This window comes from Plectropomus leopardus, chromosome 18, assembly GCF_008729295.1.
Source record: "Plectropomus leopardus isolate mb chromosome 18, YSFRI_Pleo_2.0, whole genome shotgun sequence".
In the NCBI taxonomy this organism is placed as follows: domain Eukaryota; kingdom Metazoa; phylum Chordata; class Actinopteri; order Perciformes; family Serranidae; genus Plectropomus; species Plectropomus leopardus.
The window spans coordinates 4,686,552-4,830,730 of record NC_056480.1 but is presented as its reverse complement, the minus strand read 5'-3'; the positions used below and the strand labels follow the sequence as shown (position 1 = coordinate 4,830,730).

Genomic DNA, 144,179 nt, shown 5'->3' with positions numbered 1-144,179 from the left:
CACAGGGGTAGCGCCCCACGACCCCAGGGGCAGCCTCTGTCCCTGGTCCCCATCCGCCTCTCCCTGTCTCCCCCTCTTGTCCCCTCCTGACCCTGTCAGGCCCGGCTACAATACCTGACCCCGCCCCAGAGACGAGACGATTGGAGTTCAAGGTAAACGTCCCTTTCTCTGGGTCCGTCTGCAGGCTGCCCTGCCTGGCCCCGTCCGGCCCTTGTCCGCTAATCACATGCACCGCTCTTTTTTTTCATACTTTCTCACACATGCAGACAGAAACACACTCTGTTTTTTCATTACAGCCGTTTTCTTGAAAAGACATGACTTTGCCTTGAAAATGAAGGCTTTCCTTTCTCTGGAGCTTTTCCATTGTAATCAATTCTGACCACTGACTCTTATTCAGACATCTCTGCCACTCAGATGATTTCCCTCCTTTTTTTTAAAATTGCTCTTATTGATTCATCAGGCACTCTTTTAGCAGTGGGAAAAGAGATTAAGCATGTCAAGAAGTTTAAAGCAACATGCATTGAGCCTTACCACACACAATGCAAAGTTGAGATGTGATGCTCATGCCAAAAAAATCTGGCAGAACTTGCTTTATATACTTTATATATTATAGTGTGACCGTTGAAGAAAATGAATTTTATCTAAGCAGAATAATGTCAGAAACATAGTGACATTTCTGACCTCCTTGTTTTAGGCACATTTTATGTACAAAAAGTTCATCAAACATATTTGGAAGTGTTTCTGTATCATTTTAAGCCATATAAACTACCCTGAATACCTTTTTTAGATCAACAAAACCTGCCTTCATCAGCTATAATTGTTCTTACAGAAAACTGCAGTTCAGTGCCCAGGCTTGAATAAGAGTGGCTGCATGATGTGATAGTGCATGATTCTGCTAATCCAACATTTATCATCTGGGATGAGTAAAAAAAATTGTGTTTGTGTTTGTTAGACCCATCCACCACCGTTGAAGGATCTTTGAGAAACAAGTTGAATTTCTTTAAAGGAGAGTCACTTTGTTTACTATAGTTCTCTCAGTGCTTAGTGATAAAAAAAATGTAACTGACTCTTTTGTTCAACTCACTGTCCCTTAACCTGTCACATCTACTTCGTCCCCAAATGTCTTTTGGTAGCACTCAGTAAAAAGGCATGGACTTGTTACCACCTCTTGGCTGTATGTTAGTGAAGTTTCCCTCAGCAGCCATTGTCATAATTATGCAAGATCAGGTTTGAGAAAAGTCAAAAATGCTCAGTAGTTCAGTTTTAAGTGAGAAGTCTGATGGTGTGAACGCGTCCAAAGCGAAACCCTAAAACGTGTCTGCCAGGGTTTATGTGGTTTCTCATTGCACACATGTTGGTATGTGAGCCGCTGATCACTTTGAACCTTGTCTCGTCTCTGATTCTTGGCAGGAAGTGAGCGTCAGCAGCCCTTGGTCGTAAAACTGCTTTTGGTCCCTCTCCCAGAGTGCACTGGGAGGGGAGAGGACAGAGAATCTCTGTGTCACCTCGCCATGGCACGGGATGTGAGGAGATCGTTGGGAATGTCAATACTCGCTCGAACCGAGGACGAGCTGCTGCCTGCAGTGCAACAGAATGACCTGAATATAAATTCAACAGAAATAAAATATAATTATGACACTTTTTTCACAAAAGCATAAGACTGTAACTGTAATTCTCAAAACACCTGCAAAGAGTTAAATGCAACTCTAACTGCGCTACCAAGCAAATTGTGGTCAGTAGTCCTTCACTACACAAACAGTCCAGTTCACAAAGATCAGCACTAATAGCCACACACAGTTACTGTAAAATTTGTTTGCTTCTTCAGAAAAAGTTGGTGGTAACTAAAGCACACTGACAGACCAGGATATTAAATCCAAAATCTGATTCATCTCTGTCAGGTTTAAAATTATTTACCTGAAGTTTTGAGAAATACCCCTTAGAGCTGGATATCATTTAAAAAATAGCAATACCAGTACAAATAATTCATTTGATGCCCAGACTGTGAATAGAGTGACACGTAGGCACTACTACAAACGTTTTGATCGCATCCCGGCGTGCTGAACCTCCATCAAATACAAAACTTTCGACCACATCTAACTGTTGCGGGAGTGTGAGCTCCATGCCAGGGACAGATGTGAGAGTGCGCCCAGCTGCATGAACACAGTGATAGGGTTAACAGGTCACATCACATGCCTATCATTACCCAATCTTTGTTAATTAATGACAAAGTCGAGCGGCATCAGTATGAATTTGTTGGGACTGTTAATTGGCTTAATATTGGCTTTTAGCCTCTGCTGCTGTGTTAGCTGATGCTAATCAGGTAGACGGTGAACCGACCTTTTGCCGGGAAGACAGTGGCTCTGGATGTGGCTGTACCAGAAAGTTTGCTGATCCTGCAGGGAGTCAAAATGGTTGGGGATCAAACCCACGGCACGTAAAGGATCAGATGCAGGCATTGTTTGACTGGAGACCTTTTGATACTACTTGGTCATGTCAGTCGTTACCTTAAAGGTATCAAGTATAGACACCCAACCCTAATGCCTGCACCTCATTGGCCATGTCCTGTAGCTTACTGCCTGAAATGCTTAGTTTTCTTTTTCTCTCCGCCATTGTTTCGCCTGTTGTGTTCTCGCAGCAAAGGCAACATAATAACACCTCTTGTACTGCCTGCTGCATCATACCACCTCATGCGAACATAAAAACTTTTTTGCGATAAATGGGAGTTTTTTTTTTTTACTGACTTTTATTCTCAGTTTCAATTTGGGGGTTAATGGAAACCCGCTTAGTGTTGACACTGCTGGCTGCAGCAGTCTCACTCAAAACTGGACCATTTTGAAAAAATATCATTCCCACTGTTCCTTTCGACACAGAAACGTGAAAATATTGTCCAGGTTGAAAAATACAGAAGTTAATCTTTAAGAAAGTTAAGATGAGTTAATAGTTAAATGAAAGTTAAGAAAAAGAACTTTGTACCATTGGATAGAAAATGTACTTTTATTAATGTAGCCTCCTTAGGAAAATCTTTCAAGCATTAAATTGAATTGTGAAAGTTGCCTGGGGCCTCTGGTATCATAACATTTCCCCTGTGAAGAATCATTTAGACTCCCATTTAAAATGAAGAGCACAGATCTTCTTTTTTTCAATAAAATATTTTCAATAAAAAATTTAAAAGTAAACACAGCAGGACTTTGCATTCACTGTTAGATTTATAGGACTGCAATTTATTGATTTACAAGGAGAAAAGCTGTGCCCCCCCCTCAGAACACTTGATCATCCTAAAAATTGATTGAGTTGTCAAAATCGCTGTCTGTTCATTTTTTCTGCTGCGGAACTTGGGGCTCAGCGTTCTCCCATCAGGGTATATTTGTAGCTACAACACAATGTTCAAAAGCTTTTGTCCCTCATCCCATTGCTGTGATCTGCGTCTCAGGGCTTGTGGACAAAAGGTGTCAAACGGAGCGTTGGACTTGGCCTGCCATGTCCTCCCGAGGCTGCTCCTAATCCTATTACTGTGGGCTGTGGAGGAGTATGGATCCCAGCGACTATTAAAGTCTAAGGGAGGCCCTGTGTATTTACTCTGTGTGTGTGTGTGTGTGTGTGTGTGTGTTCTTGTGTGTGTAATTGCATTGTGAGCGACTTCTTATCCACGTTGTCATAATGTGTTATCCACTGATGCGGCTCGCCGTTTGCCGTCTTCTTGAGTTTGCTACGGGGCAGGTGGACATTTCAATCATTACTGATGCCTAGTTCAGCACGTTTGTTCCTTGATCCATCTATGAAGCTTCACCAGAAATCTTTCAGTTTGGAGAATATTGGTTGGTGCATTGGGAATAATGCCAACTTTTTTGACGAAGTATTCAGCTTTTTGACATCTGACAACTCTGCTGGCATCTGGGAAGTTATCAAGGTTCACATCACTTGTAAAGTGAACGATTCAAAAGGACTTTTTCTTAAAATCTGTTGTCACATCTGTGCAAAAACTAGAGTAAGAATTAGTCTCAAGTATTAAACATTTATAAGATAAATTGCAGAGGTAGGACCTTGATCACTGTTTCAAGTCACTAGTCACTAGTAAGTCTCAAGTCTTTGCACACAAGTCCTGAGTCAAGTCTGAAGTCCTAAACTGAGTTGAAAGTCCTATGCAAGTCATAATGCACACTTCACTGAATGTAATGCCATATCGTATTAAATCCACAAATCTTAAAAACATGCATTTATTTGTTAAAATAAGTTTGTTGGGAATTGTTGCATCTTTGAATGTAATTTTCAACCTGCATCTTTTGCACTCTGCAATTAGTATTTGTTGACCATTGCACCGAACTGGTGCATTCACTGGTGAATGCCTTTAAATGTGGTCCCCAATCAATCAATAAATCAATATGTTCACAGTTTACTGTGGAGCCATGCAAGAAAATCACAGTTTTCTTCACAAATTCAAGACAACATGGCATGAGTAACTGATTAACAAATAGTCATTTTGTGGTTGACGTATTCCTTTAAGTCATAAAATAATATCAGTACAGTTTCTCTCCTTCCTCGAAATGCAACTTTTCTTGAGGGGTAAATGGTGATTTGACTCAATTTAGATTATGTTCCACAAAGAATCAATAATTATTAAATCTGTAAAAGCTCTATTATGGAAATTGTAAAAAGCAACTAAGAAGATTTAGTCAATAATGCACATGCACAAGTAGACCTAGAGAAGCTAGTGAAGCTTGTGGCTTTATATGTCAGATTTCTTTTTACTCACCATCAAAGAATAACTCTTTTCATATTGAGCTCTGTAGAAGAAACTTCTATTTTTAAATTAGCTCTACTAGTGAAAGGGAGTGTTTACAGTATGTGTTTGCTGTTTAAAGAGTAGTCAATGGCAACTTAATTCTCAAACCTCAAATTTTCAAACTTAAGAAATTGCTGGTGTTTGCTTTCAAGTCTCAAATTAATGCATCTGGATATATCGATGTCTAATCGCACACAACAATAATGAAAGATCACAAGGTTTGCAGCAGATGAAACAAAGTATGATAGAGAAGTTATATGTAATGATAAAAGATGCAAGAGGATCTGGAAAATGTGTTTTTTTAATGTTTTTTATGTTGAGAGAAATACTGATTCATAACCCGCCTTTTGTTTGTCTGCGAGCAGTGTGGAGCTTAAAATGACCGGAATGAAATTTCGCCGAATGGCCTTTTGTTTTCTCTGGGTATCACTTATCTGGCTAAAGTGCAGGCCGCGGCCACACAGACAGACACACACGCAGCCGTCCACATCCTCTCAATAGCCACATTTGCGTGTACATTGAACAGAGTCAATTGCCTGTCAAATGCGTTGCGCAGTCAGACACCAGTAGGTATCAGGCCTAAATGCAGGCGAGCCTCCCAAAGTCTGGACTGCGTGGGGGCCCCACTCTGTGAACCTTGTGGCCCCTCTCACACCCTCTGCAGCCCCCCCCCCCCCCCCCCCCCCCCCCCTCCCCCCCCCCCCCCCCCCCCCCCCCCCCCCCCCCCCCCCCCCTTTTTTTCATCTTGCCGTCCCAGTTCAATGTTAATGTCCAGCGGTGTCCACTCTTCGGACGTCTCCTTCCCGAGTAAAAACCCAGAGAAGAAAGGGCGGAAAAGAGAAAGAAAACTAAACCATCCCTCCTTCTTTTCTCACCCTGGCCTCCTCTTGTGTGCTGTCCAGCTGGCTGTGACCCTTGACCCCCTGACCCTCACTCCTGACCCCTGGACCCGTTCCCACGCCACGCCTTTTTGTGTCCACCTCGCCATGGCAACACCTTGCTCACTGCTGCTGCCACGGTAACAGATGGACAGGGGCCTGGAAATAACTTCATTCAGCCCCGCCCGGAGGGGTGAGCACCATGGACAATCTGCCCCAGAGCCCCCCTTTCCTCCCTTACCCTGTCTCACACACATACTTGGACGCACAGCACCCCCAACCCAACTTTGACACCTCCTGTGCCACATTCTAACACCCCAATCCCCTTGGATGCAATCCCTCAGCAGGGGCCTCTGGGTATCAGGGCCTGATAGAGTCATTAACACAGAGATCCCAGATTCACCCTGGCATGTACACAGCACATACATGGGAATAAGAATACATGGCCGTTGTTGGCACAAAAAAGCATAAAAAGACACCCCAAAGTCATCCACATATCCCATTTCACACTGCTGGTATTTATGGTTCAGGGAGTAGGAGCGGTAACTTCATCACCGTGCTGTAATTATCTCTCTGCTTCTTTTATTAGCCCTATTGTTTTCTCACATCCTCCGATGAGCAGAGGGGCTGGGGGGAGAGTTGTAAAGACACAGAGCTGAGCAGCGGGGGATCTGTTTGCTAACTTGGAGACAAACGACGGACTGAATAGCATCGCTGAGGAGCTCAATAAGGTGCAGCAGGAAAATGAACTGCAACAGTTTTGGTGCTAATCAGTAACTAACCTCTAAACAAGGTTGCGTGCGCTTTGTCCCCTTCTTTGGGGAACACCTCTCGGACAGACACTGTGAATAGATTAAAGGGGGATAGTGTAATTACTTGTGCTGAATGGGGTCCGTGCCGTGCAGAGGAGGAGTGGGTTTACACTGTCGAAACACACTTGTGTTTGTAAAGAGAGCTCTGATCCTCTGGGTCTCGTCTTGCACTCCCTGCAGAGAGCAAACAAACAAGCAAACAAACAAAATGGCGACACAACAGAGGGCTCTCATCACATGGTTATTAGGACGGACTTAAATTTAGACTTTGTAGGCAATTTTCGTTTTCCACTTTATCTTGCTGACAGGGCCGTAGCCATGGAGGGAGGGGCAAATATGCTGGGGGGTCTTATTTATGATTATGATTACATTTGCTAATGATTACTTAATACAGCGGTGCTTGGTTGCCTGTCATAGCATTGCATTTTATTTCAATTTTTTTTAAGGCACATTTCAGCATATTTGAATATTTGGTGGGATGTGGGTTAGCATTAGGGTTAACATTAGGGTTAGGGTTAGGAAGTTAAAGTTATCTTGATGACTCCTCTGCCTCGTTCCCACAACTGGGCAGTTAAAAATGGGAAGCCAAAGGCAGCTCTAGGATCCTATATTACTTGAAGTACCTTATTTTTATGTCTTTGGATTTTCTAGTTACTGTGTATTGTTTTGTGAGGGTTAAAGTTTGGGTTAGGAGACTCCTGTGATACATACTATATTTTAATTGCGGCCTTATTTCTTGAGGTAATTTAATTGCGTTTTTATGAAAATGTTTATTTAAAATGTCTTGGGTTTTTTTTTAGTTGAACCAGCTTGACTGACTGAGGAGCAGGTGGAGGGGGGCACCACATGCAACCGCCAAAAGACTGACCATTGAGGCCAAATCACACAAGCGAAGCCACTTATTCAGTTTTTTTAGATTTTGTATCCCCCTTCCATCCATGTATGCATCTGCATCCCACTATCTTTCCCTCTAGTTTCACTCCTTCCCTCCCTCACCCCTCCCTCCCCTCCTATGTCCAACACCCCCTCATCCTACCCCATACCCCCCTTTTCTCCCTCTCTCTCCTCCCCTCTGCCTCTCGCCCAGTTCATTGTACCAAAGGAGATTTTCTCCATTGAGGCCCAGTCTCTTAGGTAACCCCAGCGCTGCATGAAATGAGGAGAGGAAGAGAGCGAGAGACAGGGAATGAGAGAAAGAGAGAGAGAGAGAGAGGGCGGGGAAATTGAGAGAGAGAGAGGGTGAAGGAAATGTAAAGGCGGAGGGAGGGCCGGATAGAAAGGGTTGAAGAAGGAGAGGGAGAAGGACGCAGGATCAGAGGAGGCTGAGGCGGGGAGAGTGAAAGATGGAGAAGTAGGACAAGTGCGGTCAGACGTCGACAGCAATACAACTAAAACTCGACCCAGAACTGAGAAAGGAAGAATGAGAGACGAGGATGTCTGTCGCACATGTAAGGATGAATCCTCTATGGCTGAGAGGGACTTTATCACGTGCTTTTGGGCAGAAATTCTTGATCCAGATTTTAGGCCCCAAAGGGTCCAAACACTGGACACTACTGCGCTTTTGTCTTCTTGTCTTTTTTTCTCTTTCTTTTTTCTTTGCGTTGATACTTGCTTGTGTATCTTTAGGTATAACACTCTTTGTTTTACTTTTCAACAGTTCACTTTTTAAATTGGGGTCCAGTAGCCACTGTGGTAGCAGCACCTAAAGGGGAGTGTAACTCAGATGAGTTTAGGCCTCTAGGCCTTTTTTAAGACCAGCATGATCACAGCTTTTTTGATCAAAATGGAGCAAACTATTTTTGTTTGTAATAGATAATATAGAATGCACATCTTTGTTAATACAGGTATTAAACATTGAGCAAAGTTATTGCAAAGTTTTTTTCTACTTCTGGAAAAAAAGTTTCAACCGTCATTGGCATTCATGACAGAAAGTGTTCACTTCAGTGGTGCTTAGAGTGCAGGAGGATGATCAAGCTCAAATGTTTCCAGTTTTAGAGTATAAACATGTTTGTGTTTTTGCATTCAAATACTTTTTTCTTTTCACTGTTTAAACTATGTGGTGTATTTTCTGTCTATGTTATTTAAGTGTAAACTTTTTTCTGAACAGAGACTTTAACTGTAAGGAGAGGACTCTGTGAAACGCTGCCATCCTTTGTGGCCATGCTGCTCTGCACCTCAATGGTGGGCACACAGCACATGGGGTTCCCATGAATAGGCCAGGCCTCACCAAAGACCACATCATTTGGATAAAGACGGGCTCCCACAGAAAGAGAAAACACCTCACGGAGCGAATCAGATAAAGAGAAAATGTTGCGTACGGCAAATCAGATTAGGGCGAGTCAGAGCTTTACTTTTTCGTTTTCAGTTTTTTTTTCTCCCCCTCCCACCCTCCTGCCTCCAACTCAGTTAAATTTACTACCGCTGCAGCTCATGTGTCTGATAATAATGCGCTCTACTGCTGCGCTGAGTTATCATCTCAGGCCTTTGTCTTCTTTGATCTGTGTGACCGTTGGGGGACCCACTTCTTCTTTTGTACAGGGTCACATCGCTGGCTCCTTTTGGACGGGCCTGCCCCCGGGTGGTGACCCCTTCGTTCATCATGGTGTCACCCGCACAGAGGACAAGCATGAGTTAGAGCTCTCTCCCTCTCTCTTTTCTCTTGTTTTCTTTCTCCTCGCCTTCCCGCTCATTCTTCTGCTCTGGTCTAACCATCCTTTTCCTTCTTGTCCATCCACAGGCGCTGACCTGAGGCAAGCTGAAGGTCACTGTGATACCGAACTTCAGCAGATGCAGGAGGTGATATTTGGATGGAATCGTGCCATTCCTTCTCTGACAGCCAACCAGGCCATCCAAGTGTACGTGAGTGTGTGATCATCGATGACGACCAAAAGAAGGCCGGAGGTCCGGAGCTGATTGTCCAAACGCAATTCTTGCGTCTGCCTTTGTGAAACCAGGAGTTGTGGATGGACATCACGCCCCTGACCTCTGAAAATCAGCGAGGGACAGACCACCATGGACGGGATAAAACTCGGTGGCTTTGTGGGTGGATGAGCGGGAGACAGTGAAAGACAAACAGAGAGAGGGAGAGAGCGAGGGAGATATTGAATAAGGGAGAGTGTGTGTTTATGTAAATGTAAAGCCTGTTAGAGCCTCTCTTGACATTTCTGGAGGTCAGCTTAACTTTTTTTCCAAACAAGACCAGAATTGTTTCAAGTTGGGCCTGCAAGATCTTTTTGCTCGAGTTTTTACTTGTAACTGAACAAGGTGTCTAATTAATAGTCTTTTCTGCTCTTCAGGTTAACTCAGGTGTGTATTGAAAAGTTTAGGTTGTTTTTACAGAGTAGTTACAAGCTGGTAAAAAAAATGGTGTCATCGATGGTTTGAAAAGTAAAGGAACCTGACAGCAGCTTAACAGGAAGTTGTTTTTTTTTTACTTTTTTATTTGGCAATTCACACATTTTTGTGAAATTTTTTAAATAAAACCTTTATATATTTCTATTCCATAGAAAATCTTCAGTTTTTTTCAAAATCCATAAGATACTGAAACCTTGCTCTTTCACACTGATGTGAAAATTTCACAATTAGCAGCTTTTAACAGACTGAGGGTTGACTTGATGCTTTCGGGAAGAGAAAGGAACAGCTGCCAGTACCATTTAGTTTTTATTTTTTCATATATATTTCCTGCTCAGGTGCAAAGCCTAATGCTCACAGGCCCAGCTCTGCAGATCAGGGGTGTCCCATTTTGAAAAGAGGGTTAGAGTCTGTTGGTGGAGCAGAAAGGGCTGCTCTCACCATGTTAAGTACAGTTGAATGTGTCCGGTTCGCACTTCAGCACAGGCGTCTAGAGAGGGCCTTGCTAAATTTGCAGTGGAAGGGGTGAGAGTGACAGAAAGGGAGAGTGAATGAGGGGAGGGAGGTGTGTGCGTCTGTGTGTGTGTGCTTACCCTCTCTGTGTTTGCCCCTGTGAATTTGCCTCTGTGTGTTTTTTCCTGTGTTTGACAAAGTTCAGGGGGCCAGACTTGGAGAGAGAAAAGGAAAAATGAGAGAAAGTAAAGGATTTGAATGAGGCAGTGAGGGAGAGAGACGGTGAGCAGGATGAAAAAGAGGGCGAAGATCCGACAGAGAGGAGGACAGAGAGGAGCACAAGAGGACATTTTTGGAGGGAAAAAGAAGACCAGGCACCTTGAAATTTGTGTGCCGAAATAGTCCAGTGCTTCACAGCACGAGTGGCGTAAATTGGCGATATTTATAGATTGAAGCTGCAGGAAGCAACAACTCATTCTGGGAAATATGTATAGAAGAAGTGAAAGAGGGAGGGAGAGAGAGAGCGGGAGAGAGAGGGTGGGAGGGAGATCAAGAGCGAGGCTGCATTAATATGCTAATGGCCTGAGTGAATGCACAACAGGCCCACTGACCAGGCTAATCACTGGTGGACACACACTGAGGCTAATCCCTCACACAGCACTCACACACACAGGCACACATACACATATAGTGCAGGTTAAAATATTTGGACAGTGACATATTTTTGATGTTTTGTCTCTATAGTCCAGCCCATTGAATTTGAAATTACACACAAAGCATTAGCTTCAAGGGCCAATTTTCAGATTTAATCAAGGTTTTTATGTCCATATTGGGTGATTAGAGTGGGAATCATATTTCTTTTTAGATGTGGAGTGTATTTTATGGCAATTTTAGCAGCATAATGATCCCAGTCAGACAAAGCAACCAAAATGTTCTTAGGGTCAAAATGTAGAATGTAACCACAGTCACACTTAGTAGCATCAATATTAAAAGTGTCTGCTGACTTGTATTTCCAAATGCAGTACTAAAAGTATAATTAAATTAATTTAAGTTCATGCAACATTTTGGTTATAAAGTTTGATGGGAAAAGGAATAATGAGGCTGTTCAAAAATTTATTTTGATATGGATGCACAGTGCAGTGATTTCAAGTCCAGTGTGCAGGACAGCAGAGAAAAAAATCAAAAATGTGTCTGTCGAAATGTTGAAACACACAAGGGAGAAATATGAAGAACATAAAACTAAATCCTCAACCATTTATTGCCAATTTCAGTGGCTCCCGGCCATTTCTTTTATGTGTCTTTTATAGGCCAACATACAATGTTATGTAATATTTGTGTTTGGAAGTATTAATATTGACGTTATGTTGTAGGTTAAAAAACATATGCAAAAAAAAAAAAAAGAACATGGAAAAAATAAACTTTCATCATAAGTCTTGGTGTTCTTGTCTCTTTCTTTTCTGGAGTGATTGGACACTTCTGAACTATAAAAAATTAAAAAGGTGAAACACTTAAAAATTGTATTGTAAAACTTATTTCTAGGAGACAGTCGCCTTTGAGATATTGAAAAAATAATGCTTGATTCTGAGAAAATCTCATCACAAATTACAAATTACAAAAAGGGCTATATTGTTTTATTTTTACCTAAACTGTTGGATTAATTCATACAATTTACAAAAAAAAAGAATTACTAAATTACCTACATGTAACTAAAAGTCATCATTTCACCCTACTAATTAATTATCTTGTCATATAATATAAAATTTAAAAAACTTGTGAAGAAAAACATTAAATATTATTTTTATATTATTTTAATGTTACTTTGACAAAAAAAAATTGGATGTAATTGTATACCTTTGTTTTTATGTCAGGGTTTAGGTTGAAGGAATAGACAACTGTAGCTGGCTGGAATGCAAGTATGTACAGAAGTTCAATTCAGAAAGCAGCAGACAAAATTACAATATATATATGTTTTTAAAAAAAGTTTTATGTTTTGTGTAATGCCGTTTTAGCCCCCTTGAGGGTGGTAGAGTACTAAAATACCAGCTGGAGCTTTTAGCCATAGAAAGTGGAGGGAACAACTCCCATAGTTATGAAAGGTTTTATGGTTTATAAAGACTTTTTTCTTTCCTCCTTTTTTTTACTGGTTATTTTTAAAATGGAAATGCTCTAGGCTGTGAGTGTAACATATGTTATGGGTGTGATGCAGAACAGACTTCATAATATGTTTATCTTTTTGATTATTAATGATGCTCATTGGTGATGCTAAAATAACATTTGTAACAGCCGTCTGTCAAGTAACTAGTAAAGCATCAAAACCAAATTTCATATCAAATACTAAAGCAAATAATGGCAATAATAATGTAAAAAAATTATTTGTCTACTGTTTAGGCAGCACAGTATGATTTACACTGCATTGCACTTCGTTAGAAGATAATGTGCACACCTGAATATTTTGTGCTAAACTGCCAGCATAGGTTTTGTTTGTTTCTTCGTTTGTTTGTTTTTTTTATCAATACATCTCAGCTTTACTATGTGGATTTGTTTTTGTATGTGATTCTTATATTTTAATTATTTTTGTGAAAAGCATGCAAATCCTTTTTAAGGTGGTGCAGCATTATAAATACAGCCATTAGAACCATTGTGTGCCTTGCCTGAAATTCAGTGCTTGGCACCATTAAAAAAATGTGAAGACATAATTGTATCGAATTTATATTCATATGTAAATATGAAAGTTTGGTAAATTTATAAGTATATATCTACTATAATGTTATAGTAGATACATATAATATAATATGTATATATATATATAATTATACAGTATGATAAATACATTAAACCGAACGATGTTGTGTCAGCTTGGTATGGTATAAACTTGGGGAAATAATTGGATTATCGGATTATATATCTACATGTATGTATGTATATATGTATATATGCATGTATGCATAAATGCATTCATTCATCTCAAAATCTCTATATATGTACACGTATATACGTGTGTTCAAATGTACATAGCCTCAAATTAAAAAAATATCTGTACTGTACATATCTGCTTCTCTTGCAAGCATAGAACAATATTAGCGCCAAAGAGCTGCAAAAGGAAGATGAAGCGATCATATTCCCAGTATCATAACACTGGTTTATCAGCTGTCTGCAGCAGGTCCACCAATGCGCCAGTGCCCTCCAATAACCTTTCCAGCAAATGACATACTGAGATGAACTTGTCTTGACCTCTTGACCTCTTGCACTGGATGCGTCTCTCTCACTCAGTGACATGTGGGACGCAACATGACCACACACAAGTCTTCTCCTGCCTTAAGAAGCAGGGCTGCAGTGTTTTGCAGTGATTCTGGGCCAATGTTCAACAGTAAGAGAGCACTAAGCCAAATCCTCCACCATCATCATGTTTTCATCCTTACAGGGGGAGGGAGGGTTGACTACGAGGCAAAGTGGGGGGAGAAACAGACACACACGGGGCCTAGTCGCCACATCTTTTCATGCGAAGAAGCTGTGCCGCTAAACCGTCAGTAATCCTTATTTATTTGCACTCAATGTGTATTGACAAGATGTAGCTTGATGATATCTAGGAGAATGAGGTATGGGTGTGACAGACGGTAGTAAACTGGACTGTTTTTGGTTATCGCTCCCCGGTGCATTCGGGCTAACTAGCTTGCTAGCTAGGTTAGGTGGCTAACCGTGGCGAGCAATAGCGCTTAGCTTGTTTTGCCAACGGACGCTAGACATCGCATAATTTCTACGAAATGTGCCGTTAAAGACTCGTTCGCTTTAAACGTCATGCTGTTGTATGTAATGGAAATGTTATGTACATCGGATGAGGGTAGCTAACACGAGCCATTTAGCATTACGGTAGGCACAGATATTTTAGGTGTTAGCTAGTGAGGTTAGCTAGTTTACGAGCTAACGTTAGCTTGTAGAAACGGTGGTTTGTTGCCATCTGTCTGGGCTCCATCTAAATAGTGGAATGGGACGTTTTCTTCATTGCGTTGAGCCAAGTTAACATAGTCAGTGTCTGGCATTAATATGTTGTATCATGCCTATTCAATAACGCAGCGTGTTTGCTAATGTATCAGTTTTGCAGCCGACTGCTTTGCAAAGTCCTGCTGTATCGTCACATTGAATGCCAAAAAATGCATCGACTATACAAATATTTCTATTGACAGTCATACAGACAGCTCATAACCTTGCAACATTTTGAGGAATGTTAGTTATGTTTTACAATTTTATGATCAAATGGGCATTCTCTGTACCCCATCGTTATCTTATACCGAGCTCTCTCTTGTGTTGGAATTTCAGACCCGTTTTTGGTTTCCCAAAACAACTCCGGCCCGGGCCTCAGTCCGCGGTCTAGAGTTTGGCAGCGGGCTGTTTGAGACGGAAGCACGTCGGTGTGTAGCTGCCAGCCACCCCCTGTGCCCCAACCACCATCATGGGAGACAGCAGAGGTGAGAAAATAACTGCTCTGATTTTGTTAACAGCTATGAAACAACATAAATGTCGACCAGCAGTTACATTTGGAAAGTAATGTTGATATTGGCTGCATCTTTGCATATTTTACAGGCACATTTGTTATAATGCTTGCTGCAAATTTAGGCACATGAAAAATGTGGGTTATGGTGAAAGGAAGACTCACCTAAGACTTACTTACATTGAAAAATAATAAAACTTATAAACACATGCCTTACAGCTTTCACAGTTGACCTATATAGATCGCCTGTCTTTCAGAGCTTATTTGACCTCAATCAGTAAGGATCAGTCATCCAAATTACCATCCCACGATTTCTCTGAAGTGAAGTGTGTTTGAATATCATCTGGTTATATGAAATGCCATCCTAAAGCTGAGGTAAACAGAAATCTACAAAAAGAAAAAAAAATGCTTAATTTGACAATACTCCCTCCTCCTGCAGCCCTCTGTCTTAAGCCTCTCCCACCAGCTGACCATGGGCATATGCAGGTGCTTCATACAGTAACCCAGTGGTTCCCATACTTTGATTTATTTAATCTTATTTCACTGTAAATTTGCACGCAGCGCATTCACACCGAGCCTCCTTGCCCATCTCTCTCTAAGACCATAAATTGGACAAGAATTAACCACCTAGCCACCCCACAATCCTGTCGCCTTGCTCCCCACTGCAGTGGACTGCTTTACTAGGAAGAGAGCAGCCAGCAGTTCTGGAGATCTAATGATGGTTGGCAGCTTTCGCGGATTGAATTGGGCCAGTGCAAACCACCCCAGCAACGGGTGTTAGAGCAGACTGGTGGCCAGTAGCAGTGCCTGATCTAACATGCGTAATAACAGCAACAGAAAGGTTGTTGATCTAGTGGGGAGTTGGGACTGTATGGATCCTCAGAGCTGGGGTTTGCACTGGCTGGATTCAGATTTGCACTGTAGGCAGTCATTGCGACTTTCTCTGCAGGAATTCCCTCCAATGAATCAGACTTTTACCAAAGGGACATTCATGCACACCTGCATTCTTAGAACAGCAGCCTCTCTGAGATGATGTGAATGTGATGGGCCAAAGTCTCCCAATTTGTAGTGCTATGAAAATGTGATTAGGCCTATTATTGCTGTTATTATTATTATTAACAGGGTATGTAAATTATTCCGATCTACCTCCAAGCAGCTGTTAAGATGTCATATTCAGCCTTGCTGGAAGAAAGTGAGCTGCTTATCGGCTATTTCCGAACACCATTATATTCACACATGCTTAGTGACGGTTTGATACTGGTGTGTGTTGCCTTAATATGGGTGTGTAATCAACTTCATTGCTTTCTCCACGATAAACCTCTGGGCAAACATATTTTGTTAAACAGGGTTAATGGGGTTGTGGCAGTATGCTGATTGCAGATAGTGGGCATGCACCTGCCAATTTAGAATAACTCTGATTCACTAACATATGCACAGTGGTAAAAACAAGATCAGCCCGTGTAAGCGTGTCATAAATCTGCCAGCAGTTTTGCAGTCACACTTATAATATGTGCAGAGTAAACACTAACTGTTTCTACGCACATAATAGTAAATGAGACCCAATGTATAGTATTGTGCTAGTCGTCTCTCTCTCTTCCTATGCAAGAAAAGTAATGAAAAACCATGTTTGTACTGTTGTTTGGCTTGGCCACACAGGAATCTTTGTACATCTCACTATGCACCTTGAAGTCAGTATTCCTTACAAGTGCTTATTCAGAGAGCTTACTAAAATATGTAACAGAGTTGGAGTTGTACCCGTGTCGGACATTGATGGATTTTTGCGTGGTAAAAAAAACCCCTGAAATTAAGAGAAGAAAAGAAATGCGTGATTCCTTGCATTCGTTGTATTGATAAGTATTCACATTGCAGTGCAGGCTCTGTTCTCCATGGACCACAGTAGGTAATTTGTGTGAGTATTTGATAGGTTGATTTCATTCCAGACTGTTTTTGATGCAAGAAAAATAGATTAGATCAGATGACAACTAAGAACACAGCCTGAAGCAGTGAAAATGCAGCACACAGCAGGCTGCAGAAAAAAACCCAACAGAATACAAACCACAGCATAAACAAAAATAAATAAATAAATAAAGCTATTGGCATCATAAAACCAGACCTAAATTCTACCAGAGACAGATCACAGAGCCAAAGGAAGGCTTCTAGAAACTGACATTAATTTCTTCCTATTGATTGCACACCAGTGAGATAGAGTAAAGGCACATCTATAGTAAACCTCATCTGAAGTTCTGTGTGTAAACAAATGATAAATCCTAATAATAAATAAGTAAGGAATATCTACTCAAACAAACCATGCCCTTTTGATTGATCACACTGGAACCAGACCCTAGATGGGCCTGAGGAAAGTTTTTCTTAATAAAAAATAAAACAGTTGCAAAAAGCAAGGCCTCTTTGTAGAAATCATTGTTTAACTAGGGATAGATTAATATATTTTCAAATTATTGGTTTTATATTTGCCAGCCCATTGTTATTGTTTTAACAGCTGGTGTTTGTTTAATAATTGAACTGTGAATTTGTCTCATAATTGAATTGTATATAACTGAACTATCTTATTTGTGTTTAAGTATAAGAATAAATTAAAATAATCTGTGTCATCCCTATTAATAAATGTAGCCTTTTTTGCACCATAATATTTTCATTAATGATTACATAAGCTGTTTGTGTGTTCGCCCTGTTGCTGTGTCTTATTAGATTCCCGCAGCCCAGACAGTTCGTCTGTGTCCTCCCCCCCATCGGGCCAGCGCTCGCCTCCGCTGGTTCCCTCAGCTGCAGCTTCCATGACCTCCCTGCCTCCCATCACCACCACTGGGGTCAACAGCCCCATCAGTAGCATCGGCTCCCCCTTTTCCGTCATCAGCTCTTCTTTGGGCTCCCCCTGCCTACCTGGCACACCATCAGTGGGCTACGGCCCCATTAGCAGCCCGCAGGTAAGGGAGGACTTGTACTTCATCAATATTATTTGTAGGTGTAGGTTTTACAGGCTGAATAAAATTTTTCTTAATTGTAAATATTTTTAGGTTGGAGAATATATACAGTTCAAGAACACCTAGAAATATGCATGAGCACTCTTATAGGCAAATATTTTTAAAAAAAACAGTTCTCAGTTCAGTTGTTTTGTCAAGTAAAACTGAATCATTTAAAAGATAGCAGGCTATACTTTCCTGAAAAGTCAGAGTAATTGAATATTGAAGTTTGGATTTTGACAGTTTGTAAGATTATCTATATAATTGCTAAAATTAAAGTAACTGTTAATGCAAGTCCTGCTATAACACACACTTTTTTGCTCAGGTCAGCAAAACACAGAAGACTCCACAATAAATAACAGTTTATAAATAACAATAAATACTCAAGATAAAAATACAGCACAGCATAAAACAAGACATTAGAGACAGAGTGTTATGTTAGGTGACTGGACAGTAAAATAACATGTATTTTGGATTGATCACTGCAACAATATTATAATGGTGTCCTGTAAACTCAGGAGGGTTGGGAAATTCTTGTGTACATGGTACAGAATAAAGAAATCCATCAATCCATCATTTTAGAGATAGAATACTTCATGAGAACAAAAGCAACTATTGCATTCTTACAGAAGGAGAATCATGAAACTCCTGACAACAACAAAAAAATCCTCCTTGCCGTTATTCTGTTCACCATCTCCTTTATTGTTCTTTCAGATCAACTCAACAGTGTCCATGTCAGGGCTCCACGCAGTGAGCAGCTCTGATGATGTGAAACCTCCGTTGGGCTTGAAGCAGCTGTCGTCCCACAGCCCAGGGCCGATGCTTTCCCAGAAACGCCTTTGTTCCATCTGCGGAGATCGATCCTCTGGTGACTAGACACCTTTATACAACTCCAGTCCAACATCCTTTAAAATTTCTGCCTTGAAACAAATTGTCATCCCTGTTGCCTTATTCCTCCGGCTCTTTTCCTTTCTCCTTCCCATGCCCTCCAGGTAAGCACTACGGTGTTTACAGCTGTGAAGGCTGTAAAGGATTCTTCAAGCGCACAGTGCGCAAAGACTTGACCTACACCTGTCGGGATAATAAAGACTGTATGGTGGATAAGAGACAGAGGAACCGCTGCCAGTACTGCCGCTACCAGAAGTGCCTGGCCATGGGCATGAAGAGAGAAGGTGAGCAAGCAGGGACACTTAAGCACACCCTGTAGAAGGCAGATTCTCAGTCCCTGAAGCCGAACTAAGGTCAATTCACTTTTCCACAAAAACAATTTTAGGTTTATATGCACAAAATGGTGCCTTTTCACACTAAGTTTGATTTAATCTTGGTTTTAATGGCCATTTAGGTTGATAAATTATTTAGAGACAACTATTTTGCTGACAGTAAGCCCATAAAAACATTTCTTATATTTTGCTGTAGTGTATGTGTTAGGGATGGATGGATAAGCCTTTGATTTAGCCCAGCGGAAACTCAGATAATGAGCAGTCCATCCCAAATCTGGTTTAAGACTATTCAGCAGTAATTGAGGGGGGAAACAAATATGTTATTCTCCTTCTTTTGTAACACTCTTCAATGATGATTTCGAGTGATCAGCTAATAAAGATAGAGAACGAGACTCAGACACCTCAGTGGACATTTGTCTTGGGCTTTGCTCAAAGATACATACAACACATAAAAACAATACAACATAAAAAACACACAAATGTAGTGCAAACAGGCAGTTGGAGCAATAATTTATATAATTATAAATAAATAGTGAAAGAGAGCACATCTTATAAAATAGTAGTTCCCCTGATACAGTTATCCTGTGTTCAGTGCCTGAATGTCATATAGAATAGAAGACTTCCTGTAAATGTAACAACTGGTTTTCGGGACCCTAAATCGACGGCCGGACGGGAGCAGCTCAAACTCTGAGTGTAATGGATGTGAGGCATCTGCAATTATATGTTTGGCCTTCCTGTGTATTTCTCTGGAGCTGAAACAAATTTGTGTCTTTCATCAGTGGCATATTTGCTCAGTGGCATTGGCACTACTACTAAATAGTCCACTACTTAAATTTATCAAAGGAAAATCTTAAGTTTTGCCAACTTTACTTACTTACTGAAGAGCTCCTGCAAACAGAGTTTTTAACAGCTCAAGGGCTGCCTCGTTCAAATTCAACATTTCAGTGCTGGACATCATTATGGGTCTCCCTTTTCCAAAGGTTCCTCCACATATGTTAGAAAAGTAGCAATCCTCCTTAGCCCAAAACTGGGGGAAGCAACTAGCGTATCCTTTGTGTTCTAATATCACTGAACTTTACTATGACATTTAATACTCGTATTGCTATTTATTGATACCAAAACTATTCATCATATTCACAGTAATTCAGAGTTGTAAATTAATAAACCAGGAAAAAGTTCAAGGGAGTTTCGTAGTTTGTATAGGCATTGTGGGATGTTATGTTTAGACAATTTTTGCCAACAAATGGTCTGGAAATACCACAAAACAACATCATATTTACCAGGTGTTTGTCTTCAGGTGGCCATCAGACACCATTAGTGAATATATCCCATGATTCATGCAAATGAAAAAAGCACAAACTTCACTCTCAAGTCTGAAACTTTACAAACTTAAAAACTCCTTTCACAATCATAGAATTGTGTGAGTTTACCACTTTATAATTTCTTAGTGTACTATTATTATTTTAATGACAGGGATTGCTAATAAACTGATAGAGCCCATCTTTATATATGTAATGCTCACAGTGCATTGTATCAAAAAAGCGAACAGACACATTCACATGCTACAACTGATCTACAAACAGTGCCATATAAGCGTGTTAACAATGACAATGATCCCAGATCCACTGTAAGACTATCAGTCTGAGATTATCTGATGCTAAGTCTCTGAGCTGAGCAGTGAAGGTAAGCGCTAACTGTGCTGTGTGCTTCGCTTTCATATAGTTAAAGACAATTATAAAGGATCTGAATCCCCCAGCACATCACAATGCTACTGTCTATCTAGTTTGATCATAATTCAGTTTATGTTTGATAAGTTGCTGAGACGAGTGGTCACTGTCACTATGATGATTTCTGTCGTCATGGAGTATTAAGCTGGGCATACACTGACCCGGTGTGTGAGCCGCAGAACTCATTTTCGAGTAGCACTTAATTTAAGCTTCTCAGACGTTGTTTACTGTGCAGTGTACGGCGGGAGCAAGGACCAATCGTGGCCGATCGACTGCTCCTGACCAGCTATTTGATATTATGATGACTTTCTGGTTCGCCATATTCAGGCCCCTGCACTGTTGAAGTAGAGTCAAGAGTCAAATCCCCAAGATCAGTACCATTTTTTTCTCACTGCGTCTATACAAAGTGGCGAACAGAGAGTCTGAAAGAGCCGTGGCGACGCGTCATTTGGACGGAGAATATGCAGTTCAGGTTGGTCGAGCTGTTGCAACAGCATACGTGCCTTTTTTGATGTTTCTTCCTCCTCCTATCATGACCAGTATTACAGAGAGAAACACTGGCAATAATGCATGATTGTGAACCATGGTGTAGCGTCACAAACCTCTGCCAGCAAACATACTTGTACCTGCCTTGATGCTGTCAAACCAATCTTAATTGACAGTTTTCAAAAGCCAAAAAACTCTGCAGGGACCCATAGGCCATTAAGCTCTGTTTTACAAATAAAATGTGAGCGCTCAGGTCTTGACTTGACATTTAGACCGTATAGTGTCCACAAATAAATGGTGAGCTTTGGCTTTAAAGTATGATTTACTGGTACACTAGGAGTACAAGTACAACAACATTCTAAAACCAGGCTCAAATCCTACAGTGTTTGCCCAGCTTTAAGTTAACACAGATGAGAATTGCTAAGAACTACTTTTACGTAATTTCCCTCAACCTGTAAATCCTGAGCCTAAACTTTTTAACGTCACCCATAATCTTAAATGAGATCTCATACTAAATCTATGAATAGTCATAAATGCATCAGCAAATGCTAATATCAGTGTTGATGTTTTCTTGTGCATTTTGAGAGCCTTAGGAACATTTGTACGATAGGGGACAGAAAGAACGAGTACAGAGTGGTAGAGAGGGAGATGGGGGTGGGTAAGCCTTGTAAACACTAACCCCCTTTCCCCTCTCTTCCTCTTTTTGTTTCTTCTCGTTCTCTCTCTCCCCCCCTCCCTCCTTCTGTAGTGGCCAAGATGAACGACAGATGTAAGGAAAAGAGGGAGGGAGGGGTGTGTGCCTGTGTCTGTATGAGTGAGCGAGAAGAAGAGGAGATATTACACTGCATATCTGTGAGAGGGAGCTAGTTAAAAATGTTTTTCCAGCTTTTGCTGCCAGTGCTCAAAGGTGGACCGTTGCCAGCCTTAAATCACTTTCCCATGGCTTTTTTAACCTTTATAGATCCAGGGAAAGTTTGCTGAGTTTGCACACTCCTTTTGATCATCATCCTACTTTACTGTAAAGCTAATTGATGTTTATTCTCACCTGGGTGCTGCCCAGTAAGGTTACAGCTGCTACAGCCAGCCACAAGAGTATTTGCACTTCTGTTCAGGGACATTAATGTCCTTTTTAAGGATACTTTGATTCTTGCAGAGGAAGGATAGATGCTCATTGAATTCCCCACCCAATTTTTTTAACAGTCGTGGCTTCCAGAGTCACAGCTTTCCATCACAAGCCCACATCTCAAAATTCATGGCCGCTGCCTTTTCTTTTCTTTTTCTCTGTCACACACAAACACTGAACAATGAAGAATGATTGTGATACCGAGTAGATTAAAATCAAGGGTTCTAAATGGGTTTGCATAATTTGACATTAAGTGCACAAAATATACTATGATTCAAACTTTAATCAGTTGCTTTAATCTGTTGACAGACATGTGAATGATCAATAGTTAATTCATGATCTAAAGAATACAGAATGCTTATCCTTGTCAAAGGCAGGAATATTGGGTACTTGAAGCAGAAATAAATCTCTTCATTAGTCAGTTGCTTCTCATGCACAAATGTGATTCTGTCCAACAAATGACCAAACCAATACAAAAATAAACATAAATTCATTTACAGACCTCTCTGGGAAATGTCATTTAATACAGTGCTATTTTTAGGTATTTGGACACACAACATTTTCTGTTGCGTGGAACTGCTATCAGCTTGGATGTTTTCAGGTGTTCTCATTTGTATGTAGTGAACAGGAGAGGACCTGTAGCCTTTTTTTAAGTCATAGTCCTCCAATTTTAGGGAAGGGGAGCAAGACAGTGATACCAAACATACCACAAAAACAACAAATTTGTAGGGCCTAACAGTGGGTTGTTCTTGACTCACAAAGGCAGACACATAACCTTAGACTGTCAACCGATGTATGTGGGTCAGAGACAATTGACAGTCTTTATTAAATATGTTGACTTTCTTTAAATAACTTCGTCCAATTATGGTTGCTCCCATAAAATGTAGATACTATGAATGAAAAAAACCCACACAGTTACTCTGTAGTGCATAAAAGGCTTCTTCCATATTTTGTTGCAGGACAATTTTTCTAGAATCTCAAGATGAGGGGTGGCTCATTTTATTCATTATATTTACTTGCACAAGTATAAACCTTATTACTGTTGCCTTTCTGCAGTGAAGTAATTTCTTGAACTTCATGAAAACAAGAAACATTTTCTCTTAGTGCTTTCAGATTGTTAATGCCACATTTCATATTTACCCCCTGAATGTTGCTTTAAAAAAATAGCTTGTAATAATGACTCCTGTTGGTTATTTCTTATATGGTGCATTTCTGCCACAAGGGCCTGCAAGGAGTATGAAAGACAGCATGAGAGACTTTGAATTTATCATGAATTGTGTCTGTTTGTCCTTTTATTTTATTTTCCATTATTTTGCACATTTTTCATGTTAATTTGGTCATACTCTCTTATTTCTCATCCTGCTATTTTTGCTTCTTTCTTTTTGTGTGCCAACCTCTTGCTACACTAATCTTTCTCGCTCACTCCTCTTCATTTTCAACACATTTGTTTTGTTAATCTTCAATCCTACTTCTCTTATGTCATCCGTTCTGTTGTTTGATGGCACATCCTTGCTATTCATCCTCATGTTATGTCCTCTTCCTCTACCGTGTTCTTCTTGTTGTCTTTAATGATGTCCAATGCGCTCTACCACGGCCTGTCTGCTCAAACCCTTTGTTTCTCTATCCTTGTCCATTCCTTTGCTCTTACATCTTTTCATGCTTCTCTGTTCTTTCATACTAACCTTTCACCCATCTCATCCACCCACATTTCTCCTTTCTGCTCTTCCTTCTCTTTCTCCCTTCCTTTCCCTTCTTGTCCTTCATTGTTTTCTCCTGTGCTCCTCTTTGTCCCTCCCAATCGCCCATCCTGCAGCTGTCCAAGAGGAACGGCAGAGGAACAAGGAACGAGATGGTGAGGTGGAGTCGACTAGTGCGGTGAACGAGGAGATGCCAGTGGAGAAGATTTTGGAAGCGGAGATGGCTGTAGAGCAGAAGACAGAGCTTCATGCAGATGGGAGTTCAGGTGGCAGCTCGGTGAGTTGTCCAGATGGTGGAAACAAGCTTTGTTCCTTTGAGATGACATTCTTTGCAGTTAATACTATATTAAGTGAGGATTGTCACCTCATATATTTTTTAGTTTTTTCAAGTATATCATAATGCTTATATTAATTACAACATGCAGGTTTATTTTAACAACCTTCACAGGCTGTTGTTTTAATATTGTGGTGTCTAATTACAAATAATCCTCCAAATCTGCTTTTTTCAGCCCAACGATCCTGTCACCAACATCTGTCAGGCAGCAGACAAGCAGCTCTTCACCTTGGTGGAGTGGGCAAAGAGGATCCCTCACTTCTCTGAGCTGGCCCTGGACGACCAGGTCATCCTGCTACGTGCAGGTAAGTCTGACCTCAGAAAGTTTACTGAATCAGTTCTTGTCTCCATACATTAACCCTGTCCCTCCTTTGTGTTGTGCAAATACAGTCATACATCAGTTTACACAACACTGAGCTCCCAGCCCTTCTGGTTTTGAAAAATTGGTGTGGTGCAAACCCTGGATACTTTGTTGTGTTCCTTTTATCGGTGGCTCCAGAGTTTTAAGTTGCACTCACTCTGCACAAAAATAAAGGGAAAGTAAAATTCTAGTGCAAAATGAGAAAATGTTTACCTGAATGTTTGCCTCACACAATCAGCTGTTGCTCTATCATGTTCTACTGTTACACCATCATACAGTTTCCATTTCAACATTTGGTCTCTCTTGTTAATGTAAATGTTGGTGCATAAAATGTAAGACATTCTTAACACTGTCAGTATAACACAAATCCAGTCTTTTAAACATCAACAGGTGTTATAGACCAAGTTGTTGACACATCGCCAAAAAAAACCCTTGAAACTTGCAGGATTTTTTGTGGCACTATTGAATTAGAATTGTCGTGTGCAGGGGTACCATAGACAGTGTAGTAGCTTGAGCTTTTTTAAATTGTCAGGAAAACTGATGGCGACCTTTGCCTTTTTTTAAAATATAGAACTAAACATTAAGTTCCACAATCCCAAAATACTTAAAAGAATCCTTCCTAAAGAAAAAAAATAGTCTTCTTTGTCTCATACAGTCTCATGAGAAATGATGTTAATGGTTTGATAAACAAATTAGTTCCATGCAGTTCTGTGTTTCGGCTCAGCTGGTAGATCCTAGTAAGGGTTAATTATTACAAAATAATGACAACATCGAGTTAAATGAGAAATCTTCACTTCACTAATTTAGGAAAAGCAGCATGCAGTCATATCAGGAAATATTAAAAAAGGGGGTACAATAGTAGAATATGTAGAGTTTAATTCCCTACAAATATTGAGACACTAATTTTTCAACAGGCTGGAATGAACTCCTGATTGCATCATTCTCCCATCGCTCCATCTCGGTGAAGGACGGGATTTTACTGGCCACTGGCCTGCATGTCCACAGGAACAGTGCTCACAGTGCAGGAGTTGGAGCCATCTTTGACAGGTAATACACAGATGCATATATGCACAAACAGCATCACTCTGACAGACGCACCACATCAGTGATTTCAGATGTTTGGGTGGGTTACCCCAGCTGGAGAGGACATGCCGCTGTTAAACAATATTCACTGGAGAGTTTTAGCATACTGTAAGCCTTTTCTACTTTGCTACTTTTAGCCATGAATAGAATGACCCTGGGAAGCCAGGTAAAAATCTGCAGCCCCCTCTGGTAGATCCACATCAGTGCTGAGAGCTAGACGAAGAAAGAACAAACACTTGTCTTTATTTATCCACATGAATTATTCAGGTTTAGCTGGATTAGTGACTGGGGTATGAATTTAGGGTACTGCGTTCTCATCTTTGGTTGGCTACAGCTGCTGTGTTCTGTGTTGGCTGTGATTGGCTGAGAGACTTTGCTTCTTTAGTGCTGCCTGTAGGGTGACAGCGCATGCTGGGCAGGTTGGTGACTAATACTTACACATAGAAATGCATGCGCACACACAGTCAGTGGCATAGCACCTATTACAGCTTTTGATAAAGTAATAATGGCTGGCTTATGTACAAACAGATTTGTAAATATAAAATAAGACTGTCCCTCAAAAATACTTAAAAATGCATTAGTGTGACAGTTCACATCCCATTGTTGTCCAGAACGTTATAGAGGCCATGGGTGTTTATTTTGTTGTTAACTTCTTTTTTCTGTCAACCAAAGAATAATTGTTCTGTGGTCATTTTGACAAAGACGTTTGTTGTAAAATAATTACAATCTTCACATAAAAACAGACTTTCCCTGATCATCAGACCCAAATGCACAATTTTCATTTGTAATTAGATCGCAAACATTGACAGTCTTTATATCAAATCTAAGGTCAGAACGTTCTAAAATAAGTAAATTGCCACAAGCAGATGATAAATAATATAGAAATATTACTGTGCCTTCAGTGTTCTCTATAGGCTTTTGTATGTAGGCTTATTACGATCACTATTATAAATGGATGTTATATTGTCCCAGAAATAATTCCTATTAACAATATTATTGTCATTTTAAGACCACTGATATAAAGATAATATATCAGCATAATAATGTACAACCTTTCGAAGATCAGTACACATCAAATTATTAAAAATCCTGTACATACACATAATAGAACCACACAACGAAAGCAATTAAAAAAATGCTTAGACACTCCGTTTTTTTAGTGTAATAATGGTCCAGACGCCCTTGCTGTTTGTTCACGCATAATTCTGGCTAAAATGCTGGTGATAAGCAGTTCATAAGGTGCATTAAAGAGGGCAGCAAAAATAATTAAGGTTATGTCCAAATATTGTACGATAAGATAATAACGTACTTATCGTAACATGCCTGTCTTTATCATTGGTGGCAACAAGAACACTGTCAGTCTATAGTCATGCACATTTATATCTGAAGCAAGCTTATTAGTTTGAGATTCTAAAACACTTATCCCACGTTTTCTGGAAAACAAAAAACAAATATACAGTCATGGTCTCTCCAGCCGTTCAATTATCACATCAACCATAATTTGTTTCTTCAAAAGTAAAATTGTTCTTTTATTCTTATTCTTAGTCTTTATTCTTAATGTTTTTACATGTCACTAAAAACCAATAATGACAGTTGTTGTTCTTTCAGAAATTCTGCCCATAATATTATCACCTGCCATGGTTTAAAAAACAAAAAACAAATCACAACAACCTCTAAATCTCAATGGCTTTTATAGACGTAAATCCCCAACTACATCACAACGTGTCAGTTCACTGTTAATTACACAGTAATAACATTGTTAGGAAGGTTTTTTTTGCTTGAAAACCAGTCAGGTTTACAGCAAGCTAACTGGGCTTATGGCAAACAGCTCAATGATTTTCCTCTGATACTTGTGGATTTTCTCAAAGCACTGCTCTCTTCTAGTAGCAGCCTTTTGTTTAAGCTTTGCTTCAGCGTGTGTTTGAAGCCACTGAATCATATTTTATCAAGGAGGATGTAAATATTAAAATATTACTATGGATTTTTTGTAATACAGTATTTGAGGGAGAGCTCTTAGTAAGTTGGCCCCAGAGTGCAGCAACAACACAACAAAAATACAACCACCTTTGTGAAAAAACAAAACAAAGCCACAACATAAATTCCATTTCACAATACAAATTGACCAAAGAGAAAACTCAAAATTTCAGAAAACCTAACTTTTTTCAAACTGTAAAGGGTGGTTACCTACTATCTCTGTCATTCTAAGCAAGGGGGTATCCCTTAACCAAAATACCCCCAAATCCAAGGAAGTGTGGCAACCTGTAACAGTTGCCCACAGAAAAAGCAATGTACATCTTGCCCTTTTGCCATCTGATCAGTGACCAGAATGACAATATAGTAGGTATCTTCCCTTTGAGTTGTCTTGTTTTCTGAAATTTTGTGTTTTCTCTTTTGTGGTTTAATGAGTTGTCGATTTGTGCTTTGTTGGTTTGTTTTGTATGTTGATTTTCTTAAATGTTGTTTTTTGCACTTGGAGCCTTCTTTTTTTCTGCACAATAGCCAAAGTTAAGTGAAACTTGCTTAAAGTCCAACTGAAATCACAGTTACCCTTTTTGTAGTTACAAATAATGCCAGCATGCCAGTATTGTTAATAGTTTTTTTTATTATTATATAAAGGAAATAAAAGGTTATTGCACTCTCCTTGGTTAATGATCGCTAGTTCAACATGCTAAGGTGCAGGGCAAGATGTGTGCTTGTAAGTTAGATAAGAACAATAATTTAGCAGAAAGGCGAATGTTGGTTGTTGCTCAAAGTCTGTGGCTCTTGTGTTGTGTAGCAGGCTGCTGTCTGGCTCAATGTTACTGTGCTCTGCCTATCATAGAAAGCTCTTGTCACTGCTTTATGCAAGATTTAATTCACTGTGTCATAATATGCTTGCTATCTCCATAGACAGAAGCCGGAACAACCACATTAGTGCAAAACTAGGGTGCTTCATCCTGAAACCAAAAACTATATATATTTTTCTTTACAGTGATTTTTATGGCAGAGAGATATGTATGTTATGCTCTAGCAGATACAAAATGTAATCTAATCGATCAAAATCAGTTGGACTTTAAGTTACTTTTCTTTATATATTACTATTAAAACTAGTTTACACTACACGACTTTGAAAGTCATCAGAGAGGTGTACTCTTCACACTACACAACTTGTTGTCTTGTAATCGGAAGTCTTAAAGTTGTAGACCTTTTACCAGAAGGATCCCCAATGAGTATTTCATATGATGCACAGGTGGAACCACAAACCGGCGTTGGGGATCTCATTTGTCCCTGTTGTCAATGCATGTTTTGCTCTCTTATTGGCTGCAGCTCACCGACAAAGTGCAAGGAACACAGGTTCAGAAATTCAGCTTGCTCAATATCTGGGGAGCATCTGTGATGCATGGCTGAGCTACAGTTCACACATAGTACTCAAGCACCAATGTGTGAGTACAGAGACAATGACAATCTGCCTCTGATTTCAGGCTTTTGTCAGGGAGCTCCATAAACTGTTGACAAACTGAAAAAAATCTCAACTAAAGTTGTGTAGTGTGAACCAGGCAATAGCAAGGAACACATATAAAGACTGAGGGTTGATAGTTAATAGTTTTCAACTTATGTACTAATGATTCTCTGCTGTTGTGCATTTAAGATTTATCATAACCTCTTTTCTGCTTATTATGATAACTCTAAATATAGGTGATGCCTTATGTAAGACTACAGTTGATGATGTTACAAAACTGATCAAATGTTATCAAAAGTCCACATTTAGCAGTATCAATGTTTGGATGCAGTTACAAGATAAATCAAACTTTGAGTCCAGGCACTAAAATGTAAACAATCCTCATTCAGTACTGTTTTATAACAGTTTTAAACATATCGGAAGGTAGTTTGTAATACAGAAAACAGAACTCTGTAATAACAATGTAACTGTGTAATGACATTGTAATAACACATTGTGATTGAATACACAGGGCGCACAATGCCGAGGTTGGGGCCATATTTGACAGGTAATCACGCCACTACACAAACACTTTTCTTAAACCCCTCCTCTTGAAACAAACACAGAGCCAAAACTAAAAGATTGATGGTTTTAGGCTTTTCTGAAGCTTTGCAGAAGTCAGCCATTTATTATTATGAACAACATCCTTTGAGAACTGTTTGACCCGATCACTCAGTGAAATATAGGGGTATATGTTTTAGATGACGATGACAAAGAGCAACGCTCTATTTTGAATTTGAATTCGCACCATATTTGGTTTGTGACTCTGACTGCTAATAGCCTCGTCCAATCGCCTGCAGAGTACTTTCCATCTTTTGCCCATTGACGATGCCTCTTCTTACCAAACCAAATGTCTGTTGAGCCTTGCCAGACCATAATGAGCAAATCAAAATGTGTGGGCTAGCTTTGTGAAGCTAGCTTTCCCAGGGCATTAATAGTGGGACAAACATACTGTATTACTCCAGTGAAGGATACACCAGTGCATATCTAGATGCCTGTATTTCATAACATCAATGACATACACTGAGTGCACACCAAAAGTCACTCCTACTTTCCTCCAGTCCTGGGTGTATAATAAAACATGATTGGGCAATGCACTTTATTGTGGGCTTGGGCGGTGTCTGTTAAAATGTCAATTTCCAATGATGGATTAATGACAACCCTTCTTTCCCCTCACTCTCTGGTCTGCATAGTCCTCTCTTCTTTCATCCAAGTCATATTCCAAGCTGGAGAGAAGTAGCTCTATAAGTTTTAAGATAAACTTATGGCGCACACCAAGCCTTTTAAAGGGGAACTAAGTTATTTTTCAGCCTGGACCCTTTTTTCTTCATGTTTTCGTGTCTTCAGTGACTCATGGGAAACATTTTTTAAAAAGGTCAGGTGTAAAACAAAAGTTTTGCAGTGGAGGTTGCGGTGTAACTGCTTGGGAAAGGTGCACACTATTAATTTATGTCTAATCAAAAGTACTTGTTTGTTCCACCGACAGGCTCAGATTGTTGTTATGAATGTCATACAACATTACAGAAAGGACCGAACCATGAAATTAAATTTTTTTTAGTACCTTTCGCTTGTTTCCATCCTGTTTTGTTTCCAGGTCTCGCTAAAGGAGAAGTCTTGTCTTACATTGGCAATAGCTAAATAGCTAAATCAGCTAAATATTCAGTCATGGTATTGAAAATCCTTTCGATAAGAGCAAGATTCGCTTTCTGTACTTCAACACAACAAACTCTTCCCACTGCTCCTCTCTCCAGCTCTCACTTGCGGTTCCACCGCTTTCTTGCCAAAAGTCACCTCTCGTGTAATTTCAGAACAAGACTTCTCAAAAGCAAGACTTGGACACAAAACAGACCGAAAGAAGCAAGAGGTACGGAAAAATGTTTCTTGTCAGACACTCATAGGAACAATCTGAGCCTTTAATTGGCAAAAAACAAGCACTTTTGGTGGACATCAACGAAAGGGCCCACTGGCTTGAGTGGTTACATTGTAGCTTGTTTCACCGCTGCCAGCTGCTCTCTCAATACAGGACCAGTTTTACAAATTGTTCCCATGAGTCACTTAGATACAAAAACCTGGGAAAATAGAGTCCAAGTTGGGAAAAAAACAAGAGTTCTCCTTTTTTTCCCAAACTGACTTTCTATATATTAATGGGCTGCACAACTGATAAAGCTTGGTAACTTTTTTGATTAAAAATGTTTCAATATCTTGGTAAGTTGGTATTTATTCTGTTTTTGCCAGGTAACGTTTTTGTTTCTTCTGGTTGCATGTGTTACTCTTGAATAACAATCTGTCTTGCAAGATATGTAGAGCTGCAATGATAAATCAATTAATTGTTCGACAAAAATGAATTGGCAACTATTTTGATCGTCAAATAGTCATTTTAATAGTTTTGTAAGCAAAAAAAGCCAAACATTTGCTGATGATTCATACTTCCTAAACCGAACAGTTGTGGATTTTTGGACTGTTGTTCAGCTAAAATGTCCCATTTGATGACATCACCTTGGGCTCTGCCAAATTACCCAGGGTATGTTTCACTGGTTTCCTGCATTTTACTAACAAAACAATTAATTGAGAAAATAATTTGCAAATTGATCAATAATGAAAATAATTGTTAATTGCAGCCCTAAAGATTTTTGAAGCAAGAATGTATGTAAGGCATTTTAAGTATAAAGTACAGCTACAACATTCCTGATCACTCCCTTTCTCTGGCCCTTCATTCTTGCACTTTACATCTAAGTACATCCAAGTATATCAACCGTGCGTGGTTACAGTAGCAGTTTTAACAATGATCAAATGTGGCCCACCCTAAAACGAGCCAGCCTTGCTTAATTGAATTATATTAATTGAGGTATTCAATGTAATAATAAAGTCAGTGATAATTGTGTCTTGATTACATTTTGTAAATAGAAATATGTCTTAAACCCTTAAACCCTGACTGCAATATGCTCTTTCCTCCTTGGAGTTATCGTTGTGGGCAAGACAAAATAATGCGCATGTGTGGAATAAGCGAAAGTCTGAAACTTAACAGGAAACTGTAAAATTATATTCTCCAGCTGCTGTAGATTTCAATATTTGGCACTTTCACAGCAACCTACACACATTTTCGAGCACATCTAACAGTAAATGCGACAAAGACAAGCGACCACTCAATTATGAAGAGAAAAGAGAAATCAGCCACAGCCAGAGCTTCTCACCATTTGGTGGCAGCAGTTCACCACCCTGGTCAGTTTTAACTAATGTTTTTGTTTGTTTGTTTGTTTGTTTGTTTGTTTTGTTTGTCTTTGGGTTTGTTTTGGGTGGTTTTCTTGCAGAACCAGCAGTTCAGCTATACCATAACTAGTTAGACATAAATTCATTTCTGTACATTGAGAAGTAACCATAATTAACAATGTGACTATCCAGTCTGGTCCCTCTCTGTTGTTCTTACTCTCGTATTCTTTCCCTTTCTTCCTCTTGTTTTTGTTGCTTTCTCGCTCTCTTTTTCCTCTTCTTCTTCTCCTTTACTCTTCTCTCGTCCCTAATCCCGCATTGTCTCCAACCGGGATTTCCCCCTGCAACTCCCCTCTCCCCTTTCCTCTCTGCAGGGTTTTAACAGAGCTTGTAAGCAAGATGAGAGACATGCAAATGGACAAGACAGAGCTGGGCTGTCTTCGAGCCATCATCCTCTTCAACCCAGGTACACAGATAGGTAGAAAGTTGAAAGTCTAAAATGTCTGAAATGGGGAATGTGTAAAGTGTGTTTTTATCATTGAGATTCTCTGTTTTCACCTGAAGATGCCAAGGGTTTGTCCAACCCCAGTGAGGTGGAGCTCCTGAGAGAGAGGGTGTACGCATCGCTCGAGTCTTACTGCAAACAGAAATACCCCGATCAGCAGGGCAGGTAGGCTATAACACACACACACACACACACACACACACACACACACACACACACACACACACACACACACACACAGGCACACTTAAAAGTAACAGGTGAGGTTGTGACAGTGACAGTTGTACTCAGACTTGTTTCTTTTGCCTTGACTAAAGAAATCCGTCACACTCCGAGCTTTCTATTGATGAACAAACAAATCTTTCTAAACAACCCTTTTTAGTGTCTGATATGCACAGGTTCAGCCTGTTGAATGTCAGAGTGCTGATAAATCCCTGATTTTATCACTAGCCCACTAATTTTTATCATGGCTAATGGCAGGAAGGACAATAATACATTCAGATAAAAGAAAAAATATTTATTAACAGTTCACATTAATCACAAAAGAAGGAGCATATTTTGCATTTTGCATATCGCTTCAAAATTAAAAGTCATACCAACTATTGGGTAAAATATTTTCTTTTACACCTCCTTCTCTTTCTCTCCTCCTTCATTCAGGTTTGCAAAGCTCCTCCTCCGGCTTCCAGCACTGCGCTCCATTGGTCTAAAGTGCCTGGAGCACCTGTTCTTCTTTAAACTGATCGGTGACACGCCCATCGACACCTTCCTGATGGAGATGCTGGAGGCGCCTCACCAGCTCACCTAGAGGAGCCAGGTTCGGTCCAATCAGGATCCAATGCACACCAGGATTACCAACATGTCACCCCATGTCGGGTCGTTGGCTCCTCTCGCTGGGCCTCACTTAACTGCAGCACCTGCTGGTTTTAATGTACCGGCTCTCAAACTTTTACACACATATACACACACACAAAATATTCCCTGTCACTGGCTAATTATCTTTACACATGCAGATCTAAACTTGAATACATGAATTGACAAAAAAAACAACATAACTAATACACAGATAATATGGTTCTGAATTAACAGTATGCTAAAAAACACACACATTTTAACCATCCTCTCCTATTCTCAGTTTTCCACCAGTGGGGTTACGACTCAGAGAATTTATCCCCTTTTTATCACACATACTCAGTAAATGTCTTAATTTTAAGTTATCCTTCAATTTTCACATCTTCATCTCACAGTGGGTTTTTGCTTCTGCGTAACTGGTATACTCCCCCTGTTTTGACTTGAGTTACTTAGTTACACTGCTAGCTGCACCTCTGTATATTATACCCATCACTAGCCAGTTAGTTAGTCATGTATGGTTTTAGCTTGAAATCAGGTGCGTAGCATTTCAATCAACTGTCAAATGTCAAACTAATTTGCTTCTTATTGGTCAGGAGGTGTCCTATAGAGGACATGCAGACACATCCTCCCAGTGAGTTCATCTGATCTCGTAAACATTGAAATATTTTTATGCTTTTTTGAATATTCATGCTGAAACTTGTTTGAGTTTCTATTTTGAAGTACTGTACTCATGAAATGAGAGCTTTTTCCAAGGCATTGAAATCCAGGAAAAGGGGAGTGGGAGCACTTTGTTGAACAAACTTTGTCCCTCCCACCCTGATGCGCACAGCGGGCTTTGTAAGACAAGAAGAATGACTTGAATTTTTTTGGTTTTTTTTTTCCTAGTTTTGATTTCATCCTTTTTCTCTATTTTGGCAGTTGGTTGGCATTTTAAACAGCTTGAGGCTCGCAGGAAGTACAGCTTCATGCAAGACAAAATCATAGTTGTTTGTCTTTTATCTCCCATTCCCCTAAATCCCCCCTTTGCTGGTGGTCATTTATGCACTTTTGTGAGTTGTAACTGTGTAAATGTTCCTGTTTCCTAGAAATGACCATCTATTGTCAGACACCTAAGATTACCTTGAAGGTACTATGTGTAGGGTTTTCTCATTATTGCATCATTGCCCAATCACTTCCTGTACAGATGATCGCCAAGTTTGGGACTTAACAATAACCACCAGTCAGATGGTTGGAAAGTTTTGCCTAATGGCAGGTGTGTTTGTCTGTCCTCACACCTAGTCCAACTGAAAGTCTATTACTTTTACTCTTAAAACCTTCTTAGTATTAACTGTTGGCCATGGAAGAGAAAAACATATTTTTTGTGCTCTTTGAACAATTCTGTTTTTAACTCATCAGCCTCTGTCTGAGTTGTGTGAGGCATTGCTTTGCACTCAATATGCTGCACTCAGTCCTCTCTGTAAAACCAGATGCAGAAAGCTGTATTTTTGTTCAACACAAAAAGCAGCAGCAGAGATGACAAAGCTGAAATGAACAGACAGTGGCAATAATGCAACATTTCATTTCACCTGATCATCAGATTTGACGTATCTGCCAAACTTTTGCACCCTGCCTCTCATGGATGGATCACTGGCTGTGAATATAGATTGGCTACAAATGCACCAGTGTTTGAATTACTTGTGTCGTGTTACTGTAATGCAATAATGAAATTAGTTAGTGCTATATAATGGAAATCCTACACTTACTACCTGCAGCTTTGGAAACTTTATTCAGTGTGTATTGGCTCAATGCTTGCAACTTTTGTACAGTAGATGTAAATAATACAAAAAAGAAAAAAAAACAGGAGTCATGTAAAAACAAAGGCATGTTCACAGTCATGTGAATGTGAAATATGTGGCTCCGGCAAACAAATTTAAAAGCTCTATTTTTTGCTGTCGAATCAACATTAGACTTGCCTCCCGTGTAACGACATCATCATGAAGTTGTTATTGAGCCCAGGGCCAAACCACACCTCACTGCTGCTTTTGCACCAACTTCTGCCAATGTTTCCTGTTGTTCTCAGTAACTGATTGGCCGGATTTCATTGACAATGGCACTTGACATTTACTGTGATTGAAATTTGTGGGCGACTGAATCTGAGCATTGCAGTGAAAAGTCAAATGCAGCTACCACATGATCAGGAGATATACAGTAAACTATGAATCAAACCGTCTACACAGGCTCGAAAGTGAGCAATACTGGGGTACACAAAGATTTATTACCATTTTTGTTAGTATTTAAAAAGAGTATTGAGGTATATTTAGCCTTCTTATTAGTCACCACATTGATTAGCAAGTAGAAACGTACATTTTGCAGTATCATTCTACAGGGAAGAGGTACAGCTGTCCTCTACCAGGTGCTAAATAACTAATATGGTCTTTTAGTTTAAGACTTGCACATGTACATCAATGCAAACACAGTATGCAAGTACACAGACAAATCATTCTCCACTCATTGAACAGGTCTGCTTAAGATGTAGGATTCCCTCTTCTTTTTTGTTACTTTGTGACCCCTAGCATTATTGCAGACTCCCAAACAATGGAAAACAAACACCAGCTAAGTGCTTGTACATTTAAGCTGTGGCTGATAAGTCTTTGTACTTACACACAGCCAGTGTCTTTTATATTTTAGAAAGCAGTAACGCTGGTGGAGCAATGAAAGCAGCTGGTGAGTTTTGGGGTCCACCAGCTACTTTGACCAGAATGAGCAATGAGCTTCCTGCCCTGTGGATAGTCCAAAAACTTCTCAGAGAGGATCCTTGGCCTCCCCTCATATGATGTGGACTTGGGGGCTGACAGTTAGATGACCTGTAAGACAGGTGGTTTTGTTTAACATGTCAGTAAGTTGATCTAATCTTAGAGTTTGGTTTTTCTTTTTTTTTTTATCCATGCACTCGCGTGGCCAGCTCAACAAAGTAGTCACCAGATGTCCATTAATTTCCTACATGGAGAGAAAAGTCCCAGCATGCACCATTGCTGCCTCATTTAGGTTTTACAAGGAAAAGCAAGGTGTTGGCAAGCACCAACATGTGCTAGGATTCTTGTACTGTATATGATGCAGAATGGTCTCAGTGCTTTAGTGGTTGTTTCAGATGAGCTAATATTGGCAGTCTGAGTTGTGAGACTTGAATGAGAAGGACTTTGTGGCCACCAGACTTCTAGATCTGGATGTGTGCTCATCCTCTGTCAGGTTGACATCTCAACTGTCTGTGCAGGATTTTAATTTTGGAGCTTCCTCTGTTGAATGGTAAAGCCTGCTGCTACTGCACCATGCTTATAGATAGCTGGGGATGGGAATGATTACACAATCAGTCAAGTGCTGGAGGATTTACAAGTTTGATCCACTTTTTTTTAAGCACTAGTCATCTGACTGAAAAAAATGCCAGTCTTTGTTGATTGATCCAAAAGGCAAAATATGCAACTTGTATATTCATATTGTGGTAAACAGTTGTCATGTGCATTATGTTTCTGGCATTTGCAAATATTAGCTTAGTCTGTTACGTAAGTTAGATAAAAATTGGCAGTGTAATAATTAAGAATTCCCATCCTTCATATAACAGCAATGCATTATATGAAAACTATGTACGTCTTGCCATCTCTTTTTTAACATTTTGCTATGAGCTTAGGTCATTTAGTGGATGATAAACAGATACAGGAGACACATTTAAAACAAAAAAAAGCTATACAGTCAGTGCAGGTTCTGTATGCGAAGCCACTTTAAGCTTTGCTGATCAGAGCAGGTGGCTGGGTATCTCAGTTTTTTTTTTAGCATTTGTTTTAGGGTATGTGTGGCCACACGTGTATGCTTCAATGCACATGTGTAGTGAATCTGTCTGCAGCTACGCCTTTTGACTGGCAGATACTATAGCTTTGGCGGTGATGTGCTGAGCGCTGTTAAATTGATTTGTTGAGCAAAATAATCAAAGGATGCACAGAGGAAAAGGGGCCGAGCTGGAGGGGCGATTCACTGGCGTGTTGACCCGATGCTTTATCAACACAACACAGCCTCCTCCTTTCCTCCACTTTGCCCCGTCTCCACTGCTTTACTTTAGACTTAATAAATGCTTATTCACTCACCCATGTGGGCTGAAAATGACTGGGCTTTGCGTTGGAATGGACTTGTAAAATAAACCTATGATTCTTGGACTGTTTGAAAAGGATGTGAAGCTTTTCGTGGGACAAGCGTTGGAGAGCTGTAAGGAAGGGATTCAGCGCCGTGTGTCCCTCTTTGCTTACTTTACTTGACGGCAGAGCAGCGATGATCTGCGGTCGACCATGGGAGGCCGCTGGATCGCACCGCACCGCCCACAAATGTTTGTCCTTGCAACCGTGTGCACTCAAGGCAGACGCATGCTGTGACCTTTTGACTGTGTAGCAGTATTGTTGTCGCCATCTTTGTTACATTTTGAAATTACTCGCTTTTTGAAAATATACATTTTTTGAAATGGATCGCAGGCTGTGACTGAAGAATTGATCACCGTTTATAGATTAGATATCAGGGCGGCGTTTTTACGTATTGACACAGGCCCCCTGGAGCCAAGGCCCATCCCGTTAGGATCAATGAGGCAGTGTGTGCTATGCAGCCTTGAAACCACCACCCTCACTGGTTTATTTATCACTGCCAAGTTGTTTGTGGATGTGGCCGTTTTTAAATGCAGGGCCACTCAGTCCCCAGCGCTTGTTTGTCATGTATGTTGTGATTATTGTGCAGTGCACTAAAGAGTGTGCTCCAACCTTGGCCTGTGTAGTGCATACTAAAGAGGGGCCCTAATAGGAATGGAATGACAGCTCGTGTGGAGAGGGGAGGACTGGTCATTGGAGTGAGAAGTGGACCAGTGTGTGGCCCCCTCTTGGTGCTCAAGCTGTGCATTGGTGCTTTTTTTTATAGGGTCCCCCTGACCCTTAACACGTCTGCTTTGGTTTCCAAGACACAGGGAAATGCATATACGAGTGAAATGCAAATAAGGAATGATTTGACAGACCTGCTCTTCTTAAGTTGCATTTGTTTGGTTGTTTTCTGCGACCGGGTCCACTGCAACCTGTTGTGTGTTTACTGAGTCATATGTGGCTGTAGCTGGATACCTCCAGCAATAACAAGAAAACCTTATGATCATGAGGGAGAAACGGTGGCTCTAATTGTAGACATAGATAAAGACCGATAGTATCCACAGGTCTGGTTTGCAGGAGACACATCCGAGCAGGATCTGGTTTCACTGAATGAACCGATGGGAGGAATCAGCTAAACGTGATTGCTCTCCTTAAGGAGGTTGTTGTTGTTTAGGGTTGGAGGAATTGTGAAGAAAGAGAGAAAGAGGGAAGAAAAGAAGGACAGGGGCTTAAAGAACTCGGATCAGGTGTCCGTACGTCGATCGAGAATAAAAACTATTTTCCAGTAGATCTAGAATCTTCCTTAATTGTTTACTCTTCACTATAAAGAAATTCACACACTGTTTTCTTTGTCTTGTTTCATGTCTCCCTCTTTTCAGACTATGCTATTCATCTTTTGTTTATTACAAAGTATTAAACAAATACAAGAACTGTAAAATCAGAATGGAATCTGTCACTCTTATTTTTAATTTTTCTCCCTTTCTCTTGTGTCTGTTCTTCGTCCTGTTTGTATCCTACTCCATCATACACATGGAGCTGATTGACTATTGTGTGCTTCGGGGATTGAAAGAAGAAAAAAAATCTGAATAATTTTTTCAGTCATTAATTCTGAACCTTGTTTCTGTTTGTTGTATCATGTCTGAGTAAAGGTTTTAATACTGTATGTGAAGTGTTTTTCATTTATTGTAAGACTGCTAAACTTAAAGAAAATGAAGTCTAAGTTAAGCAGAGTCTTAAAACACATTTAAGACTCTGCTAAACTAAAACAATGAAGCTGTTCCAAAAAAAAAATGAGAGATTACTATATGTAAGTGAAAATTACTTTTAATAACACATTTTACATTTACAGTGCACTAATTTTATTTAGGCTCCACATTAAACACCAACTCACTGTCCATAAAATGAAACGTCCGGACTCGGCTCCCAGTGTGTCCTGGAGAAATGTTGGTGAGCTCCTCAGTCCAGCAGGACCGCAGGGCCTCGGGTGACCGCTTGTGCCGCACTCCTCCCTTTCAAACTCTAGAGGGAGCACTGACCTCTTGTCCCCGTCCAAGTTTCAACAACCGTGGTCTCAAGTCGCTCCACCTCCATACTCGATTACTGCTGCAGGGTGGGGACATTGTCCTGGATTGTCTCCCCGCCTACTTAACGCACCTTGGCCAATAAGGAAGCAGCAGAACTGAGAAAAGAACATTTTAATAGGTACATTTCACCCTGCACTGGTGCCTGTATCTCCTCTGCCACATATTTAAATGAAGAAAGAGAGGAATGTGGGTATGAGTTTGTATCTGTGTGGCCATGTAGCTAGCTCCCCTCACTGTTCCTCCAGCTCTCCTCACACCCCCTTCAGTTGGTCTCCTAGCTCGTCTCTGACGGTCCATCCAGGCCATGATCCAGAGTATCTCCTGGTACAGTAGCTAGCCCGTAAAAGCTTTTGCACAGCTTAGCTCACCATGCAAGGCCCGAGATGATGCGCAAAACTTAAGTTACTAAAAGAGCAATGCATTCTGTACACAGATTCATTTTTATGTCACATTTAAAGCTTGTTAGCCAGTTTCTAGAGTTTATATAACTCAGAATATTTAATGGATTTACCAGTATTTGGAGAGAAATAGGCAGATCTTTGTTTTGTTCATGCATGTTTGACTGACCATAATGAGAAATGCACACCATTGAGGTCTGAGTGGCTTTTGATATACAGTAGCATTTGTTAAACTATGTTTTAGTTCAGTTTAAGCAATTCATTTCCAGTTTAACTTAATATATCTCCCTGTAAAATACCCATGTATGATTTTCTGATATTCTGTGTTTGTACAAACCAGGGTTGGAAGAAAGAAATTCATGTATACGTAACAATCATTACAATGTTAATATGTTTTCCTCTTTGGTTTATGTTTGGTTTGCCTAGTTATAGATCCCGCAGAGTCCTTTGGCCTCTTTCATTTCTCTGTTTTACAGAGCATGCATTTAGAATTGTTTCTTTGTAAGAGCTATTTAGCTAAACTATTCATTACTCTAGAGCAAGTGATGTTAAATATGCCTTAAAACATGAGTTTGGTTAACCTGAATTGAATAAGTAGAGTGACACAAATGAGATGGAAGTTAAGCATCATTTTCCATGTTGCAGATGTCTGAGCCAAGTGTGCCACAGTGGATGCTGCTCCTGTAGCGCCCGCAGCTGCCAGCAGAGGGAGCAGGCACAAAGAGCGGTCTGTTCAGGACTACTGCAGCCATGTCAGCAGCATCATATTTAGAGACGACCATATAACCAGACAGTAAGTTGCCCATTTTGCTTAAGAAAAATGGTTACCTATATGTTGGTTTCCAAAATTTCCACATACCATACCATTTTTCCTTTCATTTAAGAGCATAGAATCACTAAATGCTATAATATTACATTCAGTGATTTAAAATTAAACCAGTTAACTATAGTTTATAATTTCAGACACTTAGTGGTTTTGTCTGAGTGCCCTCTTTGAACTGTATTTCGTCATCTTTTTCAACCTTTCTCAGGCCCTTTGCCATCTTACCCCCCCCCCCCCCCCCCCCCCCCCCATCTTTCTTTTCCTGCATCCTTTTTCTCCCTCATCACAATCTTGTCTCACCTTCTTGTATTTCCCTCTTCTCCTCAGCTTTCTATCCTCCTCTCTCTAATTCTGACACCCTCCATCCTGTCTGTTAACCTTTTGATCTCTTGCTCCATGTCTCTCCTGCCCTCCTCTCTCCCCAGTCTCCTTCTGGCTCTAACTCTTCCTCTCCCTCCCTCCCGTTTCTCACCCCGCTCCCTCTCCGTTCAGCGTGTTAGGGTGCAGAAAGACACCTTTATACCAGGGGTCAAATTCCTCTTGATTTCTGCCTCGCAAATGTCAGTTTTCACCAAATGTTTTTGCTGTACCCTGTATAAACGAGCCGTGTTTGAAGTCACTTGCCAGCAGCTCTTTGGTGGATCCTGCCTGGTAGAAATACCCCACACATTGCATTCATGCACACTGCAACACACACGTGATGAAGACAGAGCTTTATTGAGCTTGTGCACTCTAGACAGGGCAAATACCAAACAGGAGGGCAAGATGTCAGGTGTGTTTGCCTGCTCACTGTTATTTAATGTTCTTGTTGGGTAGGTACACAGTAAAATATATATATTTACCCCTCTGAACTTCAGGGTTGCATAATTGTCCTTGACTGCAAAACAGAATTAATCCTGACATTTAAACACAATTCTAAGAACACAACTTTACTTCAAACTCTGAACTTGTAGCTAAAGTATCAGGTTTTTCACACATTATCTGCTCTCTGCTTAGAAAAAAATGCTGATGAAGTTGCTTTTTTCACTTTATGGCATAATAATGAATATTTGGAGTAATGCATTTTTCTGTAATTTCTAATCAAAAGAATAATGCATAAGAAATGCAGGTACGTTAAACTTTCAGACTGCCGCCAGACAATTTATGTAAGAAACATTTAGCTTGCTCATTAAAACCGCTGTTGGCCGCTTTAAGTATTTATGGCAATAAATTGAAGACAGCATTTCCATGTTTACTTGCTTGTTGGATCAAAGTGTCTGTTGGGTGAATTTTTGGCCAGGTTTCTATCGACTTTATATACAGTCATGTCTCCATGGTGTATTTATTTCTTTATGGCATATAAAGGCAAACTGCCCACTATATCGTACATGTATTTTGCCTCTGTAAGGTCCAGACTGGGGACGGGAAGAAACTTTGGAATGACTAGTGACAACATTTAGGAAAGCCAAATTACTGGTCAGCCACTGTCCCCATGTTCTTTCAGCTGTAATGATATGCTAGGTTTTGGGTACAGTATACACAGACCAAATCTGTGCCAGGGTACACTTAGAAAGCGCCTCCTGAGCAGAGCTAAATCTGGGTAAATCTGAAACTGGGTCCCACATAATGTATATAATTCTACATTTGTGGGAGGTTGTTCTATTCTCTAATCAAGGGAACATGGCAGAAAAAAAGTCAAATGTTTAAATAAGTGTTTCAGAAATACATCAACATGGTACCACTCACATCTTGGGATGTAAAAGATGTAACGAAAGAGGGAAACTGTTCAAATGTATTTCATGGTGTATTCTGCATTGTACATTCAGCGTGAAGGCCTCAGCATTGATCCAGATTCATTTATCGTGTCATCAGCACATGGTCTGTTTGCCTTCTAGATAAAGTAGCCTTTTGCACCTAGTGTCTCTTCGTATGAAAATGATAGTATGTGTTGATACTTTGCATGGACACTTTAATGCACCCAAACACTGAAGAGGAATCACCACAATATTACACTGACGCATTGAACATTGAACAGCATGCACCATATGGTCAAACTGTGGTTACGCAATTCAGGAGTTAAAGTGGAGATTAAATGCTGAAAAATTTGACTGTGTTTCATTTGATTTTTATCTTGATATGGCACTGCAATCAAAGTATAAATTCACTCCGGTTCATGAGACAACTAGTATGTGTTTTACTTTTTTGTGAGTTGGATGCAGTCATATTTTAACAAGCTAGCTGGTGACATTACATAAATGGTTGATAATTTGGAAAACTGAGTACAGTGCTGCACTGACTAGTTAAGTGTTGCTTCAATAGGGTTTGAGAGTTTTCACAACATGCAGAGAACCACTGACAAAGGCAAAAACCCAATATGCAAATGCGTTTTGAGCCAATTAAACAAAGTAAGTGTTGAGCCCTGTCCTGATTAACAGTAGTGAAAATGTTAGGATGCATGACCTTGAAAGTCAGCACATTGGTTGTCGCATTACTAACATTGAATCAATATCAGAGTACTGTACCTGATTGACCATGAAAATATAATCTCCACAAACAATACGTGCTCTACCACTGTCTCCAACAATTTGTCAAACAGCAACAACAATGCAAGCTTATAACATTACATTTATGTTAGTGTGTCATAGCTAACATAATTAGCCTAAATTGGCGGTCACATCATGCATAATGAAGCATCAGTGAAATAAACACACAGTATGACTCACTGTCAGAAGAGCTATCAGGGTTAGGTGCCACTTCAAATTGTCCTGTTTCCCTGTGTGTGTGGTGCTGATTACTTCTCACCACTTTCATAATGGTTCCTCTCTCAGTTTTTTATATCCATATAAGTAATGATAAACTCAAAATAAGTGAGGTTGACCTGCACCAGGGATGCAACGTGTGTTGTGCAAAAGATCCTGAAAAGGGAAATACTTTCTCGTTTTCTGGCAAATCTAAGTGAATATCAAGTTAGATTGTGTTGCCATACCCTCCTTCGGGTAAAAATCAAACGAAACACAGTCATGTTCTTCAGTGTCTTTTCTGAACCTTAAAGAAGAGCCTGTTGACATGACACTGACTAAGTAAGAACAGTAAAAAAGTCTACCTACAAAAGCCTGACAGGTGGTTGGTTGTTTTTATTACAATTACAGTGCACATACTTAACATTTTCTTGCACTGTTAGACCCACTGTCATTCAACTGTGATACTGAATGTGAATGTAATGCATCGTAGGGTTAAGCGGTACTTCACAGCTTTAACACTTCTCAAATTATTCAAACTTAATTTTAAAGACTGTGCAGCAACAAATATTGGATTTAATAATGTGAAACATGCAGACACTTAATTAATAACATCTTTTGAGCAGTGTACGTAGAAGTGGTGATATGTTGTAACTGGAAAGATTGCAAAGCGCCACCTCTTAATTTCACTGTTATGACAAGAGAGACTGAGCAGTCTGCGTGAGGGAGGGTTAATGAGCTCTTGTCTGTGTGCCAGGAGTGAACGTGAGAGGGAAGAAATGTGTCAGTGAGGGGAAAACGGTGGATGGAGAGGAAGAGGTGTAAATAGGAAGACAGAGAAAAGGAGGAGGGAGGGGAGTATTTTCATTCTGCATTATCACAGTTATTTATCCTGACGCCTTTGTATGTGCGTGTTTTGTTCGTACAGTAATGGCCCGGATGGGACTGAACTGAGATAAAAAGCTCTTTGATGGCACTTCAGAGGAAAGACAGACAGACTGGAATGAGCTCATGGCCATAACAGCTCAGATTGTTTTTACTACTGGTTTTCCCTGAACTTATTAACCGGCTGCTGTTTCTGTGTACAAATACTGCAGCCATGCATGTACAGTCTCTTGTTTTGGAAATCAATAATTAGTTTTTCTGTTTTTGATCTTTTGTGCTTCCGTCCTGTCCTCTTCCTCTTTACTCCTTTCACTTTCATCTGCCTTGAATCATCATCTTCTCATCTCCCCCATTCCTCTTCAATGTATACAATACGGCTTCCCCTGTTGTATTTTATCTGCACAATTTTGATGTTTTTCTTATTAGTGCTTCAAGAAATATATCTTGCCCTGTTCACACACAAAGTTTAACACATCCACACATGGAAGCTGCTCAGTGCCTCCACAGATTTAACCACAGATTTGTTGGTCAGTGAGCAGCTCCAGCTGGAGCAGTTGGGACTTTGCTCAAGTGCACCTCAGATGTGTTTGCAATGGCAGGTGCTGATCTTGCACTTTCTCCACCCAGATTTACCCTACTCCTGTAGGGCAAAGGATTGAACGGATGGTTTGGATTTTTTGAAGTGGGGTTGTATAAGATACTTATACTACCCCACTACTGAGATACTTACTTTAAAACAACGTTTTGTTGCTGCTCCCCTCCACAGCAGTATACATTGCTTGGCTTATGCAGCAGTATTTCTGTTTGCTTCTCCAAACTGTGGGTGTGCTGACCGCCATTCATGTTAATGCTTTGACTATGGATAAGTACCTCATACAACCCCACCTCAGAAATCCAGAGCCCTCCCTGTAAACTGGTATTTTTAAAGTCACAGGCCAGCAGCTGAAACCTGCAATCCACTAAACTTAATAGACAGTTTATTTCTTAAATCAACCTTTCTAGTTTTTAGGTGCTCCATGCATCTTTCCAAACACTGAAATCTAATTGTCAGCTCACTTGTACGTTGTGGTGCGTAACTTTTGTTCTATGAGTTTGTCTCCTATGAATGGCCCAAGTAAAGTGCCCATATTTTCTAAATTTATTCAGCAAGCTCAATGAAATTCAACAACTTTACCAACACTGTAAGTGTACTGTGGGCAGTAAATGCTTGATCTAGAATGTATTTTATTTCCATACCATTTGGAACTTGAAGTTGACTATATGTTCAAATTTGTTTTACACAGAGTGTGACTTTTGTCAGTGACCCACCATTTTTGAACACAGTTTTTATACAGTTTTTAGTCCATCCAAGTATTGGAAAGGCTCAAACACCTAATCATCCAACACGACCTGTGGGAAAAATACATTTTGGGCACTAAATATAACCATTTCCACTTCTAAACCATATTCATCAGCATACTCCAACTTGCATCGTTCCTTCACTCAGCCCTCTCTCTACCACTTGCCAGATGTCTTCTCCTTCATGTCCTTAGCTCACTGAGTTCTCGTCTCTCTTCAGTTAAAGCGGTCCCCATCCCCTCAGTCACATCTTTCTCATATCCCGGGGTTCTCTCTGCTCCACTACTGTACCCGGAGAGAGGGCCCTGGTCTCAGCAGTTTCCTGTCTCACAAAAGACCCCTCTGTTTCCCCCCTCTGTGTTTCCTCCACTGCCACCCCACCCCCTTCCTCAACACCCCTGTGGTACATTCCCTCCCTCTCCCCTGGTGCATTCCTCATTGACCTCGGCCGGCTGAGGAGTCCCTCTGTCAGTGGGCTCTGTGAGAGAGAGGCTGAGCCTGATCGGTGGAGGCAGTTGAAAAGGGATTCTGTCCAGGATCCTGTACTCTAGAGAGTATGTCCTTATATATTAGTGGAGTTAACTTTATTGCAATCACAACTTGCCTTTGTGAGCCGATAGAAACAGACAACCCGAAAATATACATCAATACACAAGAGATAATTTGAATATTCACAGTATGGCCAAACATTTGACATCAAAAATCTCCCATCTGTCATATAACCTGCCAATACAGGTTTAATGGCTGAAATCTTCACAAGGCTGGTTTCCATTAACCCTCAAATTGCACAAATTGAAATTGCAAATATAAAATGCACCTAATGAAAACGTGTCAATTTCAGAGGGAAAATAACACCCCTGTTTCTTGGTAAAAAAAAAAAAAAGAATAATGATCCCATGAGTTGGTATGTTAGATTATTTGAAAAAGCCATATTTCACAAAACTGCAATGGAAACACTTTTTTCGCTTTTATAGGTAACATGATGCTATAGCTATGCATTTGCTGGTATGAACTGGTTTCTTCGGGCATGATGCAGCAGCCACTACAAGAGATGTTATTGCATTGAATCTCCTCAAAAGTTGAGTGGATCATCTGGAAGTTTTGAGTCCACTATTCGTCTGTGAAATTGTGGACTATTACCTCCCAGAAATCCCTTAAACATGGCCATTACCACGTAGAAGGGGCTTGCCTTTCCATTATCGCTCACATAACACACCTACATTGCCCTCGATTGGAAATAATGATGGCTAGAGCGGTAGAAATAAACCTGCTGATGTTTTGAACATATATCGCCATGCTTCTTGGAATCTTATTGCAAGAGGAGAAGTACGAAACATTGCGAAAAAAAGGTGCATAACATCACTCATAGAAACAGTCATCTCGCAAGTGTGTTTTTTCGAATTTCGAAAATGTTGCTTAGTTTTCTGTGCAAATCTGTAATGGAAAACTGCCTACTTTTGTTATATAAACAGTTCCTTGCAATCAATAGACAAAAGCAGGACTAATACTTCAGTTCATCGCAGCGTGGAAGAGCTCAGTTGAGCAGCTGGTGTGAAACAGCTCCTGGCTGCTGCTCTGGCTCCTCCACAGCTCTTTGTAATGGTCAGCTGGGCCAGGTATAGCAAGGTGTCACTCCAACGGCAAAATGACCCACCTGACCTTCGTCTCGACCTCACAGCGTCCAGCTGACTAGTCTGGGTTACAGCCGGGCTTCACTGCCCTCTGTCCCTGCACCGTCACACCGACTGAATGCTTTTAATGCTTCACATACTTGCTGCTTCTCCTCTTTCATCCCTTACAATAAACCCACAAGACGGACTTGTTCTCAGCCAGAATGTTCTCTTTCTAAAAATGCTCTCCTGACCTGCAGGAGCCAGCAAGGAGCTTGTCCTTAGCCCAAACAATACAAGTTATTTTTACAAGCAACCGCTGCCTGTAATTGGGAGAGAGTTAACCTCACCAAGTTGTTTTCTAGTCAAGTTCCTTCTGATTCATTTGACCCATTGTTTCCTCATGATTTTCACTTAGGAAAAATGGATCTGGAAACGGAACAGAAGTATTCAGGATGAGGGTAGTGAACTTTTTTTGACATCTTTTTTTCTAAGCGCTGTTTCCTTTGTGGGCAGTTTTTAAGTGACTTTCTTTGTTTGACTGGGTTTTCTCCAGAGCTCAGATTTTTTTTTTCTCAGTGCAAAGAACAGATCAGGTGGACTGAAGAGTCAAACCGACTGTCTGATAGGACTGGCTTATATAGTGGTGTCAGGACTGTTCCTTTCCTTCCGCCCAATGTGTGCTGACAAAGAGTACACGTGGTCACTAAACCAACAAATTACCAGACAGAGCGGTTTTATTGTTCCACGTTTTAGTATGGTGGTACATAGTAACACCTTCTCATAAGATAGTTAAGCAGCCTTTCATCAGGTGATCCAGGTGGGCTTTTCCTTGTCAGAAAACACACCTGGCACATATGTGATTAGTGCACAGAGATGGGAATCGACAAACTTTCCAGAATGAGCACTCATAGGGTGTGAAGACGCAGTTTCACCCATCACATCTCTTCCCTGCTGGATGCAAAATGAATCACCTAACATCAGATTGTTTCAGTTTTTCCCAACAAAGATGTAATAACCTGCTCACTTGTTTGAAGAAAAAGACTCGCCCTGGCTCTATTTTTCCAAAGTTTTGCGCACTTGCCTCAACTTCAACCTAGTTTCAGAGAAACACTGAGCCTAGGCTCAGTAGGCTCCCTAAATGTTGTTGCTGCTTGCATTATAGCTGGATAATTTTTGCAGCTCCATCTGCCAATTTGTTTGCTTGCTGTATGTTAGGAGGAAGTGTTAAGGTTCAAGATTCAGAGGAATGTACTGAAATGGGATTTCATGTAAAGGTCCCATGAAGTGATTTCTAGATCGCTGTTATTCCCTAGTTTGTTGTTTAAATAAGTTAATTAGGCATGACTTAACATTGTCCAAAAAAATTTGGACAAAGACCGGAACATGGAAACTGACCCAAGATGTTCAGTAATTGTGATCATCCCCGTCATCCCCATGTGGTGCAGGCGTAAAGGAATAAGATTAAAGACTTCTTTTCTTAAATCTCAGGCATTGTGTTTTATCTTTGAGCCATTTATAGAAGAGTCAGCTGACGCAGACAACTGATCACAAAGTCCGCACCTCTGAAGGAATGTCTCGATCAGCTGATCATTCACAATCACATCGGGGGTAGGAATATTTGTATTTGACCCCAGAGTTCCTCTCCTAGGTCAGTAGTGCCACCTTTAAACTGAGGTAACCTTTGCACAGTTATTCTGAGGGAAACTGCTCTAAATTTTACTGTAGCCTTCTGTGTACTGTAGTGACAGCTGTTTAGGTGACTTCATTTGTGGAAAAACCTGTGACTTTGAGGATACAAACATGTTGCTGTGTCAAAGACGCCAAGGTCCCACCCTGTGTTTTAGTCAGTGGGTCAGTAAGTGATGCTTCTTTCTATCCATCCATCCACCTTTTCCCTCCCCACCTCAGTTTTTTCTAGAATCTCCATGTGTAAATACCTTTTGATCCCTCCTCCCTCACTTTTTCTCTCCTTTGCTTTCTCCCTCCCCTCACCTCCATCCTCTCACTCCTTCTTTATCAATGGCCCTCATTCATTCCCTCTCACCCTCTGCATGCCTGTGTGCCCCCCACCACCAGCTCTCTGCCCACCCATCCTCCCCTTCCCATCCCCACTCTCTGTCTCTATTCATTCCTGTGATTTTTCCTGCCTGTACCTTTCCACGGCTCAAGCATCCCGTCCCAGGCAGCGGTTTCCTAAAACTTTAATTCAAGTCCTATCACTCTCCTCAATCTTCAGCTATGTTCATTTCAGGGATTTTGGTACTTAGATGCAGATCTAGATGTGGTTATTTCAGGCTTAGGCAATATTCACGAGTATTTATAAGGGAAAAAATAAATTGCCTGTACTTGTGGGCACACTTCTTAGAATTCTAGGTATTTTAGTGTTGGTTAGATATGGATCTTTTCTGCTTCTGCCTCTGTGTATAGCACAATGAGGCCTTTAGCACAAGGAATCTATGTTTTACCAAATCAATATACTGTGTATGATACCTGCTTCCTATACATTTGCTGAAATAATTTAACTTTGTGGCTCAGTACTGCATATTTTCCTCTTTCTGGTTCATGTTATATCACCAGTCCTTCTAACTGCCTTTTATTAGTACAGCCATTATGTGCCATCTGGGCAAATTACCTTCTAACAGTGAGTAATTGTGCTAAATTGAGCAAATCTTGAAGTTCACCTCTTGCTATATTTAACGTCAAAGGGTAAGGTAGCTGCCTTCAGACTCCCAAAAAAAAGAATTGCTAAGCGTTGAAAGCCACTAATGAACCACGTGCACAGGGAAAATGCTGAGAATGAGAGAGAAGGGAACACACACATTGCATTTTTGTTCGAATATCAAAAGACCTGTACACTTTGTCAAAATATACTGTGTGCTCATATATAAACTCCGCCTCTCCCACACAAACACACACTGTTTTACATCAGTTGGCACGCAAACTTCAGAGCTCACCCCACACAGAAAAACACACCCACTTAGGTGTACCCTTGCTGTTCCTCCCCCCTCCCTCGCTCTGCCCCTTAGTCACCCCTTGTCTTCCCTCCTCCTCCTCCTCGCCTTCGCCTGCCTATTTCGAGGTATGTGGTTAGCTGGGTGTGTTCAGTGGCCAGATTCAAAATCACTGACCCATTCTCTTTCCAAATTCCCTTTTTTTTTTTTTACCTGGCTCTGCACACCTCGAGTAGCTTCACTAGGCCAAGCTGAGTGTGTATTCACCACACACGCGTATACTCTTTGACCCCACTGTTAGCACCGAGAGTATCAGTCCACTCCCTTTCTCCGTTTCCTCCCAGGCGAGCCCCTGCTCTGATCTATTTCGGTGTGTTGTGGCTAGCAGGGTGTGTGTGCATTTGTGGGCCCTGCCCTGTAAAATACAGACTTTTCAAGGAAGTCAGCAATATAATATGGCCGCTTTATTGTAATTACAAGGTTCTCCTTTTGGAAATAGCGCACAGAGAGAGCTGCCCGCAGGCACTTGCTGAGTCCGTCTACAAAAAGCTAATGCCATTTCTTGCTATCCCTCTGCAGACGCCCTTGTCTCGGCCTCTCCATCCTTTGAGTCTCCCTCGCTTGCACTGACCCAGATGTTGCCACACCACGTGGCTCTATCAGCTGGGTACTAGTCACCCTTTGACATTACAGCCAGTTAAGATTCCAGAGCTGTCTGACTGGAAGGAGTGTGAGAAATAAATTTGGTGGGTGGCCATGTCTGATGGAGCTTCTCTGCAGGGAAATCTTGTGGTCTCTGGGTTCTTTCAGCCCTTAAATTACTGCCCAACAAATTATAAGCCTTTATTAATTCAAATATGGCTGACACTGAAGCTTAATGGTGTAATTGAAGGGTTCACAGTGACCTGTTACACAGATTTTCCCCTGGACTAGACAAGTGGAAGCACCTGCCTTTTGATGTCAGGATATTTTCCCCATTGTAACATTTTATCAGCCTCACTTCTTGGTAAAGCGGTCACTTGGATGTGTCACAAGTTTATTTGAGGATGATGCGGTCATGCTGCTGGTGGGGGCATTCATGCAATTCCTCTTCTTTTGGAATTTGTGGTACCTCCATAATGTGGATGCTCAGCACATTATGTGGATTATGCTGTTGCTAAGGCAGGGTTGCTTTATGCAGCATTTGGTTAAGGGTGTGGGCACTCAGGATGGATACTAAAACTGCACTAGACAGGATTTTAAAGCCAAATTCTTTCATCTTCATGCTTTAACAGCAAAGTAATGATCAGATGGCACAGAGTCTCCATATTGAGCCAAGCAGTTTAATATGGTGACTCTGTGGCAGTGTGTGTTCTTGAGGTAGCAAATCAAAAGTCTACCTGTGAATATACTGTATGTGCATTGCATTGTTTGACAATTGGCCTCCAACAGTGGTCTGATGAGAAACTTAGCTCACAAACATGAAATTGTCGCTTTAAAAAGTGTTGATATGCTATGTCAGAAACATGTAAATGTCTCAAAGACGTGGTTTGCAGAAATGTACAATACCAACATTTTCTTTAAGTGACAGGACTATGACTAGGCTTTTCTTCTGAGACTAGACAGCATTTGACGCCAACCAGGCCACATTAATGTGTGACCGAATGTCTGGAGATGCAAGTCTCCCAGTCACCCTGTAGTTCACACTACACTATTTAACAATTTTACCACGCAACCCTGTGCTGTGATAATATGTTTGAAGTGTGCAGCAGACTCTTTCTCCCGCCACACTTTACTGGTACTTTGTCAAACACCAAAAACGTTTTTAATAATTAGACTTACAGTGCAAAAGCAGAAGTGCATTTCTCGTATGAAGTAGCTTGCTCAAAACAAATTGTTAAATGTATTGGTTTCTGCAAAGAAACATGATAAGTATGAAAGAGCATGACTGTACCTCTTTTAAGTACTTCTCACTCCCTGGCGTCTGCGTTTTTCTGTTTCCTCCAGCTTGCTCTCCAAACTCCAGATGTCTAGACTGAATCGTCATCACGTCCCATCACATGTACAACATATCAATGCAAATGGAAGCAAGCCATAGGATCAGAATGAGAACAAGTAAGCACCCATGCTTAAACATGAAGACACAAATGCAGTCTTAGTTTGGATGTCAGACGAAAGACATGAGGGTGATCACAAAGATGACACTGATGTTATGCAGAAAGATTAAATTTGAAAAAAAAAGCATATTTGCTTTGATATAGCTTTCATGTTTGTCATTCAGTGACATATACAGCTTATCAATGATAATATAACAGCATTGCTTCCACAAGGATTATGTTGTTATGTTAAGGTCCTAGTGACCATATTAGATTTTGCTCTTGCATTAAAATGTATGGAGTGATTCCAGCATTGGAATCCCAATTAAGGTGCCTATGGTCGAAATTTGTAAATTATAATTTATACCTCAAACACAGTTCCTCCACATTAAAATACACTTGAAAGGTAGACACACTTTAAAACTGCCACTTCAGTGGTTTAAACATGTTGTGGTTGGCTCAATGAGAATTTGTCACTTCAGTCTTCTATTGATCTGTTCATGAAATTAGTTAAGCATCACCAACTTAAAACCAGAAAGATTCACTACACCGGCTTTTGATCTTTACATGGGAAACTGTTACCTACTTAAATGATAGGCCTTAACTTTATTTGTTTAGCACATTTAATGCATAAAATGCAACACAATGTACTTTACATAAAAGGAAATGATCATGACAGATTTGATAAATAGCAACTGCACATGCACACACGTGCACAGTGTAGCAAATAGACATACCACAGATGTCTCTTGGGGTGTCTCTTTTTACGACATGTGGCATCTACTTTCAGAGCACAAGGAGGCCAGAACCAAACACTCTCCGAAAACACTCAATCCACTGTGTACAGGAAGCCAAAATAAAAACCCAGAGCTGCCACAGTGAGGGAGCGTTTCCTGGACTTTCCGATTTAGCATGAATAGAGAAAATAACAGCTTAGTATGTACAAAAGAAGGAAAATAACTCAAAACTAAGCATTCAAATAAATGACAAAATCTGGTTTTTAATGTTTATACTTCACTTAATGGCAATGTATACTCTAATATTTGTTTTTTTAGTTTCTGCTATCTGATTTTTTTCCCCAAATTTACAACTGATCCATTGACCTCTATCCCCTTTAGTCTTTTTTTTTTTTGCAAAGAAATCTTAAATGTTTCTCCTCCTGCAGCTGAGAACTTGAGATTCTATATTTTCCTTCTTGTGCTCACATAGTAATATATAGGTATAAAAACTGCCCTGGCCCTACGTTCCTTATGATTCCTGATGGATAATTGCTAGATACAGCAGCCTAGTTGATGGTTTCAGAGAATGATCACACGACGGCCGCTCCTTCTTATTCTACGTACATCAAAGCTCACCCTATAGTTGGAGGCGGCATTCCCATTTTCCTTTTTGGGCACCCTTGCATGCAAACTCATAGGCAGCACATTTCTGCTTATAGAGATAAAAACAGGGTCATCGTACTTAAAGCATGTCCCATTTTTCTTTTTATGGATCTTAGTATCAAATAAACATGTATTCTGAGGCAGAGATGGTGGAGTCAGGCATCTTCTGAGCCTTTGGTTCCAAAAAAATCAAAAGTTAAGTACCTGGCACTGACAGAAACCTGGAGATGATCCACCCTGAGGCTTGTAGTATATACTACAGAACTAGAGTTCAACCAGTGATTTAAGCTGTCAGCTTGACCATCTTTATATTAACAATTGTAATTTATGTATTTTAGAGCATCATTCAAAATGTGTTTCTAGTCAATATAGAAAAGCTCTCAAAACATCATGCAGACACTAAAACTCACTACTGAAAGTCCGGCTCATTAAACTCTTGGCTGTTGACAGCTCTTTAAAACAGACACCCAATTTAGGGAAACCTAGATTAGGCTTTTAACCAATGACAATTAGTCAAAAACACGATTAAACACTTGAATTAGACTAATTAAAACAAATTACATTTTTCAAACTTCTGATGAAACTTCCATATCGTCCATCTACAGGGCTGAAACTGCTAAATCAATAGCAAGGTGAAGTCCCTCCCCTTCCAATGTCCTCCATGGGACCTAATTTCATTAAAAAAAATGTGTGTTTTTTATCCAGCATCTCCTGATCTTTTTATCAGCTGAAAAGTAAAAGAACAAGCAAGATATATTGTTCATGAGAGTATATTCTAGTATGAAACCCACAGGCATAATGGCTTTAGTGAGAGAGAACTTTATGGCAACATTTAGGCATCTTGTGTGGTCTTTCTAATTCTGTATTTTCACAGTTTCATACTGCGACTTTCTTGATTTGCAAAACTATCATTAAATTTGACAGACTTCATAATTCATCGGCACTTTTCAATAAAAAAAAAAATTCTCCTGCTATTAACTGCCGTACATATTTTTTCCCAAATAAGGTCCAATGGCTATAAACTGGAAGGGGAGGGGCTTTGCCTCTATTTATCTAAGCTACTGTATTTAATCTGTCAGTCTTGTCAACTTGTTATGTTACCTATACTCATATTTTATCAACCTGGTTTTATACCTTGGTGGATTCTTGTGACTTTATATGAGAATATTTGGTTATAGTGTTAAAGCCACTGATTATTATTATATTATGCTTCACTCATGGTAATACTACAGTGACCCAAAATGTTTAGTTTTTTTAATATATACCTGTAGCATGTTTATGTTTAGTCTGCTGTCATACTCTATTGCCTTGTATTAACACTTAAAGTGAAGTCCTGTTGGGATTTTTCTCCTCGTTGGTCTGGGCTGCGGTGGATTCAGAGGAAGTAACCATAATATATCATAACATTCAGCAAATTAGGTTGTGGTACTGATAATTCATTTGAAAGAAATTTAACATGTACGATCAAAAAAGACGTTTTGTAGAAAGCTACATGTCTGAAATTGTCAAACCTTTTAACACTTATATTTGTTTCTTTTAAAAAATATTGTGAGAACAAAAATATTTCAGACATTTCTGTCTTATTTGTTAAAATGTTTAAATCCTATTTTTCAGTTTAAAGCCACAGATAATATTCATAAGACCTTTCAACCTTTTAAATTTTAGTTTTATGATGGTAATCTAACCTCACGGTAGTTGTCAAAGAAGGTCACCCTTGGTAACTATGGGATATCCTCTTTTTTTAAGGTAAAATATTACTAGAACTTAAAAAGAAAATTGCAACATTGCAGTGTTGAAATGGATTTTCTAAGTTTGTTGCTTCCCCTTTAAAAGTCTTTGTAATGTGTGTTATCTGAATGTATTGTTTTTTATTTAAGGGACGGTAAAGAACTCTTTTTCTCTCTTTGCCATTTTCTATTAAGCCCTTTGAAAGGATGATAGTAAGGGGAGTTATCATGGAAATACCACAGAATGCAAACACATTGCAAACACACTCCCCTCCCTCCGCTCAGAGCATCAGATGGGATGGGGGGGTAAGAGAGAAGGAATGAGTGCTATAGAGCATCAAGGGATAATTACAGTTAATTGCTGCTTTCTGCATGTGGAGTCTGCATTCAAAGAAAGTGACTAACCATGGGCTTGGTGACTATAGAAACATTTACAAGGCAGACGGCTGGGCACGGGGGATAGCTTTGAAATATAGGAGATGCTGCTGAGTGTTTATGACAGGTGGGGACATAAAAGTCGCTTTGAAATTATGAAAGGAATTTCTCTTTGAGAGACTAAAGTTTAAATTTTATGTCCCAGTGGTCTGATATCGTCTCAGTGTGGCAGATAGAATCAGTGGCTTGCAAGTGAACTTTACTCGGCAAAAAAGTGGTGTTCACATCATTTTGGAAATTCAGGTTTTTTTTCTTTAAAATACACAAATGCCTCATACATACTGTTAGATTTTGGGTACTTTGTGTTGTTGTTCAAACTAAGTTCAATGTCTTGTAAGGCTGTGTTTCTTAACCATCAAGGATGTGTTGTGATTTTCCCCAAGTATTCCAGTTTAACTAACATGTGCTTAAAAACTACAGTGCTCAAGTGTGTAGGAAAGTCAGAAATCATTGAAAGACGGACAAGCATGTTGCTGTTTATGGTCTGTTTGACAATAGGAAAAGTACAGAATAACACCGCCTTTATCCTTTATTAGTGTTGGGATACTTTGTTGCTTGAAATGTAGGTGGGGTTGCATAGTGTGTTTATTTATGTGATCTCAATTTATAGACATTAAATGGGTCAGAAAAACATCATGATTTCTCAAAACCTTACCTGGTTCCTGGAGTCAGACCTGGGAGAGTAGCTTGCATGAGAGTGCATGGTGCTTGAGCATGTATGTGACTGAGCTGTCAGAAGGCCAGGTGGGTCCTTTACCTGCAAGGTGTAGGGGTGTGATGCATTGCCAACGGGGCAGCAGGTAAAGGCAGGAGTCTTGGTGCGACCCCTGGATGATTGAGAGGAAGCGCCAGTCTGATCTAAATGTGAGTGGTGCTTAGTTCTTGGACTTTGAATGAACTGGTAAACTAATGTTAAGTGTTTTTTAGACAAAGAGGTACCAGAACAGCTCCAAATGCTCCTTGGCATAAATTCCTCAAGTCTCTCAAACTTTATTGAATGTGTGGAACACTACTTTGCTGATTTTTTTCATTTGGTTTTGGCCATGGAAGTTTTGGACCTATAAATTTTAAGAAGCATAATATTTTATTTCATTGATCAATGCTTTTTTGTGTTTATTTGACAGGACAGGTTAAGCATAAAAGGAGAAGGGAGTGGGTATGGCATGCAGCAAGGAGCTGTCTGCTGAAATCAAACCTGCAGCCACTGAGGCAATGACAACCTTTCAACATGGGGCACCTGCCCTAACAGATGAGGTACTGGGTGCCCCTCAATGGTAATTATTTTTGACCAGTTGTGTGCCTTATTTAAGCATCATAAAACATAGTTGTTCTGGTGTAATTTGTTCATTTCCTTCAACTTATAGGCATAGATTCTTAGGAAGTAAGTTTGTCTGGTGAAAACATTGCTGCAAAATGTAAGAAAATATAATAATAAAAATGAGAGATAGATGACTGACATAAGTTGGCTTGGACTTGGCAGATAAAAGTTCATTACAAACTACATGTTGATTCACATATTTTTTTCTAATATCTGTTTTACATATCTGTCTCTCTCCCTCATATTCAGATGGTTATCTATTTTGCGCAGTAAGACAACATTTTTCAGTGCTTTATATAATGTTTGTGATTAATGTCCTTAAGTGGAACACTTTGTGCTTTATTGTCATCCTTCGAAGGAGAAGTTCATTGAAGAGGGTTAAATATTTAGAACAAAAAATGTGGACTGCTGAACTTCCTTTTCGGTCAAGCTAAGTTGGCAATTTATCTAAGCAGGTAGGAAAAACTTGATAGAGGGCAGAGGTGTAGAGGTGTGAGTCTAGTTAGAGCACTAGTACTTCTAGAATATAGTTTGTCAAAATGGAGGATTTGGATGCTTTTCTATATGTATGGAATTATGAAGGCTTGCTTTTCTCTTTAAAAGACTTAAAGGTTGTCTTTGCAGATGTGAACTGATTGATTTTGTGGTATTTAATGTAGTCTGGGATTGTCTTTGTTGCAAACTTTTGTAAATGTAGAATTATTTTATTTACATTAAGGCGTGTTCAAAAACTCATCTCTCTCTCTCGCTCTCTCTCTCTCTCTCTCTCTCCATGCGCACCTGAACTGATGCTGCAAAACAAGGCCACGTGGGACTGACCAATCAGAACGAGAGTGGGAGCTCGTGGGCTTGCAGAAAGGGGCGTGGCAATTAGCGCGGACAAAACCCTGATTGGCTGGCCGGTCTCTCACTCTTGTCTGCTGGCAGAGCTCGGTGAGTGGCTCTGCTGTCTTATTTACCTGAACGGTTCTTCGCGGCTTATAAAGCCAGCCTTTTCATGCAAAAGTCAAGCAAGTAGGAAAAGGTAAAGGGAAATACTCTGCCCACCCATCTTTTCTCAGTATATTAGGATTGAATAGAGAGAATCAGAGACAGAAACGGGTTTTCACAGGCTGCCGTTCATCTAGTGAGCAACATTAAACCACTATATCACTGACGATAAGAAAGACGCAATTGTTGTGTGTGTGTGTGTGTGTGTGTGTGTGTGTGTGTGTGTGTGTGTGTGTGTAAGGTGAAATATTCTTAGGGGCCTATCATTAAAAACGTTTATTGCACTCTCTTAGGCGCATACCCTTACACACGTAAATTTACGTACGTCGAGTGCGCAATTACGCACGCCCTTTCTCTCCCTCTTTACCATTTACTCTGCCTCTCTCTCTCTCTCTCTCTCTCTCTCTCTCTTTCTCCACACTCACATACACACACGCTCTCACTCTTCGTGGGAGTAAGTGTGTAAGTAAAGAAGGGAAGAGGGAAAGAGAGAGAAGGGAGAGAGAGAGAGCGTGGTTCCAAGTCTCTCTCTGCTGCTCTCTCCACTTTGGGTGCTCGTACCCAGTCTGACTCAATGGGGCTTTAGCACTAAGGGGTTAAACGTTAAAATAAAACATATTTATTCACCCCGAACCCCCTTTAGTGTTAGGTTTTGTGCATTACGTTAGACAGACATAGGGAACCCATCAAGGAAAGTCTCCGGGAGAGAGGTAGAGACGTCTCCAGAGGCGTGCCTTTTTGTCTGTTGCCTCGCAGAAGGTTCAGTCGGATCCCTGTCGTCGGCTGGCTTTCTGTGAGAGGATAACTTCCACCATATCCTACATTTACAGCTCAACCAGGCCGGCAAACTACTGCAACACTATGGATACTGGAGATTGTCCCTTCCGGAAGAAACGGAGACCATGGCGCATGGACTTCTCATCCTTCGCCTTGGTTATCGTGGCCCTCGTCGTGTGCCAAACGACCGTGGTTCGGGCAGGTAAGATGGTTTCTCTTATTCAGAATTATGTTATTTATTGTACATTTTAATCGAGACTTGGTCAAATTACTTGGCCACCTTTAGTGTTTTCCCCCGTTTTAATCATCTTCATTCTTCGCTGTCTGCTAGGATTTGCCGTGCGTAATAGATGCACACCTCATCCATTATCGGACACTTGTGCACCTGATTTGCGTCTTCACATTTTCCATGTTGTCTCAACAACAATGGATCCAAATTGAGTTACTCTTTTGGATTTTTTTTTTCTTTGCGTTGATACCTAAGTTTATCTTTATACCCGCATCGAATCAAATCCTCAAAGCAGCCAAGGGCGACTTGTCAGTCCTCCCTGATTCCTAAAGGCCTTATTAAAGTGGACCAGGCTACCGAAATGACAGAGGTTAGTTGGAAAACACCAATAGGTGCTACAGGGGAAATTTAGGTGTCTGATAACAATGAGATTTTATGCGCTGCCTCTCTAAAGGTTTATTCTATAAAATAAACTAAGAAAAGAATGACAACAACTTATTTTTTTCCCTACTAACTTGTGACTACACTTGGATTCTTTGGATTCTTTTCTTAGCTGAAAAGCTGAGATTTTTCCACCCTTAGTATACCCTGTCCGATAATGGATGTTGCGCACTGTCAGTATTAACCACCGGCCACAGCATAGATCATTTATAAAAGCATATTCGGTCATTTTTTGCTGCAGGGAAACATACAAACGCGCAATCATGTCTTGTATAATCATTTTTGTCGCTTCTCTGGACATCGCCTCCTCGGCTGTCTCCCTCTCTCTCGGCGTTCATGCAGCCTGTTGACAGGTGTCATCTCACCAAGAGTTACGAATAAGCTCAAAAATTTCAGACATTTAGTTGCTTTTGTCAATTTGAGCAACGTTTCTGTTTCTGACTTTTATTATTTTTCCTCCAATAAACTTAATTTCACTACTAAGAATCCCATTCAGGTTTGACAGGCTTGTGCGCAATTTACGCACTTCTAGGGCTCCCCTATCCACGCGGGGGCATGGGGTAGGACGGTGCAGATGCTTCAGACACTTTTGGGGATGTTTGCCGACTTAACATCCAGTTTATTAAATTTGTACTGGTATTTTTTTTCTGTATTGCACCTGGACGTTAGCCTGTGCGTAAACTGGGCTGCGGATAGCTTCCAGCAGGGACCCTGTGAGGTTGGCAAGTGTTTACCAGTTCAGCCTGTGCACCAGTCCATCCATCACTGCATCTGGTTGGAGGAGGGATTTCTGCATCAAATTTGTAGGATGTGACTAAGCCCATGGAAAGTTGATTTTGCGTTTTTCCACTTGTGGAACAACATTATTTGTTTGTTTTAGTTCAAATTGTGATAAAGGTACATTCACGTTAACAAGAATAGTTTGGACATTATGGTTTGGTTGAACATTTTTTCCACGTCGGTGATTATTTTAAGATTTTTACTTTCTTGTCCTTTCCCCTCGCTACACAGTTAGACATCTAAAAGGACTGATCAGTATGCGCTGCAGTTCCCTGACGGACCGCTAGTTGACTTTAGTTATTTTTAACACAGAGAATCCTTTGATTCACCTGAGTCCAGATCAGTTCAGATCTGACTGAGGACTTTTGATGCGGAATGGCACGCGGCACACGGTGGAAATATAGCGTTAAAGATAAATGCCTTTTTTTAAAATTAAAAATGTGATGTTTGAATATTTGTTGTGGGCCTTTGATTTAAACCATTTAAATTATGACTTTTTATTTGACAGTGGATATGAAGCTGGTCGGAAAATAATTTCTCACAACTATTGTTGTATGATAATTATTTGCTATTAAATTACAAGCGATGGGCTTTGGCTAACCATCCCGTGTAGATTTTGATCAGAAACATGAAAGCAGGTTTACTTTATTTAAAGTTCTTTTGAGAAATAAATTCGTTTTAGAAGTTTCAGCGGACAGATAGATCAATGGTTCTTTATTCTTCTGGCGGGGACAGCTTACGGACCAAGGGGGCTTTTGTAACATAAATTGCCCTCCTCCAGTGTATTCTTTGGCCCCGTTTCCAATTTCAGATTGCGAGAGGCGATTGCACCTTCCCGTCGTCTCCCGTGTGTATTTTGGAGGCGGAAGACTGAGACATTTTTGCTTTTTATGAATAGGTTATTATGCGGCGGAGCACCTCGGTCACAGGAGTTTGGGAGTGAAAGCGTTCAGTGTCTCCGTGTCTATGTGCGCTTTGTACAGTTATGTTTGTGTATATGTGTCTGTAAGCTATGGATGTTTTTTCTCAGTTGAGGGTGTGGAAATGTATGCCACATCTATGTGAATGTGCCTCTGTGCCCAACACCTCGTGCAGGTTGTATTTCTCATCTTAAAGGATGCTTATAGAGGCTCTGTGCGAGCGGAGGTGATCCTTTGCTTGTAGAAAAGTTTGTTTTTTTAAATATTCTGATCCTGTGAAAATGTCATAGTTACGCAAAATAAAGCACTCATTTCACCTGTGAGCGCGGATTGGGGGTTTTGTGTGTGTGTGTGTGTGTGTGCATAGCGTCCCTGCGCGCACAATGGATCACATGCGCATAGCTGGCCAGACGCGCTGGACCAATGCGCGCGGTGTGGTGCAGCAGCCCAGATGCTAGTGTAAAGTATACTAGCGCCCCACCCAAGCTATGCAAAACCGATTTAGAGAAGAAAGCGGTCAGAATGTTTCGTGTTTATTCTCTCTTCCCTGGGAGAATGAAAAAGAGGAGGGGTCATGGATGAGGCACCCGGGGAGCAGTGTGCCTAGAAAGGCATGAAAGCAGAGTTTTGTTCAAAGGAGGAGAAAATCAGAGGGCAATATTTTCTTGACATGGATGTTCCTCAACCTCATTTCAAAGCAGAGCGCTCCTCAAAGGGCAGTCTGTCTCAGTCTGGCTAAACATAACTTAACCCCGCTCTCTTCTCTCTCTCTGCTGTTGAATAGAGCTACTATATGTGGCGGCAGAGCAGGCGTTTGACAGCTCACTTCTGTGACTGTATGGAAGTGTGTGATATTTAAGGCCTCTGTTGGTCACATGTGACCCAGTCTGGCAGCTTTAACCTTGTCCCTTTTTCCCTCTTTGCTTTGTCATCATTTTCCCATGGACCCTTGTGGCTCATATGATCCACACTCTCTCCTCATATCTTTGTTTACTCATACCTTTTTGTCCAGAGTCCAGTTTGAGCATTTTGTGCTGCTAGTCGGATCCCCATCAGATGTCAGTGTTGCACATATTTCTCAGCAGACACCATGATTACACTAAGATGGAGAGCTTTAAGCTGCTACAAAAAAGATGAGTTCTTTGTAGGCCTAGTTATTGAGTAATTTGGTTGGTAGAAATTGGCAGTTGACTTTTAATTTCCTCATTAGAATTAGTTTTAATTTTCATACAAAAGCTTTAGTATATGGCACCAGACTGAAACACTCCTGTGTCAGGTGCTTTCTGCTGTCGAAGAGATTTTTCCCCCGAGTTTGGCCTACCAGGCAGAGCTTAGTCTCACTCTGCATTTAAATTCTGCCTCCTTTGCCAAGATTGACAAACCACAGCCATACTTTAGCTCAACCTTTAACTTAACCATGTGTAATGTAAGATTGCAACGTTGGTGGTAGGACACAGCCTGTGAGAACAGGCTGCCTGGGACACCGTGTTCAGGGCAAAGAGTTCATTTGTTTCAAATTGGACTGTTTTTTGCTTAACTTGTATTAATTTCCACCATTTTCCAGACTATTAATGCTATGAACAGCTGATTAAGTAAAGCCTGCAACAGTTGATTTAGGCTACTGATGATTTTATTGAGAACTTACATTACTGTCATTCGTGAGATTTCCTTTTCCCGTTTAACACTCTGTGTTACTTTACTCAAACCAGGACTGTTGAGTGGCTCAGGTATCTTTTTGGCCAGACAACTGTGACTACACCTTCACAATCACCCTCAGATGCAAAATTGGATCATTTACATGGACAGATAAGACCCGCACTGTGGTTGCGAAATTAAAACATAGAAGTCAAAAATCAGATACACATAAACAATTCTGAGTCCTCAGTTCCAAACCATTACATCCGCTTAAACTGGGAACTTGTAAAAGTCCTTTCTTTTACAAAACCACATGAGCACTGCAGACTTAAGGGAACACATTGTGCAGAAGATAGCTCATCCTTCTTCCTTGGTTTTGTAGGTGATGATTTAGTGGTTTGTGTGTGTGTGTGTGGATAGTTAGGCGTCGTTCCTCCAAGGCATTCTGTTTTAGCAGAAGATGTACAAGGGAGGCAGAAGAGTGTGCCAACTTTATAATGACAGGCCGTCTATATAGGCTGCTATTCCTAGTCACTGTTATTTTGCTGCTTCTAGGAAGTTGGTGTAGGAGGGTGCGGAGACCAGCTGTGTGCTTTTGCATGTAATTTTAATGTACATTTCTTTTCCAGACACTCACACAGTTTATTTGAAAATAGTTTAAATATTAGTTTAACATAGTTGTTTTCTTTAGACTAGGATGAGCGTAGTTTGAGTTTATTAACATTCATGCTCACAGTTAACAAGTGGAGAGATGCAGAATTTGCATCAGGAAGATTAGAGCTATGTCTACATATGATTTTATATAATAAATATATACAAAATATACAAATTGATAGACATAAATGGGCCCTTACATCTATACTCATATACACCATACATCATACACTTACATGCAACCATGCATATATTTAAATGCAACAATATACAATAGAAGAATCCCTAAAACTTCAGCTATCTTTAGTTTCATTCAGTTCTGTATTGTACAGTTTGACTTCTGTAGACATGATTGCTGGTTTCATTCTGTTAAAAGTGTTACTCTTCAGTCCATCATATACAACATTAAAAGAAAGAGTAGAATTAAAATTAAAATTGTAAAAGTAATTGATCACAGGAAAGCACTCACCTCTCTGTACAATTCCACTGGACTATTTGAAGTGGCCTAATACAGCAACCCTTCATTGTCAAATAATAGAGTGCTGCAAGGATGATTTTTCTTTTTTTTTTTTTTTTTTTTTTTTTTGGGGCAATAGAGAAGTTTGGCTTGGATCCCTCCAAAGCCCAATGGGATTTTCCTTTTTGCTTTTTGATCATAGCAGTAAATAAACTCTGTGGAAAACTTTTCAACATCACCACCACAGTGAGGCTGTAAAGCTGTTTGGCATGATGATGTTATGTAGTCTCATTTAGCCATTTGTTAGCAACCACCTTTTTGAAGACAAATAATGTTTCAAAGTTATTTTAGGCCGTATAACAAAATGTAAAAGTCTCTTCAATTTGTGTTAACCACAGACCTTATTTCAGACTTCTAACCAAACCCATTGACTTTGAGATGAGGGAACCGCAGGTGCTTAAACGTAAACTTATTTCTGGATTTTAGGACTTATTCCTGCAGCATTCTATATAAGCAGCATAACGTGCACATGGGGAACCTATCCCAGCATGCACTGGCAGCAAGGCAGAGAAAGACAAAAAAGGAAAACTGTATTTGCCAGTAACAGCAATGTAATCATTGCATCCTGCAAGTAATACCAACACAACTGTATAACCTTTAGGTAGGGATTAATCATTTTAATAACCAAATGCAGTGAACATAAACAGATTAGTGTTAGTGGCACTGGTGGAGGAAACTAAGGGACTCCAAGATTTCTAGAATTCAGTATTTTCAAATTCACACAATTCAGTTTAGGAAACTTATGATTTTGTATCTCCCACTATATCCAAAAATATTTAAGGTAAAATTTGTGTAGAGTGTTTAAGTAAGATCCAGACACATCAGATCTCTCTGCAGTGCTTTTTATGAACCATCTACGCACACTTGTTTTTACAGTTTAATTGTAGCTATAAAGATTCCCAGAATGTAGTAGATTTCTGATGTGGGGATTTCCACACTGAAAAGGTTTCACTATAGACAGCAATGATGATTATTATGTGCACTGGTGTTATACTTGTCTTCATTATAGTCTAACTTGTCAACTCTGGCTAGACTCTTAGATAAATGCAGGTATTCAAATAACACTCATCACTATTGTTAAAGATGTTGTATTTAATATGAATATATTTGCTGTATAGTATGGTGTTCCAGTTTTTACAGCTGCTAGAGTTAGACCAACAGATTTGTGGCATGGAGTTTGGAGGGGTTTATGAAACATGCCGTAAAAACCTTTTGTCTTACTCAAATGAACATTGTGTTCCGGGGGGGTGGGGGGAGTGGGCACTTTAGACTATTATCTATAAATTATGTTCAATATATATTAACACTGAGCAGTTTTTTGCAGAATTTTGCTGTAAAAATGGTCCAGTTTGTGAAATTTTAACTGTTGGCAGCAGGGCATCAATTACATTTTCAGCAGTAAAATTGTATATCAGTTGATGCCAAATAAAGTTACATTGGCCCTGTGTTAAAAGTATGAAATGAACACTGCGTTTGAACTGTCAAGTTTTGTAAACTACGTTTAGTCAGGGCTGAGCTGTTAAGTCTGACCATTCAGCACAGACACATCAATAGGCCTAAGGCAGGTTTCTAATTTGTGCCCTCTCTGACTGTCTGTCCTGTGTGATAGTACGGTACGGAACCACTGACTGTCTCCTGGTCAGGGCGCTGTGGTCCCATGAGGGCCTTGTGGTGTCAGTATCCACCCTCAGATCCAAACTAAGACTGTGGCCTCAAGCCCTGAAACCACACTAGACTCCAGCATGATACACACTGGCAGCGTCAGCGCAGCACACACACACACACACACACACACACACACACACACAAACACACACGCACACACACACACTCTGGCACAGACCACATAATGTTACACGGGACAGTAGAGGACTTGGGCATGCGCTGGCAGCAGCTCCTCAATGCAGGGAATAAAGAAACCACATAAGGCTGCAGCACAGTAACTGTTGGCACTGGCACGTAGTGACGGATAAACCACATGGACTGTGGGAGTCATCAGTACTGATACTCTACAATTAGTGCTGAAAGAGACAAGTGTAAATAGTTAAAAGGAACAGGATTCTGTGATCTCATTAGGGCCAGAATAGAATAGCTTTGTCACAGAGAAGTTCTTAGATAAAGGTTTGTACCTGGGTTGTAGTTTGGCTTTGGTTATCTATTAGCTGATTAGCTTCACTGGGAGATAAAAAATGTTATACTTTCCCTTTAGTTCTGTGTCCTCTCTAAAAGCTCTCCAAACCAGTAACACCATCTTAGAGACTTTCAGCAAACAATAGACTTTTTAATGTCATTTAAGCTCTCTGTTCTTGAAAAAAAGCATAACTGCAGGTATATAGTATCGATATCGATATAGGAGACTAAATATCTTCTTAGATTTTGGATATTGTAAGTGCTGTCTTTTTCTGGATTTAAAGGTTGAATTACAGTAAAGTGATGTAATTTTAAAAACAAACCAAACTGTTCTAGCTGTTCTATTATTGCCGTTACCACTGAGTCATCATATTCACATTAGTGATGATTATTTATCAAAAATCTCATGTGTACATATTTTCTGACTAATTGTCAACCTTCAGTCAATACAATACCATGATACATGACCAATATCAAGGTATTTAGATACAAATATTGTGATCTTTCCTATGTAACCTTCTTTTGAGATTGCTGTTGTAATGTGGGGACAACTTAGGTGCTGTTAGATTCTATCCAAACATTTTTTTCAGCATTTTTAGACATTTTTACTCTCCAGCACCTGATGATGTTACAAGCAAAGGCCCAAAACAGCTCATAAATTCATAAGTAACTCCACTGTCTGTATATTGTGTTGTGCTTTGAATAGACTTTTAGGCAATTCAGATATTGTTTCTCTCATCTTTTTTAAAATTATTAAGTTAAATGACTTAATTTTACTCCAGATCTCTTTTTGTACTTGTTACTCTTCTTGTTCTTTTCATGCTGGTGTCATTCCAGTGTTGCTATTGATTTTTCTGGTGTTATTGTGGGAGTTTATTTCAACATTTGTGATGGCAGGATCACCTCCCTATCATTTATAGGCTCCCACTCCCTTTTCCTCTAACACCTTTGTCTGGGTTTACCTACGATTCATTCACATAACACAAAGAATAGTTGTTTTAATTTTTCCTTCAGGAGCAGCTATCCAGACACTGTCACATGACATGACATGTACATGATAACCACACTACACTGACAAACCTCATTTTATAGCTTACCATATAAATAATGTAAAGTCTAACAGCGTTTTTACAGCACAGGTGCTCATAATGGGTTTTCTGTCTGTATACACAAGGCATTATAAATAAATTGTAACTACAGAGGACCACGTTGAAAATTATAACCTGCAGCTGCTCGTACGCCCGACCATCATGGTCAGCTGGGTGGATGGGGACACAGCTGGGGATTTCGAAGCAACTGGATTTTAGTTCAGGCTTTTCAATTTTTTAGTTTTATATTTAACTTTATTGCAATTAATGATTCTTTTTGGGAGATCTCATTTTATTTTTTCCTCATCTCAGCTTTGAAAAAAATCTCCCGTCTTTGTTTACTCTTAGAAATGACAGGAGACTCAAATATTGAGACAGAAAGTTGGTGCACTGATGAATTTGCACGTTTGAATGTGTTAATCTGCTCAATATCGCACGTCCCTCTTGCTCTGTGTGTCTGACAATGTGGTCCTTGTGTAAAGGTGAGAGGTGAGGGGTCAACGTGTCAGCTGGAGTGTGTGTCTGGTATTTAGCACATCTGTACCAAAGGAGGAAAGGGCACACACACAAATGCACACACAGAAATTGTTACACTGAGCATCCATGGCAGAAAACCCAGGAGAGGAAATGAAGGTTTTTTTCTGAAGTGAAGTGAGAATCACAGAGTTTCTCACTTCACACAAGTCTGCAATGATAGTATGACCCAGGGCTCAGAGGGCGGACTAGACAGCTGTGTGTGTGCATGCAAATATGCATGTTTCTACTTAATAGCACATGCATAATACAGTATTTAAATCACCCAGGATTGTCTTTTTATTTTTCATGTTTTAGCCTGAGCTGTCCATGGTGTCCCCTGTCTCTGACTTTGTGTATGCAGCTATAGTAGGAAAATAATGGATGGAATATAAAAATTATATGCTACCCCTCGCTGGAGTCCTTTATTCCTATTATTTTAGTCATTTCAACAGGCTGAATTCCTTTGCTTTCCAACAGGCTGAATTCCTTTGCTTTGCAAAACTTTCTTGACCGGTGGCTCTCATCCTGATGTGTTGTGTGCCTACAGGGTTTATCTGAGTGTGTCCAGCTGCTTTGCATTCAGACAGGAGAGGTGTGTGTGTTAGCTGGCAGAATGAAGACTCATACTCTTGCAATAATCATTAATCATTGTTTGTGAGCGTGGCATTTGCATAACATGTGTTCATGTAAACAACTATTTGTGTGTTTGTGTGCAGCATCATGTGGTTCCAGCCCTTCAACAGACTGTAAACTCTGTTAACAGTGTCGCCTGTCACCATGGGGGTTAAATCTCTTTCAGCACCATCTAGTGGCGCCTGAGATGAACTGCAGTAATAATGACGCTGCTGAAAAATGTGGCAGTTTTAGCAGCACACCTCATTTTACAGTGTGACTGCAAACCAAGGTATCACATATGTTTTCTATCAGGTAGTAATAAGCTGGTGGTCTGAATGTTTGGTCAGTTGTGGGCGATGTGTGGAGCTGCGAGGCTGCTGAAGGAACAGTGATAGGATTGTCTCTGTCATTGGAGGCACCTGTACATTCACCCCATAGTACAGAATTCCATTATACACCAACAAGCATATCATCATTTCGGGTGATTTTTACACCACTTGCAGTGATTCTGGAGATATGAGGTATTTATTCACAATATCTTGTAACACTATCCAGCTTCACCAGTCACTGCTTTAATCACTGCAGAGACAAATTAAATATAGGTCTACTTTTAAACTAAGCTATACAGACAAGGTTTTGAACTTATATATGCCAGCACACCTAAAGAATTTACTTACTTTTGCATTTTTTTTATCAGTCAAAATAAACATACATAAAATAAAATGTAGCAGGGGGTTCAGAAAGGACTGATCAGGGGTTTTTACACAAGATATTTTCATAATTTCAGATTCAATTAAAAAAGTGTTTCACTGCTGTTAAGATGGCCTTTTCATTAATCTGGACTGCCAATGCATTAGACAAACACAAATAATTCTGACATTGTGCTACATAATCAGAGTAAACAGACAAAAGGGGGCTTTGGCATTTGATTTTGTTCAAGAGTTAGAAAACCCACAATTACACCAGGTGACGCAATGCTTTCAACACAAGAAACAGTATGGCAGCCGACTGGTAATAAATTATTTCACCTTACAGTGAAACAGTAAACTAAAATGTTGTGAGAAATAGGCTCCACGATAACAAAAGTTTGGTTCATATTTGATCAACACTGCTTAGTTGAACTATTTTTTTTTTTCAGCCTCTGTTTGTACAATACAGGAAACAGCCAGCTGTTTGTTGATAAAGTTATAATAATAATAATAATAATGATAATAAAGTTTTTTTTCTGAAGATATTTTAAGGGAGAAGTATGCAATACAGGAACAGAATCTTGGTTTATATTTGATTAGCACTGGCTAGTTTTACTGTTTAGTCTGAGTTTCACTCTCCCAGTTTAGCTGTCAGTAGTTATAACTGTTCAGGCTACTGTAATCGTCACCTACAGCACCAGTTCTAACTGCCTTCACGTGCCTGTGAGCGCTGCTTCCTGTCTTAATGACAGCAGAGTAATTGGTCTGCCTTTACATCAGAAGGCTGCGGCCATCTGTGAGCGCTTATGGTAAGAAGGAGCGATAGAGCAGGAAGAGGGAAAAGAAAGAAAGTAAAGAGAGAGAGTTTGTTCCCCCTGGCTTTCTGTTTTTCTACCTTGTCTAGTTTCATATTTGCCACCCTTCGTCTCATAAGGTGTTGGTGCCGTTTTCTCTTCCCAGGCTGCGTGACTGTGTACCTCTGTGGCCCCGGGTGTTATTTTTGAGGGTGTGTTTTTGTCGTGATTGTGGTCCTCCAGGCAGGAAGGGCCCCGGCTGCAGATGTGAGCTGGGCAGGCAGCGGGGAACAGAGCGGCACATTGTACTGGGTGTACTGGGGGTAGCTCAGGCTGCAATCTGATCCAGTATCCTGCCATCGCAGAACCACGCTGTCTACTGTCACTGCCTGACCCCCCAAAACACACACACACACACACAGACACACACACACACACACACACTTACTCACTCCACCTTTGCCTGAACCTCCCCTCCCTCCCTCTTCCTCACTTTGCCCTCCCTCCTTTCCTCCCTCTACCTGTTTCTCATTCCCAGCATTCCTGTGCAGATGTGCAAAAGTCTTGAAAAGTATTTGGAGAAAAACTCAGTGTTTCCAAAAGCCCAAAATGGCATCCTCATCTGTCTGAGTAAAGAAACCAGGGAACATTCACATTTAAGAAACTGGAATCAAAGAAGAAGTTTATTTCTTTAAAAAAAAAATACTCAAACAGATTAAATGGTTCTAAAATTAGCTGATGATTCATTTAAAACTTGACAACTGAATGATTAATTATTGCAGCTCTAGAACACAAAGTATGGATAAGCATGCCCACATATAAATCTTCCTGTTCATTTTAAGTATTATTACATTTCATGTACTAACTTTCCAGTACTTAAAAAATCTCAAGTCTTCAAGGTGTGGGGAAAAGGTCTGTTTCTCCTATTTCACTTTTTCACTCTCACTAACTAATCTCCCTCATGGTAATTTCCACTTTCAAACAGTTTTAGGGAAGTTTGTGTTTTGGATGGTTAATGTAGCATCACAATACCACTCCTCCTCCATAAATATTGCTTTTACTTCCTTCTCTTTCTCACCCCATCTCTTCCTCTTACTCCTCCCTCCTCTTCCTCTTTCTCTCTCGTATAGAATGACGTTAATGGACTGTAGTCTAGACACCCCGAGGTAATATTAACGCACCATTTGCTCTGTCTGAATAAATATTACCATCTGTGGGCCTGTTTGACTAACTGTTAACTCTGAGACACTGGGTGTCACCTAAACACAGTTACCACCGATGGGATCAGTGTGATTTTTTTTTTTTTTAGGAAAAACATGAGGAAACTTCACATTAGAGCCCAATATAAAGCAACATAAAGTAGTTTGACATTTATAATTATAAAGTTATGTAACTCTTTGACGATGGCTTCATATGTGTGGCAAGAGCCGTCAGATTAATGGTATTCTTCATTAGTAGATTACTGCCAATTTTCATTTGGTTTCTGGTGAGTTGCTGACAAACTGGTGTTGAATAAGAGTGGTGCATAAGCTGCATCCTCTTGTGGTTTTGCACTTAAAAACGGTTTACTCTACCAGGAGGTGAAGTGTAACCCAGTGACAATACAGTGTTAAAAGAAATCAAAAATGTATTAAAACAGCGTAATGTCCCTTTATTAACCGACAGTGAAAGATCAGCCAATCAGGAGCGATGGTCCCTCCCCTAACTGAACTTGATTGACAGGTCACGACGTCATTGCGTGATACTGCACGTGAGTATGTGCCGAAAACAGAGCAAACGGGCATGAATGATGGCGACAGGAGAGAAGGGAGTAAACAGACCGAATTAAAGTTAATAAAGTAGATAAAAGTGAACGTACAATAAGTTAACGAACCAACTCGGAAGGCAAACTAGATAGAAGTGACCGGGAGTTTGGGAAAAGTCCAGTTTTGCCCCTCTGTTTATCGCGGTAAGCTAGCGAACTGCGTTATGCTAACATTGCTAATAGCGTTTGCGGTGCTACATTGCCTGAACGTGTTTTGAGTGTTGTGGGAAGGTTTATTGCCCCAGCACCGTGGTTATTGATCGTTGATGATGTTTAAAGCATAAAGACGTTAATTAGCAGCCCTAATGCAACTGAAGGTAGTAACCTGATGCTCAGATTAGCCGAGTACAGCTGCATTATGTGTGTTTTATTTGTTTTAAAGATTAGCTGAGTGAATTTCACAGCACTGTTAGTAAAGAGAATGTAATTAAAAATACCAGATTGTTTTTCATGATTATTTTGTAGTTATTTTGAGTGTGAAAATGTGTTTTAAAATGTTGCTTGCAAATTTATGTTAGTAAAAGTTACTGTTCACATCTTATCACCTGGTACTTGTGTTTGTGTATCACTTAGCTCCCTCTGAAACTAGCACAGTGTTACTTACAGAGGGTTGCACGGTTACGGTTGATGATCGGCTCCCTCACTAAGAGTTAGTGCTAAGCTGCTGTATGCTCTGTTGTATTTACTATTTAAGCATGCTAAAGTTTGTCTGATTAATAAATAAATAAATATATATGCTAAATATATAAATATGATGCTTTTTAAAGTGTTTGTAAATTTCCGTTTAAAAATTTGGCCGTTGAATGAAAACTGAAAACAACTTCAGAGTCTGCATTGCAGGAGGACTTGGTAGTTATCTTTTCTTCAGGGTTGTAGTTTTAACACGGGCAATGCATCTCTGCAACCAAAAGTTTATTATGAGAAGTGCCACTGCAGGGTTGGCTGTAACTGAATTTAACTGGCTGTTAACTGCAAAGTTAGCTCTCTGGTGCATCTTAAACACAGGAAGGCTAGCCAAGAGTGAGGGAGGATAAGAGTTCAGGAAAATGTGAATACTGGGTGTTGGTGAAAACTCTAACTTTATAGGCACCTTGCTTAACAACCATCAAGATGTAACTGGTAGACTTTGTAATAACATATGATTTGGGTTCTCTGTGGCAGCAAAATTTTTTTTAAGTGTATGCAAGCTTTCTGTTTTGAAACCTTGGCACAATTTGTGACGTGCATATTTGCCATTCCATCATGAATCAGACAGCAGCATCTCAGCATCTTGAAAGCAGTTGAATCAAAAAAAAATTGTAGCATGAAGATGGGTTTCCTAAATGAAATAATAAAAAACGGGCATTTCAAATAGATTGACTAACTGATTTTTCAATAGCCAATTATCTAAGTAAGCATAACTTGGACATTTAGCCTATAAAACAGCATACAGCAAGACTGAGCAATTATTGTAATCCTCATATCATAGCAAGACGGTGCAAGTCAGCTCATGTGGGCAATTACATATCCACCCTTTTTAAGACATAATGCCCACTGTGTTGAAATAAGAGCTGTCATAAATGTCAAACTAACTGTAAATTATGTTATGGATTATCAGTCCTTTCAAGGTGGAATTTCAGGTAGTACTTAAAAAAAGAAAGAAAGAAAAATTTAATTTTGTCTCTGTAGTTAGCTACTTTTGATTTCAGTAGCTCATGTAGGGAAATTAATCATAAAGTAAGAAATGTGTTTGCTTTTATCCGAGGTGGCTGAAGTGGTCATAAAGGGAATCAAATCCAAAATGTAGAGCCATGATTTTCAAGCTGAAGCACATAGACTGATGCAGTGCCTTTGAGCAATATGAGAAAGCCAACATGATAAACCACAGGGCAGACTGAGGGTGGAGAAACAGACTGGTTGACCTCAGTGTGTGAAAGTGGAGACAGGTTGTGAGACTGGTGGTGCTACAGTGTGTGTGTGTGTGTGTGTGTGTGTGTGTGTGTGTGTGTGTGTGTGTGTGTGTGCGCACATTTGTGTTTATGTGATGTTAGGAGATATACTGTACATCAGGTGTGTGTGCGTGTCAGGGAACTGCTTGTGTGCCTTCACACAAATATTCACCTGACTCAGCAGTATCACATGAACAGCCACTTGTGTCAGTTGCTTGATAAACGTGAGCAGAGTAGAGGGTACAGTCTCCGCTCTGATTTGAACTGAGCTTTACTGTACCTGCCCTGCAGTGGTTCATGTATGTGGCTTGGACTGTGGCCAATGTGCTTGAACACAGTGCTTCCTTTCTTAAATTATTATACCTTAATGTACAGTGGTGGCCATTGTGGACGCCCCCTGTACCTGCTTCTGTATCACACTAATGCTTCAAGAACGTTTAAGATTACTTGCAAGATCAAGTTTTTTGATCATCAGAGCAAAGTTAGGGCTTTAAGGGTCTCCTTTACAGTGATTTCTATAAAGCCTGTAAACACTGAGTTATATTTAAGCTTGTTGTGTTCTAACTGTGAGAAAAAGGCTTTTTAATCTGTTTTATGTTTATGCAAAAAATCACCTGTATTATTCGTTCAATTAAAAAAGAGAGCTGCAGCAGAGGTATTTACATTTATGTAGACATTGCAGATATGCTGTATGTGCACCTGACAGCCAGAGAAAATGACCATGAAAACAAGAGAGCTCTGTCCAGAAAAAGCAGGACCCAAAGTTAGATACTGTAGAAATGAGTATGTGAAATTGTACTAATGTAACATGACAGGATTTCTAGGCAGGGAAGTTTCAGCTTTGGCATTTCACTTGTTTATTTTCAGCACTGAGTTGCTGTGTCACACACAGGGCAAGTTTTCTAAGGAGTTATTTCCTAAAAAAATGTAATGACATTTTTCTTCCTCTCTTCCTCAGACCCAGTGGATGTGTTGCGGGCTCTACAGGTTCCCTCTCTCCCCGAGGGCGTGAAGAAAGTCCCCGGCTTCTGCACATCCCGTCGCTCCGGCAGCCCCGACCATGCTTACCGCATCACCAAAAAGGCCCAGATCTCTGCCCCCACCAAGCAGCTCTTCTCAGGTAGGCTTCAACTAAACTATTGTTTGAATATTTTGAGAGACTGCTGTTTAAAATGTCATAAGGTTGTTTGATCACTGCTGCTTAAAAAACAGAGAATTTAAATTTTGGTTTCATTTTTGTTTTACTTAAAGTGGTACTTTTTCAATTTATTATTGTTGGAGGATTCTACAAGTAGAGTTACAGAAGATATTATACAGCTGTTCACTGGTTTATAATACTCCTCTTGATGAGTAAACTGAACACTTGAAGTTCTTCCACTGGCATTGATTAAACCCCTAAAAAATAATCTCTATTCATCAGAACATCCTTTTTGGAAGTTGCTTTTTTTTTTTAATGAAATAAATCCCTACATGCCTTAGAATGACTTAGGTTAAACTCTAGACTTTTGCCTCATTTAGTATGTGTGAATCTATGAATATGCAGATTACCCCACCCCTCTGCCACCTGCCTGCAGCTTCAGTGTACCTGCTTGTAAAAAGTTAAAGATACCATGGGCCTTGGGCTTGGTATTATTAAACAGCTAATATTGTGCTTGTAATGTTCGTTTAAACTGATTGTCATTTTTGACAAGTTGAAGTGAAAGTGACTCAGCCATAGTGCTTATTACTTATTCCTGCATGATACGTCTTGTAGCATATAAAAAAAAAAACGTGGATGGTTTAACTATATTTTTAACGGGGGTGGGGGGTGTCTTTAATACTTATTGCCGTGACCATAATTAGGTGCAAAATTGCCCAAAGCAGTTAGGAAAAAATGAACTTATATAAGTATAAGTATGTAGGGATTTTCTAATGAAAAAAAGGTGGCAGGCTATGAATGTTACTTCATAGGATACTATGATGAAATTTTAAAAAGCTGTGCTCATATTTTCCACTTCTATTTTATATCATATCAATTTTATATATATATTTTATAGTAGGTCTCAAATTTTAGTGTATCTAGTTGGAACTTGGGCCCTACTAAAAGAAATTCTTGAATATACATTTAAAAAATTGAGGTTTTTTTTCAGAGTTGTTAACGCTCCTTTGTTACACCAGAACCACAGCACACTTTAGGATAGGCATAATATTTCATATATTTATGCTGAATTCCTGAGTGCAGCAACCTATAATAGGAATTACAGTTTCTTTTTATTGTTGCAAATGTTTGGATTTATTTTAAACTGAGCTCTCTGGAGTTTAGTGAGGCTTTGGTGCCCCATGCTAGATTGCTCACTGATATAAAGTATAATTATGTGTTGCACTGCAGGAGTGGGAGAGCCATAACAATTTAACTTAAGAAAACTGTCTGACACCCTGGAGTGAGGAACGAATAACACAAAGTAGCACTTATGTGGTTATGAAGAAATTCTCAAAAGTCAAAAGCTGATTTTCAACTCATTTTCTTAGGTTAAGCTTTCCTCCAACAGTTCTGCCCACCTGTCATTATGTGTCCTCATTATCCATGCCAGCTTCATATATTGTGGTATTCTGTAATCAGCTGATCTTCACAAAGATTTCTTACTTTTATCATTTTAAGCTCATCAGTGGTGTAATTTTTACATTTTCTTATCCATCTCTCATCTTGCGCTACTGCTCCATACTTGTGTTTTCCTTCCCCAGCCACGTTTTCTTTATCGGCCTGTTTCTTCAACTTGAAATTCCTCTCTTTGCTTTCCCTTTTTTAACCTTCACCTCCCTCTCCTGCCTCCCTTATTTTCCATGATGAATAAATGCTCTGGTCCAGGTCATTAAACTCACAATGCAGTGTTTCTTTGCCTCCTTATTACGTTGTCCACAAGCCAATCCAAGCAATGACCCATGTTTTTTGTCTGATCCTTTCTTTGTTTTCATCCTCTCTTCTCCCATCTCCCATCAATAGGTCGATTCCCAGAGAACTTCTCCATCATGGCTCTGGTTAAGGCCCATGCTGGTCTCCAAGCCTTCCTCCTCTCCATCTACAGCGAGCAGGGCATCCAGCAGCTGGGCATTGAAATGGGACGCTCGCCTGTTTTCCTGTATGAGGACCAGAATGGAAAGCCAGCCCCTGAGGACTACCCACTGTTTAAAGGCGTCAACCTGGCTGATGGCAAGTCAGTAACCAGCAACAACCAGTTTGTGACTGGTTGAGATGATTTGGGGTTATGTGGGTGTGAATGGTTTGTGAGTGAGTGTTGGCTGGAGTGTATGTGTGATTTAAGGGTTTTTATTCAGGCCTGTAGTCACAGTACACATTTATTCGCCTCTGCTTCCTCCTTCTCGTCTCTAGGTGGCATCGCATCGCTATCTCTGTTTCAAAGAAAAATGTGACACTGCTGCTGGACTGCAAGAAGAAGATGACCCGCCCCCTCCCTCGCGGCAACAACGCAGTAGTTGACACAAATGGCATCACAGTATTCGGAGCCCGTCTGCTTGATGAGGAGGTTTTCCAGGTGAGGACCTTTTTTTAAAGCGTAACTTCAAACCCAGGACGGAGCCAAACTCCAACAGTGGGCAAAGGCTGAGAGGTGGGGCAGGGAGGTAGGGGTGAATGTGTGAGGCAGGAGTTGATTCTTAAATTTCACGATGTAGAAATGTCCCATCTGGTTGTCTCTATGTCAGCATTGGCCTGCAAGGTTCAGGACTGATGTAAAACAGTAGATGACATGTTTAGCCATTTTTTACTAAACATGAAATGCACATTTCTTTTATAAATGTGGTAAGAAATGTCAGTATTAACACCAACATTGATGCATTTCTTCACAGCACAATCATATTCTTCAGTTTATGACTCAAAAAAACACATTTAAGTGTGCAGTACTTCTTTAAGCATAACCTGCAAGAGAAAAAGTATGCAGTTATGGTTCATTGACTGACTGTGAGTACCCTCTGCTGTAGAAGTCAGCAACTACAAAGTTAGAACAGGCACATCATGTATTTGTTGGTGCTTTGGTATGGCTTTCCACTCATTTAATTGAAATTAAAAACACATCAGTACTTTACATACTTTAGAGGTTTTCACTGATTTCTGTAATTGATGATGCCACTACAGGTTTTGTTGATCTGTTTTTAATTTCTTTTTTCCCCACAGGGAGACATCCAGCAACTGCTGATCGCCTCCAACCCCCAGGCCGCCTATGACTTCTGTGAACACTACAGCCCTGACTGTGACTCCCCACTGCCCAAGACCCAGGCTCAGGACCCCAACACATATGTGAGTAACACCACAACAACATGAGTTCATCCACAGACTGATGGAATCAACATTTGCTCCTCCACTTATATGAATGAAACCTTTATTAAACGGTTAACCTTCTTAGTAGAAAAATATCTTAAATCTTTCAACAGGCTACAGTGACTAGCCTTTGTATTTTACTCACTCACCTTCTATTGAGGTTACTGCGGGATGAGGTCTCAGTTGTTCACACAAAACCCATACCAGACTACTAAGTAGCATCTATTACAGAGCGGGTAACCTCAGACAGTCCCATCATGCCAACACTACTCATTCATAAAGTTGCTCATCTGTAGCTCCAAGAAAAAGAGAACCAAACAGAACTTGTGGACTTTATTTTTATTTTCTGTGGCATTTTTTTTTTAAGAATTGTTGTGCAAGGTTTTTTTTTCTTTTAACAAATATTAAGAATTAAGATAAGGCAACCAGGGTGCTAATATGAAAAAGCCAGATTCTTGGACCAAAATATATCAGTTTGGCTTCCCTTTTCTGCATGATGGTCATATGTATCCTACAGTAAAGGAGATTAAGAGTTTTGACATGGATAGAGCTGAAACAGCTTGTCTGCCTAATAGATGCTTGTGTATCTGTTTAAAGACATACGGTACTTTGCAGGGATTATCGGTTACTGTTTGTAAACACAGCATTTAAACTTGGCCCCTCCTGCCGTCTTTACTTTGTATATACGCTGCAATATACTATTATATAAGGTCACTCTTTTAGTAATGGGGAATCAAGCAGTACTTTAGCAAGCTAACTGAGACAACCACCAGCACCTACCTGCTCGCTAGCTAAAGTGAAAGCCAACCCCTGATATACTCCTGTTTTGGAATTTGCTGTTTTTCTGCACTTTTTCCATGAGCTTCATAGCGTCCTCTTGCTGCTGCTGCTACCCGGTTGCTCCCTTTTTATAGAGTCCAGACCTCACTTGTGAGTTGTTTTTGGCTTGAGACCACATGCTCATAAACATCCCAGAGCAAAATAAGGAGAAAATAATAAAATACAGGCAGATGACTGGGTTTCTGCAGATAAATATGCCAACACACACCTCTAGTGGGTCATAAGTGATGATTAATAAGGATTGCATCTATATGAGTCTATACACTGCTCTTGCATAGTACCCAAAGACTAGAAATTTTCCATTTGTAAAAATACTAAATGCACCAGTCTGCTGAAAATGAAATAAAAGTCCTCAGGTTCAGTTTGTGTTACTGATGATGTCATCAAAGTGCTGCTCTGCTTCTCTGTCTTCTTCACGCATCCCTGCCATCAGCAACAGTTTGTATCCATCCCCTTTCCTCCTCACTTCCTCGGTCTGTGTGTCCCTGAGGTAAACGAGAGAAAAGCAGAGGCTTTATCATGCCATACCTTTCAATAAGTACACCTCTAAAAAGGGGCACATTTCCATCATTGCATACAGTCTTGGAGAAACACAAGCTTGTATTTTAACAGCAGTGGATTAGTTGTCGCGTTTTTTTCTGCAGTGGAACACAGAAAGGTAGGGGAAAGAGGATGATACAAGCCAACTTGTCTTTCCCCATTTTTTTCCCACATGGACAGAAAGAAAGAGAAGTTGTTCAGCACATGAAGTTAAATTTTGATTTGTTTTGCGGGTAAATTGAGACATATAAGCATTTGGCTTGAAGATGGCTTAAGGTGGAGCCTCTTTGCTCACTGAGACTGGTTGTGCACATCACATACATTATAAGCTTTGTTTCACTCTTCTTTCTGTCGAAAACATGCTGATATTTGAGAGCTGACAGTTCCCTGACACCAGCAAGTGATTTTCATCCGCATTTGTCCGTCCCAAGTACACCATCTTTGTTTTACAAGCCTGCATGCCAGATCAGTCAGTGCAACAATCAGTCAAAGTTCAGAGATTCAACATCATACGTCCCAAACCCTGTCATGTTGATGCTGCTTTCTGGATGAATATAAATCAGTGTGGTTTTATTCATTGGCTTCACCTATTGCTTTGTTTTTTTTTTCTTATTCATCAAGGTCGTCTGTGTTTTGTTTTTAATATCAACACCTTTTAACCAGCAGCACAGACTTCTTCTGATGAATGGAAATATGTATATCTCGCTGTCTATCAACATGTTTTATTTTTTCCTCTCTTGCTGCTTCACCCCACATTTATCACTTTTCTTCTGTGTCGTTATTTATTCCTCTGTGCCCTCTGCAAACCCTTCTTACCTCCCCTTGGACATCCACTCGCCCCCTCCTCATGCATTCCTCTCCTTCCATTCCTCTTGAGCTCCTGTCCCCTCTGCCAACCCATCCTGTTTTCCATTCTCCCCATCTTTCAATAATTCCCCATCTCTCTCAGTACTTTGATGAGGAGCAGGATGACCATGAATACCCCTATTATTATGAGGAAACAACAGGCGTTCCCTCCTCCTCCTCTGCGCCCCCCTCTCCCCAACCTGGGGCCCCCAGTCAACAGGTAAAGAGGGAGCACGAGAGAGGGAAAACACGAGCGGGGTTTGTGGAAGGGAAGGAGAATGAGAAAGAGAGGTATTTAGGCAGAGGCATAATTCATATATAGGTTTAGCTTGCTAATATTAAGTGTCAACTACATTTACACATTTCCGTAAAATATTTGTTTGAAAAGCTCTTCCAAGCTATTTACTTTTAGCATTCAATATGCCTCTCATCCCTCATCACTCCATACCTCCTTTGTTTTATTCATATTTAACCTTTCCTTTAATACACATGACCTCTCACACGTCAACCTCGTCCTCCACCGCCTCCGTCACACCAGATTATCTTTGCTCCTTATGTTTTTATTGTCCTCATGTCATTTACATGTTGTCACATATGTATGTATGTGTTCAGATGTGGCCAAGTGGGGGCACTGGGGTGGTGTTGGTGCAGCCGTGTTGTTAGGCACACTTTTTCTCACACATTCTTCTCCAGTGTGTGCTCCTTCTTTATACATCCCCATCCTGTTCCACCCTAAGCCGAACCAAAATAATTTCTCACAATTAGAATTAAAACCTTTTGAGAATTCCAGGAAAGCAAGTTTAAGCTGAGAATTGAGTGTCACAAAACTTTCTTGGCACATATTGGATGCTATAAGAGTAAAAAATTAAAGTTTTATCAGAAAGCATACACATGTTGGTACCCACCAGAAGGTTCACTGGCATTTTTTTTCATGAAATGATGTCAGTTATGCCATAAGAAAAAACTGATCACCTGATCACATAATATCATCTCTTATTTTGAATTTGTAGATCTATGGACATTACCAAATCAAAGTAATAAATTACATAATGATGTGTGTTTTGTCTTTAATGAAAAACTGAGCGTGTTCTAAATACAAGCTAGCATAGGAAACATAATAATAATGTGCCAGGGCAGCCTTTTTCTTAATCTGATTTTGGTCAAATAGTCATTGTAAGTAGGTTTTGTTTTTACCAGATAGCTTAATTAATTGAAATGCTTTCCTGTGAGTTTTCTGGCACTTATTTTTATCTATGATAAACTCAACCCATTCGGCGTCACAACTAAATTAAATTTACCAAAAAAACTAAATTTGCTTTTTTATTTTATTTTGCCAGGGCATGTGTCTGTATTGTCTTGTTACTTGCATGGTATCTTTTCGAAGATGTCACCGCATGCACTTCTGGGTCATCAGTTTCCATACCAATTTTCCAGTCAACATGGGGATATCAATGCACATGTTTTTTGCTTGGTATATGCATTCATGTTTGTACAACTGACTTAACTGACTGACATAACATACATGTATGCCACAGTCTGTCTCCTTTAATTTTTGTTTGTGTTCTATAATGCATATTTGAGGAGTTTATATCCACAGTGTTTCTCATTCACACTGTATTACTTGGGTGAAATGTTTGTTTGTTTACTATATTAATTTGCATGTATATTTATTATAGCAGCATGAGAAAGAAGAATTATGTACCTTTGTTGTCACTCTGTGGTTTTATGTGACTAACACACATTTGCATGCTTGCCTGGCATCCACACTCATTCTTTTGCATGGCTAAACAGCAGTAACCTTCGCAGTCTTGCAGATGATCTCAGTGCATTATAAACTGTGTGTGTGTGTGTGTGTGTGTGTGTGTATGTTTAAGAGAGAGAGAGACCTAGCAGGTTAGTGCATCAGTGATGTGTATGTTTTGTGAGTGTGTTCAGCACCACTTTCACCTGACCAGTCACACCCTCAGTGCCTCTGCCAAACCACAGGCTCGAGTTCATATTAGCGCAAAGATGCTGCTTTGTCATTTAATATTGGGAATGGCATTACTGGAGAGATCAGCAAAAACTCAACTTAATAGCTTGGGTCAAAAAAAAGATATTTCTCAAAATTTGGATTCTGAATTTGAATACTGGTTGTTTTTTTCAGTTGTATTTATACATACTATTTTCAAAAATTGGATTAATTCTCTGCTGTATCCAGTAATGCCTGTACAGTCTCAGTAAATCATCCAAGCCTTGGCCATCTTTATGTCATTGTTTCTCAAAAACATCCACTCTTGTCTTTCTCTCTTCTTCTGTCCATCCCTTGTTTGTGCTTTTCAACCCCCCTCCCAACCCTTCCATGTATCTTTGTCTTCCTCAATTTTCTCTTTGTCATTATGCACTTTCACATACTAAACAACAAATCAACCAAACAATAATCTTGGATATTAGAAGAAGGTGCCCAATGGAAAAGCAGCCCCCACTAAATCCTCCCCCGTCAAACCAAAACCCACTCCTGCTAAACCAGCCAAAACTGGACCATCCAAACTTGTAGTCAAGGTGCCTATGCCCACCAAAGCTTCTAAGTCTGCCGCATCCAAGCCATCCAAAGCAAAGCCCACTGCAGTAGAGATCCTCTTGTCTAAGATCAAACCAACAGCAGCAGCTAAGCCTAAGCCCACTGCTGCCCCAGCTAAGAACGGCAATGGTAAAGCAGCTGCTGAGAAGAAAGTAAATGGTGCAGCTAAAGCCAACAGCAATGGCAATGGAAAAGCAGCGGTGACAAAAACAAATGGCAATGGCAAAGCTATAGCCAATGCCAAGCCTACAGCACAGGCCAAGGTTAATGGAAATGGCAATGGCAAGGTTGTGGTTGAGAAGAAAGTAAATGGTAATGGAAAATCCTCAGCAGAAAAGAAAGCCAATGGAAATGGAAAACCAACAGCAGAAAAGAAAGCCAATGGAAATGGAAAAGACACTGTTGTGTCCAAGACTAATGGAAATGGCAATGGAAAAGCTACAGCAGAGAAGAAAGTCAGTGGAAATGGCAAAACTACCATTGAGGTTAAAGAGGTCAAAGTCAAAATTAATGGCAAAGCTGAGAATAAGGTCAATGGTGAGGCTAAGGCTAATGGCAATGGCAAAGTTATTACTGTGGTAGAAAAGAAAATTGTTAGTACTGGCGCTGAAAATCAGGCAAAAATCGAAACCACTACAAAAGCAAAGACTGAAAAAGTTGTGAAAGTAGAAAAGACTGTGGTCGTTGCAGCTAAGTCAGCTGCCAAAGTAGAAGCTACAAAGGCACCTAAACCCACGAAAGCATCAGAATCTGAACCTACAAAACCAGCAAAGGCCGTGGCCACCAAAGCTTCAGCAGCAAAAACTCAAGTAAAGACCGAAGTCAAAGAGGTCACCAAAGTTAAAACTGTGGTCTCCAAAGCCCCCCTGGTCAAACCAACAGTGAACAAAGTGGTGAAGACTGTGGTCGAAAAGGTTTCCATCCCGAAGAAAGTAGTGACAACATCTGCCCCTGTCCAGCCCACTCCACCCAGACCCACGAAATCCAAGGTGGTGTTGGACCTCAATGTCAAATCCCAGCACAAACCATTCCCACCCTTCGGCAAGACTGTGTTGAGTGGAACTGCAGTCCCAGCGAAGAAAATTACCAACGGTTATCAACAGGTACAACAAGAGGGCCCATGTTTGGGTCAGAATGTCCAGAGTTGTATGTTCCATCTGTCCAATCTGGTTGCCATTTCTTTCCACCATCCAGGGTCTACAACAAAGTTTTTGTGAAACTTAAATGGGTCTCTGTGATGAGTAGTTTGATATTGGATTACAGTGCAGATTTTGAGGTAAATCCTTGATGGTGGACAGTCTGGTTTTCAGAATGGAAGCTGGTTCATACCAAGCTGGGTGCCTTCTCCTCTTTTCAAATATCATATGATCTTTGCGATCACTCCAACTTCTCCATATGATATGATACAGCGGTACACATTGAAGCATGGCTAATCGTACAGTTTCATTGTTCTTTACTTCACTTCATACTCCTACCTTCAAGCTACTGAAACTGGATCTCAGAACCTGAATACACTCCAGCTCTCAGTCTCTTTCTTTTCGGGGAAACCATTAACGTACCGGTCAGATGAATGAGCATGGATTTCTGTGGCACAAAAACTAAACCTGAGAAAACACAAATACTATTACATCCTATACACAAGGAACACAACAAACCTCCTCTATCACCCTGTCATTCTCTTTGTTTTTTTTAAGTACCTGTGTTTTCTCTCTGATACCTATCTACCTGTCTGGCCATATTTTGTATCAAATATGAATGAAGCAGTCTCACAGAAACTAAAAAAGTGTGCTTCCATCAGAAGACACATTTCCTTCAATGAGTAGGACATTGTGAAGCTCATGGTCATTGGTGGGTTTGGGAAAATTCATAAAATAGATTACAGTGATTCATATGAATTGTGTTCTGTGAGGCTGTTGATAGGGGTTGTCTCTCTTTTTTTCTGGTCTTGGGTGAAACTAGACATCCCAAAGCATCAACATATGATGTTTTCATCTTAAGGGATGTATAGGGGCTCTCAGTCCTACTTCCAATAAGAGCAGACCTCCCCCTTATATGAAAAAAAAGTTCAACATACAATGAAAAGTAATTTCAGCAAAGTTGTTTCAACGACTCCCTAAATCTTGCACATGGCAAAATTTATAGTCATTGAGATTCTAAAACTACCTGAAATCTCTTTTCTAAAATGGATCTTTGCAACTTTAAAAATGTGAGTTGCCAGTAAAAATCTCTTCGGCAACCACAGTTTTATGATGTGTTCCATTTTTTTCCACTTTTAACTCATCGTCACTTACAAGCAGACTTTGAACTAACCACGCTCTTTCATTAAAATCTGCTTGCTTCCTCCCTGCTCCCCAATTCCTGTCAACTTGACCAATCAGGATGTAGATACTGAATATGCCGAGGCTGGCCACACCCCTACAGAGACTGATTATTACTATGAGGAGACGGTGCCAGAGGGTGAGGTGTTTGGACAAGAAGAGGTCCCAGTACAGGTAAAGAAGAAAAAGTACACACTGACAAGAAGATGACACAGTCAAAAGAAGACCAGACAAGTAAATTAAACACCAAATCTGTAGATGGATTTGGTGAATTTGCCCAGTAAAATATAAAAACATAAGTTACCAGTTAGCACACAGTGACAAAAACAAAAAAATATAATCATCACCAAAGGACGAAGTGTAATATCTGTGTGGTGGTGAGCCCGGTCTTTGTAGGTTAACCAAGTAGTTCTAGCCCAGTGTCTCTCTTTAAACTTTTCTAACCAACGTCAGTGTTTCGTTGGCACCGATGCCACGTGACAAGACATACAAGAAAATCTTTTTCAAAGAGAATGCACCACATTCATCTGCTTGTATCATCAAACATTTTTAGGTGGCTCCCCTTTTTCCCCTCTAACAACAAGACTCCTGTCCTCATCTCAAGATCGTCGGTTGATCAGGTTCTGATCTTGACATAAGAACAAAAATCTTGTGAAAAAGGGATCCGCATAAAAATATTTGATGTGCAGTTTTAACCTCATCAACAAAGGGAGATGGATATAATGCATTCTGGTTTGAGAAAAAAAACATCTAACTGAACTAAAGAATACAGCTGCTGCTGTGGCTTACTTTAAAGCCCTAAAACTATCAGAATTTGAGAATGAACTTCTCACGGTTCTGATCTGTTTCTCACAGTTCACTTATTTTGTCAGTAATTCATATTGTCATCATTGACATTTTATATTTGTTAGGTGACTGTGATGACTTTGTTTTGCACTTTTGATGTCAAGAATGTTTTTGCTGTTGTTGTAGTGTCAGTTCTATAATGTATATTTTAGGAACATACACATTATTCCCTTTGCACTATTTTCAGTTATTGGGTTTTTTTGTATAAGTTAAAAATACAGCATAATTCCAATGGATTCATATTTGGTTTTTTTTAAACATCCACGGTAAGTAAAATAGAAAATAACATAGTTTTGGCTTTGCATAGCACATAGCAGCAGTTTGTTTTCACAAAGTGCCTCCTGTCAGTTCTGTGTGTATAGGGACAGTGAGTGTTTTTTTCTTACTCTCTTCTTTTCAAGCAAATGTTTACAATATCAGATAATAAATGTATCAAATTAGGAGAGATCATTTGGTTACAGGTCATCACACACAAGCTGATAAGGATGTGCTTTTGTGGAAACAAACTGTTCAACAAAAGATTATTAACAAGATTTAAAGTTGCAGGATAAACCTGAAAAATTCAGCTGGAAATATCAGACTGAAGTTAGAGCATGGATGACTAATAGAGTCCCCACAGTCTGCCAGATGTCTTTTTGTTTTCTGTCCCTATGTCACTGTTTATTTGCAAAAGGTAAGACTCACTTCTTTCTATATATGCCCCCTCCTCCATTCCCCCTCTTGTTTCATTCTATATTTCTCTTTCTTTTACTAACATTTTCCCATCATGCATACGTCTCCCTCTTCCTTCCTTCTTCCTTTTGCATCTTTATTTTCCTTTACTTGATCCATCCTCCCGTGCCCCTCTATCCATCCCGTTGCGGCTCTGACACACTCAACGCAGCCCCAGGTGGAGACAACGTTGGTGGGAGAGGAGGTAGATGCCACCAAGGCAGGCGGTGTGGGTGAGGAGGCCTTCACTGAGGAGTATGTGACTGGGGACGTGGGCCTGAGGGAATACGACTATTCCTACAGGGACTACAATGAGCCGATACTGGAGACTACAGATGTCGAAGCCAACATGGGCCCCGCCCTGTCCGCTGTGACAGATGAGGGAGGCGTAAGTCGTTTTGCTTCCGAGGCAAAAAAAAAAATCAGTTTCAACCAACTCTGAATCCTAGTCTTTGTCAAATTGTATTCAATGTCCTCTCAAGTGACTCGTTTGAGTTTGCCATCTCTCAAAGGCCGTTATTGAGATACATCATTTATTTCTGTGTGTTTTTGTTTTTACCATTCTGGGACCTATTGACCATCTTCAAATTTCACACAATTGGTACTATAGAAAGATTTACCTGAAAAACTAAGATAGAGCCATAATTACCTTCATTTTGGCACATAATGTGTACTCTGAGAGCCAGCTGCTACTTTGATTATTGTGGACATGACCTGAAAAATACGCTTTCAATTTACCCTTAATTTCATTTTATATAGCAGAAAGCCCTATTCACATATTACCAGTATTACCAGGGGACCTCTTGTAACTTTTAATAATTGCAGATGTCTTGTGTGATCTTAATCCCATGCAAATTTGCCATGTCTGTATTTTGTCAAGTAAAAATTCGGACCCTAAATCACCTACCGTATAGTCCTGTGCAAATCCTGTGCCTCATATCTAGGGGGTATTTGTTGTAATTTGAGTAAAATGCAGTTCACTTAACTCGTGCAAATGTGCAGCATGAAACACAGATGTCTGGGCCGCATGAGGTCCCCTGGTTATACTCGATCTGTGCAAGTAGGGCTAAACTGTGATGTATGGAAATTCAAAATGTCCACCATGCAAGTAAGGTCAATTCATAGTTGAAAATTAATACCAGGCAAGCTCAATCCATCACCGAGAAGCCTGTATTTGAATGCATTTCAAATACTTAAAAGACCAAGACTTAGTCCCTTAATCAGTGGTTGAAACTGGTTTTATACTACATGGTGAGAAAGTACAGTGAGAAACTCAGGATCCCGGGAAGAATAGCTGTTACCGTGGTAGAAGCTATTGGGGATCCTAACAAACAGAAAGAATAACTTGTATAGTCACATACACTGCATAAAGAGGCATTTGGAAGTGCAGCAGTAACCAATTGCTGCATCTTTTGTCTTGAATGCTATTTATCTCAGTGTATGGCTTCATTTAGAGCTGCTAATCCCAATGATTCTTTATCTATTACCAAAAAAAGTACACGTAATGGACCTACAGTTTTGTGAATCTGTAATTGGACGAAAGCTTATGTCTTTGTCATAAGCAACACAGGTTTTCATTTTTTTGTTCTTCTTTTATATAATGAAACAAAGTAATGTGGTGTGCCCCTGTTTTTAATGCATCTTGCCAAATCTCTGTTCTGTGAATGAGTTTGTCTTTTTTGTTTTTGGTCGGTGTGTGTGAATATCTTTATACTGACTATGCTGTGTTGTTGGCTACATGTGTGTTTTCCTCAGGCCGCCGTCAGAGGCCAGAAAGGAGAGAAAGGAGAGCCTGCTGTCTTGGAGCCTGTAAGTGACTCATTGTCTTTAAGCAGCTTTACCTGAGCAAGTTTGTTTAAGCTGGCTTGCTCTGTGACAGACAGGAAACGCTTCCCCCAGTCACTTTTCCCAGAAGCTCCAGGGATTTGCACCAGTAACCTTCCAGTCACAATCTCACTGATTCAACTCTAGTCCAAGACAGATTTGTCACATGCATTTGAGGGTGTGATTACACAAATATTCACCATTTAGAATACTACTTTAGCAGAAGACGCTTAGTTTGTTCTCAAGTAACTTGATCTATAGCTGGTTACCTACACTGTTAGATATTTGTTTACTTTGGTCCAAATGAGTTATGTCCAATTTCAACTAACAAACTCCATTAAAAAAATCTTGTAGTTCAAATGGCAGCAACCTATTCAAAGACTGAATGACAAACCAAAGCTTCTTGTCCTTGAAAAAAAGGCTGAAAATGCTTCCATTTGTCATCTGAACTTGTTTTCTTTTATGCATATTTCAGTTCCAAAATGCAGAAAGAGGTCATTAATAAATTCGTAAATCCAGCTGTTGAAAAGGGACCAACACAGCCGCCAGAAAAAATGTTGGCACTGTACGTTTCTGCACACTTTCAATACGTTACATATGCACGTTATTATGTAGCAAATATCTTGCAACTTAACATTTCAGTTGCATTGTAGTTAATGTGTGGTTAGATTTAGGCACAAAAAACAGTTAGTCATGGTTTGGTTAAAATACCCCCATTTTGAGGCCAATACCCCAAAAAGAAAAGCAGTGATGTCTTGGGCACCATCCAACATCCTGATGATAAAGTCAGTTTATTTACTTCATCACTTTAGAAACATTGTTTTTATGCATATGAAATATATAAATGTTTACAGAAACATTCAAACCAACATTTTCTTCTGCTGATTGGGTTGAAAGGGATAGATCTCTCCAGTTGGATCCAAATGTTTTTAGTTAAGAAAAAGCTATGGTGCATTACAAGCAAAATCCGAGGAGCCTGATAAATAGAGTAATGACTTATATTTTCCCTCCCTCAGGTTTTTGTCTTTCTGAGTAACATTTATTTTATTTTGACTTTTGTAGGGTATGCTGATCGAAGGACCTCCTGGACCTGAGGGACCTGCTGTAAGTGAATGATGGTTATTCTCTTGTTTTCTTCACAAAAGTAATTTTAGTTACTCTAAATATTGTATTAATACTCCTTGCTCTTCTAGAGCAGTACCTTTATTCTTAAAGCTATGACGTATTTTGGGTAGTAATATAATTTGCTTGTTGCCAGTATAAAGTGCTGCAAGGATGATATGTGTTTTTTTGTAGGCCATTCCAGAAAAAGCCTATGGGATTTTTCCATTGGATTTTGGATTATTGCAGAAAATAAGCTCTGTGGCAAACACAAGTTTATGATACTTACACATTCTGTTCAGTAAGATTGTCTTCACAAATGAACACCACTTTTAGGATTGTTAAAGTGTAAAAGCAATCGCTAGAGGCAAAAAGCTAACATTAGGCTATAAATGAGTCCCACTGCAGTTGCATGCCTTCAAAGTCACCACCATATCAAGGCTGTAAAGCTGTGTTTGGCGTGATGATGTTTTGTAGTCTCATTTAGCCACTTGTTAGCAGCTGTTTTTTTTTAAGACACACAAAAGCTTCAAAGTTCAAAGAAGTTTTTACTCAAGTATCTTCTGTTGTAGAACATAACGTGAAAGTCTTTTTAGGCCTGTGTTAACCCCAAACCTTATTTCAGGCGTTTAACCAAAAACTCATTTAAAAAACCCATTGACGAGACGAGGTAACCAGAGTGCCAAGATGCAAACTCATTTCCAGGATTTAGGACTCATTCCTGCAGTGTCTTAGCTTGTACACTTTTCTATTATAAGACTTTGACAACTGACATTATCTTTTGCATGTTAGGATATTCCTTTGCAATACTAAAAAAGAACTACACCTGACACAAACAAAGAAATGACCAGCTTACTGAGTCTGCAATCGCTATATCCTTACCTCTTTCAGGGTCCTACTGGCCCTCCTGGCTCCTCTGGACCTCCTGGCTCTGTTGGTGACCCTGGCGAGAGAGTGAGTGTTTCACTTCATCCTAAAAAATGCTGTTTTGTAGAGACATAAGTGCCGAATCTGTGCACTTCTGAGACATGAGTGATGATTGCTGATGTGCTTTGCAAAAGAAGCAGATTTCACTCTCTCCTTGAACCTGCCAGCTCACCCCTTCCTGTCTCCATCCTGCAGGGATCTCCTGGTAAGCCTGGTCTGCCTGGAGCTGATGGAGTCCCCGGACCTCCTGGAACCTCAGTCATGCTGCCTGTGAGTCAACCTTGACTTTTGACCCTTTATTAGAAATGCATACTGTCTGAATAGCCATAAATGTGAATCTCTATATTCTCTATATTCAGCACAAATACTCATAATTCACTGATGCTCAATTTTTAAGAAAATATTAAAAATAATGGCCACTCAAATACCAACAAATGCTGTTTTTTCTTCCTTTTCTTCTTTTTGCAGTTCCGTTTTGGACAGAGTGGAGGAGATAAGGGTCCTGTTGTTTCTGCACAGGAAGCTCAGGCAGCAGCCATCTTGTCTCAGGCTAGGGTCAGTCATCATTTTTACTTTATATTTCCCCTGCACAGTTAATTTTACTCAATGAACATATCAGTGGAGTCTTGAGGATTCACCAGTGCCAGAGATTGTTGCTGTCTTTGAAGATGTCCATAGGTGTATAACTACGCGTATGGATATATGTTTTGGTAATGTTAGCCTTTGTTTGCTGCTAATGTTAAAGAAGAAAAAAAGGATTGTATACAACACAAAAAAATCCACAAGTGTACATAAAAGAAACACTGCAGAGAAAACTGTCATAACCTTCGTAGTGTCTACATGTTGATTGTAGATATTTAGTTAATATTCTCATCCGTAGAGATTTAAAATGAGTGTGATAGGACATTCTCATCTTCACCAACATTACATGTAGCCATGAGCATCTGTCATCATTAAATTTGAGATGTTGTCCCTAGATGGCTCTGAAAGGACCTCCCGGACCAATGGGATTCACTGGACGCCCTGGACCTCTGGTATGTCATATGGACACTAACTTGTTCAGAGTTTGTTGATGCCAACTGTCATTTTCACATTACAAGACATGATACAAAAAATATTGACCTGTACAATGATTTTGATCCCATAACAGGTTTCTTATAAGCTTTTTAGTTAAAGGGGATCTATTATGCTTTTCCTCATTTCTGTCATATATGATATATGTTGTTAATTTCTCCCCACTTTTAGATCATATTTCTGCTGGAACATCTCCAGTTGTGTTTAGATGCTTTTATTGGTGATTTTTTTAAGTGCTGCTGTACTCAGTTACAGTCATTCTGCAGGGGCACTAATGGTGCAGAGACACCGAGATGCAGAAGACATGCTGACCAGTCTGAGCAGACTGAGCTTTTCAGGACAGGGTCTTAAAGAGACAGGCGTAGTTCAGCCAGAGAGTGAATACATGTGTTCTAGCACAGACAGTATGAGGACTATTAAGTGTCTCTTGACCATTGAATCATTGTAACACGTTCTATTGGAAACCCAAAATACAAGTATAAACCTGAAAATGAGCAGAATAGGCCATCTTTAGGTCTCTTAATTACAAAAAAATACATTCATTTTTCTTTTTTCTGATCATTATGGGGCGTGAGAGAATAGTTTTGATGATGATGATTGTGTCTGTTTCAGGGAAATCCAGGAATCAATGGTGTGAAGGGAGAGAGTGGAGACCCTGGTCCTCAGGTAAAAACACTGAACCTGTCCTCTACCCTAACATCAGAATTAAATAATTTGTATGTCAAATCATGTATTAAACCCTCCATTTGACATACCTATATTGTGCATGTTATTGAACTAATAGTATACTCAGCTCAGACCTATTGCAAAAATATGTCACAGACATCTAATTAATTTTTTTCAGGGTCCCAGGGGACCTCAGGGCATGATGGGACCTCCAGGCAAAGCAGGAAGAAGAGTGAGTATGAAAAGCGGTCAGCTTGTCTCTAAATTGTTTGTGTTTTTAACTAAGAGAACACAGGACATGACAGTGGCTTCTGAAAGAGGATCAGGGACCTTCAACAGGTATTAAGTAAATTCTGTAGTGAATGGTGTTTCAATATTTTCAAACAAAATATCTTAGATAGGGGCGCTGCCCTCTTGCACTACTCAGGAAGTGGATTTTGTACCTTGAAAGATGTGATTTTTGGATTCACCAGTTATAGAAGAGAATTGGAAGATGAATTATTTTTATGCAGCCTTATCATATTACTGGCCAAGTTTCATAACCACAAATCAAAGGTGCTCAGAACAAAACCCTCTTTTCATCCCTTCAAAAAAGAAGCTGAAAACTACGGACCATAAATCTGTGTTCAAAAATAAGTAAATAAAAAATTATTGTGTTAATTTAATTGAGTTCAGTTTGTATTTGAGTTGAACCTTTTTTTTAATTAACCCCTGGTGTTGCATGTTTGTATGGTTGTTAGTTTTTTGCTTTTTGTTATTGTTTTGTATTGTATTTGTTGTTTTGCAAATCAAGTTTAATTTAAAAAAAATATCAGGAAATGAAGACGTGGTATATTATTCCCACCCATATACACCATACACCTGTATGACTCAATTACAAACAGCATCAGTGATCACAAGCACTCGATTGATACACAGCTGTTAACCATGTCGCATCACCAGACTCATACTGCAGCCAGCCACCAGGGGGTGATCAAGATGTTTAGCCTTAACTTTTGGGGAGCTGTCGTTGCCATCCATCGTTATATACAGTCATTGTTTCCAATCGTCAAAAAGGGAAAGATGCCGGTTTCTATTCTAATACCTGGATGTCTCCTATAGTTCTGTTTTAAATTCAGTCTATCTGAGCCAAGCAGGCCCTGTGAAAGACAAAATCATTGGGCAAGTGTTGCAACTGTGCCTCAGATGTTCATCCTCTACTTGTCTCTACACAGGGCCGTGCAGGAGCTGATGGTGCCAGGGGAATGCCAGGAGAGTCTGGAATTAAGGTAACCTCTCTCTGTTGTCATTTCTCTATTGTCAAAATTATATTATACTATTCACTTGACCTTTTCTTATATAGCCACTGGATCTCTGGAAGCTTGTGGTTTTTTTATTATTATTGTTACTAGTTAATTTGTGAACTATAACCCAGTAGGCTACACAGGAGGATGATTAAGCCAGCTTTTACTTAGTATAGACCTTCCACAGTGCAGAAATAATATCTTACACAGTGGTGGAAGACGTACTCAGATCTCTTACTTACCACATTGCAGAAATATTTTATTGCAAGAAAAAGTCATGCATTCAGTATTGTACTTAAGTAAAAAGCACATAAATGTTATCATTATAATATACTTAAAGTACCAATAGTAAAAATACATTACGCACAATGGTCCATTTGAGAATAACGTATTACATTAATGTATTAGAATTATTGAGTAAATTAACATGTTTGCTTTAATGTTGCTCTGATAAAGGTGGAGCTCATTTAAATTGCTTTATATATTGCTGGGTAGTTTAATCTGTAAAAATGTATCACAACTTATTAGTTAATTAAATTTTTATCTTTATCTGAATCCGCAAATTTGCACTGTCAGATAAATATAGTGCAGTTAAAAGTACAGCATTTACCCCCAGAGTTCTTAAGTACAGTACTTGACTAAATGCACTTAGTTACCTTCCACCATTGTACTTACATGTCTGTCTTTCTCTAAGGGTGACCGTGGTTTTGATGGTCTTCCTGGTTTGCCAGGTGACAAAGGACACAGGGTGAGTCAAAAGCAAATTACAACCAAAATGCCATTTACACATCGCACAGTATTATTATCTATATTATTATTAGTAGTAAAAGTAGCAGTAATAGAGGTAACACTAAAGTAATCTTGATTTTTTTTTAATATGCAGAGACCTTAAACACTTGAAAATCTGTTGGTGAGCAGAGCTTATGAATTTTGTGATTTCTCACTCCTCCTCTCTTTTATCTCACCAGGGTGACACTGGAGGAATGGGACCCCCGGGACCTCAAGGAGAGGACGGAGAGAGGGTACGAAGATTTATTAAAATATTTTGAAATTTGATTCCAGGCACTGCTCAAAACGTGTCATTGTGTGTCACTCCATAAATGTTCATTTTCAGCTTCTGTACAACCTTAGCATGTTGTTGTTGTGTATGTGTTTTCAGGGAGACGATGGAGAAGTTGGACCCAGGGGTCTCCCAGGTGAACCAGTGAGTGTTTCCATGGCAAAAAAAAAAATCTAATATTTAATCCGTCTCTCTTGTCTAAGTCTCTGTTATGGACAGCATCCTTAAAATACAACTTGTGTTTCCATCTCCGGCATCCCCATTACCTCCAAACCAGGTGTTTCTCACCATAGCATTCATATTACCTGACGGTGGGTTCTTCCCTGTAATTATGTGTCGCGCAGTGATGGAGAGGTGGATGATGCAGCCAAGTAACAAAACAGTTACAATGTGCAGACTGACAAGTAACAGCTTGTAAAAAAAAAATAAATATAAATATATATGTATGTGTATATATATATATAGAGAGAGAGAGAGAATAAATCCTAACAGAGTAGAGGTTCAAAATGTTGCAAAAGTGACTAAATAAGACTAAACAGTTTTAATATTTCTTAAATAATCTCCTAATTACAGAGACAACATACACTCATTGGGTACATTTTAATACAATCCAGAATGCTGTACTAAATCATTTTAAGCTTCAAAGTTTCCTTCGTAATTCGATTTATATATCAGTATTTGAATGCACATCTCTGTATAAACCTGGTATTTCTACTCAGTTACAGGTAAAGACTAGGCTACGCTAATGTTATTCTTATATAATTTTTAGATTGGATGCCGGGGTGGCTGAGTTTGACTGAACATTACAGATTACTAGTCATAATTAGTGTTTTTGAGTCCTAAAGACAAAATTAAATGAGAAAAGATCCATATAATCATTTCCAAATACCCAACATGTTTTTATCTAAAGAAAAATTCTGCTTCAAACCATTATTGTTGGTGTTCAGCCTTTCAAAAACAATATTTTCACTGCCGTCAAAAACATTTTTGCTCTCCTGCTTGCTGTGCACAAAGGGAGGCATGCAGCTGTGTATACCTGCCATTATATTCCTCTATATGATAAAAAACCAATTGATCTTTGTTGCTTGTGTGTGTCTTTCTCTTCAGGGACCTCGTGGTTTGCTTGGACCCAAAGGTCCAGCTGGAATCCCTGGACCTCCTGTGAGTAAAAAACAATTTCAAACCATATTATGCCGGTGTTATTTTAGCTGCATTGTTTTATCCATCTGTGACCACTGAACACCCACAGCAACTCCTGAAATATCACCCTGTGACCTGATATAAAGATGGGGATATCCAGGAATCTAAAAATAAGCATGTGATGTTTCCACATTCAAAACAATACCAGGGCACTCAGGATTTAGGCAGCCAAGTTCCAATTTATATATATTTATATGTGCTAGAGTTGTTTGGCTACAGTAGTCGAGCTCTGCCCTTAAAAAAAGTAATTCTCTGACTTAGTATTGCACTCCTTCAGAGTTTCAGTGCAGGACAGTTGTCTCCCCCCTCTGGCAGTGAGAGTAATTACACAAACACAGGCAATGGTGCCTTTAACATATGCCTGCAAATGAGCTTGCAACATCTATTGTACTTACTTAATAATACTTAGTCAGTTATTAGTATGTACAGCCAAGTTTGGATTGTTATGTATTCCTGTGGTCCTCTACAAGTTTCCTTAAAGGACCCCTTTTCTATCACTGAGTAAGTGATAGAAATGAATAAGTGACAAGTGAATAAGTGACATATTTTATGGATATTTCATCTTAGGTGGTCTATCTTGTGAGATTTTTTTTTTTTTAGTTTCTATCTTGATTAGTAATCTCATTTTTAAAAATAATTTCATTCATTTTTCTTCAAAGAAAAGAATGCTGAAATACAGGCCTACTTAAAAAAAAAAAATGAATTCAGATTTTCTGTCTTTTCTTCTCAGGGTGTACGAGGAAATGACGGGCCCCACGGTCCCAAGGGAAACCTGGTCAGTGCCACTATAAGTTATCGACCATGTTATCATGTGACCTTGTGCCTAAATCAGCAGATAATTTGTTTCAGAACCCTTTAGGGAAACACAAGATTTCTCTCATGAGTAATTTTATGTGTAATTATTCTCTCTTCTTTATCTGTTCTTCACTCTGTGCTGCCGTTTGTTTTGCATTTGTCATCATTTTATCCTCTTCTCTCAGGGTCCCCAAGGAGAGCCAGGACCTCCAGGTCAGCAGGGAACCCCAGGAACTCAGGTGAGATAGAGGACAGATGGCCACTGTCACATAACTGATACATTAGCTTCTTTCACAAAATAATTGTTTGCTGAAGAGCAAAGGCGTACACATGCACAAAAAATAGAAGTAAACAGTAGTTGCTCAGATTTTGTATTCATGCTTTTTTTTTCTTCTTTTTTTGCAGGGAATGGCAGGACCTCAGGGAGCCATCGGACCCCCAGGAGAGAAAGTAAGACACCAAAAACATATATGGGTACTCTGTATTAAAGGTACCACAAGATAAACACAGCTTGTTCAGAGAAATATATTCACCAAGTAACAGTTACGCAATAGAATATTAATATTGATTTACTCCTAAAACCCTCTTCATTCATGTAAATGAGGAAAGGTGGGGCATACAGAAATCCCTTTAGCCCTTTGAGGTTTGTTGGAGATCCATTTTTACAATGTATCACCTTTTGGAGGGCATTCTGCATCCTCGGTTTGTTGTACTTCTTGTACTTGGGGAAAAAAAGTTGCAGTGACACAAAATGCAGTGAAGAATATAAAAGTGAAAAGCAGTTGGATATCAGTTTGGAAATGTCTTGCAGTTAGATGCACTTGGATATGCAAAGCGGGCAGATTCTTTGAAAACTGATGATAGTTTTATTGGTTGTGGCATTTGTTTACACTTCCTGATACATGAGAATGGAATCTATCTCATAGTCCACAATTCCACATCACATTTTCCAGAAAGTAAACAGGGTGTCTGCAGGTCCTTAAAAAGTCTTGAAATATCTTAAATTCTATTTAATGTATACAAGGCATCAAAAGTTATTAAGTGGTATTAAATTTGAATGTTGAATTTGTGAGGTCTTTAATTGCCACATTTGATCTATTTTAATTTTCCATCTTTTAATTTCTTTTATTAACATTATTTAAGCTCTTCTGTGTGAAAGTCCACAGTTCTGATGATATAAAACTTCAAACCTACCTCCAAACCTAATACTGTCTTTTTTCTTTATACTTGACATTTAACTGTTTGCTACATGTAGATTGACCTAATTCACTCTGATAACCATATTCCCTACCTCTCATCGGACCACATAAATACAACTTACCTTTATATTTACCTGCAATGTGTGAATAAGAATTTGTCCAACAATTAGTCTTAAATTTGGTCACAAAAATTTTGAAAATTAAAAGTTGGAGTATCTGATACCTGTGGACACACCAGTAACAATGATTTCGAAAGTATTCTTGTCATATTTTTGTATGAATTGACAAAGATTAGATGTAACAAAACAGGCACTATAAGTCAAATCATTTCATTCTGATTTCATAACATTAGGGAAAGAGGAGGGATGCTTGATGATTAATTTACTAATGTGTCTCTCTTGTCGACATTTGAAGCAGCAGTCATTCTGAGAAATATGCTTATTTGCTTTCTTGCCAATAGCTGCATTAGAAGATTTATGAATCTCATTTCTGTCCATTAAATATAAAGTTACAGCCAGCAGCTATTTAGCTTTGCTTTGCAAAAAGACTGGAAACAAGGGAAAATAGCCAGCTATGCCCTGCCCAAAGGCAAGAAATTTCACCTTACACCACCTGTATCGGTCAAGGAAAATCAGAAATAAGGGCTCATGATTGTGAGCAAAACATTTGTCTCACTCATAGTTTATTCATCTGTTGTTAGTGGATGTATGGATGAATGAAATACTATACATATGAACTTAGTAGCTCCACAATTTCAAGCACATGTTATTCTTATGGTGTTTTATTGCAAAACAGTTTCAAGTGTAGTACCATCGCCCTCTGGACTCTCACTCATGAACACCTTGTCTTCCCTCTCAGGGTCCTACAGGAAAACCAGGTCTGCCAGGAATGCCTGGAGCTGACGGCCCTCCTGTATGTTTGTCTCTTACTTCTTTTTTTTGTTTTGTTTACATCACTAAAACTAAATTAAATTGAATCCGCCCAAACTGCATGTCCTTACTGAGGCTTGAGCTTTCTGTCTTCCCTTCTTAGGGTCACCCAGGAAAGGAGGGGCCTTCTGGCACCAAAGGAAACCAGGTGAGTGTCAATCTTAACCTCATCATACCGCATCCCTTCCATCTAGCAAACTCAATTCACCAATTAAATATGATTCATAACAGAAAAAACATAATACATCTGAAAGACTTTAATCAAAATTCACATTTACAGTGAAATTGTAGTGCAATTACTTTAAGAATGTCTGTGTGCTTGTAGTTTTATATGTAAAAATAGCACCCATTCTATTTGTTTTAAGGTATGTCTTGTGTTGTAAACGTGTCCTTCTTTCTTTGACCTTGACCAGGGTCCCTCCGGTCCCCAGGGAGCTATCGGCTATCCTGGCCCTCGTGGCCTCAAGGTCAGTACAATGAAATTGAATATACTTTATTTTCAACATTGAAAAAAATTAAATACTATGCGTATGGAAAAAAACAAGAGTGAACATATATAACTGATTTTTTAAGCAACATTAACTTACATTTTATGTCCAAAAAGGAGTAGGAGTAGTCCTCCCCCTTTTCTATTCTAACCATTAACCTACAATCATAAACCAGCTCTCTGGCCATGTCCATCCCTACAGCCAAAACACTCTGTTCATGCTCTTATCACCATTAGCGTGCTTTACATTCCCCTTTTTCATCTCTGTACCTTGCAAAAATTCTGATTTTATATTTTTAAATTGCCTGATTTCCTTGCTTTGTTTGAATCCTTCCTTCAGTCCATGCCACAAAAGCACACCACGAATAGATAGACACACATTTACTTTTAAGATTTATGCATGCATAATATTGCTTCAGATTCAGTTTCCCTTATAAATTATATCCCCCTCATCAATCCAAGAATATTTTTTGTATATTTCCAAAAAGCCAATTATTCCTTTATTCTTTTCTTTCCTCAGTTACCAAACAAGTTTAAATGTGCAAATAATCTGAGCTGACACAAGAATGTAATGTTCTCTTAGCATATCAGTGTATTGATTGTGCAGTGCTTTCGTTACAGGGTAGTCAAGGAATCCGTGGACTGAAGGGCCACAAGGGAGAGAAGGTAAGTTATTGATTACAATTTGATACTTCCACTCATTCAAGAAATATCCTGTTATGAATCACAATCGTGTAGTGAAAGCATGCTAATATGTGTATTTAAAGTTGATTCACAATAACAGTGTTAAAAAATGGACATGTTCTTGTCTTTGTCTCAAAGAATTTCAAGTTAGAATTAATGACAATGTTCATCTCTGATGTTCTTTGTTTGTTTCTGTTTCTAGGGAGAAGATGGTTTCCCCGGAATTAAGGGAGATTTTGGTGCCAAGGGAGAGAGGGTAAGATAGATTGATGGAGTAATTGTTTGGTTTAGCAGTTCATTTATAAAATGATTAATGGATGAAGGTAGTGTGGGATTGATTTGCTTATTTATCATCGAGTTTACTATCAAGTTATTACTCCATATATTTTACATTGATTTATTCTGATTATGCTTTGTCTCCTGCTGATAGGGTGAGATTGGAGTATCAGGACCGAGAGGAGAGGATGGTCCAGAGGGGCCAAAGGGACGCGTTGGACCCCCTGGTGAGATCGGACCGCTTGGACTGGTTGGAGAGAAGGTACAACCAGATTACATGACTGGCTCTAAGTAACGTGAAATAGGTTACTTATATTATTAGGAGCATCATCTCCAGTTTTATGTATTTTTCACTTAAAGGAAAAATTTTCTGAAAAGGAATTTCATTTTTTTTCTTCGCAAATGCTGATATTTCCAGAAATTTACCCAGATTATTTTAGTTTTTCTTAAATAATAGTAAGCCCTCCCTTTTGTCAGTACATTGGGCAGGAAATATCATAGGGCTGCATTTGAGCGAAATGTGAATTTTACACATGAAATTTAGAGTAATTTTAACTTCAGCTATATCTGTTTATAAAGCAGCTGTCATCCAAACACGCAGAGACCCTGAAGTTCCAAAAGGTTTTTTTTTTTTTATTAAATCTTGTACACACAAGATAAGAAGAAAAATATTTTGGGACTTTAGAGGCTCCATAACAACATGTTGCTCTTCACATAACAAAAAAAATAAATAAATTAAATTAAAAAAAAATTAACTGCAAGAAAGAAAAATTTTCAAGACCAAAAAATTCTAATGATAAACAACAGGATAAAATAATGTTTAAAATAAACAGAATAAAACTCAATATTAAGGCTATGGCACTACTCAAAAGCCATATTAAAAATAAAGAAAAATGATATAATTATTCACAAGCGTAATTGGATTAGAAATGGCCATGTAATTTTCGTGAGTTTTCATTTTGTGTTGTATTACTGTGATGGAAGCTGCTTATTTTAGCAGTGCCATTAATTGTTATTGCATGCTAATATGATTGTAGCACACTTAACCTTAATATCAGCTTATTCTCATTTACACGTTATATTGTGTCATATTTCTGAATTTGAACACATGATCTTAGGTTACTGATGTTATGACCCAGTAAAGTTAAAGGATAACGATTAATGATGTCATCATGTGATTTCAGGGTAAACTTGGTGTAACTGGACTTCCTGGATATCCTGGAAGACAAGGACCTAAGGCAAGAGAAACACACAAATGATCCTCAGTGACTCATTTATTTATCCAGGATGATTTTCACTGTAATTGTCACCACATTTCTGTGCTGTATGTTAAGAAATAAAGCTAAAGTTGGAATTTTGATTTGTTTTTTAGGGATCTCTTGGATTCCCAGGATTCCCTGGCTCAAACGGCGAGAAGGGAACAAGGGTAAGTAAATCAAGTCTGTGGAGGATTTTACCTCTCAAAACTCCTCAGCTCCTTAAGGCTTAAAATGATTATTGATTGAGTTAGTCAAATTAAGCCTATGACTGTGTATCTCTACACAGATGAGCTACAATGATCGATATTGTAGATTAAGTTATAAAATCAGTAATGTACAGTTACATTCTGTTTGACTTCAATCTTCAATCATTGTTTTTGTTTGTTTTTTCAGGGTCTTAGTGGCAAATCAGGGCCAAGAGGACAAAGAGGACCAACGGTACCATTTCACATTCATTCATTTGTTCTTTCAGTTTCTAAACGCTATTCTCCTCGGAGGATTGTCTTTCAGCTCTCTTTTACAAAACTGAGTGTCAGGCTGATAAGCAGTTTCAGCCTGAAACGCACCCAGCAGCGATGCTTGGGTGGGGTCAGAAGTACCTTTTTTGCACCAGTAACCACACCCAACAGTGATATCAAAGGTTCCTATAGCACACCTGTGCATCACTGCAGTAAGGCTGAATTAAAATTTATGGACTTCACCCCTACTTACAGTCTAGCAGAATTAATGGACACTTTCCCAGAAATTCAATGAGTGCTGAGTGCAGTCCAAATCCACAATTATTCATTCAGTCCACAATATGGGCATTTCCACTGGGGCAGACTTATAGAGAGTCTGCTGGGGCTGCAGACATCGTCAAACTTCCCTGATTTAATTAGGAAAATGTAAATCAAAAGGTTACTTGAATCATAGGCTACAAATAATATTCAACCACATTTTGTTTCAGATGTATTTAGAAGTATAGTCTATAGAGATGGCCTAATCAAAATGCAGTTTATTAGTACAGTCAAACTATAATATCTGCACAGTGTAATGCCAAATACTGTGTACAGGCTAAGAAAAATAACCAAAAAACAACAGAAGATTTTTCAATATAATACCCAATTTAATTAGTCATAGGCTGGTACCTATTTACAAACATTTCTGCTTTTGAATACATACAAGCTTAAAAAAATATATACATTTCATTTTGTTCACTCACAAAAAAGCTTATTTATGGACAGATGACCCAGACATTATTCACCAACTTGCATGAGGAATATGACACCAGCAGTCTCTATGTACACTGTAGTTGTTGACTGAACATTTCCACAGCCACAGATTAAATCAGTGTGAGGCCAGTCTATCAGTGGCTTGTGTCTTGCACACTTACAGATTTTACATGATGACAGTGAACACTTTACAGAAGGTATGACAGGTCTGTGAGGGCCAAGTCTGCAAGTCAAGAAGGTGGATAAATTGGATTTAGCCTCAGATGGAAAGTTAAATCACTGAAAACAACAAAGCCAGGATTTTCAAGGAGAATGAAATTATGCTTTAAGCACTGATTTGATATTATTTGATGAATTAAAATTCACAGAACATCGTGGTAATTATAGACAGTAAAACAATTTCATTTTCTTTAACCTGTTTGCTGTCTGTGTCCATCAGGGCCCAAGAGGGCAGAGAGGACCAAGGGGCGCAACTGGAAAACCAGGAGCAAAGGTTTGTGTGCATACAGAATAATTCCAGGTTGGACTAAGAAAATATGTCCATAGAGGAGTTTTGCATGTGCCAATATGATGATTTTGATGATTATTGTTGTTGTTGATCAGTTGATCAATTACTCATAACAATCTTACAATATAAGATACTGACACCCAATAGTTATATTATTTTTTATCTATTTTTAAGGGGCAAGTACAGAAAAACACTGACGGCTGCAGAAGCAGTGTGCGATGCACTGTACATGTGTATATAGCTGAAGCTAGTTTTCAACACCAGTCCCTTGATGTGTATAGGCACGACACTGAATTTTGATTTTTCAGACAAAACGCAGATCTTCACCAAACTATCCTTATTCTTTCTTAGTTTTTGAAATTTATACATCTGTCATTCTACATCATTCTTATTTTAAGATATTGTCACACACATTTTTTAGGTCTGCCCTATAATAACTTGGCTCAAAATTGAAGCCCATTTCAAGAAGCAAAAGATGATAAGTAATAATAGTTTGTGAACCAAAACTTATTTTTTGATTTGCTGTGTCGTTTTGTTGTCTCTTAGGGAACTTCAGGAAGTGATGGCCCTCCCGGCCCTCCTGGAGAGAGGGTAAGTGCTTAATTTTCATCTAGAAAAAGCATGTCCTGCTGCAGGGGTATTTATCAGAGCTTACATTCAGATCTGTGACACTGTATATCTCTGTCGGACATTCAAATATGTTCTTATTTATCATCTGTTGTTGTCTCACTAGGGATTGCCCGGACCTCAGGGAGCCAGTGGTTTCCCTGGACCAAAGGGACCTCCTGTAAGAAAAATATTATGATACCAGTTTCTTTTAGACTGATTGTAAATGCTGAATAAATTCAGAATGGTATTATTTGGCTGTTTATGTAGAATTGCAGTACATTGTTCCAACATGATCTTAGGTTTGATGTTTCCTATTTTTGAAGGAAGAGCTTTCTTAAGGTTGATATTTAATTAATGTCTGGTGGTTGATTGATGTTTTCTTACAGGGACCTCCAGGAAAGGATGGACTGCCTGGACACCCTGGACAGAGAGGAGAAGTTGTAAGTTTGTTTTTTTTTAGTACTTGTAAAGATCATTCATCTGTTTGAAGTGGTGAAATTAGGACTGTTAAACTGATCCCAGGGATGGCTTTCTTCTAGGGTGCAGTCACTCTAAAATATACCTAATAGAGGTCTAACAGACTGAAATGTCAATTAATAAATTTATCATCAGTAAGCGAGACAGCATACTGGATTGGACTTGTTTTTTTTCTTACCCATGCATGCAGTCATTTGGCAATTATATCAGTCATCAGTCTGATGAAGATTAATTTTCATACTTTCAAAAACAATTATTTAAGTATTTTACACTATTTTCTTTCGATTTTGAAATCAGTAATCAGTTAATCAGACAGCTTTGGTGACCCCATTTTGAGGTGTGTTGGACTCATTAAATATCAATTAACCCCAATTATTTACCTTTACACACTTTCTCATACCCCATTCAGGTATCTATATAGCTATACAGTTAGAATAATTTCTAAAAGCACGCACTTGTTCCTAGTCGTGTTTTTAGATCCTATCCTATTTTCCTCTGTTCAATCAAAGATTTGACTTTTTTTATGACTAAGTAAATTAAATATTGGTGAAGAAGTAATAAAAAAAAGCAGTTTAAAATGTTGATTTGCTTACTCCTCATATGCACTGGGTTGTTTTAACCAATATTTTTACATTGGTCCCTCTCCTATTGTGTCATTAACTGTAGACTCAATCTTAATTTTTGGCTGTTTGTTGAACAGACCAATTATTAGAGACAATAGACTCTTAACATAAATGATTGTTTCAATCGAATTTCACTTAAGTCATGGAGCTGAGATTATGATGAAGGTTGTTAGAAGAAGCTGAATTCTTCTGACATGGATTAAATACATTATAATTTATCTCAACAGTAGGAACAAAGCTCAATATTTAGTTGATTTTGTTGTGTCTTCCTCCAGGGTTTCCAAGGTAAAATGGGTCCACCTGGGCCTCCCGGAGTCGTTGGACCTCAGGTGAGTTTTTCCAATTGTGGTGCAAGTGTCATCCATCCTGATACAGTAAATAGGATCAGTTTTCTTAACAACAGAATTTGCCCTCTCACAGGGTCCTTCAGGAGAGACTGGCCCCATGGGCGAGCGTGGCCACCCTGGACCCCCAGGTCCCCCTGGAGAGCAGGGACTTTCTGGTCCCTCTGGAAAGGAGGGCACCAAGGGAGACCCTGGACCCCCTGGAGGTCCCGGTAAAGATGGTCCCCCAGGACTGAGAGGCTTCCCTGGAGAGAGAGGACTTCCTGGAACCCCTGTGAGTGTGACTGAGTGAAATACTGCGTAAATCATAAGGCTTATTTTGATCACTTTGATAAGTAGCAGAGGTGGAGTAAAAGATTTCTGATTAATCTATTCTTGTCTTTTCTTACAGGGTGGTGGAGGACTGAAGGGAAGTGAAGGACCTGCCGGACCTCCTGGACCTGCTGTACGTTTCAATCCATATGAAAAGCTCATTTTCATAACTCCAATTTATGTCTAGCCTACTTTGTTAAAGTACTATAATTTGTCAATGAAGGATTTAAGTTATTTTGTGCTAGGGTGGGTACATAATGTGCATTTGTTTCTGGCTGTATTTATTTTGTTGGTTGTAATATTTCAAATATTTTGATATGGGATGTGGCTGTGACATTTTTTCAGCTGGTAAAGATTGTGTATCTCGGTCCATCCAGCTTTAGAATTAAATACTCATTTAAATGAATACCTGCTGAAATCGATACTGACTTAAGGCTGTTGCATCTTTCTAGGGTTCTCCTGGTGAGAGGGGCCAAGCTGGTACTGCTGGACCTGTTGGACCTCCTGGCAGACCAGGCCCTCAGGGGCCTCCTGGACCTGCTGGAGAGAAAGGCGTTCCTGTGAGTATTCTGGACATCTTTATCCAGTGTGCAGTAGTGCATTTGACTCGACATTTGAAATAAGATTTAACTATTGATTGCCCTCTCTTGTTAAGGGTGAGAAAGGCCCTATTGGCCCAGCTGGTCGTGATGGAGTGCAGGGTCCCGTGGGTCTGCCTGGCCCTGCCGGATCACCTGGAGTACCTGGAGAGGACGGAGACAAGGCCAGTAACTCTAAACAACAGTCTTCATACCAATACCTTACCTTACCTTTTAAAAACAACCAACTCATTAATCCACCCTGCTCTTATCAGGACTGATGATCATTCAGTTCGAACTTTTGTGTAACTTGACGTTTCTTTGTTGATGCAGGGTGAGGTTGGAGAGCACGGACAGAAGGGCGCCAAGGGAGCAAAAGGAGAACATGTGAGTGACTCGGACGTGCATCAAAGTCCCCTATGATTTCTTTACTGTCAGCAATGATCAGAATTTCATTTGTGTAAATGAAAATGTTTAAATATGCTGTTCGTGTTTTTTGCTTGCTGGTAGGGTCCTCCTGGTCCACCCGGGCCAATGGGTCCTGTTGGTCAGCCTGGCGCTGCTGTAAGTACAAAGTACTTCAACAATTTGAGGACAAAATCAGACAGTTTGGCACTTTGCTGTACTTGTTCCTTTTTGTTTGATTTCAAACAAACCAGGATATTAAGATGCATAAGCAGCAGAGAATTTTCCTAAAAAAGCCACTATCACTGTGTTACACAGGAGCTATCAGTATGATGTTATCACCTTGTCTCTCATGTCACTCATGTCTTAATTTCTGCTTTTCTTCTTCTGTGGTGCAGGGTGCTGACGGAGAGCTTGGACCAAGGGGCCAGCAGGGACCTTTCGGAGCTAAAGGTGATGAAGGAACCAGAGGATTCCCAGGAGCCCCAGGACCCATCGGACTGCAGGTACAATAAAAGCCACAATACTCACTTTAGAGGTTGATTCATACAAATATTCAGTGTTAAACGTTTATATAAATATTTAGATGAAGTTATGAGCTATTCTCTTGTGCTAAGCTGCTTAACTAATTGTTTTTGTAACCCTCCGTCCTGCAGGGATTGCCAGGACCTCCAGGTGAGAAGGGAGAGACAGGAGATGGTGGCCCTCTGGTGAGTTTCAGAAATATGAAATCAATCATGATGACAGCCAAAGTGACTTATTTTATTACAAAAAAATTATAGATGATCACATAAATGTGAGCCTCTTTATGTTTCCAGGGTCCTCCAGGCCCTCCAGGACCCCGTGGCCCTGCTGGACCCAACGGTGCTGACGTGAGTGTTTACAACTCTTATTCAAAAAATGACAGCATGTAATTTGCATGGTTCACACTACAAAAAGCTGTTATTGTACTATTGTATCATGGATTGTCATTTGGTAGCATGTTAAACAGCACTATTAGAGTACTCTAAAAATAGAAATAGTCATGAATTTTGTTTTTTAGAAATAGCACAGCATTAAAAATATTATGCAAAAGGTTTCTATGAAGTTCCTTTTAACAGTAATCAAGTAAAGTAGTTGGTAAATTTTTGTTCATTTTGATGTGAATCATTCAGTCTTTCCTTGTCTGGGATTGTTTTTGTGTGTGTTTTTCAGGGTCCTCAAGGCCCTCCTGGTGGTTTGGGTAATCCTGGACCTATTGGAGAGAAGGTGCAGAGATAGAGATTATTTTGCTTACACTGACGCAATAATTTTGTCATACGTTTGATGGTATCCAAAAACTTAAGAGAAATAATTCCAGCCTGTCTTGAGGACTAAATAAAATATTGTTTGATCTACAGGGAGAGCCTGGTGAGGGTGGACCACCTGGAATTGTAGGAGAGCCAGGAAAGAAGGTGAGTGGCTGAGCATCTGACCCGAACAACTTGTGGGTTGAGATGCCTTTAACGCTTTGTTGATAGCGCTCATGAGTTAACAGAGCTGTGTGCTCCTGTTGGCAGGGTCCTCGTGGAGAGCGCGGAGAGAAGGGAGAGGCTGGACAACCTGGAACTGCTGGACCTGCTGGAGGACGTGGACGACCTGGAGACGATGGACCCAAAGGAAACCCCGTACGACGTCCATAATCAAACACACACAAAAAATACACACAAAAACATTGCTACAAACACCAACACTTTTCATCTCTTCAGGGTCCTGTTGGTTTCCCTGGTGATCCTGGCCCCCCTGGTGAGGTTGGACCCAGAGTGAGTATGCCTTTTTTGAAGAATACATGCCAGCATCTTATTGAATCACCATGTCAATCATTTACTCAGTTACATTTCAAAGCTATGTGGCTACCAGAGGTTCAGTTCCCTTTGTTCCACAAATATGTATTCTTCAGCTGTATGCTTAACTGAACAAGAAGAAGAAAAACCTTTAACCCTGCTCTGCTTTACTCCAGGGTCAAGATGGCGCCAAGGGAGAGAGAGGAGAAGATGGTGAATCAGGAGAATCTGTAAGTCAAAAGATGCAATGATGCTGATGTGTGAATGAAGTATTGAACATGAAGTGTTTCCTGATTCTGCTCTTTTTGCCTCCTATTACAGGGCTCCCCTGGACCTCCTGGTGAGAATGGACCTCCTGGCCCACCTGGAAAGAGGGTAAGGTCACCATCTTTATTTGACACGCACCTGGTCCTACTTTGAAGTGTTAAAATAACAGCACAGTGGCAGTCATGGATGCATTCCTCCATAATGCATTCATTCTTATAATTACTGAATATATTATATTTTTTGTTTGTCATTGAAATGTTTATGTTTTATTTCTCAGGGCCCTGCAGGAACAAGAGGACCAGAGGGACGTCAGGGAGAGAAGGGAACTAAGGTCTGTCCAGAGTTCCTCACTTCAACTCATTGTGGCTTTACATAGATAATGTTAAGTCTAAACTCACAGCAAAGATACCAAAGTTGACATCAGATCACAGTTTGACTTCCTGGTAATGATAGTTTTCATTCGTGATCTCAACATAAGTCACTGACTAGCTTTTACTCTGAAAACATTTACAAACTGAGACTGTATCTTACTCTGTAATGTTTTGATTAATGCAACCAAAAGTTTTCAGCAGATAACTTTATTTTCCTTTGTTAGGCAGTAGTAATACCTAAAGTACACAGTTAAACATTGCATGCGATAACTCGATGACAGGGACAGAAGTTTTCTGGTTGTCTGTGCGTCCCATTCTCCCAAGCATGGTATTTTGAAGGCATTTCTGTGAATTTGTCACAAACTTCCACAGACTAAAGGAGAAACTGATTTTGGAGGTCAAAGGACACTGCTTTTTGGCCATAACTCAAAAATAAATACACTATTTATGACAAGATTGTAACACCGTAACTCAGAAAAAGAGGGGTAGACATTTGGTCAGATACTGAATTGGTAACACTAATCTGGGGTGTCCACCTTGGGGTGTTGTAACTGTAAATATCTATTGTGCTGCTGGTTAAATAAGTTTGTGAATTCTTGTTTATTGTGTTTCTTGTCATCATCATTTACAGGGAGACCCAGGTGCTGTCGGCCCTCCAGGAAAAACCGGCCCCGTCGGCCCTCAGGGTCAACCAGGAAAACCAGGAACAGAAGGTCTCAGAGGACTCCCGGGATCAGTGGTCAGTAATAATGTTGATTTATTTTTGTATTTGTTAATGCAACCAACAAATAACACAATATTTCAGGAGTAACAAGTGTATACATTATTCGTTGTACATGTTGAATGGCCGACAGCTAAATATGTTTCACATTATATTTCAGGGTGAGCAAGGATCTCCAGGAGCCGCTGGACAAAAAGGACCACCTGGACCTATTGTAAGATACCAATCTACTCTGCACTTTGACATGCACTTCTGTAAAATACGTTATATACTACCAAAGTCAATCCATCTTTCTTTTTCCTGTCTTCCATCTCCCATCTTCTCTCTTCGTCTTCTGTTCCTCATGTTTCTCATCTCCTCCATCACTTCCTCACTGCATCTCCTTCTCTTCCTGCAGGGACCTTCTGGTTTGCCAGGCTTGCGTGGAGACCCCGGTGCAAAGGGAGAGAAAGGACACCCAGGTCTTATTGGTCTCATTGGACCCCCAGGAGAGCAGGGAGAGAAGGGAGACAGAGGTCTGCCCGGGCCTCATGGATCCAATGGACCAAAAGGAGAGACTGTAAGACTGATCTCTGTTACATGCGTTACAAAAGAGCCAGCTCAACCACCACTATTCATGCTCATTTTGATCATAATTTAAATTATAATCATGTTTGACATCTCGTGTTTTATCACAGGGAATGGCTGGCGGCACTGGACCCATTGGCCCTGCTGGTCCTCCTGGTCTGCCTGTAAGTGCCTGTTCTGTTTTATCCCATGCACATACCGTTTTCACTGTCTGCTATTTAGTGTCATAGCATGATTAGTAACAATGAGTGAAGGTCAGCATCTTAAAATAAAGCCTCAAATCTTTTACAGGGTCCGCAAGGTATCAAAGGAGCTAAGGGCTCTTCTGTGAGTATACTTTAAGAATGTTTGTACCATAAAATATGAATGGAGTTGGTCACAAAAAATGCCTTAATGTGGATCTGATACAGTATCTCGAATCTTTCCTCTTTGTGCTGTGTTTAGGGAGGATCTGGTCCAAAGGGAGAAAAGGGTGTACAAGGACCTCCTGGACCTCCTGTAAGTACTCCACCATTGCTTAAATTATGCTCACTTTATTGCATTTCATTGTTGATAGTCAGTGACTCGGTTTTACAATGCAAACTTGCTTCCCAGGGCCCACCAGGTGAGGTCATCCAGCCGCTGCCCATCCAGAGGAGTCCCAAGTCCAAGCGTTCCATCGACGCCAGCCAGCTGCTTCCCGACACTGACATGCCTGCATCTGACGCCACGGGCACTGAGTTCCTGATGGGCAGTGAAGGCATGGAGGAGATCTTTGGCTCTCTCAACTCACTACGACAGGAGATCGAGAGCATGCGTTTCCCTCTGGGCACCCAGGACAGCCCTGCCCGCACCTGCCAAGACCTGCACCTCAGCCAGCCAGACCTCAAAGACGGTGAGGGAATTAACCCCAATATGTACCTGCCATCTGCTCAGAGTAATCATCCCTCCACCAGGTTTTGGTCCCGTTTTTGACGTGGCAATCATTGTCATTTCAACATGTGGGTGATGCAAAACAACACATTTTATATATAATATTTTGTAACTAATCCCTTATGGGCAAATTCACAGAAGTGATTGCACAGCTATTGCGGCCACTAAACTTGCACAAATATGACACAAAGAAATATAGCTTCTCCTGTCTTGTGACTTTTGCACATAAGCTAATGTCATCTTTTTATGGTAATAAGCCTTGTATCAAAAAAATCACAAAGAATAGCGTAACTTGATATAAAATAATATAAAATATAACATCCTTTGTGAATATCCTCCTCAACGTTTTTTGACATTGCTTTGTTGCCCCCTGCAGGAGAGTACTGGATTGATCCCAACCAGGGCTGCTCTAGAGACGCATTCAAGGTCTTCTGTAATTTCACCAGTGGAGCAGAGACGTGCCTATACCCCAGCAACAGCATCAACTCGGTCAGTCTACCAAACCAACGAAATTGTAAAGTCTCCTTAAACCATGTCAAATTCTTGAGCGTTTGAGTGCAAGTTAAGAAATCCATTAAACTAAACATGTAAGGGTTAAGAATGATGCATTTGGGTGTTAGTAAATGGTAATACTAATCAGTTTTGGTGAAAGTTTGCTGTCCTTAATTGCCCGGTTTCTAGAAACTAATTTCTCAGTTTTATCTGACCATAGTGTGCCAAAAAATGTGTTTTTTGTCCCACGGAACTAAACACTTAACACTAAACTCCAATGTGATGTGGACAATTGTGGTGGTAGGTGAAGATGAGCTCCTGGGACAAAGAGACTCCAGGATCCTGGTACAGTCAGTTTGCCACTGGTAGTAAGGTTAGTAATCCTCCATGACATGGAGACAGTTTTTAATTCTTAAGTTTACTGAATTACCCTCAATTTTGTTCTCACCATCTATTTTCTCCTCCTGACTCCACTCACTTTCCCCTCTCGCCCCCCTTTTTCCCTTCCCTTGTCATTGCTTCCCCTTTATGTACTGCTTTCGATCCTCCACTGTTTCCTTCTTATAACCTTCTTTTCCTTCCTTATCCTGTTATATTATCTCCTCTTCTTCCCTTCACACTCCTCCTCCCAGTTCTCCTATGTAGACTCTTCTGGTGAGCCTGTGGGTGTGGTCCAGCTAGGCTTCCTGCGTCTCCTGAGCGTCCAGGCACGCCAGCAGCTCACCTACCACTGCCACCGCTCAGTGGCCTGGGCTGACAAAAGCGCCAAGAACAACTACAACAGGGCGCTGCACTTCCAGGGCGCCAATGACGAGACACTGAGCTACGAGACCAACCCTTACATCAAAGCTTTGGTCGATGGCTGCTCTGTGAGTTTACACACATAATGATACATTTAATTTTACGCAAAAAAAATGTAAAATAAAGTTACTTTAGTAGTTAGTAAGTAAAGTAGTTATCATCTAACCACTAAAGCCAACACATTTTTGAAAAGTCTGCCTGTCTTTCTGTCCTATCAAATTACACTGCCTGTCCCTCTCTCTAATACCCCTTTCCCACCAAAATTAGCGTGTGTGGGTTGGTTTTTAAACACATGTAAACCCGCTAAATATGAGCAATTGGCTGTATTCCCACTGCCACTGAATTCAGCTCTGCCTTTCTGTCAGCTGGCCTGTGTGTGTGTGTGTGTGTGTGTGTGTGTGTGTGTTGTCTTGTTGGTGTGCCTATGTGATGTCATGGACAGACAAGAGAACAGGTAAACAGTAGGAGGCAGAAGGATAAGAGGCCTTTGAAAACTTTTCAGTTGTTTCCTTCTCATTATTTATCCCTTATTTACCAAGTCCCCCTTTCAAATTCAGTGTAGATGTATTTGGATCTGTGTTAGCACTGCTTAGGAGGAGACGAGCAGTAATTAGTGACATTGCATCATTGCATCTCGCCAGTTAAGGAGCTGAAATTACTGCGTTCACCCAGGTGTTGTGTTCCCATCAATGGTAATTGTAAGAGACAGTAAAAACCCATGTCTACTGCAGAGACATTTGACCTGGGTGTAGATGCTGATTGCTGTTTAATGCTATTAATGGGCTGAGCATTACCTAGTTGTTTACATTGCAGACTGTTTTGCCTCTCACACAATGCTGAACCATGTTTAAAAAAATATTTAAAAATATATATATATCTATTGTCTCCATTAGTCACTTAAAATCAAGACATGGGAAAACAGGGTCCAGGTTGAAAAATACTGAACTCACCCTTCCAGCTTGATGTGTCATTACATCCTGTAAATGTCTGTGACAACAGTGGTAAAAAATGAAAAAGGCATTTCTTAGTGACAACAGTGTAGCTTTGGAAGCATACAGCGGGCATTATACTGGCCGTAAGGAGTAAGTGCAAACATGTCCTGATTGGTTACATTAGTGTGTTTTGTGGCTGCGAGCTGCAGGGGTCTCGCTCAATACTCCATCAGTTACAAGTTTCTTGTTCCCATTAGTGCTTTGGACACAAAACAAAGGAGAAATGGTCCAGGTTGGAAAATTCTGAACTAACCCTTCAAATACAGACTTTTGAGAGTTGGCTGTTTTTAACTTCTGTCTGTAGGATATACCGTCTTTCCATTTTTGCATTTTTACCTTTTATAATGAATGGAAATGATTAATGATACTCCATTGTTATCTTCAAGTTCCAGGCAAGTTATGATGCAGATTTAAAAAACAGGCATTAAAATTGTACAAGCTTATTTTACCACAACCATAGACAATTTCTGTTCACATGCTACATAAAATATCTTGGTTCCAATATCCAACACGTGTCTCTCTTTCCTGTCTCTCTGCAGTATCGTAAGGGCTTTGACAGGACAGTCCTGGAGATCAACACACCACAGGTAGAGCATCTTCCTCTGCTGGATATCAAGGTGTCAGACTTTGGGGAGAGTAACCAGCAGTTTGGTTTTGAAGTGGGACCTGTTTGTTTCCAAGGCTAAAAACACACACACATACACGCATCATGCAAAGAACAACACGTGCAAATACTCACGCACACACACATGCACTTAGAGACACACTTTTATATAATAAACATACATGCCCAGTAATTTGTAAATTAACTTGTAAATGATATGAAACACACACGCACACACAAACCCACAGACACACACTTACACATGCAGATGCTGTTGTGAGACAAAAACGCACTCACACTCAAGTACGTGCCTCGGGAACGCAACATCCTCCCAACAATTCATGGACGTCACACAAAAAAAAAGTAAAGAGGAGAGAAATAAAACACTCACAGAGAGGAGACCTTCCTTTTGGCGCACGATTGCGAGAAAGGGAGAAAAAAAATGGAGAAAGCGTTCTTTGGAATAAAACAGTGTTTTTTTGCCAGCAGTGAAAGGGGCCGGCTTGAGAAAGAGGGCAAGCCGGTAACTTGAGGCCTGAGGCCCCCCCAACCCCGATCCCCCCCTCACTCTTCTGTCCTCCCCGCTGTCTTTTTTTTTCCACTTATCTCACCTGCTCTACCTCCCCCCTCCTCCTAAAAATGGGTCACACTCCAACATTATTTCAATTTCTTTAACCCCATGTTAACACTGCGAGTGACATGATTGACAGTTCATGCTCCTACATAGCTGTCTACATTTATGGCGTTTTGAATAGTAAAATCAAGCATTTTTTGTTTACTTATTTTGGCATGCTTTTCTTTAGTCATTCAGATTAAAACGTGCAAAATTAAAAGTTTTGAATCAGTGCTTACCCATTTTGCATTTGCCAGAGATAACTTCTCCTGGATCAAAATCAGATGGAAACGGTATTCACCAAAGTTAGACCAGTTAAATCATCTTGTTGCCTAGTTCTGACAGAAATGAAAGAAAGATCGGTGACTTGTCAATCATGTTGCTCACATTGAAAACACAGAGTAAATCTCAGCTTTTATTACAAAAAGAACCAAAGAATTAAGCCACCAGTTTCAAACAAGAATAAAAAGAGGGAATTAACCAAATGATACCAGCTGGGTCTTTTTTGTCTTGTTTAAGCTGGCACCAAGTGATTTTGTTACTCTTTGTCTTCACAACCTTGGAGTTTTATTAAAACAGTCTAAAACTGGGATTCACAGCTCAAACTAACAATTTGTTTCTGGTGTTGTGCAGCAAGGTTACTGGAGTCCAGCATGGTACAAGGTATTTTCTTTTTTCGAACTAGACAATATTTCCTCGGCCCTCCTTTTTTAACATTGAGCAAAACTCGCTGCATGCAGCGAGGCAGGATAGACGATCCTAGGTCAGTGAATTTAAAAGCCATTATTTTTGTAAACTGTGCTGAACTTGACGCTATTGTACTTGCATGTTACTGGTGCCTTTTAAAAAGGCAGATTCCTCTTCTTTAGATCATGAATCAGGCTACCAGGGTCGCAACCACACACACACACCAGTCCAGTATTTGCTGAGTCAGTTTCTGGGCCCTTTTTTATTGTTTTCCATCCAGAATACATTTTCGGAGAACATCATCAGGGTTTAAATATGTATATGTGATTCAAAGGTCTCTTCTTTTTTAGCACAGCAGTGAATAAAATGCATGCTTTATTGAAAGAAACTGTGTGGCAAGGTGCTAATTATATCAAAGCATAAAAATTTTAATATTCACTTCGAGTCATTCTCTTTAGTCTCTTTTCAATTTCATGAAGCTTTTTTACTGGGGAAAATGTGCATTACATTCCATTTGTACAGAAATAGTGATATTCTATTGTATTTATTTAAAACAAACAGGGTGCTTTAAGATTAAAAAAAAATACAGACTACCAAATATTCCAGTCAAACGTGGTATATTTCATTTGTATTTATTTCCTGTAGCTGACACTTGAAGGCCAAGTGAACCAGGTGACTCATGTTAAACTCACTGCCAGCCTGAGTTGTGGTGCTTCTGTTCACACCCTGTCCAAACTCCTTATGTAGAACCAACAAATCTGTGGCCATATTTTAATGTAATTTCCCTTTTTAGTGTTTTCAACAACTGTACTGTGCTGTTAAATTTTGCTTCCTCTGTAAAGATTAAATGGTGACTCTCCAGGTCTGTCACATTTCCTTGTTGTTGCTACTGTTTGACTTAGCAGATATTGGTTTTAGGCTCAGTTATTGACGCGCTGGGCAAATGCTGGCTCAAGTTATTTCAGCACTGGGCAAATGTATCGCAGAAATACAGTTTGCTGAGTCAGCCCCTGCATTGACCTAGACTGAGGTGCTGAGGACACACAATCCTGATCTTTTAAATTTCTGTCTGAGACCACAGCGGGTAGGAGAAGGATTGTGAGAGGGAGGAGAAAGCTTTGTAAGCCACCGTGGGATTAAAAATGATTAATAAGGTTGTTGTTTGTAAACAAAGTGTGGCTGTGGGGTGATATCATGCAAGGATTTTTATGTTGTTTTTTTAACTATAGCAGATAAATGGGGTGGAAAGGCTAAGACCTAATTTTTTTTTTTTTTTTTAAATCTGACCATGAGATTCTCCAGAGAGAATGACCTCAAATATTTCTTTTTACCGTGTTGAAGACAAATGTTTCAACATAAAAACATATGGTGCTGAAAAGAGAAAAAAGTATTATTTTATAATGTGTGTAAGTAATTTTTTTTTGAAAATCTTGTTTCTGTAATATATAATCTTTTTAAAAAGAGCTGCTTGATTCTTGTTTTTCTTCTGGACCCCTACAATCAGTGGTGCTTGTCACAGTCTCTCATTTGTGCATGTTGGTTAAAGCTGGGATGAGATCAGTGTACACTTTGTGGGGCACAAGTGTCGTTCACCGAATTAATTCATGTCTCCTCTTGTAAACATAGCAGCTAGAGAGTAGGACAGAAGAAGGAAAAGATAATATGGTGTACCACAAGCAGTTCATTATCAGAACTTATGTGTGAGTTGAGGCAGTTTTCCAAAATCAAAGGGACAATAAACAATATTATCTTAAACAGAATTACTTGAATATGCACATTTTGATTTCAGAGATTTAAATCCAGTTAAAAACTTGAGATTGTGCTGTAGCCCTGTTCAGGAGAGCTTCTGATGTACAGTATACCCACATTGTCAGCCATTGGTAATTGTGTAAATTTCTGTGGTGACGGTACTAAGAAGTCTGTTTAACATTTGTTATTTAAATTACATGATTATACCAGCTTAATCTTTTAGTATAAAGTTATATAATCATAGTTTGCAATGACCAAAAGAACATAGTACCGTGTCAAAAATTGACAAAAAAAGTCATTGTAAGAGCATGTATACAAAAATCATAAATACTGATATAAAAATGATGTTGATGAATGATGAATAGTTTATCACCCGAAATTAATGAAAGAATGTCAGTATGGTATGTTGTCCCAAATGATGAAAAACATGTCCAAATGAAAGAAATGAAAGTCATCGTAGTTTAGTGTGTTTTCCAGTGTACAGAATTTTGTAATTGTAGGTGAAACTGGCCATTTGGTCTACATGGTAGGGGGCGCTGTAGAGCCATATTGCCACAGCCATTCCCTTTTATGAGTTTTTGGGCATGTTTAGACCTCCTCTGGAGGTAAAGCTGGTAATACTTCCTTGCATTCCAAGAGGGTCCTTGCACTGGCCGGTGCACGTGATCTAAATATGACACTGAAAAAACCAGCATGGCCAAAGCAACATAGTATAGCATGTTTAGACAAGTTATAGCAAAGAATGTTGCAAAAACAGTAAAAAAAAACACCATAATATACCATGTCGAAAAGATGAGCCAAAATGTCATACTATACTATATACTATATACTGTACTTGTCTCAGCACTATAGTATGCTATTTTTGTTAATTTGTTTGACATGCTATATTGTGATGTTTTTGGCCATTTTTGCAAAACTCTATGCCATGGTGTTTCTCTGCAAGCTATTTTATACAGTTTTCACCTGTTTTAAGCTGTTTCTGGGACATGTCATTTTTGGACATTTTTGCCTTGCATTTTTGGGTTGTTTTTTCCACATGCCGAATTATGTTGTTTATAGCAGTTTTTGCAACATTTATTCTCTGGCATGTCTTAGATGGCTATTTCATACAGTTTTAAGCACTTGTCACCTGTTTCTGGGATATGTCATTTTTTGACATTTTTTGCCTTACTATAACCTTGCAATTTCTGTTGTTTTTTCCACATGCCATACGTTAGTAGTTTTAGCTGTTTTCGAACTTTTTATGCTCTGACATCTCTTGGGGGGCTGTTTCATGTAGTTTCCAGCAGTTTTTAGCTGTTTTTAGCAATGTCATATTTTGACATTTTTGCCTTACTATAGCCTTGCATTTTGGGTCATTTTTTCTGCATGCCATATTAGTGTTGAGTGAGTGTTTTTGGCCATTTTTTACAATATTCTATGCCATGGCATGTCTTGGCACCCTATTTTATGCAGTTTTCAGCAGTTTTAAGCGGTTTTGGGGATGTGTCATTTTTTGACATTTTTGCCTTACTATAGCCTTACATTTTGGGTCATTTTTTCCACACACTGTTTTTCCAACATTTTCTGCTCTGGCATGTCTTGGGGGGCTATTTCATGAAGTATTCAGCAGTTTTCAGCTGTTTTTGGGTGATGTCTTATTTTGACTTTTTTCTTACCAAAGCCTTGCATTTTGGGCCATTTTTTACACATGCCATTTTATGGTGCTTTTGGCCATTTCTTGAACATTCTATGCCATGGTGTGTCTTGGCAAGCTGTTCTATAAAATTCCCAGATGTTTTTAGCTGTTTTTGGGACGTGACATTTTTTGACAATTTTGCCTTACTATAGCTTTGCATTTTAGATCGTTTTTTGCACATGCCATATTTTGTTGTTTTGGGACATTTTTACAAACCTCTATGCCAAGGCATGACTCGGTAAGCTATTTCATGCACTTTCCAGCCTTTTAAAGCTGTTTTTAGGACTTGACATTTTTGACATTTTTTCCTTACTATAGCCTTGCATTTTGGGTCATTTTTACCACATGCCATACTTTGGTGTTTTTGGACGTTTTTACGAAATTCTATGCCATGGCATGACTCAGCAAGCTATTTAATTCACTTTCCAGCCTTTCTGAGCTGTTTTTGGGACATGACATTTTTTGACATTTTTGCCTAACTATAGCCTTGCATTTTGTGTTATTTTTTTACACGTGCCATATTACATTTTATGCAATGGAGTGTACCCGTAATCTCTTTTCAATCAATCACTCAATCAATTAATCAAATTTTATTTACACAGCACTTTTCATACAATTGCAATGCCATATTTTGGACATTGTTGCAACATTTTTCGATGCCATGGCGTGTCTCTGCAAGCTATGTTATGCACTTTCCAACTGTTTTAAGCTATTTTTGGGACGTGAAAATTTTGGTTTTGGACATTTTTGCAACTTTAGATGCCATGGCATGACTGGGCAAGCTATTTCGTGCACTTTCCAACCTCTCTCAGCTGTTTTTGGGACGTGTTATTTTTGGACATTTTTGACTTACTATAGCTTTGCATTTTGGGTCATTGTTTGCACATGCCAAATGTTGGTGTTTTTGGATATTTTTGCAACTTTAGATTCCATGGCCTGTCTCAGCAAACTATTTTATGCACTTTCCATCCCTTTTAAGCTGTTTTTGGGACATGACATTTTTTTTACATTTTTGCCTTACTATAGCCTTGCCTTTTGGGTCGTTTTTCGCACATGCCAAATGTTGGTGTTTTTGGAAATTTTTGCAACTTTCTATGCCATGGCATGACTGGGCAAGCTATTTCATGCACTTTCCAGCTGTTTTTGGGCCGTGACATTTTTTGACATTTGCCTTACTATAGCCTTGCATTTTGGGTTGTTTTTTGGACATACCATATTTTGGGGTTTTGGGAAGTTTTTTTCGAAATTCTATGCCATGGCATGATTCTGCAAGTTATTTTATTCACTTTCCAGCCTTTTTAAGCTGTTTTTGGGACGTGACATTTTTTGACATTTTTGCCTTACTATAGCCTTGCCTTTTGGGTCATTTTTTGCACATGCCATATTTTGATCTTTTTGGATATTTTTGAAACTTTCTATGCCACGGCGTGTTTCAACAAGCTATTTCATGCACTTTCCAGCTGTTTTAAGCTGTTTTTGGGACGTGACATTTTTTACCATTTTTGCCTTACTATAGCCTTGCCTTTTGGGTCGTTTTTTTCACATGCCATATTTTGGTGTTTTTGGAAGTTTTTATGAAATTCTATGCCATGGCATGACTTGGCAAGCTATTTTATGCACTTTCCAGCCTTTGTAAACTGTTTTTGGGACGTGACATCTTTTGACAATTTTGCCTTACTATAGCCTTGCATTTTGGGTCATTTTTGGCACATGCCATATTTTGGTGTTTCTGGACGTTTTTACGAACCTCTATTCCATGGCATGACTCGGTAAGCTATTTTATGCACTTTCCACATGTTTTGAGCTGTTTTTGGGACGTGACATTTTTTGACATTTTTGCCTTACTATAGCCTTGCATTTTGGGTCATTTTTCGCACATGCCAAATGTTGGTCTTTTTGGATATTTTTGCAACTTTAGATGCCACGGCGTGTTTCAACAAGCTATTTCATGCACTTTCCAGCTGTTTAAAGCTGTTTTTGGGACGTGACATTTTTTGACATTTTTGCCTTACTATAGCCTTGCCTTTTGGGTCGTTTTTTGCACACGCCATATTTTGGTGTTTGTGGATGTTTTTGAAACTTTAAATACCATGGTGCTTTTCAACAAGCTATTTCATGCACTTTCCAGTTGTTTTAAGCTGTTTTTGGGACGTGACATTTTTTGACATTTTTGCCTTACTATAGCCTTGCCTTTTGGGTCATTTTTTTCACACGCCATGTTTTGGTGTTTTTGGAAGTTTTTACGAAAATTCTATGCCATGGCATGACTCAGTAAGCTATTTTATGCACTTTCCACATGTTTTAAGCTGTTTTTGGGACGTGACATTTTTTGACATTTTTGCCTTACTATAGCCTTGCATTTTGGGTCGTTTTCCGCACATGCCAAATGTTGGTGTTTTGGGACGTTTTTATGAAATTCTATTGCATGGCATGGCTCCGCAAGTTATTTTATACGATTTTCACCCGTTGTAAGCTTTTTTGGGACGTGATTTTTTGACATTTTTGCCTTACATTTTGTGTTTTTTTTTTACATATGCCATATTACATTCTATGCAATGGAGTGTACCCGTAATCTCTTTTCAATCAATCACTCAATCAATCAATCACTCATTCAATAATCAAATTTTATTTATACAGCACTTTTCATACAAATAACATAGTACAATGTGCTTCACACATTAAAAACTTAAAACAACATAAACAACAACCCCAGCAACCCTACCCACCCTTCGCTCCCAGCCCCAACACAACACCTGCCCAAGCGCCATGAAACACCATGTGCGGGTGCACATGGACTTGGCAGGAGAGACACAACAAAGATGAGATTATAAGGCACTAAACAGAATGGCCTAAGATAAAACGCACATGGCTGAACACAGAGGAGTGTTTCATACAGTTGTAAACTACTTTCTGCTGTTTTTGGGATAAGTCATATTGGGACATTGTTGCCTTACTATAGCCTTGCACTTTAGGACGTTTTTTCAGCGTGCCAAATTTTAGTGTACTTGGCCGCTTTGAAACCAATCTATACATTGCTTGTCTCTGCATACTATTTTATGCAGTTTTTAGCTGTTTTGAGCTGTTTCTGGGATATGTCATTTTTTGACAATTTTGCCTTACTAAAGCCTTGCATTTTGGGTCATTTTTTGGACATGCCATATTTTGGTGTTTTGGGACCTTTTTACGAACCTCTATGCCATGACCCAAAAACAGCTTAAAAAGGCTGGAAAGTGAATGAAATGGCTTACCAAGTCATGCCATGGCATCTAATGTTTCAAAAATGTCCAAAAACACCAAAATATGTCATTTGCCAAAAATGACCCAAAAGGCAAGGCTATAGTAAGGCAAAAATGTCAAAAATTGTCACGTCCCAAAAACAGCTTTAAAAGGCTGGAAAGTGCATGAAATAGCTTGTTGAAACACGCCGTGGCATTTAAAGTTTCGAAAAATGTCCAAAAACACCAAAATATGGCATGTGCAAAAAATGACCCAAAAGGCAAGGCTATAGTAAGGCAAAAATGTCAAAAAATGTCATGTCCCAAAAACAGCTTAAAACAGCTGGAAAGTGCATGAAATAGCTTGTTGAAACACGCCGTGGCATCTAAAGTTTCGAAAAATGTCCAAAAACACCAAAATATGGCATGTGCAAAAAATGACCCAAAAGGCAAGGCTATAGTAAGGCAAAAATGTCAAAAAATGTCATGTCCCAAAAACAGCTTAAAACAGCTGGAAAGTGCATGAAATAGCTTGTTGAAACACGCCGTGGCATCTAAAGTTTCGAAAAATGTCCAAAAACACCAAAATATGGCATGTGCAAAAAATGACCCAAAAGGCAAGGCTATAGTAAGGCAAAAATGTCAAAAAATGTCATGTCCCAAAAACAGCTTAAAACAGCTGGAAAGTGCATGAAATAGCTTGTTGAAACACGCCGTGGCATCTAAAGTTTCGAAAAATGTCCAAAAACACCAAAATATGGCATGTGCAAAAAATGACCCAAAAGGCAAGGCTATAGTAAGGCAAAAATGTCAAAAAATGTCATGTCCCAAAAACAGCTTAAAACAGCTGGAAAGTGCATGAAATAGCTTGTTGAAACACGCCGTGGCATCTAAAGTTTCGAAAAATGTCCAAAAACACCAAAATATGGCATGTGCAAAAAATGACCCAAAAGGCAAGGCTATAGTAAGGCAAAAATGTCAAAAAATGTCATGTCCCAAAAACAGCTTAAAACAGCTGGAAAGTGCATGAAATAGCTTGTTGAAACACGCCGTGGCATCTAAAGTTTCGAAAAATGTCCAAAAACACCAAAATATGGCATGTGCAAAAAATGACCCAAAAGGCAAGGCTATAGTAAGGCAAAAATGTCAAAAAATGTCATGTCCCAAAAACAGCTTAAAACAGCTGGAAAGTGCATGAAATAGCTTGTTGAAACACGCCGTGGCATCTAAAGTTTTGAAAAATGTCCAAAAACACCAAAATATGGCATGTGCAAAAAATGACCCAAAAGGCAAGGCTATAGTAAGGCAAAAATGTCAAAAAATGTCATGTCCCAAAAACAGCTTAAAACAGCTGGAAAGTGCATGAAATAGCTTGTTGAAACACGCTGTGGCATCTAAAGTTTCAAAAATGTCCAAAAACACCAAAATATGGCATGTGCAAAAAATGACCCAAAAGGCAAGGCTATAGTAAGGCAAAAATGTCAAAAAATGTCACGTCCCAAAAACAGCTTAAAACAGCTGGAAAGTGCATGAAATAGCTTGTTGAAACACGCCGTGGCATCTAAAGTTTCAAAAAATGTCCCAAAACACCAAAATATGGCATGTGCAAAAAACGACCCAAAAGGCAAGGCTATAGTAAGGCAAAAAAGTCAAAAAATGTCACGTCCAAAAAACAGCTTAAAACAGCTGGAAAGTGCATGAAATAGCTTGCCAAGACACGCCATGGCACCGAAAGTTGCAAAAATGCCCAAAAACACCAAAATATGGCATGTGCCAAAACTAACCCAAAAGGCAAGGCTATAGTAAGGCAAATGTCGAAAAAATGTCACGTCCCAAAAACAGCTTAAAACAGCTGGAAAGTGCATTAAATAATTTGCTTAGCCAGTCATGGCATCTAAAGTTGCAAAAATGTCCCAAAACACCAAAATATGGCATGTGCAAAAAACGACCCAAAAGGCAAGGCTATAGTAAGGCAAAAATGTCAAAAAATGTCACGTCCAAAAGACAGCTTAAAACAGCTGGAAAGTACATGAAATAGCTTGCTGAGACACGCCATGGCATCTAAAGTTGCAAAAATGTCCAAAAACACCAAAATTTGGCATGTGCAAAAAACGACCCGTAATGCAAGGCTATAGTAAGGCAAAGTTGTCAAAAAATGTCACGTCCGAAAAACAGCTTAAAACAGCTGGAAAGTGAATAAAATAGCTTGCCGAATCATGCCATGGCATAGAATTTCGTAAAGACTATCAAAAACATCAAAGTATGGCATGTGCAAAAAATGACCCTAAATGCAAGGCTATAGTAAGGCAAATGTCAAAAAATGTCACGTCCCAAAAACAGCTTAAAACAGCTGGAAAGTGCATGAAATGGCTTGCTGAGACACGCCATGGCATCTAAAGTTGCAAAAATGTCCAAAAACACCAACATTTGGCATATGCAAAAAATGACCCAAAAGGCAAGGCTATAGTAAGGCAAAAATGTCAAAAAATGTCACGTCCCAAAAACAGCTTAAAGAAGCTGGAAAGTGCATGAAATGGCTTGCCCAGTCATGCCATGGCATAGAAAGTTACAAAAATGTCCAAAAACACCAAAATTTGGCAGGCATGTGCAAAAAACGACCCAAATTGCAAGGCTATAGTAAGGCAAAAATGTCAAAAAATGTCACATCCCAAAAACAATTTAAAAAGGCTGGAAAGTGCGTAAAATAGCTTGCCCTGAAACGCCATGGCATAGAACATTGCAAAAATGTCCAAAAAAAATACCAAAATATTGCATCTGGAAAAAATGACCCAAAATGCAAGGCTATAGTTATAGTATATCAACCAAAATCATGAAAAAATGTCATAGTACAGTTTGTTGTCCAAAATGATGAAGAAAGGTCTAGTATACTGTCGACCGAAATGATAAAAAAATAGCCACAGAATAGTATGTAATTTCCTTCGTCCACAACTGACATCGCAACCACAGATGCATAGTTAGCTGTTTAACCTTAATTTCCACCATGCTACCATGTTACACTCATCACACATATTAAGAAACAACATTACAGTAGCACAGACTGACAGCGTCCCCCAGAGTGTCCACCATGTCCTCACCCATATATTTTAAAAGAACAAACAACAGCCAATGGGGAAACAGCAATGTCACAACATCAGACACACTCACTCACACACTCACTGAGTTTTGCGTTAATATTGTCTCCCATGCTACACTCCAGCCAAAAATGACTAAGACATGTTAGTGTAAAGTATATGTAACAAAAAATTATTTAGGTCATAGTTCAGTATGCGATGAAAATTTCATAGTACAGTATGTTGTAAAAAAAAAAAAAAAAGTCACAGTACGCCATATTTCTTTAAAAATGTCATTGTATGTATGTATGTGTACAACCCATTTGGCACCACCGAAAGCAAGAAACTTCATGGAGCTTATTTAAAGAGATTCGTTAACCAACTTTCTGAGCTGATTTTAAAAGCCAACAAATTAGATTATATATTACTGGACATAAATCAGGCAGAGCATTTCAATCGTTCAGTGAGTTTAGTGCCTGTAATGTCTGAAGATCTGGAGGTCAGCAGTTCAAACCCTCTCCAGTGTTGTTGGTTTTTTTTGTTCGTTTTTTTTTACTTTAAACTGTGTTTTAAAAGCTAACTTCCTGATGAAATGCCCAAAGGTTCACAGAGAAAGCAGAAAATGTGGAGAAGTTCTAGTGTTGTAGAGTTGTCGGCACAAACCTCTAAAAATGTTGGTGAATTTACGTACCGGCTTTATTCCTGTCTGCTCTTCATACAGCGTTAGGATAGATGAGGAAAGGAAATGTACGGCTTCACAAATATCCAAAAGGTTGATTAAAATGTTTTTAACTCTGAGCTTTCAAAGAAAAATACATTCTCTACAGAAAAGTTACAAACAGCAAACTGTTTATTTGCACAAATTTTGGCTTAATACATTATAACAAATGTTCACAGCCAGATTTACAAGACATGATCAACAGTAATCATGACTGAGTGAATAACGTACAATCACCGTCATAACTGAATTATATCGAGTTAACTTTGATGAACTGACCTCCCGTCAGGTGTGACCAAAGTCTGATTTATCCTATGAAAAGTCCACCTAACAGAGACAGAGACGCACAAATTGAGCATGATAAAGAGAAATTAAAAGAGCGATTTTACAGAAGTACTGTCAAGAGTCGAATCACACCATACCTGTCACTTCCATGCTAATTCCTGTGATGTATCGCGAGTCATCTGAAGCGAGAAAGGCACAGACATCAGCGACCTCTGGACGAAGACAAAAAGAAGGACAAGTCAACAAAGTGATGAAGTCTTGGACAATGAGTAAGCCAGACGCACACGGTACGAAACTCCCTTTAGTTGATTTTACTGTCCAGCCGAGGCCAAGTGTTACGCTGATTGACAGAAAATGAATTTCTGTTTTAAGAGTCTTTGTATTTTAAGTTGTAAAAAAGTGCAAGTAGGAAGTAATATTTTTTTAACTAAATAAAATAACATTTCCAAGTGTTTTGTGTCTGTAAGGAAAATATTCTACCCTGCATTCATGTGGTGCTGTAATAATTGGAAAAACGAGCTCCAAAACTGGAAAAAATTCACATGAGTGCCCCTAAAATCATAGAAACCTCAGAAAGTTTGAAGTCATACATGCGAAAACATAACGGAAAAATTTATTATAGTATAGTAAGTATTTAAAATACTCGGTCAATGGTAAACTTTTCGCTACCGTGCGTCAATTTTTTGTTTACATGGAATTTGAAATAAGATATAAGGTTGTAACTTTTAATTCATGTAGAGTGACCTTAACGCCTTAGAAAACTTTTTTATTGGCATTAGTCGGTTAAGCAACATTTTACAGTTTAATGGGATGATCTGGTGCACTGAGAAGTGCGGGACAAAGTCACTTTTTTATGCAAAGCTTCAAACTGATATTAACATGATATTTGAATGTCACTTCATGACTTAAAGCTCAGGAACATTAAAAAGTTGGAAGGATGAATTCCCAGCTTAGGAAATGGGAACATCCGAGGGGCACGTGAATGCAGCAATTGCTGATATGCTGAGAAATCTTAAACCCTCGTGCGAGATTATTAAATTTTAGACAGTGGTGTTATTGGGAGGTTAGAGCAGTACATTTAAACTAGTCTGTTATAGAAATCTAAGACATGAAAATAAAGGTCTGCAGTGAAACAAATGTTAAACAGCGTGCGTACTGACCTGCAGGCTCACCCATTCTTCCCAGAGGCACCAAGGACTTCATCTAAAACCCAAAAAAACATGACAGAGGAGATTTAAGGAGGACGGCAGTGTTTGTTGAACAGTCAGAGTCAGCATCGTCTGTCAAAGGCTGAATTTGGTTAAACATTATATTAAAAAGGTTCAGTTTATCCAAATCCCTCCACATAAAAACCTTCCCCTCCTTTACCTGCTCATATTTACTCATACAGACGGTTTTGTTTTCTGTGATTAAAAGGTCTCCACATCTTAAACTTCTGCAACCCCTCCAAAACAACTAAGATTAATTTGTGCTGAAACATTTATTAAAAAATTACATTTAAAAAACAGCTACTTTTTCCAGATAATTTGGGAAAATCTACTGAACTCGCTGTCAGTTTTGGAGCTACTTCATACTCAAGACAAAAGTCTTGTTTTCACGTTTTTTACAGCTTTCTCAGTAGAATAAATGAAAATACTGTTTGCTGCAACAAAATATGATCCCCTTTATCTGAAAAGTGCTATATACATAAAGATTAATATATATACATGCATACATATGAAATTATTTATAGGAGGCAGAGTAACTGCATTTTAAACTATAATACATGCAGTAAAAAAGGTTTGTAAAAGTAAGATGAATTTGTAAGATGAAGCGTTATTACATCGGTGTGTACCGTGTGTGTGCTGTACCTTAGTAATAACTTTCTCTGGAACTTTATCTGTCATTGGTGTGGTTATAAAACCTGGAAGCACACAATTACACCGAATCCCAAACCTGGAGGAAAAGAAAAGAAGATGCAATGACTTCTTCTTCTTTTTTAACTCAAAACACTTTAAATCTAATAAGCTCAGTAACACTGGGTATTATTTTAAAATTTGCAATACCAGTACCCTCGACGTGACACCGTTACATATACACACTTACATTTAAACTAAACATTTTGGAGGCATCTGGGCATGCTGATCTGCCAACGCAGTCAAACTCACTCCCTCGACCTCGCCACACCGCAGACTGAATATGACATTAATTAGAGAAGGCAAAAGTAACTCCTTTTTAAACTATAATAAATGCAAAAGAATTGGTTTGTAAAAGATTTAATTGCTGTATTATAGCTTGCAAAAATTTAATTTTTGATTTTGATTCACAAGCAGAAATTTCCATGTTGCCCTCCTGGCTGAAATTTGAAATTTGTCTGCATACTTTGACTGTTTTGGCTGCTGCTCTTGTGTCATGCCAAAATTTCTAAAACATGCCTTAAATAAGTCTGTTACTCCTGCGGGAAGTCTGGACGGACCGAGATCAAACTCCTGTTACAAACAGGATAATATGCAGCTCTCGTTTGACTTCTTGGTACAGCGTTATTTTGATCTACACCTTAAAGATGTGGAGTATTGATACCCAGCCCTACTGCCGTCTGTCAGTATGTGTCAGCGCTGCGTCGGGCTCTTCTCACCTGCTGAGCTCTTTGGCTGCGGTCCTGGTTAAACCCTCCACTCCTGCTTTTGAGGCGGCGTAATTCGCCTGTCCGATGTTTCCCACCTACAATCGTTATTCACACAGACACACGATCCTGCATCACTGTAGGTTTTTCATGCAACAGAACAACTTTCAGATCACCCAGCAGATACTTTCACAGAAAACTGAGCAGCATGTTTACCAGGTCCGGAGATTTGTGGCTTTCAAACCAACTTTAGTATTCATGTTGTGTTTCAGAATTAAAATATTTTCTTGATGTCTTTGTACAAGTTTCTTTCTCAGATGCCATACTTCTTCTTCTTTCTATCAGACAAGTAAATAAATCACTTTTTCAAAACTCAGTATATTTATTATTATTTATCTATTTTCAGATTTGTTTCATTCAATCCTTTCAGACTCCAATGAAGAAAAGTGAACTAAAGAAGATCTGAGCAGGTTGAAAACGCCCCAGATTTTAATGTCACATGACACTTGTTGTGGATGAGAACTTTAAAGCTGCAGTCATATTTAAACTTGTGAAATTGTGCCTGTCGGTGTCTCACCTTTCCCACGATGCTGCCCACGGTGACGATGGATCCTTTGGGTGCTCCGCAGGCCACCAGAGCCTGAGCGACAGCCTGAGTGACCAAGAATGAACCCTGTAGGAAAAACAGGAGGAAAGACGCCTGAATAAATCACTTCACTCTGCTCTGTTCTCAGTCTTTATTTACTATTCTTATCTATATTCACGGTTCAGGCCCTGGGTGTCATGGCTGCGTACCTTCAGGTTGACCTGGATTACTCTGTCGAAATGATCCTCCTCCATGTTGAGCAGAAAGTCGTCCTGGGTGATGCCTGCTGCGTTCACACACACTGAGGGAGGCTGAAAGTAGTGAGTCTGCAGAGAGAGAAGAAGACATTAACTGACAACAGAAAAGAAAGAAAAGTTGTACTTATATTTGCATCATTTTAACATGTAATGAAGGCAGATATGAGCATACATTTTTCAGAAAATTTTGCAGATTATTTAAATTTTATTAGTCCCACACACCTGTATACTTGTGACCAGATTCTTCACGCTCTCCTTTGACGACACATCCACCACAGCCGCCATGTGCGTCTGTCCTCTGAGGTCACTCGGCAGGCTCCCCGCCGTCTCATTGGCCGACTCCTCGCTGATGTCGGCGACCACCACAGAGGCGCCCTCGGAGGCGAAGCGCTGACACACCGCCCGTCCAATCCCACTGCCGCCCCCTGAGTGGAAAGAGAGCATCATGACGTCAGAGTGACACCTGAACAGGAGAGCAAATCATCGTAGCTCATTTCATGAATTTATGAAGGATTCAGTGTTTCAGAGGGAAGACTGAAGACTGCTATGATTTATTTGATGAAAAGGTCAATTGTTTCCCAAATTTGGTTACCCAACCCATTCAAGCCTCTGTGTGCATTTGACAGCCATTTTCAGCTGTTGATTTAGCATACATTTATCATTTACACTGATTCATTCAGAGTATTTGTGTTGTATCTGCGATATTGTGAAGGTACTTTACTGTCCCAAAATGCTTTCACTTCCACTTTTTGGTTTAATAATGTAAGACAAAAGACTCTTTATCGTTGATATTACAACAGAAATTATCACAGTTAATTAATCAGTCAGAAAATGCATCTGTTCTTCTAATATTTAGTCATTTATTAAGCAGAAACGCTCAGCAGTCTGGCTGCTGCCTCTCCAGCGAAAGGATGCAGTTTCACTGTTTTTTATTTATATTAAAAGGTCAGTATCTTTGGGTTTTGGACTGCAGGTCACAAATAATAAGGCAATGATTCTGACTCAGGGACACTTTTTCTCAATTGTCATCAAATTCAGAGACACAAGGACGAATTCACAAAAAAGACACATCAGTCAACATCAGAGCAGGTTTTTGCTTTTCAGTCAAAGTTTTAAACATTTAACTTATTTAACGTCACAAATTAGAGCTAAGATTTACTTGTTAAAGCTAAACCCAAAAACATTTCTACTAGTTTTTAAGCCAACAGAAGAGAAGAGAAACATTTACAAAGTTACTCACGAGTTAGCATTTACAAAACAGCTGTTAGCAGCTAACGCTAGCTCGTTAAAACTAGAAACAGAAATGTCAAACGTTAAAGACGACACCCTGCAAAAAGAAGCATTTATTTATCTGTTAGCACAAAACAATGCGTGAGGAAATATGAACTTACCAGTGACCAGGGTCAGCCTCGATATGAGCCTAGTGGCAGCCGCCATGACAGTGTGTTTCCTTTAGGTAGCCCCGGATTTGCCTCTCATGTTATCATTAACTAGCATTAAATTATCGATTGATATGCATGTATGTCAGAAGTTACCGCTTTTGTTAGATTGTAAAGAAGCTAAAAACCTTATAGTTTTCATGTCTTGACGGATTAAAGTTGCTAAAAGAAGCATTTTCAAACTCGTGGAGTATCAGCGAAGTCTGATGCTAACTACGGCTGTGAAACAGCATGCTAATACAAGCAGCTTCCGTGCAGCTTTTACGTTTTTATCATGGATGCATTATAGTGAAATATATAGGTTTTTATCTGTTTACCTGCACTTTTACATGTTCAGTAATAAAACGCAACCACTACAGCTGCTCGAGTCAAAACACCGTGGACAAACACAGCGCCACATCTACCGCCTGCAGCAACGGTTTTATTTTAAAAACATTCACCGGAAGTGTCCTTACTATTTGTGGCCGCGAGAGGGCGACACGGTTACACAAAACCAAACACTGTGTGTTAAACTTGTGAATATAAAATACGTATATAGATATATAATATATAAATAAGTATACACACTATGTAAAGAAAATTATTTATTTTATCGTCTATGAAAAGAGCACATTTACATTGATTTTAGAGTTAAAAATTGTGATTTGAAAACTCTACCAGTGCTGTTGTAGTTACTCACTGTGGCCACAAGAGGGCGCAAATATTCATGATTTTCACAGCAGGTTATTTATTAAATAATATTTATTAAAAGCGTTTTTCTCTTTGTCGTTGTAATGTGTTTTATTAATTTGCAACTTCTATAAACCTCTATAAAAATATATATCTTTCAGGTACATAAATAGATAAATTATTTACTAAATATGTTCAACATAAGTCTTAATATACTTTTATTATTATTATTATTATTATTATTATTATTATTATTATTATTATTATTTATTATTATCATCATCATCATTATTATCATCATTATTATAACTATCGTCACTGTTATTATTGTTCATACTTATTACTTTACTGAGAAAAAAAATGCATGTCACTCATTTGAACAGTAAAATCAACCACAATGCAGAATTGAAACAAATGTACCAGAGGGCCAACATCAATGTTTTTTTGGAAAAGAAAATGAAAGAAAGAAAAAGAAAGAAAGAAAGAAAAAGAAAGAAAGAAAGAAAGAAAGAAAGAAAGAAAGAAAAAGGAAGAAAAAACTAAGTCTTAGTCTTAAATATTGTACCGTCTGCCTTAAAGCTTGGTAGAGTTTATGGTTATAAACACGCTATTTAATACAAGCACACGTGAACACTGCCCTCCGGTGGACACAATGCGCAACTACAACTCGCTGCTTTTATTTTGAAAGTGCTCACCGGAAGTATCCCTTATAGCTGTGTAGTACCGCACTGTGACCACCGGAGGGCAGCATCAGACAGGATTACACTGATCCTCTGCCAATAATCGGTTAAACAAATGTAAATACTTAAATTAAAAACTTAATAACGTTTAGTTAGACGCGGAATAACTTTAGAGGTGAAACTGAGAAATTCAGAGTGATGATTAACAAGCGTCACAGTGTTTTTGTATGTGAACATGTTTTTTTTTTTCAGCTGTGTTGTGCGATCATACTCTGATTACCTTGACTTTTTACATAAAAATTCAAAAAATCTAAAATATATTAATACTTATACTAAAAGACAGTATCATAGAGCTTACAAATTATTAAAACAAATCTCTAGAACAACGGGGAAAATGCTGTAAGGTTTGATTAATAACCTGGGGCGATATCATGAGTATTTATGAGCTCTTGTGGCCACAGTAACTACAACATAATTTTACTGTAAACTGCAACTTGAATATACCTTTCCTTTGTCTTTCTTTTTTTCCATTCATAATTTAACCCACACCCCTTCAATTGGTTTGCCTGACTAAAAAAATATATAAATGAAAAAATAATTATTTAGACGCTGAATAGATTAAGCAAACTATCATGGAGGAAAATTTTGGGGTTGTTTTTTTTTTTTTTTTTTAAACTCAATTACTGAAAAATAATTGTCTTATTATACTTGTCACGCATTGCCAAAAGCGCAGAGGTGTAGTATCGCGCTGTGACCACCAGAGTGCAGCATCAGGTAAATCACCGTAAAGACAGACACAATGGCATGAGATGACTTCCGGTTAACACTATCACAATAACACAGACGGTGAAGTTGTTGATTAACTCCTTAAAAAGCCATAATAGCTTACATCATCTTGCTTGGTACCAAATAAATTAATTTTATTATCGATTTCAATTTTCCTAGTCCCAAAACAAAGAACCAAAATGTAAGACGTCCTATCGTTTGTTTTAACGGATTTCTGACGAACTAATTTTAATCAATAAAAAATAGTTTCTTCATGTTCATTGAATTAAAATATATTTGTGAACTTTATCAGTTCATTTAAGATTAAAAGTTTAAGGTCAAAGACAATAATAGCTAAGGCAAAGCTTTTTAATTAAATATTTATTTAATACATTTTTAAAAATATTGGTCTATAATTGGTCTATACCCATGTGTACTATATGTTGAGTACTAAATTAAAAAATAAGAGGGGGGGGGGGGTTATTTTAATTTTCAATTGGGTTAGTTTTTTTTGTGCGTTTCTTCCTGTATTTTTTCTTTTCACGTGGATTTAAAAAAAATAATAATAATGACTTAAATTACACAGAAATATAAAAACATGTATTACTGAGTAAAATATATTGTGTCAAAATTAAAAGTATGGGAACTCCCAACATGGACTCTATTTCAAAGGTTTACTTTCTAAACTGTTATAAGACATGATATCAAATTTTCAGGAATATAGACAGAAAAGGAAAGGGAAAGAAAAGAAAAATAAAGCTAGACACCAACTTTAAATGTTATGTTCCTTGTGGGTTTTCTGACGTGTGATCTGCAGTTTTTCACTCCCTACACATCTCTCGTCTCCGTGTAAAGCAGGTATGTGACAGCAGTGCTGGAACAAAAACAAAAAACACAAAAGGAAAAGTTAGGACAGGAAGGATCAGGTGTGTAATTACTGCAGCGTCTTACCTTACAAAGACGGGATGCAGCTCGACCGTGATATGATCTGGAATTTTTAAAAGCTTTTGTTTTCTCTCAGCTGAAATGATTTGAATTAACATCGAGGTCAAAACAACAATTAGCAATGTGCATTTAAGCGGCTGTACATCATAATTACAAATCCGTCAACACAGATTTGTCACACATGACTGAATAGTGTGAAGGAACATCAAGCAATTTACATAACAGAAAAAGACAACTCATTTATTTTGAAAATTATTATTGGAGTTATTACACCGTAAATAAAATTAACCCCCCAGTCAGTGAAAAGATGAACATGTTTCAGTTTATTTATGTACAGATGTTCGGATGAAATGATGGAGTCAAGTACAGAGGCATTTAGATTTCTGACAAACTTCAGAAAATTAAGACTAACAACTGGAGTATTTCGTTTTACAACATAAGCCCCCCCCAAAAAAAAATCTCCACTGGACAAAGAAAAAGCTTGACTACGTTACTGAAGGAAAAAACAAAAACATGCTCAAAGATTGAGACTGTAAAATATGTACACTTCTACAATCCTGACAGTTTAAATCTGTGCATATTTCAGAGTAGACTTCGATTTTAAAAGCTTTCGATTACGTTCAGTGTTATTAGAAAAAAGTCTCCATTTAAATTCCTGCTAAATAAATAATCAGGTTCAAACATACAATGTTCCAATCTCAAGCCACTTTAAAAGAACAAAAATAACACACACACCTCACCTAAATCACAAAATCGTTTAGTAGTACCACCAAACTAAACAGTGCATTATTACTCACAAAATTAAACCATCGGTTTTTTGTCTACAGGTTAAACTGTCTGCTGGATACCAAAATCCTTTTTTTTTTCAATAAGCCATGCTGCTCTTATTTATAATAAAAACTTTTTTACCTGCAAAATTGACGAGAAAATCTCACCAATCACACCCGAAAGCTGCTGGTGAGAAAGTCCCAACCAAAGAAGTGAACTCAGTCTTTAACAAAACTCTTTCAGCTGCCATAGATCTCAAAGGCCAAATTGTTTGGAGACAAAGCAGCTTTGTTTTTGTAACACCGTGCTTAAGAAGTGATGGCCCATGGGAAAAAACAAACAAACACTTCACCTACTTGATTAAAATGTCAGACGTAAGAACCACCAAAATCTTTTTCTTGCAATTTCAAACCCTCAAGTCTCGAGAGATGGTTTGTGACGTTAAGTCCATCAGACCTGAACATCAAAAGAAATCGAAAGAACCAAGATGTTATTTGGGCACGGGTGAGTGGACAAGACACGTCCTCACAATTTATTAGCAGATTGGTCACAAGAAGAAAAAAAGCAACATGTTTACAGAGAAATTGAAATGGATGAAAAAAAAAAAGACAGCACACATGGGAACAAATATATGGATGTATAAACTGACGTGTAACTATGTCACATTTCTGTACAGTGGCCAACCCTTTCAAACAAGTACATGAGTACGCAAGGATGCAGTAAAGTAGTACATGAGTATGCGGATGTTTGTCAGCTCCTCTGTATTGCATGCATTCTGTATTCTACTGAACCAAGGTGCTTCTGCGTGCAGACTGATTTTCAACGCCTGCGTCAAAACTATGAGGATCTCACACTCGCACGTGCAAACACATACGTGACACATTCATACACTCACAAACACACACACATACACACGTGTTTCCCCTCTAACCTCTTTGTCACTCAAGAAAAAAAAACTAAACAAAACCTAAAACACAACTCCTCCCGCACCAGTTCATCTTCCCCAGAATGAGGGAATAAATTAGCTCCATAAAATGCTTCTTTATAAAAGAAAAATAGATATTTATATAACTGTACACCTTATCTATACAGCATAAAGACAGGGAGCACAAGAAGAAGGGAAATTATCTCCAGAAATAAGACAGATTCTGGCTCTAGCACCCTTATCCCTCCAACGCATGCGTCGCTCTTCTTTTTTTTTGCGGGAGATGGAGCATCCCTCGCTCTGCCCAGCGAGGCCAGTTCTCCAGAGAACGGCAGGACTTCACAATGAGTCTCTATCCATCTACTGTTCTGTGTCCAGGGCCGGGTTGGATGAGTGAGCAGAGCGCAGAGGAAGCCCCATCTCTCTCTCTCTTTCTTGGTTTGACACTTGTCGAGTCGGACCAGTTCTGCCTGGTCTCGTCTGATCCGTCCCGCGGCTCCATCGTCAGTAGCTCTACTGCAGTTCAGTCCACTTGGTGGGCAGCAAAACACCCAGGGTCCCCTCACGTGACCCTTTCATACTGAAACCCTCGGCCTCTCAGCCAGAGTCTGAGTCGCTTGTGTCTGAGGATGAGGATGACGAGGATGACGAAGAGGAGTCTGAGGAGGAGCTGCTGGCGCTGAGACGTGATGGCTGGGTGTGCTGCTCCGTTGCAGGTTTCTCTGCTGGAAAAAAGGTAGAAAAATTTTTTTAGACAACAAAACCACCTCAAGAACTTGAGAGAGATGCTTCACGTTATAAAATGTTGACACTTGAAGTACAATGTATTAAATTCTGTATCTAAACGTCACATCAGAATTTTCATTAAAAGATTACTTTCAAGTAATTTTGTACGAAGATCAAACCCATCCCTAAGTATAAAATCAAAGCATTTGTTATGACATCTAAGGAAATTAAATAAACTTTGAGCTCTAACAAAATGCCAGCAACACCAGTCACTCAGAAAATAATATCTGTAAAAGCAAATTCCTGACATAAGATTCATCTTACACTTTATTTTTATCTGTAAGCTTTTAATTATATTAAATTATCTTCAGTTGTAAAAACACTCTTTAAGACAGCAGTATGGCAGACTTACGTTTGGTCTTGGCGGGCTTCTTTCCAGAGTTGAGCTGTCCACTGACGTCCATCAGTCGTCTCTCCAGCTCCATTTGTTTCTCCAGAGCGAGCTCTTCCCGAGACTTGCCAGCAATGTTGTTTTTGCTTGCTGCACATAAACACACGGTATCCATAAGATAGGGGTACTGTGCTGCAGTACCATAGATATAAAAGTCCTCAAGACCGCTAGACTTATGAAATATGAAATATTATGGAAGGCATGGACAGTTCAGACTTAAGTGCTTTGCAGTTATGCACCTCTTTAAAATGTCCTATTTCTCTTTACTTTATACACTCTATTTAAAGCTTTGTTTTTATTAATATTACATCAATAGGTTTTATTTTCCATCTTTAGTTATGCATTTGGTGCATTCTTTTTTTATCTTTTACGCGTATTATCGGATATATTTTATCCATGTGCATTCTTTGACTATTTTGATCTCATCTTTTTTTGACATGCAGGTTATATTATATCTTTATGTCTTTTCACATGAAGCACTTGTTGCATGTAATTTCTTTGTTGTAAAGCACACTGGGTTGCATTTTTTGTACAAAAAGGTGCTATACGAAAAACTCTATTATTTTTTTAAAAAAGTGAAACAACAATAGTGCATGATTATGGACCGAAAGTCACAATTATGTCAAAATATCTTCTACTAACCGTATGGCTTTCGAGGTTTCTTCCTCAGACAAGTCATGACGTATCTCTCCAGCTCCCGCAGCGTTGATGGCTTCAGGGTCTCAAAGTCTATTTCGATCTCCTCTGGGTTGGTGTCTCGGAGCGAGGGCTCACGGGACTGGATGATGTAAACAACGCGGCCCAGCTTCTCACCAGGCAGCTTGTTGATGTCAAGGCTCAGTTGACGCTTTTCATCGTATGACATGGGCGCCGTCTCCTCCTCCTCGTCCGAGTCGAAATGACTCACTATGGGATCGTGAACCGGATGAGGCATGCTAAAAGTCATGCCACCCTTTTTGGTTCTGATGGAAAACAGGAAGGAGACGGAGGGAGAGAAGGTTTAAAAATGACTGAGGGACTTTTTTTTAACTTCTGATACTATTTTTACACTAAAATAACTTTTTACACAAATATCACAACATGTAGTAATCTGACTTTGTGCTGGTTTAAAGGTCTCATTGGGACCTCTTGCAAAATTTCTGGGGCAGCAAAAACAACATGCAACACATACATTTCCAATATTGTCCAATAGGTGTCAGTACTCACTTGCTCTTGTTGTTTTTCTTGCTTGGTGCCTTCTTGACCGGCATTACAGGACCAGTTGTCCCTCGGTTGCTCTTGGGTTTTGGAGTCTTTGTGATCTTGGGGGTCTTGGGTGGTCTAATAGGTGTTATCTCTTCCTCTATCTTCCGATGCTTCTCTTTTTCAACCTTTTTCTTCTTTTTCTTGTCCTTCTTCTCTTTCTTTTTCTTGGGTTTGACGATGGGGCCCTGTGAGAGAGCAGTGAGCTGCTCGTGTACGGCTTTGAGCTGAAGGGAGAAAGACAGGCAGACGTGTCAATTAAACATTTAGGGCAGGATATAGCACCATTATGTGATATGCTATACTGCATGTGTACAAACTGAGGTACAAACCTGTTCCTGCAGCTCTGCCAGCCGGTTTGCCCTCTCCTCCTCTGAGTCAGAGCTGGGGCTGCTCTCGCTCTCCTCACTTTCGCTGCTGAGCTCACTCTCAGATGACGATGAAGAGGAGGAGGACGAAGATGAGGAGCTGGGGGGTGCTGGAGGCTCGTCTGGCATCTTAGCAAAGCAGAACTCAAAGACATCCTAAAAGGATTAAACAGTATGTGAGCAGACCACTTTAAGAAGCAGGAACACTGGTATGCTTTCAGGCAGACGACAGCGAGGTAAAGTACTAAAGTGAATTATGCTTTTGAGAAATCCGCTATAACTAGCACATTACCTGCAATTTTCTGGCCATGCCCACCACATCATGATCAGGGGGGTTATACTTGTAGCAGTTTGAGAACATCAGTCTAACATCAGCAGAAAACTGCTGGGCGTCGCGATACTCTCTGCTGTCCATCTTCCGCTAAAAGCACAAGAGAAGATTTTAGCCACACACTGTATTTTTAAAAAATAAGCAAAGGTGAGTGCCCCATTGTCTCGCAACACTGGAAGTACCAGTTTAAATTAACCTATAATTATGCCACACCTTGTAGTCAATGCTCATTCTTAATCACAGAAAATATGAGTAAGAAGGTGGTACACAGTGAGAGTAAATGAACAGGACTACAGAACAGATTACACCGTTTCCCTGCTCTGACAAATGTTGACAGTTGTGTGTATTCTGAGGCGAGTACCTTAATGGTGCTGAGGTCCATGGGCTGCTTAATGATGTCGTGATAGTCGTGAAGACCAAGTGACGAGGCATCGACAGGCTTGTAGAACGGCCATGCATATGCTGCGTGCTTCTTTGACAGCAGCTCCTTCAGGACCCCACTGCAGTAGCGCAGCTGGGGGCTCAGCTTGCTGCGGCGCACCGGCGGCGGCGCCATAGAATCTGGTAAGTCCTTCTTGGGAGGCTTGATGGCTCGTCCACTTACTCCTCTCCTCCCCCCAGATCCTGCTTTAGAGCTCATCATCACTGGTCCACAGCCCATCCCCATACCCATCCCCATTCCCATCCCCATCCCCATGCCCATACCCATCCCCATGTTCATGCCCTGGCTGAGGCTAAGGCCTTGGTTCATCCCCAGGCTGGAGTTGTGGTCCACTCCCAGAGAAGTGAGGGTGAGTGGGGAGTCGTGCCCACCGCCCATCCCCAGGCTGATGCCGCTGACGCCCATGGTGCTCATGATGGGCATAGCGACAGTGGTTGGGGTGGTTGTGTCTGCTTTCCTCTTCACACCTTTTTTCTTTTGAATAAAAGAAGACAAAAAGGGTCAGAGAAGGGTGTTTAGTTTATGGTCATTGTTTTTAATTCAAAGTACTGTCATAATCAGATAACACAAACATAAAATGTTTAGTGTAATGCTGTACCTTAGCGGTGGGCTGTGTGGGAGGCAGACCAGTAATGGTAGGGATGCTTTGCTCAGATGTAAGGATGGGGGGCAGGCTCTTGGTTAAGTGTGTCTGTGGGGGGGTGGAGAGGATGGAGTCAGGTGTTTCTGGGGTGGGAGGTGAGTACGCTGACTGGGAAACAGCTGGGACCTGATGAGCTGTTGTCACTCCTCCAGAGACTGTGGTAGAGAGGGGGCAAGGTTAGGAGAAGAAAAGGAGGGGGGCAGATTCAGAAAAACTAGTACTCAGTAAAATGGTTTGTGCTCCTACTTACATGTGCATTAGAAATTATTACGTGCTTGTTCTGTATGTATGACAATAGCAGACTTCACATGTCTGGCTGTATTACCTCTGCCTTTCCTGCCAGTTTTGCTTTGTTTGATTCGGGGAGGAGGAGGAGGCAGCTCTTGTTCCTCCTGGGGCATCTGAGCCACTTTCTGCAGGAAAGCCTTCTCCAGAGACTGAGCCATCAGTACTATATCATCTGTAGGCTGCAGAGGGGGGAAATTGGGCACAATGAGAGATTGTTCAAAATGTAAAGGTTTGTGAAGTTGAGTAACATGTTTATAAATAAAATAATAAAACTAGAACAAAATTCCCCAATACCTTTGCAAAACTAGACCTTAATTTAAGGTCTAAATTTACTTTAATTTAGTTTGTTTTGTTTGTCCTTGTTTTGCATCTGTCCTTAGACCGTCAATTTAATAACAATTTGCCTCTGAATCTTTCACTTAAAGGTAAGCATCTGTCACTGGCATCAGATGATGTCCATGGGATATGATTTTTATCAAATTTTAGAATGCCCGTTTTGTGGACAAAAGTCAGCATGTTCACCACATGTCCACATTTTCTTGCCAAGACTTCCCAGGCACACATTTTTCCAGACACACACACACACACAAAGTCTTACCTTGTTATAAATGTAGCAGTTGGTAAACATGGTGTTGAAGTCCTGCATGCACTCACTGGCACTGCGGTAGTAGTTATTTTCTAGTCTCTTCTTTATGGTGCCCATATCCATGGGATTTTTGATGATCTTATGATAGTCCTGGATGGAGACAGAGACACTTCGAGGATAAGACACAGTGGCTACTACATCCCAAAATTACTATCTAGGCTTTATATTACTAACAGTAATGGTCACACATAACTTGGCATGTTGATATTTATGTTGTGATAATACTGTTTGTGGAATAAAGTTTGCCCCCCTCCTTATAGAGAAGACAAAGTCCAATTTCTTGGTTTCACACTCACAGGTAGGTTGAGCTTGACCGCATCTACAGGTTCATGGAAGGGCCAGGCAAAGTGATGTCTCCACAAAGATTTGAGCAGAACTTTCTGTAGAAACTGAAGTTGGTTGGTCATCCTCCCCTGTCGGTTGGGGTCTTTCACCGGGGGCTGTGGGGGTCCCAAAGGGGCCATAAGACTGAGAGGGGGCATCCCAGGACTCTCAAAGCCCTCGTAAAGCAGTGAAGGTTTTCTGATACGTTTCCCAGCTGTGGCAGAACCCTGGTCCATCGTTGTGACTCCCATTATGCCAACGTCAACCCCGACGAGGGAGCTGTAGAGAGCAGTTGAAAGTCCAATTAACTATTTGGCAGTTATCAGAGGTCATTAGAATAATACAGAGTGACCTGTGGAAAGAAAATGTAAATATATTTGTTTCTCAAGCTGGACCAAGTTTACTCTACACCTGTAGAATAAACATCAAATTGTTGACTTTAACAGCCAGTCTACTATTTCAATTTTGTTTACCAATTAATGGAGCCAAGCACACTGCCTGCATATACAGGTGCTTTACATTGAAATAGAGGCCATGAGCAAACTGGGTCTCTGCGGAAAGTCAGAGTATGCATCAATAACTTTACCAAAAACTCTTAACCATGTACACCACCCAAAAATAACTGGATGAACTGAAGATGTTCTTTTCTCCCCATACTACCATAATCATCTATGTTACATATTCAGTCCAATAAATCCTGGGATTAATTAAAAAAATAATTATCTCGCTGTGTCATACTAACATACGTGTTCTCTTGTTGGCATGTATATTATCCCTGCTTACCCCATCATTCATTCACAAGAATAAAGTATAGAGGAAATTTTACAAAGCAGTCAGTCACATGTTCTGGGCATTACTCAGCAAGCATACATCAGCCATGACTTGGAGTTCACTACTGCAAAATCAGCACTCCTGGTTCCAAGAGGCATGACGGGCATGACCACCACTTCCTCCTCTCTGCGTATATCTCACTGACTACACAGACATAAATTTTACCCTGTGCCCATCCACAAAAAAATGCCCCCCCCCCCAATAGGATTGTGGGAGTTTCAGTTGCCTGGTTACAGTTATCATTGCATTTTTGAGTTTTCCAGCAGAAATGACCATAACATACTTTAAAAATGTTCATGGAATCATAATTTTCAAGCCCCTCAGCCATGTTAATGATCTCTAAACTCTCTAAAAAGTTTACATCCTGTTGAGTTTTACACACCCACTTGTTACATTATCAGTGGTACTGTGAATTTGCTGACAACTGCAGCTTGTAGTGTTAATGGGTAGTAATTTCCACAGGGAAAGAAAGTAAGTCTCTATTCAGAATGAGTCAGGGGCTGCCATTGACCTTCACTCCATAGCGGCTATATAATCAAGAAAGTTAGAGGGAGTTTGCGGAAAACTCTGCAGTTCTTCTGCAGTTCGATAGCTATGTTTTGACACCACGGACATATCAACATCTCTACAGGGTTATCCAATCTGTTGTTAGAAAGAAATAATGTATATAAAAATGCTTCTCTTAATTCTTGGAAGATAGTGGCTTATTTTATACCAATTCTGGGCAGTGTTAAAGTGAAACCCCAAGCTCCAATTTACACCCCCCTATCAACACTACTTTGCATATGTATAAATATCCCCAACCCCATTCAATTTATTAATTTATTAGAATTGCTACAAATAATCCAAAATGACAGACAGCATGCCCATTAACATTTGATACATGGCTGCTGATGAGGAATGTACTTCTGCATGCTATACTGGTACCACTGCAGTCAACAAGAAATCAGCCTGGCTGACTTTGATGACGGGAAATGTAAGCGTCCACTCCCTCCGTTGTCAAAGCAAAAACTCACCATAGACTCATCTCCGCTGGTCAACTGTCACTTAAACTGCAAAACAAAACTTGTTCTGAGACCAAAGGGGGTCACCTGCTGGTACATAATTTAATATCAAACACCTAAGGTACTTAGCATCTGCAGAATTTGTTTGTCCTATTACAAGTTTTGCCACAGTAATTGAGTCTGCCGCTCTCTGACATTCAAAGCAAATGATGCAAATGGTGTACATTACTGTTTGCATCATGCTGTTGATAAAGGGCCCTTTGGGGCAGGTGTATAACCAATTGGTGCATCCTATTTATCCACTACCAGTGCTACAGGCTTTTGGAGCACTAGTCCATCCTACTCAAGCACACTGAACAGAACTGTTGCAAATACAATGAAATGTAAATTTAGCTGCAATTGCAGTGGAAAAAATGACTAAGAGTGCAGACTTGGCTTAAGGCAAAAATAGAAATACATTTACAAATTGGCAATCTGTTTTGAATGATACAACTTTTGGAAACACATTTGTCAGTTAGTGTACTTTATTATTTAAGAAGTAATCATGTACATGGCATTAACAACACTAAACAAAAACACTTTTTCGTTAGCTGTAAATCGGATTAACATATTAGTATGAGTAAAATTGGGTATGGGTACCCGAGGAAAAAAATCAACACAAAGAAACTGATAATTAAGTACAGTGAGTTATGTTA

At 39.5% G+C, this 144,179-nt stretch overlaps 4 protein-coding genes across 11 annotated transcripts in view; 2 read left to right on the top strand and 2 right to left on the bottom strand.

Moving 5' to 3' along the window:
* Positions 1-13,720: 13,720 nt before the first annotated feature.
* rxrba (retinoid x receptor, beta a) lies at positions 13,721-39,613 on the top strand. 5 transcript variants are annotated; one of them, XM_042506539.1, is made up of 13 exons: positions 13,721-13,797; positions 14,589-14,737; positions 17,467-17,702; positions 18,453-18,606; positions 18,731-18,910; positions 21,920-21,940; positions 24,108-24,268; positions 24,501-24,630; positions 25,601-25,733; positions 29,720-29,755; positions 32,829-32,920; positions 33,019-33,124; positions 33,617-39,613. In XM_042506539.1, exons 2-13 carry the CDS (start codon positions 14,722-14,724, stop codon positions 33,762-33,764), a joined length of 1,413 nt encoding a protein of 470 aa, XP_042362473.1. In that variant the 5' UTR covers positions 13,721-13,797; positions 14,589-14,721; the 3' UTR covers positions 33,765-39,613. The 5 variants fall into 5 exon arrangements, with proteins under 5 accessions (XP_042362473.1, XP_042362474.1, XP_042362475.1 ...); XM_042506540.1 differs by lacking the exons at positions 13,721-13,797; positions 21,920-21,940; XM_042506541.1 differs by lacking the exons at positions 13,721-13,797; positions 29,720-29,755.
* Positions 39,614-59,167: 19,554 nt separating this feature from the next.
* Positions 59,168-116,697, top strand: col11a2 (collagen, type XI, alpha 2). 3 transcript variants are annotated; one of them, XM_042506169.1, is made up of 65 exons: positions 59,168-59,665; positions 75,162-75,323; positions 77,184-77,394; positions 77,571-77,733; positions 78,372-78,494; positions 83,178-84,404; positions 85,680-85,793; positions 87,349-87,564; positions 88,932-88,985; positions 90,063-90,104; positions 90,993-91,055; positions 91,224-91,298; positions 91,497-91,583; positions 92,006-92,062; positions 92,715-92,768; positions 92,947-93,000; positions 93,983-94,036; positions 94,746-94,799; positions 95,020-95,073; positions 95,211-95,255; positions 96,219-96,272; positions 97,042-97,086; positions 97,292-97,345; positions 97,512-97,556; positions 99,164-99,217; positions 99,338-99,382; positions 99,648-99,701; positions 100,343-100,387; positions 100,608-100,661; positions 100,836-100,943; positions 101,866-101,919; positions 102,054-102,107; positions 102,334-102,378; positions 103,591-103,644; positions 104,206-104,250; positions 104,393-104,446; positions 104,655-104,708; positions 105,644-105,697; positions 105,789-105,986; positions 106,104-106,157; positions 106,477-106,584; positions 106,680-106,787; positions 106,936-106,989; positions 107,113-107,166; positions 107,406-107,513; positions 107,664-107,717; positions 107,826-107,879; positions 108,202-108,255; positions 108,387-108,440; positions 108,546-108,653; positions 108,735-108,788; positions 108,986-109,039; positions 109,131-109,184; positions 109,354-109,407; positions 110,079-110,186; positions 110,329-110,382; positions 110,566-110,727; positions 110,846-110,899; positions 111,027-111,062; positions 111,180-111,233; positions 111,330-111,609; positions 112,024-112,136; positions 112,444-112,512; positions 112,772-113,008; positions 114,472-116,697. In XM_042506169.1, the coding sequence occupies exons 1-65, from the start codon at positions 59,548-59,550 to the stop codon at positions 114,616-114,618; spliced, it is 6,537 nt and encodes a 2,178-aa protein (XP_042362103.1). In that variant the 5' UTR covers positions 59,168-59,547; the 3' UTR covers positions 114,619-116,697. The 3 variants fall into 3 exon arrangements, with proteins under 3 accessions (XP_042362103.1, XP_042362102.1, XP_042362104.1); XM_042506168.1 differs by having other exon boundaries at positions 83,175-84,404; XM_042506170.1 differs by lacking the exon at positions 83,178-84,404.
* Positions 116,698-126,383: 9,686 nt separating this feature from the next.
* On the bottom strand, positions 126,384-131,833 carry hsd17b8 (hydroxysteroid (17-beta) dehydrogenase 8). Its single transcript, XM_042506879.1, has 9 exons — positions 131,389-131,833; positions 130,220-130,422; positions 129,950-130,066; positions 129,732-129,827; positions 129,167-129,252; positions 128,403-128,487; positions 127,713-127,755; positions 126,690-126,764; positions 126,384-126,594 (listed from the first exon to the last, which is right to left on the bottom strand). The coding sequence occupies exons 1-9, from the start codon at positions 131,432-131,434 to the stop codon at positions 126,575-126,577; spliced, it is 771 nt and encodes a 256-aa protein (XP_042362813.1). The 5' UTR covers positions 131,435-131,833; the 3' UTR covers positions 126,384-126,574.
* A 3,920-nt stretch (positions 131,834-135,753) lies between these two features.
* brd2a (bromodomain containing 2a) overlaps positions 135,754-144,179 on the bottom strand; it is a 10,662-nt gene continuing 2,236 nt past the window's right edge. The window contains exons 2-12 of one of the 2 annotated variants that reach the window (XM_042506959.1): positions 141,622-141,928; positions 141,278-141,415; positions 140,717-140,858; positions 140,347-140,546; positions 139,668-140,222; positions 139,268-139,396; positions 138,940-139,131; positions 138,572-138,834; positions 138,008-138,327; positions 137,327-137,455; positions 135,754-136,910 (exon numbers count right to left, since the gene is read on the bottom strand). In XM_042506959.1, the coding sequence (XP_042362893.1) occupies positions 136,786-136,910; positions 137,327-137,455; positions 138,008-138,327; positions 138,572-138,834; positions 138,940-139,131; positions 139,268-139,396; positions 139,668-140,222; positions 140,347-140,546; positions 140,717-140,858; positions 141,278-141,415; positions 141,622-141,928 (2,500 nt within the window). In that variant the 3' untranslated portion in view covers positions 135,754-136,785. Of the gene's footprint in view, positions 136,914-137,326; positions 137,456-138,007; positions 138,328-138,571; positions 138,835-138,939; positions 139,132-139,267; positions 139,397-139,667; positions 140,223-140,346; positions 140,547-140,716; positions 140,859-141,277; positions 141,416-141,621; positions 141,929-144,179 lie in introns of both variants that reach the window. The other variant, XM_042506957.1, reaches the window with a different exon arrangement.

Coding starts and splice junctions, on each gene's coding strand:
- hsd17b8 (XM_042506879.1), bottom strand. CDS start 131,434: ATGGCGGCTGCCACTAGGCTCATATCGAGGCTGACCCTGGTCACTG. Junction 130,423..131,388: donor GAGGCTGACCCTGGTCACTG/GTAAGTTCATAT, acceptor CTTTCCACTCAG/GGGGCGGCAGTGGGATTGGA. Junction 128,488..129,166: donor GCAGCCAAAGAGCTCAGCAG/GTGAGAAGAGCC, acceptor CTTTTCCTCCAG/GTTTGGGATTCGGTGTAATT.
- col11a2 (XM_042506168.1), top strand. CDS start 59,548: ATGGATACTGGAGATTGTCCCTTCCGGAAGAAACGGAGACCATGGCGC. Junction 105,698..105,788: donor CCGGAGTCGTTGGACCTCAG/GTGAGTTTTTCC, acceptor GCCCTCTCACAG/GGTCCTTCAGGAGAGACTGG. Junction 110,728..110,845: donor ATGGACCAAAAGGAGAGACT/GTAAGACTGATC, acceptor GTTTTATCACAG/GGAATGGCTGGCGGCACTGG.
- rxrba (XM_042506539.1), top strand. Junction 18,607..18,730: donor CTGCGGAGATCGATCCTCTG/GTGACTAGACAC, acceptor CATGCCCTCCAG/GTAAGCACTACGGTGTTTAC. Junction 25,734..29,719: donor GTTGGAGCCATCTTTGACAG/GTAATACACAGA, acceptor TTGAATACACAG/GGCGCACAATGCCGAGGTTG.